Source organism: Cyphomyrmex costatus, unplaced genomic scaffold (genome assembly GCF_001594065.2).
Source record: "Cyphomyrmex costatus isolate MS0001 unplaced genomic scaffold, Ccosl1.0 scaffold10, whole genome shotgun sequence".
NCBI classification, from domain to species: domain Eukaryota; kingdom Metazoa; phylum Arthropoda; class Insecta; order Hymenoptera; family Formicidae; genus Cyphomyrmex; species Cyphomyrmex costatus.
In genome coordinates this window covers 1,077,155-1,221,333 of record NW_017274954.1, presented here as the reverse complement: position 1 = coordinate 1,221,333, position 144,179 = coordinate 1,077,155, and the positions used below count along the sequence as shown (strand labels likewise).

Sequence of the window (144,179 nt, the reverse complement as noted above, 5' to 3'; positions counted from 1 at the left end):
ATTTTTTTTAATTGTATCTTTTTAAATTAAAAGCAATTCTCAGAAGTTACAAACCTTCGTTTGTTTATTTCATTTTAAATATATGGAACATTTACTCATAATTTTACCTAATTATATTGTATTATCAGATATTTGATAAATTTTTGTAACATTATCATTTTGTTGTGTGTGGATAATGTGTTTTACATATGATTATGAATCATGCATTTTACAAACAAGTCACGTGATGTTCGTCGCAAGCATTTCGCATCACAAGGGGAACGTTCAAAGGAGGCGGAAATTTTCCGGCGTTCTCCCGTAACTCGCCCGGCATGTGTATAAGGTTTCGTAACTGCAGCCGAGAAAGTTCCTGAGTATTAAGAGCATGCGGCTCAAGAATGCGTTGGAATATTCGTTGCGGTGTTACAGGAGTCTAGCTTTCTTACAAGCACGGCTTTTGGACTAGGAATGCACGAGAATGTGTCGTCGTAAATCTGCGAAACTGTGCGGCCGGAGTATAGGACTCGAATAAACGACAGGAACAATATATATAGCCGAGTGTCGCGTTACGTCACTTCCTTCATTCACTTATGTATATTCGGCGGTCCTGACAGAACAAACACCGTGCGAATAGTCCACGAACAAACGGAAATTAAATTTATCTAACGATCCTCGGAATTTGTGGGCGACCTAGATGTAACTCTGAATTTAATTTTTCAGCCTATATTTCTTTATACTATATATCCATTACATCAAACAAGAATATGAATTAACTTTGATGCAATTCACTTTTATTAATCTTATTTCTTTATTTCTGGGGATCACAAATATTTTTTGCAGTTCAACAATCTTGCAATTTGCATGTAGAATATAAATGTTATATATAGAAGAGAATTCAGATTCACTGCATTTATTTACATTTTTTGTTCAAAAATGTAATATTGTATTTTTATCACGTTTTGTTAAAATTTATTTTATTTTATAATATTAATATTAAAAAATGTTATTACTTTGGGAAGGAAAGTAATGCTGTAATGAAGTCGATATGACAGTTTTCGGAACAGTGCCATTAATTTCGAGCTTCAATCACACGTAATCCGTCTTTGGTTAATTAAGTTATTAGTTCTCTGGAACTTCATGTGCAAACTAATATTCAGATGCATATCATCTTTAACGGAAATAGGAGTGAGTATTGGTATACGATATCAAATGCCAAAATAACGCGATTTTTCTGTTGCAATACTCTTTAAAATTCAGAAAACGAGCTTTTCTTAATAAGAACGCGACAAATATAAAATCTCTTAATTTCTAAGTATTCTTTTGCTTAATAGCAAGTATTCTCTTTTTTGAGGAAATTATATAAATAATACATATATTTATAAATACTTTAGAAAGGGAAATCAAGAAAAATCTGGACGCATTAATGGATGAGATAAAAAATCTGTTACAAAGAAAAATCTTATATTTCTCTCTCTTATATTATACAATATATACTGATTATTTAAATTTTTAATCTTCAACTTTAAAAACGATAACAGTAATATGGATAAATTTTGTTTGAACGTGATATTGCCTTAGCATATCAAAAAATGACAGTGTAAGCGAAAGATCAATTGCAGTCTTTACATGAGGCAAATGTATCTACAATCTTCAATACTCGTACATCGCATCGTTGGCAGCCGGATATCAAAGGCTCAGAACGAGATTTCCATTTGGGAGGCTAAACGGAAATTGGACATGCGTGAATACACGTGGCCTGCCAGCTGGAAGCTCTCCTTAAGCCCAATGTGAAAATATCGATGCGGAATACATCGAGTGGTCGAGCAAAGCCTGACCGAGAATGCATTCGCTCTACTAGGTGCATGACGTAGCGTAAAGAGACGAGATAAGAAGCATATTCCGATATGTGTATATTGCGAAGCACTTTATACTGTGCATTGTGAAAGCTTATTTCCTTAACACTCTCTTGTTTGAGATTGAAAATATTTGTATACACTTTCGTATTGCCCGAACCATTATTTTGAAAGCAACGTGAATTTTTCAAACAAATCCTCTTATTTTAATATCTGGTACATTTTCAAAGACATTAAAGAATCAGTGTCAAGAATATTATACTTATTAGGATATTCTCCAGAAAGGTATAAGAAATTAAAAATAATTTGTTTTATTGCTTATGCTAAGAATTACTTTTTTTTTTTTCGAAACATTAGAGTTAACTATTTAGACGTGTATAGACTTGCAGATTTTTCTAATGCACCATTAAAACTATTAACGAATTTGTCATTAAAGTTAAGGAAATATTAAGTTAATTATTCATACTTTACGAAAAGCCACGAACAGTTACATAACAAAAATAACTTTATTATCAGCGTCATAGTGACATTGCGGAGAACACGAGGATTTTCGCCGAGTATAAAAATGAAGGATGCAAATCGCATCGAATACCCACTGACAAATTGCATTAAGTCTCTCCGAGAAAGCTCATTAAATTCTACGTAATCTGATTCTCGACACGTCAGTCGGCAGCTGGGCTTTACACCCGCGAATTAACGCAGTCGGATTGCGTTTCAATGATGAGATCGATCTTTCATTTTCGTAACGTTCACGCGTGTGCACCGAGGAGAGGACTATTAGCGCTTTACATTGACAGAACTGATGCGCACTCAGTGCATTAAAGTTGTCCATTAATCTGATCTGAATGTAAAAGTGAGATATCTTAATTGATAAAATGCTCAATGTATATTTTATCAAATAGCACAATAAAGTATATTAAAACTTTCCTGGTTTAACTTGTTTCTATATTTTTATTTAACATCTTTACGTCGATTTGTGTATAACGGTTTTAAAGTGCACTGAGTGTGCTCCACAGTTCTGCCAATGAAAAACGCTATAAGCTACCATACCACGCGCGTTTTTTAATCAATAAACGGTTCTGAATATTAATATGGGTTAATATTAGCATAATAATGGCACAGTCAGTCAGAAACTTTCTGGAAACACATATACGATAAGAATGTGGGGTATGTAATGCTTAGCGTAGTAATACGCTAGAGAGAGAGTAGATGAAATGATATGCAAAATAGAAGTTGGCCTCTTTCATATAACATTAAAATTCATTATTCTTATGTTTTCGAGATATGTAGGAAATATGATTATATTTTACATATTTTATATTATGCAATATTTCATATTAGTTGCGCAAAAGTTTGTTTTAATTTTACAACAATCATGTCTTATGGACTCAAAATAAAAAATAACAACTTATTTTTTAATGTATTTCTAGAAATAGTTTTTCCTAGAATTGCAGATTAATGTCGAATAAAGGTTGAAAATATATGAAGTCTAACTCAAATTATACATTTACTGAAGGAAAGAAAAACAGGACAAACTCTTAAGTACATTATCTGTGTGACAAATTGATATTCAATTTTTTATTGGATTTTGTATATGACAAAATGATGTATGTGTTACATGTACATATGTACACATATAGAATGCATTTTTTATCATAACACTACAAATATGTAAATATACATAAAATAGATTTTACATATAAAAGAAGTCGCGGTGATAGGTAGAATTTTTGTTCGAAAGTATATCGTAGAATTAATCCTCAGCATCGAACTTTTTTCTGTCAGCGAGATAACAATCGAAGCAGAAAGCTGACGAATTTTTTTCGATTACTCGCTTAAACAGGGTATACCACTATAGGGTCCAATGGGAGGACATGGCCACAAAAATGTCCGCGTCCTAGCACTGTTCATCGACAATATGAGTAATTTCGTCGCTTTTTCGTCGGTTGTTGCGGCTTACTCGACATCACAATCATAGTTGTAATAGTGGTTATCGTCGTGTAGACTATTTCTGTCATTTACGATGCCAAGCGGAAACATCAGTACTTATAAAGTGCCCGAATGAATTTTTTTCTTGGAAAATAACTTTTTCTACCTTTTGCTTTGTATACTTTCTTGTATTTTACCGGGAAAATTTATTTTAAAGGTCTTATTACATTAGTGCAAGCTATTTTCTTAGCCAGCCGTGAGATTACGGATATTTTTCGTAAAAAGATTCATTTGGCAGCGGCGAGATGAAATATGAGAGTAATTAGTGAAACTCTTTCTCTATGGCGGAAATGCAAGCAATTAGAATTGGATAAGCGGAAATAAAAAAGCTTCCGATGTCCGTTCGTAAAAGCACGGATGCTACACGAATTAATCAGTGAGAACGCCGTTTACAAACAAAAATACATAACGTTGATCTGCGTTACAAAGTTTATTTATTTAATTTAACATTTTACCAAAGAACACTTAGTAGTAACTGCTATCGGGTTTCTATATTGTTTACTCTTTGCTTCGCCATTGTTTACCACTACTTCTCTTGGACTGCTTTTCTCCTGTTTTATTTGCTTAACCAATATAACCATGTATGAAATGAGAAAGCTTGCTTAGAATTGATTTTATTCATTTTTATATAATTTCTTAAATTATAAATTATTTTAAATATTTTAATATATATGTTTCTGGAAATGTTGCATAATAAGATAATTTTTATAAAGATTCATGATTTAGAAACTTTAGGGTGATACAAGATTTTCGGTGAAGAGAAAATCTTCTTAATATTGGCTCAATTTCCAGTTCAGTGAAAGATCTTTGAAAGATTCCTTGAAAGATCACTCAGCTCTTAATATTCAGCAGAGTAAACCACGCTATACAAACTTCTCACTTTCTTAACTAATGAATTTTTGAGATTATAAGGATGAACTGTATTCATGGCAAAAGTTTATTGTGTAACTGATATTATTATGACCGAGTATATATATCTCAAATAACAAAGAATCACATTAATAAAGTCAAATAAAAAGAATTTGTAAAAATCTTGCAAGCAAAAGAGATAACTTTTAAATTACAATGTATTTGAAGTTTTCAGCAGAATATACATATTAAATTTTTTTTAAACTAAATATCATGTTAAATGTTAATTTTTAATTTAATTCTTTATGTGATATAAAATTTAAAAAAATTAAAGTTATACGTAAAATTTCTATTTTTTCTAAGATCATTAAAATATGTAATGGTAAATTTATAAGGTGTTCAATTCAAGAATAAATTTATAACGCTCTCGTTAAGAGGATATTCTTTTTATTTGAGAGCAAACAATTAGTAAGCATCGTGCTATTGAATAAACCTTACTCCGTCAGGTGTTTGTTCACGTATACTTAATAGCATTAATCTGAAAGTTATTCTTTACGCAACAAGTTGACTGTAATAATCCCGAATTAGGAAATAAGAGACGAAGTGTTTTGGTGCTCTAAAATAAATATCTTTTCGTTGAAGTATCCGGGTTACTGTTTTGGCTTTTCCCAAATGAAGTTGCAAGTGATATATACCATCCGGTAAATACATCGCCGAGAAACTCGCATGTTCTGTAGTAAAGTTTAGACACGGCGCTATACACAATATGTACAACGCGACGCTACAGGATGCGATATCATTTCGCGGCTTTTCGCAGTGAAACTTCATGAGCTCGTTAATTCTTCCACCATGATATAACTAATTACGAAACTAATACCATGCGGAAGGGCTAGGACGGTACACCTGAATGCCTAATTAGAAAAGTTTAGACTAGTTCGACCGTGACTAAAACTGGCTGACTTAATATAAAGAAGATTCAGGCATAGCTGGCAAGACTTAAGTCGTTGCTACATGATCGCCGATAATTAAGCTTGTGCGTTACGCTACAACCTTTAAATTAACATTATTGATTAATTTGAACTTTGAAGCAAAGGATTAATAGAGCATGAATCAGCTCAAAGGATTAAAACTAAGTAAAGAAATAAAAGGAGAGTTAATAATAATAAAACATTTGTGTAGTTAATTATCCAATCGTTTGATATACATAAATATGGTATTACTGATATTGCCTTAATTATCAATGTACATAATAAATTGTACGTATATACTGTGAGAAAAGCTTTATTACTTTTGTTTATGTATATATATATGTCGTAATAAATTATTATTTTTGTTTTTATTTTATAAATAATGATGTATTATTAAATACTATTTTTTGTCTTCTTTGCGTATCTATTATGCGCTATAAATTTATCCAGTGATTATCGAAAGCGTTTACGTGTTACATCAGGATGAGACACTCACCTAAAGTTAACGGTGCTTGAATTAACGTCAGCTACGAAATTGAGGGTATAGGACGATATATTACGCCACTTAATAATCAGTGTCTCTTGTCATCGTGTTTCATGGGATGAGAGTAGCTTTGTTGTTTGCCTTGCCAAAATTTTGAGAGTGTATGTTTATAACTATCGGCCATATTTAGACTCGCAGTGGTAAAAACTCCGTTTGTCCCGACGGTCGAGCCATTCGTAGTCGTTATGTGCAATGTAATTATGCGCGTACAATAACTCACAATTAGTTCACACGTTGGAATCACGGAAATCCTCGGTACATATATCGCTTTAATGCATTGCGTTATCTTGGTGAACTGTAGAGAATGTAATATACGTTTGATTTGTTGCTCATCTATCATAGTAGTCCTTGTTCAGCGATATACTAAACAAAGAAATATGCATTAAACAGTACAAGAGAATTGTAGTTAAAATTAATCTAGTTCTATTTAACTTTAAGCGATTTTTTATTTACGTTGAAAATATTTTTTATCCGTATCATATATTTATTTAATTTGATCTCTAAAAAATATGCTTTCAATGAAGTATTATTCTATACGGTGAAGATTCAAAGCAAATATATTATATTATAAAGCTTTATTTGACATGTCGGAAGTACATCGATTAAATTTATGTATCATGGAATAATTTTACACATAACTGCTGCAGATAAATCCACGTTTAACGTGCATTTTGTCTCCACTAGAAAATTAATTGTCCGTGACTAAATAAAGTCCAATAGAACGTCATCACGAGAACTGAAATCGAAGGACAGATTCGCGTTACGCGATTTGAAATTAAAGTTTTCTAATTTCCGAGAGGTAACGTGAGAATTTCCGCGGAACCATTTATTACATCAGCGAACAGTAAACAGTTTCAAGTTTACACGAGAAATGCACCCCGATACACCGTTTAAGCAGCAGTAAACCCGTATAATCTATGCGTAGTCTCTTACTATGAAAGTGGTTTTAACTTCCTTCAGCACTCAGTTCGTGCTATCGTGGACAGGTTGCGAGATTTCACAAGAAATTTCGTGGCTTCGTAATACCGTCGAGTGTTTTGTCGTTGTGGTGTGCTATGCCTTGTTTTTACTTGTTAACTGATCGCTGATGCACACGAGGTCGCGGAGTCCGTCTTCATGTTTAATGAGACTACATTCGCGTGTTAATTGCTTGTAGTTGACTATTTCTGCAGATATTTACGTGACCTGCAAGACAATCCGCATTTACATAAGATATTCTTGTGAATTATCGTTGCCGACAATTTATGTAAATTGCTCGACTAATTCGAATAATTTTAACTGTGTTGAATTATTTGATTATATAGTATTTCTTTGCGGAGGGGAGTGTATGGAAATGGAAGTTAAAATATAGAATAAATATCAAATAAAATATTTACCAAATATCGTATTAATTGACATAATAAAATTCATACAACAAAATTTTTTTTCATTGTCATAATAAATATGTACTATAATAAGATTTATACGTAATTATATTTAGTATAATTATATATTTGAATATTTATATAAAAAGATTCTAATATTTTGTGTTTACGATGTTAAAATATGTATATGAAATGTCAAAAGAATACATAAATAACTACTCACTCGTTCGTAAATAAAGAAGCTCTGGGTCTTAGGGAAATAAATTAAATATTTATAAATGTAAACAAATTTATGTCAAAAATACGGCGCTAGCATCACTGAGGCTAAAATCAGGTTTCTACCTTTTTGCGCGTAATCAACACGATTATGGGTTTAATAGTAAAGTGAACGTTAATGCGGGATGTACTTGAATTTTTAATTGGTTATTCTCACCGTACTTCACAAATAATAAAATTATGCATGTTATCGAAGAGTTTCAAAGTTATACCAAACTTACAGAAAGCAGTAACATAAAATTGGTACGTGCATAAAGCCGCTTTTAAAATCGAACATATTTTTCCTGTGGGACTTTTTGAAAAGTATTATTACTTAAAAACGCTGGAAGAAAAAGAATCTTTCAATAATTTTTCGACAAATCTTCAATATAAAAGGATCATGTTTACTAATTCTCAACATTGCTTTAAATTCGTGATTTTTGAAGATATGGAATGATACAATTTTTGTCAGGCGGATCTTTAAAAATAATATTAGTATAAAAAATTTTTATCGTAATTTTATTTGATTATGTTGTTAGTACGATAACAAATGCATTGTAAAAAGTTTTACGAAGTTGTAATTCTTAACTAGTTGAAAAGAAAATTCACAAGAGAATGCAGTTTCTAACATCTTTAAGAAATGTTTGGAACTGAATGAAAAATTGTCGAGATTGTCTAGTTGAGAACTATCCAAGTAAAAGTTTTAAGTGTGGCAAAGATGCGAACTTTTGCCGCAGAAGTGATGGAGTTACAATCGCTCAATTGCCTTGTAAAGTCAGTGATATTGACTTTTCTACTTCTATTCTATACATTTATACCTATTTTAAATTATTTTGTCTTTTATTGAAGAAAACTCATCTTATTTTGAAGCCATTTAATTTGTAAAATTTTATTCGCGGTATATCCAATATGTACAAACATTGTTGAAATAATATCGGCTATGTTATTAATAATCCAAAATTATACAATAAAAGTGAAACAATCAAAATTAAATTTGTATGTATGTAGAATAGTATACTGTCAGAATAGTATAATTAATTCTGCTAATAAAATAACCTTACGCCATTGCAAAATTGTCCAAATTTCAATATATTCCTAAACTTGATGCGAATTGCTTGTAATCTTATTTAAAAAAAATACGCGCGTTCTAAAATTTTTGAAATCGATAAAAAAAAGAGAAAAATACTCACGCACTACACTAGAAATCTATATCTATATGGTGCGAAATTGTAAATCCTCGCGGCTGTTACTAGGCGACTTCGAGCGCTAATTTAGGAAATTGCGGGCTGAATGAGAAAAAGGCGATAAAAGTCGTGCGCTTTCTATCTATTTGAATACCGTTACCGACCAATTTCCTCTCTTGTTCACTCTCTTTGTTCGAGCTGGCTATTAACACCATAGAATGAAAATCAAATTCTGGCGCAAACATTGAGCGAAACTCGATTTTCTCGGCTCAGCTCGTCTCAGTCTCTCATATTTTGCCGTGTGGATATATATGTTGTGTATATATGTATATATGATGTATATATATATATATGTATGTACACCTTTAAGTAAATAAGCCGCGAAATTGAAATCGAGACGTTGAATTTACAAGCCACGACCGTCGGCGTTTGCGTTTCAAATAAATGTATTTCGAGATATCGTCCTGACGTCTCTCGATTATCGAAATGCATCAGGATGGACGCGCAAAACGACTATCGTGTTCAGTAAATGTTCCACTCTAAAGTAGAATCCCTATCACGTAAATATCGTCGACGTAATGCAATTTTGTTTACGCGGAATGTATACGAAACAACCTGATCGTATGGTTTCACTGCGCGCAAACGCAATCATACCATAAACGGATTTTATGAAAGCAATCTTGCCTTGTGCGAATAGCGCTTCAAAGATTGCTCGATGAAAATTGTTCAGTAAGAAACAGTAATAATCATGATCCTTTCTCGTGTGCAATTGAAATAATGTTTTAATCGATTTTTGTATATGCAACACTTCTTTTTTTATTTCTATTAGTATTTAAATTCTATTTCTCAAAGATTTGAGATTTTTAGAGAAGAGCTTAATCGTCCAATAATTACAAGAGTGTCCTCTTTCACGGTAGGTATGCCACGTGTCGAATATTCTCTTATTCCCTTTTTATTCTTTGCAATCGTTTGTTTGCTTTTCTCACGTCGGACTGGCGCCTTTTCCTCTTCGGAAATCCACTGTGAAAATCCGGCGCCGATGGAGCTCACGTCATTTCCTTTTTCTGGTTCTCTTATAAAGACTACCTAGCCACGCTTTTGCGTCGACGTTGACGTCCGTACGGGGAGCTATATCCGCGTAGATCGTTTCCGCTCTCCAGTTCGTGTCGCGTTACTTGATATCATCTGTCCCTCCACTCCGTTCTTCGTGGAAGATATCCATTCTTGACGAAAAGAGGGCACTGTTATTTGTCACGTCGTACGAAAGGATTGAACCTAAACGTGGCTAACGTGCAAGTGTGGTATACCGCAGTAAATCTCACAAGCAGGGCTCAAACCTAGATATAAACCTAGGTCCAATACGAGGTAAGGATCCTACTTCCGGTTGAAATGCTTCAAAGAGTTATAAAAGACGGAAACACAATTTTAGTGACCATACTCATATATCTTTTCCAGATGATGTCGGCTGTAGATCTTACTGGACGTATTATTGCAACAGAAAAGTAGAAATTCTCAATATAACTCGTTTCTTATTTGAAACTTAATTTTCTCTTCTTATCGTTAATTTAAAGAGAAAATACGTGTAAAATGTTATCTTTTTTTCCTCGTAGGATAAAGCATTATATTTTCGTTATCTAATGAGTTAAATAAATTCTATGTGTGTCGGTATTCTTTTTACTTTAATCCTTTAATATATAACATGATTTCGCAAAAGATTGCTATTCTCAATATCAATCACTTGGACTATGAACAGCTTGAAATCCAGATTGGTCGTTATGGGTCACAAAATCCATTTGTCCATTTAACTTGCGGATCACTGGCCGTGCCGGGTCTCGTTTTCTAGCCGAGAAATTTTAATTAAACGATCTACTATGTGCGCTTGCCAAGTAAACAGCCTCGAAAAAAATTTTTCAATTTAGAAACTTGTTCAAGGATTTAATTCTCGATTTCATAGTTGCGGCAATCAAACGCAAATAGAAGTTCTGTGTTTTATGTTATCACACAGGCTTTCGTACGTTAATTGTCTATCACAGATGTGAACAAAGCTTAACCAATTCAGGAAAATTGGTTCTCGGAGGATATTCGTACCTTATAAGCACAGCTTCCCAGATTTACTTTGGATAATTCTATTCCTGTTAATCGAATTATTTTAATTATTCCTTCCCTTCTTCTTTATGTTATAAATTTACATTATTATTGCAATCCATTCTTTAAATTTTTGTTTTAGTTTTTATTTGGAAAATAATGAAAAAAATCTAATGCTTTGAGTAGCGTGTGTACGTGCAACATTTTCCTAATCATTATAATAGTATCTTTTATAATAATTATAAGTATACCTAAAGCTAAAAAATATTCCAAAAAAATAAAAATACCACAAATATTGATTGAAATAAAATTTTATTTTTATATTAAAACAAATTTTACATTTCTGCGAAACAATTCATATATTTTTTTACGTAGTTCAATTTATAGATTTATCTTAGTTAACAAACAAACCAGTTTATCGTTTGAGTTCCAATATCGATATTTTGTTATGTTTAGAAATTCTGCTTAGGCAACAATACCAGTTTATGTTTTATATAACGAGTACAATAATAGCAATTTTAGTATGAAATAGGTTTAAATGTTTAGAATAAAAAGGATAGAGAGTACAAAGAAACAAAGAGAGAGGAAATCAGTCGGTAAAAATTACATAGATAATTAAGCCCTTGAGATTCAATTTAACAAAAGTTTGTGAAAGTTCACAGAGATGAAGTGCTGTTAGGCTGCAATAAATATTTACTCTCGTGAGTTTAATTTCGACGTTTAGGAGACGGGCCTGCATTTTATATAAAATTTCATGTTCCAAATATTTTTGCGTGGCCATCCGTTGGGAGAACTTAGTAAAAGCGCACACGTTCCCACGATGTGCCTTTGCGGCGCTTTGCATTTAAAATTTACGGGTATTTCTCCGAGGAATGTTGGTTTCGTGACGAAGTCGAAGTTAGGAATAAAGTCGATAAATTGAAGTGCACTTAACTTCATAAACGTATTTCTTTAAATGTACGTAAAGTAATTTGTGACAGAACCATTTATCTTTATAGAATTGTTACGTCAATAGATACACAATAACTTTAGTATTGTTTTATAAAAGATATGATATAATTCAGTATAATTATAACTTTTATATATAAATTATATATTTGCTTATAAACTTGTAATTAAATTATATATATGAATAAACAATTTACTGGAAATTTTAAAAAGTTACTAGATATATTCGACATATTGTTTACTTATTGATATATCTTGTATATTTACTTATTATCTCTATAAATAAATATTATTTTTATCAAATATATAAAATAATAATGTTAATTTATGATTCAAACACAAATAATAAAATTGTTTTAAATATTTATATAATAAACTATTGCTAATAATTTTAAAAGGGCATCAATTCTAATTTATTTTATTATTTTCGATCTTTTTAATGGATTTCTCAAACTTTGATAAAGATTAGATGTGTGTTGAGCTCTTCTTGACATTCTCTAATTTAACTAACGATATTCAGTTCGAGAATGTGGAGGAACGCTGCATCCAGAGTGGCGAAAAGTTAGAACAAACTTTCTCTCAAGGTCTGACGTTACTCTGTGCTGTATTTGTATCACGTAAGGATACATACAAATGCACTGGAAATCGATCAGAATTTGTCTCACTCTTTTGTAGATGCTATCATTACATTCGACATGATACGGCGCGTTTTAGATTGTTATGCCGAATTATACATTTGGCTCGCTGACGATGTACAAATAAATACGCTTTTTTTTCCAGAATTGATAAATGAATTCGGACCATAAATATCATTGATTTAAATTACAGATAGGTTTCCTGTCAATGTCGTTATGTATGCCACGTGAATTCGCTGTATTGTATAATCCAGACATGTGAGGATAGAATTTGTTGGCGATATAATTTTTTTCTTTTATGAGAGAGAAAAAAGAGAGAAAGAGAAAATAGATGACATTATAATTAATATGTATAAAATTATAAAGAAAAACGAATATTAATATAGAAAAGAGATTTAAATCTCTATAAATCCTAAGGAAATTTATTTAAAAGTGATTTTACATTCTAATTTTATATACGAAGATTGGACATACCAATTACACCATGTGCATGTAGTACAATTTAATTTCGCTTATTCGTTAAAGTAACAGTATAATAAAACATAACAGTGTAATGAAACATCAAATCGTATAGATACTATACATTGTTGTTATAAAAATATTCGAAAATTTTTTGCAGAATATAGTTTGCTTTAATTTAAGAGAGATTTAAATAAAAAAATCATTATAAAATTTTTATTAAATCAAGTGTTTAGACTTTTGAACGGTTTAGTAAACCATTATAATTATTTAAAAAATTGTCTGTTGAATTTATATTTTCACTGTTGTACATCATATATTAAAGAGATTGATATGATGTGTATAGACATTAGAGATTCTAACTAGTTAAATGTGATGCAGTTGCAGATGCGGAATATATTAACATTACTTGTTTTGTACTATCTTGTTGGATACTGATGCATTCGTGTTTTTAAAATTATTATATAATATCTGCAATGCTTCGGGCTGTGATCATAGCTAACAGAATATGCGAACAGGAACATAAGATTGCGTTATGAAATATTTATTTTCTGTAAGATGTATTTGTTTCCACAGAAAGAACAATTTTATCTTTTGAAAAATTCTTATACATCTTATAACAATAGTGGCCATTCATCATCTTCTTCTTAGCACGTTTTTTCTACATTAATGTAATATTTGCATTTGCCATGAGTTCGATCTCAATAATAATAGCATCAAATTTAGCGATGTTTATGTTGAAAAAATGAAAATAAAGATTATTTTATGAGTTTCTAAATATGCAATGAAGTATCAGAATAAATACCTTAACTGCTATAACAATATTAATTCCTTAATAAGTAATTATTGCTATTAGTTTTATAAAGATAGAATTATTAATATATTATAAGATTTAAAATATAATATTAAACAGAGTGGTACGAAGTATATAATTATGAAATATTAGAAATGGAGATTTTATAACTATAACGTTTACCATAATGTACTTTTAAAAGGTATTAAGTATAAAAATTTGAACATCGGACAGAATTTTGTGTAATAAAAATTGACTCACGGAATTAGCGCAAATCGCATTATGAGTGTCGGTACGAAACATATAATTTATAATATGTTTAACAAAATTAAAGTTCTTGTATGCATCTGTCAATTATTTTTATTTTCCTCAATATAATTACTAAATATTGAGACAATTATTTACATTATTTTTTTTATCACGATAATATCGTTAAAATCTCTTTCTTAAATTTTTGTTTTTTCTTTTTTACAGTATTAAAATTATCGAATTTCTAAGATAAAATATTTATAAAACAATAATTATATACATAAGTATAATAATTACATTGATAAATTTATGTTCATCATGCTACTAGTTATCGAATTTGAATTTCAGCTAGTTATTGAATGTGCGTATTATTGCCTGTTATCGAATTACTAATTATTAGCAGATTATCAAATTGTCGGATATAATATTGTCTGTAAATACGTTGATATACGTATCTATGTATTTATACATCCATAATTGTGGAATATAACTTAGTACTTTCCAAATCGCTATATCTCTACAACATAGAACTTTTTAAAAATACGTCAATTTTTTTCTATACGTTGACAATTCTGGAATAATAATCAATAATATTATGTAATAAGTATTATACTAGCCAATATGAAATGAATGATATATTAACTGTATTCGAGAAACAAAATGTTCTATATTATAACAATCTATTTTTTGACTGTATAATTTTGATCCGTTCAATATTAAATCTCTATCGTTGCATTTTCAAGCTTTGTTCGCCCACAGCTAACTCTTTTTATATTCATATTATTCAAACGATCAGCTCTTCGAAAGAGTCATGAATTGCCCGTAACCTTTTTCTCTCTGTATAAGCGCTTGAATAGCCATCTATCCATTTTCTCAATTAAGAAAGGAAAAATGTTAAACACAATCTTTTATGTTACATATAAATGATAAATAATACACATATATATAATTTTCTATAAAGAACTTTGACAGTATTCGGTTTATAACTTCTTGATCGAATTTTTTTGTTTACAAAACAGTATTTCAAACGCATCCTTTTAAATTGATTTTTTAAATAACTTTGTTGCAAAAGTCATATACTCATTACGTTAATTGCATATTTTAGCAATGTGACGTACGTTTCACTTGTATTTAGAATTTTAATGTTGATACGTTGTTACCGTTGAGCAATCAATTTTAACTGATATACAGCGTGTATGCAATCAATTTGCAACAGAATAGAAGCCATAGGAGTAATTTTCCGTAATATTAGTTTTCAATGTCATACGTCGTAATAGCGTGTAATCTATCAAAAGCTTCATCACATTTCGAATGAACTAAAAATACTATGCGTAATGAAGATCATATTGTGATTATATAAACGTTGGATATATATAACTTCATATTAGCTCTGTTTAAATTACGCTCTTGAACTAATAATACTACCTCTGTATTCTTTGATTAATATATCTTGTGTAACTTATAACTTACCTTAATTTCTGAAAATATAAATCTTTATTTATCTAAATTTTTTACGTGATAATAATAAAAAGTCTATAAAAAAATTCGGTATTTAAAAATCCTTAAGATTCATAGAGATTTATTATTCATGGAACGAAAATTCTAAGGCTTTTATCGATCCTGAATTCTTGGATTTCATGTAGCAAGACATATACTCGATGACCTTAATTTCTCTCTAAAATGGGACGACATAAATTTTATACGTTTAATTTGATTCATAAATCACGTACTGCATAAATATATCATAACTCATAATTATATTTTATTACGCAATTATTGTTACAAGTGCAATTGTAAACAAGTGTAAGTAAAATTTTTTCGAATACAGTAAAGTAAAATACATATACATGTTGTATTAAAAGATTATCGAATAAGAATAAATAAGACAGTCACAAAATTAATTAATTTTTTATAAATATATAAAATAAAAAGTTGAAATTTCTTTTAGGTGTATGCATAATACGTAACGAGTATGACGTAGAATTTGCAAAGCATAATAAATTCAATAAATAATGTTTGTCATCAAATGTATACATTATTATTGATATCTTATCGACATGAACTGTATTATTTCTATTGCAAATTTATACTCTTATTTATTAAGTATTATATTATAATACACGTTTATTTTATTACATTTATAATTGAAAGAATTACTATTGAATATATACATAATACTTAAAAAATTTTAATTTTTTAATATTATTATCAATCTAATCGATTTGCGTATAACTTAGATATGTATCACTGTACATTTAACAGTCAAATTATACTTTACTTTTTTTATTTACTTGTTTTTTAATAAAATTTTTCAAAGTTTCTATAATTAGTTTTTAATGAATTGTTTCTTCTCGGAGAATCTTTGCTTTGTTATAAACCGTTATAAATTTTAGTTACAATTGTAGTTATATTGAACGTGATACATGATTTGTTTTTCAGTCACATCTCCTTAATACTTTCTAGTCATAAATATTATATATTTTTGCCCATGTTCTTTATACCACTTAATCGCCAGTTTCTATAAATCTTTACAGCGAATAAAAGATATTATTTCTTTTTCTGTCTCTCTCTCTTTATAATCAAACAATTATTTTTTTTAATATCAAAATCATATTATTGTATTTAATATAATCGTTGTTTTACGAATATATTATATACATTTAATAATTATCAAAGGCAATTCTGGAAATTTCAATGAGCAGTCATAATAAAAAGAACAAACGAAGAGTGTATGACATTTGCTGATGTATGCTCGCTTTCATTAAAAGTCTAATTGCGTTTCTGTATGGAAGTCACATCTTTTGAAAATGCCGCCTCATATCGTGGCCACATATGCTTAAAAGCATTCTGCTATTGTAAAAATTGCACTCTACCGTGAAAGGCAATACAGTATTCTTAATATCAAATCAGAGAATCTATTCTCAGCACATATAATGATATTATAGTTCCTACTAAAAAAATTTACTCTTTTCGAACTTTCGAATTTAATTTATTTCTTCATACTTTGATGTTATAATTTGATTTTTGTTTATCTAGTTTGTGTACTAAATGATTGATAACTTCTGTAATAACCGAAAGTGATTTATTAATTATAGAATATAAATATAACAAATCTTATATCCTTCTTTTTTTAAATTACAATATTATTTTTAATTTTGCTTTTGTGAACATTTTCGAAAATATAATCTCAGGTAGTTTTAGTTCACTGTACAAAATTAAAATATATTAAAATAATACATAACAGAACTTTTGTAGGAAATTTTGTGTGAAATGATATCTATTTTAATTCAGTGTAACAACCAGATACAATTTCTACACTTTGTCCATCCATATACGTTGGTATTTTCTTTGGTCGACGTTCTTTTGCCATCTGGCTTGCAGATCGAGATTACATCCAGACTATAATACACAGTGGTGTCCTAGGGAGATGTTTCGCATAATTGCGATCGTATATTGTAACGCTGGCGGTCCAATTTTCATGATTTTGCTCTTTTTTTCTTGTCTATGCTTTATTCCGTTGCCTGACACCTGCCTTGTATTTCCAATCCAATTTTAACTCGATCAATGTTACGTTTGTACAGAAGTGGAAATGCAAGTGAAAACAGAATTGAACATATAACAGCAGCAGTACTGTTCCGGAACAGGGGATAGAAAAACGCAAAAGGGAATTCGACACCTATAACAATGATAGAATCGTTAAAACAAAAGTTAGTCTTTTGTATAGCTACGAAGTACTATAAATGCTGTAATACCTATGTCTGGTAATCTTTTGCACATTATTAAAAAGGAAGTAAAAATTATTCATGTTGGTAATTTTATGAAGCTCGTACCATAAAATCTTAGAATTTGAATATTTGAAAATTTTAAAAAAGGTAATTTACAAAACAAATTTGCATGTCAAAGAACCTACTAAGAATTTAAAATATATAGTTCATAAAGATACTAAATCTAATTTTTTATATGATACGCTTGCAGAGAGAATTTCATAATTTTGTTGTTTAATATTAGATTTTTACATAAATATACTATTTGATTTACAAATAAGAATTAAATTAGAATACATTTGGAGAAATATTTAAAAAATAGAAGTAAAGGTAACTTTTAGAATCGAGGAAGTTATATTTTTAATTTATTTCAATTATGAATTTTTCTTTATCTAAGAATTAAAAATCATACAATATATATATAAACAATATAACTTTTTATATAAATATCCGTAATCTATAGATTCACGCGTTAATGATTACTACTTATTAAAGAGATAAAAACAGCTATAACAAGGTAGCTGTGCTCGTGTAATTAGGTTATTTAGCAACACGATATAGTTTTGTTCACCTAATCGGGTGATAACGTTCAAAGTTTAAGGAATTTGTCAATAAAGTGCTCTTTGCAAGAAAGTTCTGGAAAGTTTTGCGAAGAACAGAAGCGATGCTAAACAAGACATCATTATCCATGTGAAAGTCTTAGATTACTGTGGAACATCTATATACGGGCGGCATGAAAAATAACATTTCGTAAGCTCTACAATCAAAGGAAATGGCGATAACACCGTCGCGTTGCGTCGGTTCGATATCGGAATCGCGTTGCGGATACGGAGGATTCGCTTGGGGATCGCGAAAGGAAGAGGTATAAAGAGCACAGCGAGAAAGAAGCTACATTTTCAATTTCGGTTTTTACGATTGGATTCGCTTCCGAAACTTTTGACTGCGCGATTTATCCTGACCAGGTGGATCTTGACGTACGATTTTTCTTTACGATGGCGTGGCGATAGGTTGATATACCTCACCATCGAGATTTATATGTGGATACTTCGAAATAAATGACCATAGAAGGAAGATCTATTTCGGTATGTAAAAGGCAGTATTTTGAAAACAAACAGAAAATATTAAAACTCAACGTACATTCGATATAGGTACATGTTTTTTTTTTTTTCGTCAAATAGAGATATGCATATCGAGGTCTGACAAATCTCAATATTTTCACATTCTGTTAGAATATTCATGTGATTTTCAACATTTCAACATTTTCTCCTTTGTGATTCAATTAGATAGAGCTTTATTTTCTTTGCTTAGAAAAGTAGAAGTACATCTTGAAATGCCTTTGGAATACCTTGGGAACTGCAAATTCCCAGTACGCACTTAAGAAACATATATATAGCAATACGTAAACTTCTACATTTAAGTTTTTATTCAGCGAGAGTACATTTTGTACGAATAACGCAGTTAAAATAAAAAGGCTAACATAATGTTCGGCAAACGACGATTTTCATGGATGCGGTAACCAACGTTGCGGAAGTATCGATCATCCAACGTTGCGCCGCTGGCAGGATTAAGCGAAAGGGCGTAATATCGTCAAGCGGCTACCGCCACGTCAGAAATTAAATTTCTCTCGCATAGTCCCTCCCTGACAGATGATGAAATCGAAACATCATGGAGTTGATTTCTTGGATTATAGCATATCGCTGTTTTCATACACGGGGCTCACAATATTGAGCGACGACAAATTTATAGCTTGAACTGGAGTGACGAAAATTTATAGTCGCGACGAAAATTTATCGTCCCAAGATTCCGTGGCTCATGTTTCGCTATACGACTACGAGAATGGAGACATCCCTAAGGCGGAGAGAGAATGGTTACGTCTCTCAGTTACGTTGGTAGATAGCTTATATTGCTATTTTATTTTGACATGAATTTGTCGACTCAGGTAACTTCAAACTCGTACGATGTACCGAAATGTAACTGTCGCGCTTGCTTTCAAAACGGAAAACGAGATGGAGATCGCATTCCACTTGTACCGAGCACTTCACGAAACGCTGCGCGATGACAAATTATATGTCTGATGTTACAATCAGGATGGGAGACATCACGTTATGAAGCATTCGATAACGCCGCGCTTACGCGTCGCTTGCAGGCCGGAATTTCCCTGACGACGTATTCGAAGTGGAAGATGGGACTGCGATTCTGCATCCGGCGTTTCGCGATAGCACTTGATTTTTCTCATTTTTCTGAATTTCTCCGTCTATCTGAGTGGCCGTTCAGCTGTGAACGGAGATTCCAATCGAATTAGAGTCGAGGATGGCAATGACACGACGACGCTCCGGGAAACAAAAAAATAATTGATAGAGAAAAAACGGCAAAAGAAATATCGAAATTGAACGCCGGTTGCGCTGGCACGTTATAATTATGTGAAGCATCAGTTCCCCGGAGGGATCGTCGCTGTTGTTTGTGAACGGCGGAGCTATATTCCGAGATTACCGGCAGGAAGGCGCGAAGGAGAATGTGTCGTGAGAAACAAATGCTGGAAACTCAGAGGAAGAAGAATACCACGGGGAAATAGCAAAGAGAGCTTTTGGGTGCGCTCTAATCGGAGCAATATAGCGAAAGGAGGTACATTGTCGTGAATCTAGAAAGATATCCTTGCAACAATTCGTGTAACATGACAACTCTCTGTTCTGTTTATTTGATAAGACTGTTTTATGAGCAAAAAGACAAATTTAACTTTTCTACGGCAAAATTTCGTTTTGTAGGTAGATTCAAAACACACACATACAAAGCTGCATTTTCTCGAAACATAATTCATTAAATAGTCAGAATAAGTTCGATTTGTGAAAGAAAATTAATCTTTCTATTTACACTGCTTTCTCGATCAAAATTGCAAAATAGTGATTTGTGTATTTATTATTGTTTGTATATTTTTGAAAAATATACTTTTTAAAATTTTTGGTAAATAGTAAAGTGTTATAAATATTTTTTAATTTAAGAGAGAGAGAGAAAGAGAGAGAATATAATAAAAAATTTATTATTATATCTTTAAATTAAAATTACGTCCATGATAAGATTTAAGTACGATTTGAACGAGTTTATTCTGATATACTTTCGGAGATATGCAGTATCATTAATTCTCATAATTACTTTTGCAGTATCATTACTTTAATTAACAATTTGATTACATTTTTATTAATATCATTAAATACATAAATTTTATACAATATTGTATCTAGGAATTATTTAGTCAGATACTATTCTTGTTTTACAAATAAAGAAGCAGACAGAATATTTAAAGAATATTCATAATTATTTTATTCTCAGCAACTTAAAAGAAGATTGTATCCTTGAGTAGACGAGCGTAGCCTGTAAATCTACTTTCGTAAGAATTAAATATTTTTAAATCTTCATTTCCGTTTCAGTCTTATCACGCTAACCTGATTGCACTAAAAATGGAAATTGTATATATAAATAGCTGGTAAAACGGTTGTCTGAATTTAAAAATTAAGAGAATGATTTTTTATTCATGTGACGTAAATAAACAAACTTTGCGCTATACGTGTACTAAACGACGCAGATTGTATTAAAAGAAGAAATATTTCAGTATATAACCGATTTTAAAGCTATAAAAAATAGATCGCGTAAAAGAAAAGGAAAACAAATAAAGTACACAAAGTGCACAAGACAAAGAGAGATGGTGAGGAAAACAAACGGCTTCCATCGTTGAAAACTATTAAGTACCGAGAAATATCGCTGCGCGCATGCTTGTCGTGCAGTGAAGTGTACGTCAAGAGAGCAATTCCATTAGCTGGTACGTTCGTGTGCGATCGGCTTTCCGCAACGGATGCGCTCCGACATGCACGATACCCTGACAGCACTGATCCATAAACATGCATATGAAATATCCGAAAAATATCTTCCTTTTTGACGATGAAAAAAAATTAAAATGTTCAAAAACTCATTAACAGAAATGTAGAAATGTTCAATTAAGAATGTTGTATGAACAGAAAATTTGGACTTCTTCCTATTTTGCTATTTTTCTACTTTATTTTCAATATTTTTTTAGACCGTATTTTTTATTTTTCATTTCTTTTCAACAAATATAAAATTTCATTGCTATTAAGGATAAAAATACTGTAGAAAAACAACAACAAATTTGATACTACGACTGTTAGTGTTGTTATTATCACTATTGTTAATCATTCGAAAAACGTTATGGTATGTGTGCAACACGATGTCTATAATGCTATGTCTGTATAATAATTTGTTGCGAAAGCACGTTGAAAATTAGCTGACGTTTTCTCATCACTATACAATTTCATTCTTGACGTCATACCATCTGCAGTTCACACGTGGCAAGTGGAGTGAACAGATGCAGCGTACGATCGCTGGTAACTTAATGGATAACTTCAAATTTGTACTACATTCGCGCATCTGTGTGCAAAAATACGTGAATGGACGCAATCAAATCGTACATCTCGGTAAATGTATGTCGCCAAGTTCTAAGATATAAGCTTGTCACTTTGAATGATGGATGATGCCGAAGTAATCCCTCATTTTAAATTAGTTTGGTAGTCAGCTCAGATTTCATATTCGATTATTTGCATATTTCTGATAATGTATTTTTAACAATGATATGCCAATCGTAAAAAGTTAAATTGGTTTTGAAAGAATAGTAACAGCTAGAGTGGAGAACATTATGTGGAAACTATTTTGTTTTACTGAAGTATAATTCAGTAGATATTCAATGTGACACATAATTACTTTTTGTACAAGAGTTTGTTAGCTACAGTAATACCAATTATGTCATAGATAGAAGTTCTTCGGGTATAAGAATGAATTGATAAGAGTGATTTACAAGAAACTAAGACAAAAGGGGTTGCGGTTGCGGAATAGGAGGAAGAATATGGAATACTACCAACTAGTTTACAGCGTAAGATAGTTTAGTATTCCACAATTTCCACTTTCCATGTTTTATAATCATCTCCTTTCCTCTGAGCTAATCCACATAATTTAATTTTGCATTTTTATACAAATTATTTAATTTAATCTAATTTTATCTACATTTTTTTTTTATATAATACCTATACATCGTAATAACATATTGATTATCACAAGTTCATTATTTATGATATCGCTCCGCCAGGTTGAAAAGCTATAAGTTTTAATGGAAAATGTATATGGTTTTAACGCTTGGGGATGATCTAATTTTCCACGCCATTTCGTAGAACAAGCGAAAACATGATTCGAGTTGCGAGAGCTCTTGTAGCTCTTGGAACTTCGACAGTCAGTAGCGCTTACATGTTATGAGCTTTTGTGTAACCACTGATGTCTCATCTCTAGCCGTGACTCGCACGAACTCGCATGAGAGTTCAGTCATTTGTGGAAAGTGTCTCAGAGTGTAAAATATGCCGCGTGCATTCCATTGGAATAAAATATTCTGGGAATGACGGTACGTTCGATGCATTAGTATGCAAAGCATGCAAACGTATATTCATTGGTGCACATTCGCCATTTACATTGAATACGTGCGTTAGCCTGCGTATCTGCATTCATGCTCTCGCGAGAGACCGCACATCTGAAATGAGGATGAAAATATCGTTGTCTTTTCAATACGTGTCGTACGAAAATCACACAAATTATCAATCACACGTAGTGAACAAGATATAAATCCTTTATCAATATATTAAACAATCTGTATACTCTCGCAAAATTAATCACGCAATTAATGTTTAATGATGTACTGCAGCATATAATGTCTGTGAATATGGATTGATTAATGGATTTTCACAGTGTAGATGTACATTTTGTACATTCTGTTTAATATTTTGTAATGTTTTGCATATATTTTATCTAACTTAAATAACACGTTTGACTTTTTAAAATTAAAACTTAACAATCTAAAATCAACATTCTCTGCAAATTGTTTGTATGTTTTTGGTGAATAGGGTAAAATTCACTTGTAACATGACAATGGAGTAGAAAACTGAAAGGGTTGGGTAGTATATGGTATACATGCCACAATACACGATCGCGATTGTGCACGCATGCATATCTCAAATGTCGGATTGAGTTTCCAACCAATCGGCTTGAAACACAAATTGATCTCTTCTTATATTTGCGGCACAAATCATAAAATATGTATTGCAATATCCAAAGATTTATGTTATATATAGTCATTTCAATATTACATAATTTATTGTATTCAGTATTTTTTGCTACTGATTTTGCTGCGATAAACAATGGCAGCCGATAGGAATATACTGTACGCTGAATGATTTAAATTCAGGTATCCAGTAGATATTTCGTGATATGCTACGTATGGATTACCGCAACATGTGCCATAATTTGCGAGCGCTGCGTACACGTTTCGTGCATCTTAATGATCTTGTACAGCGGAGTTACGGGATTAAGGTAAAATCTCGTAGATGCGCGAATTCGTTCATAAAGTGCATACATACGCGTGTACGTGAGTAAAGTACTATGGAAAGTCGGTGCATAACCCAGATACACTTTGCAAACAAACGCGCGAACTATGCTTTGTAGCGGATTAGTATTAAAAATAGAGAATAATATCTCGCGTGATAAAAATGACATATTGAACTTGTTCTATCTATTCTACTAACTGCGCAGTAATGGTGTAGTAATTGCAAAAAAATTAAACAACTTTTACAGGTTTTTTTCTGTGTGGCTATTTTGATATTGGGAACACTCATGGTTATTTCAACTATAGGTGCTACCTTCTTTAAATGGTTTTTTTTATATTATAAAGTTATAACAGTATAACTGTTTATATATAATGATGATCATATTTTACCAAATTTTCTTAAATATAATTATGATTAAAATAATTATTTTGCGTTTTAAAAGTAAATATAGTGTAAAATTATACATTTTATACTACGTACTGTGTGTATTTTACAATATTCAGAATTAAATTTTAAATGTAAAATAAATCCAAAAGACAAAATAATTTTTTACATTAATAATACTGCTTTTTATTATTTTAAATTATCATATGATACATTATTATTTTTCATAATTCGTGTTTATTATTAAATTCAACGAAATGATTGCGAGATCTAATTAACTAACGAAATAATTTGTAAGTAATTATAATTAATATAATTAATTGACATATTAATAACGACAAATATTATGTAATCGAAAAAAATATTTTACAATGCTGTATAATAGAAATTATACTAAAATGTAATTATAATAACTAAATACTGCAAATATTGAAATTATTAAAAGAACAAAAAATATATAATGATAATATATTAAATTAAAATTTTTTAGAGTAGGAAAACTCGGCCGCGCTCACGCGAGTTCGCCACCGCGCCTGGGCCCTCGATTGCGGCCCCGACTTTGGGTCTCGTCGCCTCGATAATTTTCACTGATGTCCACATTTCTACTAGTGCAAATTAGATTTAATTTCAGCTTAATTTACTTTTTATGTTTTTTACAATTCTAAGGATTGAGATTAAAAACATTAATATTTTTCTAATTCTATAGAGAAAAATTACATAATTATATTTTTTATTTTATTTTAAGAATTAGAAATTTGTGAATAATAAATATAAAAAGGAATATCATATTTACCTCAGTCTTTTTTATTTCTTGTAACATAATTCTTAGACTAAAGGTACTTAATTGCTTTTTTAATTAGAGTAAATTAATTTCTTTGCTTCTATTAATGTTTTATTAATCGTAAGGACTTAAACTATAAATCATAATAATTTATAAGCATCTGGTAATACAATACAATTGACAACAACATAAATATTCGCCTGCGTAACTGGTAAGGTGGTAGGCGTATAATTATAGGGAGGAAGGAAATCGCGCGATCTCTCTCTCCTTCCGTTACATTCTCGAGTAGCCTATAACCGCTCTGGTTGCGGCCGTTGCGCCGCACACCCGAGAACCCTCGGAAACAGCCTTTAAACCTAGTAAATCCGACGGGATTGTTTCCGCTGTTTTAGCTATGAAACACGACAACAGTCCTAGGACTCGAATTTCCTGTGGCACTCACAGCTTTTCAGCTCGGGTGTCCTGAGGAGTAGCATCGTTAATAACAATTTACCGCAAGAACATTGCTGTAACGCAATACGGTGGATTTTTGAATCGATCTTTTAAAATCGAGTAACTCTGCTTATATTTCCTTATCCTTTTTACATTTTAACGAAAAATGTTAAAGAAAGCAGATTTGAAATTTGCTAAGTAGTCTCAAAATTTATTATCGTGTATAAAAAAATATTCCTTCCTTATATTTGTTTAAGAACATGATTTAAAAATTATTATAACTAATTCTGTGTATTGAATTAGAAATAATAATTGACATATCTTTGATAATGATAATAAATTATAGTTTTCGTAAACATATTTTTATTTACATCAAAATTTAAAACTTACATTAAAATGTAAAATTAAGTCTGTTTAATACACATATAAATGCAATAAAGATTTTTAAATTGCGGCTTAAAAAATTCAGTGAATTATGAGATAATATACATTTTTTTTTATATATGATGTATATTTAACTTTTTATTTACTGTATTTTTATTATATTAGACAATAGAGAGTATTATTAAATGATTCTGTATATATTTAAAGATTATTTTTTGTTTTGTCTCTTACAATATTACAACTTATATATTATTTGACTTGTAACGTTGAAACGTCAGTGCTCCATTCAAACTTCGATTTATACTAAAGTTGTGTACATGACTTCCTCAATCACCAAGTTTTCCTGTTGCCAATATGGCCTTGCTATGAGAAAAGTTTCATTTTTCCTCTTTGGCAAATCAATTATCAATGATTATTTGATCACTAAAAAAGTAAAAGCGATATCGTGTCCGCGCAATTAAGCATCGTCGAGTACCTAGGAGAGAAATGAAATGGAAGAAAGAGAACAAGAGAGTAATGTCGAACATGAAATTGACATAACTAATGGTTATAAAGTAATGCACTCACTTAGGTAATTCTCTCTCTTTTCTCTTTCGATTGCGCCTAACAGAAAAATTCGATTTGCCAAATCAATCAATATAACGAAGACATAAGTTTATTAAAAAGTGCTGAATGCTTTTAGCGTATTTCAAAAATAATATTGCAATATTGTGTGTACCTATGTATTTATATGTTTGTAAAATAAAAATTTGCAATAATGAAAAGTCAAAAACATAAAGTTTTATATTTCTTTTATATTAAAACAGAGAAAAATGATTGTTAACTATTTTTAGCATGTATTAATCAATAATTATGAAATATTGTGTTTCAATCATTTTATTATAGTACATACTCTTCTCAGTACCTTTTAAAAAAAACCAAGATATTTTAGATGGTAAAACATATTCTGATTAGATATTTTATTGATAAAAAGAAATACCGAATATTTGCTTTATAAACTGCTTGACATTTTCGTTTCGCATCGTTCACTGCTCGTAATACAGCAATTCTCGAAAAATGCGAGAGACATCCTGTCGAGCGCATGTGCAGATATCGTAGGAATATCTAAAGGAGATGGAGATGAAGTGCATAGAATTCGAAATTCGCTAGCGGAAAACAAGAATACGCTTCACCACCTTCCAAAATCGATCAGTCAGCTTTTACGCTGTAAAAAAAGAGAGTAAAGTTTCGAGAGTTTAGCGGTTAAAAAAAGACGTTAAAAAATATTGGGTGGAGCACCGTGAAATATTGGATGGTCCCGAATTCTCGATGTACGAAAACAGCTTGGTGGAAGGAATTATCGTGGGATTTTACTCGATCGTTTAAATTATGTTTGTCGTAGCTATTTCCTTCGAACTTTCTGCAAGTAAAATACAAATGTTGGTTGGTTATACATAACATATTTTTACAAATATTTATATTATATTGTGTTAAAAATTAAAATAAAGACATTTATACAAATTAGAATCAAATTATATATAAAAACTTTTATATAGACAGCGGTATATACATATTATATACATTTTTTACGAAATATTCTTGAAAATATTTATTTATAAAAATTCTACATTAAAAATTCTCTTAGAAAATGTTATATTCATGTTGAAATAATTGTTACGATATATGTGAGATAATAGATTAAAAATTGTATCCTTATAAACGCCACTTTAAAGTGAGATTAATTTTATAAAACGTTAAATTATATATTACGAAAATTTAACTTTCCTGGAAATGTGCAATATCTGCTATGATATCGACATGGATGCGCCCCGTGATCATACACAATTCAACTGGTTCGTCCATGAGTGATATTATATAATAAAACGAGTAAAAATAAAGAGAGTATAATGTTTCAGTTTATAAAAATAAACGAGGGAAAGCATTTGCGAACACTGATACATTAGTCAAGAGCTTTCCATATATAATATTGTAATATACTCTTTTTACATTCTTCTCGTCGTTATTTATGCAGATGTTTTTGTTTATACTACATTAGGAAAGTTTAATGTGATGATTATACTTATAATAACGTATGGAATGTAAAATGGAATAAATTTCGCGAAATCATAATGTTTATGCTCCAAATTGTATTCTGCGTGTAAATATATATACATTGAGATAATTTTATTATTCAAATACTAATATAAGAAAACAGTTCAAATAATACAAAATTAAATAATTAAAACAAGAGTCAAAAACGTTGTATTATTGAATATACATGCAAAATCAATTTTTTGTTTTTAATTTTTTCCCCGTAATTTAAATTCTTTCGTTTATACAAATAACGAAAGTGTAAACGTAAAAATAATTAATTAAGCAAATCTGTTGTCTCTGTGAAGTTAGCACCTCAACTTTAAAAATCGGAAATTTTAATAACAGTACTGCTTGCACCCGCAATAGTTCTAGAGTTCCTGATAGGTTTCATCAATAGTACTGTTGATTTAGGCCAAAAATTTTAAAAAATAAAAATATGCGGTGCTAACTTCGCGTGGCACCGCAAGATTTGAAAAAGCCGATTTTTATGACGGAATCTCACAGTACTCGAAGAGTACTACAGTTCCTGATCGGTTTTAGTGACACTACCCACCTTTTTAATATGTTTAAACAATTTTTTGATCCGCGCGCTGGCACCGCACGTCAAGAGTAAAGTACCCCTAAACGGCCAGTACTGGCCAACTTTTCGACTTTTTCCGACAGTACTACAATAGTTCCGAAGAAATATGCAGGTTTCGACGCGAGTACTGGCTGTTTAGAGGCATTATACTCTTGACGTGCGGTGCCAGTGGAAAAATTAAAAAATTATTTAAACGTATTAAACGAGGAGTTCATCAGAACTATTGTATCTAAAAATTAATTTTTCAAAAATTTTTAATTTTTTTTTTATTCGAAAATTTTTTTTACATATCAGGAACTCTAGGCAATCGCAAATTGAAGCTATTAAGCCGCTCAGAACTATTCCAGCTCGAAATTCCATAAAAAGTTAGCACCCCATTTTTAAAAAATGTAAAAAAATTCGCGCGCGGATCAAAAAATTGTTTAAACATATTAAAAAGGTGGGTAGTGTCACTAAAACCGATCAGGAACTGTAGTACTCTTCGAGAACTACAAAATGGCGCAAAAAAATAATTTTTTGGAAAGTTGAGGTGCAAGCTCTTTTTTTAAAAATTTATTTAAAAATATTTAATGGCCGGTACTATTGTTATAATCGATCAGGAACTGTAGTACTCTTCGAGTACTGTGAGATTCCGTCATAAAAATCGGCTTTTTCAAATCTTGCGGTGCCACGCGAAGTTAGCACCACATATTTTTATTTTTTAAAATTTTTGGCCTAAATCAATAGTACTATTGATGAAATCTATCAGGAACTCTAGAACTATTGCGGGTGCAAGCAGTACTGTTATTAAAATTTCCGATTTTTAAAGTTGAGGTGCTAACTTCACAGAGACAAGTCGTTAGTCTATATTTTTCTCGATAATAGTCGCGAGTATGTGAGTGTATGTTCCTTATACTGAATAGATAGTTATATATTACTGTCCAAGAAACTGTGAGTGAAAATAATGTTTTCTATTTACTATTATTAGTTTCAAGGTGTCGATTAAATTTGTGTGTGCATATACGTTCAAGTTAATTTAGAACTTCTTTGTTTATTATATAGATGAATAAAAGATAAGAGAAATGTTAATTATATCTCCATGCCTTTTCTTGTTTCTTTTTCTTGCTCCGGTAAAGGAAGTTATGACAGAGAAATATTTCTGTTTGAAGAACTTTATCGAATTCTCTCGTTATTATTAGAAGAATAAGCTGTGAGGAGGATGATGAAGATTTCTTTTCGTTTTAGTCTGCATCGTCGAAGAAGTAATTTTTTTCTATCATAGTTTACAAAATCACGGAGAATACGTATTATGTAAATTCTCTTCGGGCATTGTCGTTTTACTTCAGTTTCTCCTTTCTTCTTTCTTAATGAGAATTGTAAATTTCTATAACGCAAAGTGCTGCCTATTTTTCTTGCATGGTGAATTATAATTATCGCCTTTTCTTATGTTATTACTCCATTTACATTATTTAATATTTTATTTTGATTTTTTGTATTATCTTTTTACAGTAACTCTTTTTGCGCAGTTTTTTTAATACAATCTTATCCGATATATTACATTTTTAAAAAATTTTAACATTTTTCCTCATAAAATATGGATCGTCAAATGTAAAGACGAAAGTTTGTGATTAGTTCAGTAAAAGGGTAGACAGAAAAGAAATAATACGACCTGGGACAATAAAGAGTAAAATAGCGACGAGCGGAAGGCAGGAGTTGCAAATTGCATGAGAGTGAACGCCGAGAATGGAAAATAGAACGTTGAATCTGTACGCGGGGATCTCATGTAAACCAAATGTGCGTTTATCATTTACTGATCATAACAATCTTTTATCGTGCTTACCATCATTATAATTTCGAATGTTCTGATTGTTTTACAGAATGTTTACGATAATAAATATATTATTCATCTGCTTCATTTTTCTTCTCTTTAGTTATTTGCTCAGTTTTTGCACAGTGAAAAATTTTAGCAGAAAATTCTTTTGCGGAGTTGTGTTACCACCGATCTGCCGAGTGTCGTTTGTGAGAGAAAGTAGGCGGAAGGTAAAGTCCTTAGTAACTCCCGCATGAGGTTATCGCAAGAAATGACGCACCGTTGGCCGACATAGCTGTCAAGCTCCGCGCTAGAACTTCCACGATGCTATAAAGTTTTGCAAAAAATTATGAAAAAAAACACTGCTATTTTATCTTCTTATATTTTTCCCTTCTTCCTACTCGTTTTTCTTCTATTTTTGAGTCTATCATAATCAAACTATTTGTTATCTCTGAAACTTTTGTTGTATTTATTATGTGCGAAATTCACATTTTATAGGAATTTTACGTGTTTTTAATTAACAGTTATTTTTGTTTCGGTTTAGATAATTATTGTAATTGATTTATCGGCGAAGGTTCCTAGTGAAAACGTTAATTTTTGCTTTCGTTACCGATAAATGTTTCATGCGATCTCGCTTCTTGAACTTTCCACGAAAGTTTCGTCAAATGGTTTGTAATTTGACGATTGTCAATGGTACGATTGTTCCGATCTCGAAAAATCAGCGCCGTACTTCTACACTCGGGTAACTTATCTCTAAATCCTTTCTGGCACGTTTCTTACTGTAACGACGTCCAAGAAGTTCATTGCCTTCTTCGTGAACTCAAGTTTTTAAGATCTGCGATTATCTAGGGCGAGACTTCTGGGATTCTGTAGAATTTCAGGTCTTTTTCCCTAATTTATGATCTAATAAATTAGAAATGTTCATGACTGTTAAGTTTTTTTACATTTACATTATTTGCCAGCTATGTAGTAAAATAAATAGCAACAGGAACCACATTAAAAATAAATAAAGAAAAATTAACATATAAAAGCAGAGCAGCAAAAATTTCAACACTTCGTAATTTTACCAGTAATAGTTATTATAAAAATAAAATGAAAAGTTAAAAACACGTTCCACTATTTAAAGGAAGACAGATTAAAACTTTTCTAATTTCAGAAATCGATGGACCTTTCGATTTACTAAGAAAGATCTCATTTTCTCTTTTGTGATATAATCAGTTTAAAGGAGTTTTAGATAATGTCGCCACACTCGTATTTTAAAATAAACTTAATTAAACATTCACATATTTAACTTTTTTAAATATAAAATTATACAAATAAATTTGTATAACGGAAACTGCATAAATATCTACTTTACGCAGTTTAAACACTTTAAATAAGTCCGCCCGCGTTTTCAGATATAAATTACGCGGATGTTTAATTAAATGTGATCGTTTGCTGTTTAACTGTAGAGATGATGAATATTTATTTAAATAAATGCAGAACATGAATTTATTATCACATTATTTATTTAGGACTGAAGAATTATATTGAAGTTTATAAATTTATACTCTCTAAAAATAAAATTTTCGATAACAGTGTTGGTGGATTAAGTCGGTATAAGAACACATAATATATCGGCTAACTGGAGATGGCTTTTGAAATGCTGTTACAAAGCACATTTGTGTGCCTGAGGGAAGAATTTCTTTTGCGTAAAGACAGGGTATGTACACTAGCGAGCCACTCTCGTGCTTCCATAAACAAAGCGTAGAGAAACTCTTTATCTGGCGTGTTTCGAACGTCCACGAGGTCCTCGTGAGATGTATCTCATAACAGAATTCCATTTCAAGCAGTTTATAATGGTTATCACAGAAGTAAAATAGATTGTCGATTAAAGTGGAATGAGGATACATTTCTACAATTTAAATACCTGAGTTAAAAGAATTGCTCAGAAAAAAATATGTCGCGTTTAAAAAACAATTTGCCATGGAGAAGAAAATGATACAATATGAATGTGAAACTTTACGAGATTTTACTTTGAATGTTGAACCATTAAACCGGATATTTTTAGAAGCTAAAATAATTATTTCACAGTTTAGGTAAACTATTTTCTAACATTAATTTTCTGTTCTGCTTTTAATAAGTGTATTTTGAGATAAAAAGTTATTTATTTTAAACCAAAAGTAAACTATTTATGTCATAAATTATAAACTAGTAAATAAGAAAATTATTAAATTTTATGTTAAACAGTTTGTGTTTTTATACAAATTATCACGTTATTTAAAAAATGCATAATTAAATAACGTACCTAATGGATGAGCATGTTTAATTAAAATTTTAATATATACGTATATAGTAATATTTCATGTATCATTTTAAAATGTCCAAGCTTGAAGAATCTATACATACATCCACTGATACATGAGGATCTACAGTTTAACATCGGATCCGAACCGACGTTGGTGTATTCAAACATCTCTTAATCACCAGATGGAGCCATTTTCAGCTCCTTAAATGCGAAAAATGCGTACGTGATAGGCATAGGGATTGGACTCGGATCTTCTACAGATCGCGAATCAATCACATTGAACGACAAGCCACTTAACGCCCCATCACGCATCGCCAAGAATTAATACAGAATATTTTTCTTTTAGTAAAGTACTTTGTTCTATATTTAAAAATGAAAAACATTGTGTAATATGACGTATAATATATATGCACTGAGAACAAGATTTATAAGATTTCAATAAATATTTCTTTACATAATCTTAGTGGAATATTTATTTACATGAGTAATAAATAACCCAGACAGCATAGAACATTCATTGGACATACAAATTTGGTTTCAATCTGGTCCATGGACTTAGTACGAATGTTTTAAAAAACATACGTTTTATTCAATGTACACACATTTGAACATTTAAAAAATGTTTGTCCCATGCAAAAAATTTCTAAGTCTGTTCGCAACGTGTTGCTTTCGCTGACTTGCCAAGTGAAAATTTTTTTAAGATTGCACGAGGAGTTTTACTTTTGTTACCTCCGATAACGCGAAAATTCATCAAATTAAAGCTTGTTCAGACAGCACGCAACAAGCGTCAAGTAACAATAGCTTGCTACTCGCAGTGGTAAGAGTTAGGAATCTTTTGCTTCCAGCGTGCAAATTATCTGGATTGTGTTCTAAAAATTGTTTAATATATTAATTTAGTCCAGTTTTAGTCCATTGCATCCTAAAATGGACGTTTTTAAGAAGTCCCCAAAATGTTTTAAATATATTTTTTAAACATTACTGTACTGTCTGGAAAATATTTAAATAAAAACATTATAATTAAATTTAAATCAAATATTAATGGCTCTTAAACATGTCTAATAAATATGTGTTTACATTTAATAAATATTCCAGCAGGACTATTCAAAGAAATGTGTTTATTAAAATTTAGTAATTTTTTTCTCTCACATCAGTATGTATTTATATTAGTGTATGTTGGATTAAAAATTTAATTATATCAAATTTAAATATTTAGCTTTTTATAATCAGCTTGTACTAATATAGTAGAGTAGTATTAAATTCATCGGAGATTCACCATGTTTTAATCGTGCGCCACATTGACGCAATCGAAGACACATATATCGGTAGGTGCGACACGGCCATGAAGTGGGTGCGGCAAACACCACCATCCTGTGCCAAAGGGCCAAGGTCGCTTTTATCTTGTATATAAGTGTCAATGTTGCTGTCATACTAATAGTGAAAGAGTTTTCTAGCCTAGCACTCTATAGAGTATGCTGTCTTTTCGACGAAAAGCTACCAAAAAAAGTTCGATTTGCATCAGCCGGCGTTCCGGTCGTTAGCTGTGACAGGAAAAAGTTACGATAGTGCAATTTGCTTTGCCTAACCCGCGCGTCGCGCTTCTTGTGCATCGGCAAAAAGTACGTTGCCTCCGTAATAGAATTGGCTCATGGGAATATCAACGATATATAAAATATTTTGGAGAAACGCTAAGTTCGGCTGAATACAAAATTATTAAAATACTTAGATATTTCTGTACGAAGAGAACAATTTTGTTGAACTATTGAAAAATTTAACTGGATACACACACAGGTTGATTAATTTTATTGAACTATCAAAATAATCATGTAAAATATTCAAACTGGTTGCATATCAAATCTTTTTGCAGGATTGTTCATCAATCGCTTGAGTTTTCAGTATAATTATTTTAATAGTCTAACAAAATTATTTTTAGTTTAATATCCAGCTAGATTTTTAGATTTTTAAACAAACTCATTTTTTCCGTATATAAAATTAAATTTAAAGCTCATTCTTTGTACATGTATGTATATTTTTTCTAACAGATATTTCTGCACGTGTACATTTTCTTCTAACATTTTCTTTGAATTTTATTTAAAATAAGTAACAGAGTGATATCTTCCTTAGTACGAAATTTTCTTATTGTATTGAAATGTAAATTAATTTCTGATTCATTCAAATGATCGATTAATTGAGTAGATATTGAGGTGAATGACCTTCCAACTTAGCACTCAGTATGATATAAATTTAAACGATATACGTTTCATCGATTCCTTATAGTATAAAATGAAACTGCGGAGAAACATCCAATGCATCCAGTTGGATAGGAAATATTTCGCGTTTATTTTCGACGAGTAGAGACGGTCTGTCACCTTTCGAATCTTCGTCGGGATGCATCGCAACTTCCATTTCCTCTTTCAAGGATACCTGCAGTTCTTTCAGATTGCTGCAGCCACGAAGCCATTACGTTATGGCGAAGAACGAATTGACAGATGAAATCCCTTTACTATCAACCATCGTACGTATCAGATTCCGTTGGTAAAAGACGGGTATGTTTTCTTATAAATGCAAAAAACATCGTAGCGTTTTAGCTACGTTTGTTATACTATTCTTTTCAGTTGTTTGTTTCTAACATGCAAAAAATATCAATATTTGTTGCATATAATATAAAAATAACTGATATATACAAAGTAGTCACATATTAGCTTAAATTTAAATTTAAAAAAATAATGATAAATTCAAATCTAAATATTATACATATGCTGTAACAGAATATTTCTAAATGGATATATACGTATATATGAATAATTAAGAATATAAATAACTGTAAGTTATAAAATCTCAGTTTGAATAATTATTTAAATAAAATACTAATTTGCAGAATTCGATTTAATTGAAAGTTAATATACCTTTTTAATTACAGAATAAAAAGAATTAATTATATAATTAAATTTAACTGTAACTTAAAGTTGAGAAGTAATTCTTAATAAAATTATATAAACTAGTTATGGACTCTTTATTGTTAAAAACAAATAAATAAAACATAAATTAAAGGCTATTAAGAGTCAAACGCAGTTAACAATGCGAAACAAATTTTTTAATAATCTTACAAATTAACATTAAGATGCCCCGTCGACGGGGCATCTTAATGTTAATTTGTAAGATTATTAAAAAATTTTTTTCGCATTGTTAACTGCGTTTGACTCTTAATAGCCTTTAATTTATGTTTTATTTATTTGTTGAGAAGTAATATTTGCATTTTAACTGATTTTATATAGGTATAAATACTAATGCGTAAATATTATAATAATATAGTAGCACAAGAAAATTAAAAACAATACTCTTTAAAAAGCAGCTAAATATTCTTTTATTTCTTTTCTTAAATCGATAAATTTAAGTTAAAAGTTCTAATTGGTCTAACTGAATCCAATTCGGTTAGACTAATTATTCTCTGAAAGATTTATATAAAAAGTAACAAAAAAGTGTGAATAATAGTGTTACAAAGCTTTGGAACTTGATAATGACAGGAAGTGTGGCATTCGGTCGGTTCTTCGCATGAAAGCTTTGAGTTGCTTTCCATCGGTTTTATCTTCAGGATACAATCTTTCGACACGCGAAAAGAGTTCGAACGATTGAACATTAAAATCGTTTCTCTCTGCAAGGTGATTAAACTTAATTGTATCTTCAGAGCTAGAGCTTTTAGAGCGACGCGATGTACTTACATTTGCATAGAGCACTGGAGTGAGAAATATTCATTTCAGTGGATTAACGTGTTTTATGCCACGAATTCGTGATTAATTCCTTCTCTAAAACGTTCCTTATGCGCTGCACATCAAAGACTCATTTTAAGGTGAGATTATTCCTGTGTCTAAAATCCAGGATTAATGATAGCTTTACGTAGTACTACTGAACCAAATTTGACAGAGATTTCAAACTCACTTCAATCTGCGCTTCCAGCTAGATCATTTACTAACAAGTGCGAATCGTATTCGTGAATTCTCTGTGATGTTAAATGTCGAGGGATTAAACATAAATTTAGCGAACAGTACACTATTAGTACTGTTAGCAGAAATGCACGTTTATCTAATTTCAAACGGCATCAGCCAGTTACATTTAATACAAATAAACATCTCAAATGAAACTATGTTAGAAAGTAATATTGCAATCGTAGAATTCTACACTATGCAGTTATCGAATAGTATGATAAACTGTGATGGGGAGAAATCCGGGAACATTTATTTCTTTCAACCCATTTCGCATATGCAACTTTGTGAGAATTCTACTGGACAATATTACATCTGTACTCTACTAACTGTAAATTTAAGGTTATCTATTTATCTGCGTTCTTACATTGAACGTTTTACTTATTATAATATATTATTTTATATTTATTACAGATACATTTTTACAATATTTTTGCAAATAATTTATATTTTATAACGTCTGTATTCTACAAAATAATTTTATATTTTATAAATATAAAAACTTATATATATATATATATATGAGAGAGAGAGAGAGAAATAAATATGACATAATTTCAGATTCATAGATTTGAATGAAAATTCTCATATCAAAGTTTTCAAAATAAAGAAATCGACAGAATTGTCAATGTCTTCATTTAATAAATAATTTATTGTTCTTGATTTTTAATAAAGTTTTTGTTTTGTATTGGAGCCATTGGCTATCAAGATCTAGAATATTTTTATTTATGACAAAATATGGACAACCCAATTATTCAATCAAGGACTTATTTAAAATCTTTACTTTTTTTAATTAGATGATGGAAATTTGTTAATTACTCTTAAAGACTGCCACAAGAGAATTTCGATGAAAAAGATCCGATAACTTTTAAACCTTTGCATTTTACTGCAAAGAATGGACATTTCAGTTTGTGCATAAACAGAAGTTCTTTAATTAAGGCTGCAATTAAGACGTAAAACTTAGCGGTACTCATTCCCATCTTTTTGAATTTTGTCTTGTGTTTGAAACGGATTAAGATGTCACTGTAAGCTGTCTCATTTATATGATACATATTACGTAGGTAGAATACCCGTCTCTTATATAAATAATATTTTAATTGTGCTATTTATAAATCACGCCTCCATTTTCTGATATTCACGAAAATATTCACAATTGCTTTTATGACAAATAAAACGTCATTAAACCGTTATATTGATTTTCTCTCATTTGTTACTCATTGTGAGTTATACGGTTAAAACGTCGTAATAGTTTCTACTTCAAAATTTACATGCTGCTTTTTGGAGCTTACTCGTGGTATTTTATCACGGAATGTAGAACTGAATATTTTAATGAGACATATTATTATAAACGACATACCTACTAACATTCCTACGTTAGTATTGCGCAAAAAATATGATATAGAATTGATGTCATATTTTCTCTGTTGAATACGTTAAATGTATTGATTATTTGAAAATTTTTTTTTTAATTTTATTGAAATAAAAGCATTCCAATAAAGCTAAATGCCATTATAAATTAAAAAATTAGAAAATAATTATGAAAAATGCCAATAAAATTTAAATTATAATACTTTTTAATGTTATTCAAATATTGATTTTTTACTATTATATTATAAATACCATTAAAAATAAAAAAAAAAAATAAAAAAATACTTTTATGAAAAATTAAAATGAAATTAAAAACGTATTTTATAAAAAAAATATGTTTTTTGTAATATGTTCATATATATTCATTCAATTAAATATTATTATTCGACTGCGCTATACATATAAACTATATTACCACGATTGTCCGGTAGCTCGATAAAGGAAGAGTAAGAAAAACTGACTATCCTATTGTACTCAGACTCTTGGCGGACAATTCCAAGCATTCAGACTTTCCACAAACTGCTTTTCACACGAGTCTCGTAAAGGCATGTGTCCTCCGCTTAGGAGCAGAAATACGAGCGTAACATTACTGTCGCTCCGAGTTGCCGTTGCAGCTTTCTTCAGGGTTTTCCATTCGTATTTCTTTCGTATTTCGTGTTCTATTCACTAGCAGGCAGTATCCGTGATCCTTATCCCTTATAGCTATTATTGACCGATCAGCAGAAAAATATCTATAATTCAGAAAATAGGTTTGCCACAATTTTACGCGATTTCTACACTTTGTTATACTTTTTCTATTTGAGTGCGTAGAAATGCAAGTTTTGCTGCTTAAATCTAAAAGCGATATTAGACCAGTAAAACAGAAACTCATGTATATTAATATTAATAATATATACATATATGTGTACATTATTTTATTTAAAATTTATCATTTTATTAAAGATACTGAAGTTTGTAAATTTAAATATAAATTTTATTCATTAATTTTTTTATTTAAGATATGCATTTTTTATTGTGTTGCAAAAATTTATCTGCATCTTTTTTTATTAATTTTTAAATTTATTCAACTATAATATATTAAAAAATATGGAAAAAGTTTTTACATAAAAAATTTTGGGATATGAATATCTAAACATCTAAAGCGATATAAAATACAGATTTATGTTATGATAGTTTACGTGTACCAATCGATTTGCACGTTAAACCGATATATTATACCTATGTTATACACATTTCCATAACACGGTTACATCACATCACGTCAATACAATATGGGATCGACAGCATATCTTAGCTGGTACACATCGACCATAGCATGAGCGTATTTGAAAAGCACTTTATGAATTGCATATTACTGACTTTTTCAGCAATTTAATTTTCAACAGCAAACACGAACTGTTTTTATACGGACCGAAACAGGCATCTTTTTTTCCTCCAGCTATACGAATATATTGATTAGATATATAAAGGCTGTTGTGCGTTTCAACGTTAGCGTTGTCGGCCAATACGCATTGTCGTATTTTTATAGATATAAAAATCCTCCTCTGGGCCTTGGCAATTAATTTATTGTTCCGTAGTACATCGTTTTACGCGCGATTTATATCACCCTATTGACCGAACAGTGATTGGCAGCTAGGTATTGGCATTGTCCGCAGGTCATTCCAAAATAGAAGCCACGAAATACAAACGAACACGTTGATGTATTTATACGAGCCAATTTCGAATCATGTGGAATGGAAAATTTGTAATCTACATACGTTTTGCTATTGGAAGCGATAATGAATAACTTCGTGATTTCATGATGCTTTTAATTACTGATAATGATGAAATAATGTATCTTATTATAATTTTTCGTATTTTAGACTTTTTGAATATTTTTTTCTGCACATTTTATTATACATATATTTTTTAAAGTTTATTTATATAACATATATATGTACAAACTTAAAAAATGAATATAAAAAAATATCTAAATTATAAAAATTCTGTTGTTTTTAAATAAATAAAAATTTTAAATAAATTGTATTTTTTAATCAACATCAAGTGAAAATAAAATTAAGTAAAATACGGCGCTAGAATATGAATTTAAAGGTTATTAAATTTTTATTCAAGCTCTGTTAAATGTTCCATATAAATAATATTATGTAATTATAACATAACGTTTTTTAAATATAATGTGTTATTAAAACTATTATACAAATTGCTCAAATTTTAATATATAATTTTTTTCAGATGTGTGGCGAAATAAAGCTTTTTAAAATACGTATAATATTATGAAAGTTGAATGAAGGGCTTCTATATAAAAAAATCTAGTATAATTGATTTGCTACATTGTTATGCACGTCTACCGAAATAGCTTGTGTACGAAATTGCTGTTGTGTAAATATAATAATAAAAATATGCACTATGTTTTCTATAAATTATAATTATTACATGAAAATGAACGTCGCGTTTTAAAAATCATTTTACATAAGCGAGATAAAATTTAATCTTGATAGATTAATAATAAATATGAGGCTATAACTTTATCAATAGCGATGTTTAATAAAAATATTTTTGTTTGCTGTTTCAAAAATGAATGTTTTATCGGAATGCTTTCTACGATGCTATTGTATTGTGACTCTGTCCTTCGCTTGAGTACACATAATCGTTACATACATAACAGAGCGTCGATTCTCAGCCACAATGGAGTCTTCGTTCACGCCCAACGAAATGTAGCCTTTATCTAGAAACAATGGAACTGTTACCAGATGCAAACTGCTGAACGATTCAATATAATATCGAAAATTCCTTTGTGTTAGATAAATAGAATTCGAAGATCGCTCATGATGGTATAAATTGAATACGTAACTTAATTTTTTCTTTTTTACTCAAAGAAGAGAAAAATAGCATATACATGCATATATATATATAATATAAAAGTATTCGATATAAATGAACTGTTAATATTAATTTTGTATGTATGTGTGCATGTATAAGGTCTTCAATAAAAAATTACTAAAGATAAAATGATCAATAAATATAAGGATAACTATAGTTAAATAAATTACCAAACTACATTATGTCAATTCTAATAAATTGAACTAATAATAAACAAAATGTTGTCAAGGGCGATTAAAGAGTCAGTACGAATTTTCGTTTAACAATAAAATATATAATCAGTCATTTTAATAAAATTAATTCAAACACTACTCAATATTAAATCGTCTACAAATAATCATGATAATACAATTAAAATAGAAATAAACATTAAAATATAAAAAAATATATAAAGAACGTTACAGTTTCGGCTCTCGGATTGAGTCCTCTTCAGACATAAAAATTCGGCGGACAAAATCAATCGCTAAAAAATCGTTCATGCAGTTTCCATTTCGATCATGTGAGTCCTCATTGAAAAAACCGAAATTAAAGTTACACACGATTGAAAAGTCGTATGCATAACAATATTTCTGAAAACGATGGTACAAAACTTTCTGAACTTCTTGAACTAATAATTTTTTTTTATAAATTAACTAATTGTATGTTTTAACTAATTGTGAAATGCCTATGCGTGATCATTACTTATCAATACGTATGATATACCACAATCAATATTGTAGCCAATAGTCTACCAATCTAATACTGACTAAGTGATACGAAACAGTGGGTATCTAGTTGGCGATCAACCGCCAGTGCTGATCAGCATAGAATTACGACAGGAGTTCCGGAAATGTTGTAACGGCGGGTTGTACAATACAGCGCTTGTCGCGGTTCCCAATAATAACGGAAACGTGCCTCATAGATCGAGAACAATGTTATGCAACTTGGAGACAAATACTGTTCGGTAAGTTAAATGTAACTGTCTTTGGGTAGTCCGAGATAAGCTACACGTACTGACTTTATGGCTGGTCTCGGAGCTTAGGTGAGAAAGTGTCTTACATTACATATACATATATAACTATAAAGTTCTTGTGTACTCGAGGGTGTGCTTCGTACATACGTGCAAGTTCTCTACATGTGCAAATCGTGTAGCTGGCCAATATTAGTTGCGCGCAGGGACAGCTTCAGAGTTAGCCAAATTGAGGACGAATGTGTTTCATGTTTGGTGTAGTACTCTGTGATTTGTTATATGCGATAAGAATTTTTTTACATATTTTTTTTATTAATTGTGCATAATCTCTTAATTAAAGATCGAACCGATATAGAAAATTCCGTCATTAATTAATATAGAAAGATGCATTTTATGTAAATTTTATGGAAAGTTACGCAAATGGTTTGTAGATATATTCGCAGTATTGAAATTTTTAAAAGACTACTATTATATTTATCCCTGTTTTTTTTTTAGTAACCTAAAATCGATACAAAAATGGAATATCCCAGTGCTTGTTTGCAATGACTGCTATTTCGTATGTTAAATCAATAATGCATTACAATCTCTCTGCGTTTATGGAGAGTATTTCTCTCTCTAATACAGTATATTTTAAATATTAAACATTATAGCTATACATCGGTGTTTTTCACGAATATTTCGAAGTCTCTCAAATTGCAGTGACAGATAGTATATTACACGAACTTTCCCAAACATAAATAGGAAGCATTTGTAACCTCGATGTCGGTGAGATAGTAAAATGCATAACTACTTGAGGACAGTACAGACGGTGCTTACAATTCGTCTCTGAAGAAATTTCCTGACTATTCCCAGCGACCCAGCAGGGATAAGCGGAACGATGGAAATGGTCGTTTCCGCGCGACCGTGGATCACTGGGATACTGTCAGAAATTGCACAAAACGTTAAGCTTCTCCGGTGTATATCGAGCGCGCTTTGCGTGAACCATATGCATGTTCATATTTCAAAAGATAAACAAAAATATCTAGAGTATGGAATAGAGGTGTGATTGGTTTGCTATTTTGTATGTCCGGCTCGTTGCAACAATGTAAAATTATTTTGCGAAGCCAAAACATCGCGTGATTTTGTGATAAACAATCACGTGATTTTATTTCGATGCATCACCCGTGTGTTATTCAATTGTAAATTCATATTTCTGTATAACACGTGAATTCAGTGCAGAATGTTATTGTAGGCAGGTGAACGAGCAAGAGTGTGTGAGAGAGAGAGATATTGGCACTTTGTTATATTTATTGAATTTATTGAAATTGTGTGTATTTTCCCCTAAATATCATTGTAGTAGATAGCATATTTATAATATCACTATGTACATGTTTTTACTTTTACACCTTTTATTCCTTCGTCTTTCATTTGAAATTAGAATAACTTTTTAATGTCTTTTATTTAAAATCAGAATTACAAACATTTTAATTTACAAACAACATTTTGTAAATATGTGATATTGATTGTAATTAAGATATTTATTTATTCAAAGTAGTGAATATTTTGCGTTGCCTCTATTATTTTTCTTATACAAACAACTCGTATAAGAAAAATAATAGAGGCAATGCAAAATATTCACTACTTTGAATAAATAAATATCTTAATTGCAATCAATATCATATATTTACAAATTGTCTTGTATAACCATGTTTTATTAATCAATAATAAATTAACTGTATTATATATAGTAAATATTTAGATTACGATTTTTATCTTCAATGAATTTGTATTCTTGTAGCTGTCATTATTACATGCGCTTGTACATAGCTTTCATGATGTTAATGTTACTAGGTTTATATATTTTATTTTTTTAATGTATTTTTTTGTATTGCGTAATATGTGATTATCCACACTTGCAAATAACAGTATAATATACTCATTGTACATACACAATGGTATACATGTATAGGTACATTTATTTTACTATTATAAATTAATATAAAGATAAAATTGTATATTATATATATGTATACACACACATATATGTAAAACTATATTTTACACGACACTTGTATAAAACAACAACTTGTATAAAAAAAAATAATAGAGACAATGCAAAATGATGTTGCAAATCTCTAAAACATTACTAATTTCGTTTAATATATTTTTTGTAACTATAACTACTCGTAACATCAGAATACTTTTTTAAAGGTTGCATGATGCACTCACACGTACTTTGATGCAGCAATCATTATACGTTAATAATTAATTAGTACAAACAGAAATAATGTTTAGTAACTACTCGAAGACATGACATCACTGCACGTATATATGTAGTCTCTTTTCATAATATACTTTATTATTTCAATAATTATTATATGAAGTCCAAATATGTATACATATATGTGCATTAAGTATTCAAGACTGAGGAAATCTGTAGTATAACATTAAACAGTATAAATGCTATATTTTATTAATACTATTCACACGCTGTCATTATTGCCTGTGTCGATTCTAATTTATTAATCGGTCAATTAAACATAAAATCAATTGATTTGTGTGATAATATGCCTAAAATTTGATCCAAATAAAACGGATGAATATAAAAAACTTCCAGCGTCACTATTTCTACTTATTAAATTAAGTTATTTGATCACAAGTGTTCGATCACATTCTCTTGCTTAGTTTGGATCTAAGAAAGAATCGCTTAAACAATAAAATAATCAGTTTTGTAAATAAGGAAGAAAAAAGAAATAAAGGAGGAAAACATACAATAATGAAGATAAATCGAATAATCGCAAATGATAAACTCGACGAGGAAACATAATGTTAAAGGAGAGATAACCGGCGATAAAAGGGTGAATAACGTGCAAAACAAGGTGCTTTTTAAAAAGAGGCCGATCGATCTTTTATGATTTTTCAACCGGAAGAAGATCAGAAAGCAGAATGAGATCCGTGCGCGAGGATATTCTTTCATAGAAGTTAAGTAAAGAAGCGTCGAAGTTATATCGATATAGCCGGAGGTTACTGTTCTTTTTTCTGCCAGCAATATCGACAGGACGGATGTGTTCTGACTTTCAAGTATCGGATAGAGAAAGAAGGAGGGACGAACTGCTTTAGAATTGGGTAAAAGTCATAAGAGTTACAGCTTTCGGTGTTTCTTTTGCAGATCTCTGAATGAAAACGTATGGAGAATCAATAGTCAGTTTTTTTACGATTCGTAACTTTAATGTGATCTATTAATAATAGAAAATTAAGCAAAAAATAGTTATATTTACTATAAAATAACAAATACAACTATTTTTCGTTTTGTTTTTATAATAAATAAAACTATTTTTATATTGAATGTCTATAAAATTAAAGTCTACAAAAATTATTTATAACATTATAAAAAGTAAACGAGTATTTTATTCTAATTTGAGTGAGATAATATTATAATAATATGTAGAAGATACATTGTGAAGCAAAGAAATTCATACAATATTTTTTTACAAAATTTTATTTTTTCTCAAGACATCGAAGAAGATATAATTTCCTCTCTGCTAGGACTTAGTCAATTATATAAAAATTCCAGATAAGATGACGTTTTTGATTAGAATCTTTTGCCATCGTTAGAAGGAGTTTCTCGAAATTTGTTTTCTTATTCCTGAAGAATATGCAGGGTGTTTCATAACCAAAGTACAATATTTTTACAGCGTATTCTAGAGGCAAAATAGAGTAAAACATCTTAATATGAAAATGTCGAAACTACAATAATTTTTGAATTAATGGTTTGTAATTTAAAAACTATTATAGTCTCTTGACATTTTTGTATTAGGATTTTCACTTTAGAACCCAGGAATAATAATAGAAACTATAAAAATAAAATAGCTTTTGACTTATAAACAGGTATAGTTAGTTTATAATTAAAAAAATTATTGCAGCCTTAACATTTTCGTATTAGGATTTTCATTTTACCTCTACCTCACAACCATCGTATAATATTAAATTATTCGTAGAAAAGCATGAGTCGATTGTAAGACGAACTTGTAAGCAGAAATCAGGATATGTATCTTGCAATATTGAAAACTCTTTGGGTATAAGCTTGCAAAGGTAATGCATATGCATCGAATTGGAAATGCTTCTACGAGAACCACGTATGTTAGGGGATACCCGCCTTGCCTGCAGGTTACGAATTCGAGCTTAGATGCTCTATACGATTCGGATCATGTCTTATCACCCTTTTCTTCTTTCCTCTTTCTTTCTTCTGTGACAAAATGTCACACAGTCGTGTGAATCGCGCAAATCTCTGTGCGATTGGTTGGTGCTACGCGTGGAATTCGATTATCTCGGGTAAAGCCGGGTGAAAGAGAAAGAGGAGGCTGATAGGGCTGACGAGAGAGATAGACGTGAACCGTGAACGACATTAGACTTTGTATAGATTGACAAACAGATAGGTACCAATATTTATTATTCTGAAAGGATAGAGCTTTCAGTACTGTAATGAATTGCAAATATTATTCAAGATTATGATAATATAATCGCTAAATTTCTTCTGCGATAGGAACTGTCTAGTGTTTTGCGTCTTACATATACACACAATCAGATAAAACTTATTATGGAAAAAATTTATTATAAACGTGTTTGGGGATCTATAAACTCTTTTAAGACTTTTGAGAAATTTTCTTGTTTAACTTTTTTGAAATACAATTTTTTTTATAACGCAGTAAAATGAATGTTGTTTTCTTAACGTAAATTATTAAAAAATAATTAAAAAATTAATGTAGGTATACTATTATAGAGGAAAGGAGGCGATTATGGAATAAATGGAGAGTTGTGAAATATCACGATATCTTGTACAGTTTGTGGTGCATTTTGGAAACGACTGTCAAAAAATTACTTCTTCTCTCGCAGTCTGTTTAAACGTTACAACATGGCCACTGGATATTAATGTTTACTGCGCTGTCGTAAAAGATATATTTTAGTTTTGCAGAAAGCAGACAGATTTATATAGGTGCGTACTTTTTACGTAATTTTGAGAAGTACACTGTTAGATATTAAAGGAGCAATGGTAATCCAATTCCTTGAGTTAAATAAATAATTTTATTTTTAACTTCCGTGTGTTTTAAAATAAAAATCAATTAAACTCTGTGGTCATAGTTTCAAATTAAACAACGTCCATATTAATTTGTGCATTTAGTCAATAACAAACTAAATTTCAGTTAAATTGTTTAATTCCATTGTTTCAGCTATAAATTAACAACGTAATGAGTAGGAGCAGTGATGACGTATAGAAACGATTAAAAATCATTCAAATTGGGTATAATTCGACATTATGAATTTGATATGTGTTAGTATTAATTTTGTAACTTTAGACTTTGAAGGCTTTGAATGTGGTTTGCAAATAATATAATTGAACTAAATTTGATAATGAACTGTGTGCATATATCTATGTAACGTTATATTATTTAGAGATATTCCATATGTCCTCTTCTATTCCATAATCAAAATCTTTTTTCTCTTTTTAGTTTTCTATAAATATTACATTAATTTTCTTTCTACAGCATAATTAGTATAGCATTATTTATTCTATGGCTAACAAATTACTAAAAGTAATTATGTCACGTGAATATTTAGTACTGAGTTATTTCGATAAAACGAAATAGTATTTTTCATAATCCCTTTTTTCTTCCTTCAACATTTAATTTATGAACGAAAAAAAAAGATGCAGAAAGAGAAATGGAAAAATTAAAAAAGACTTATTCTTTTATAAGACGACGATAATAAATTGCAAAATATTTTCCATTCCAAGACAATCAACACAATATATTATAACCTGTACAGCAGTCTCAGCTCAATTCTAATTCAGAAAACCAAGTATGTGCGACTGGCGAGGACAAGATAATGGAATGGAATTACGATCCTGCCAATGAAAACAATACCACAGTCGTGCACATGCCGCACAATGTCGACGCTCCATCGTAGGTCGAAATGTGCCGTTTACGTTCACGTACTGTAAACCAGAATTCACATACTTTCACGAACCCTCGAGTGTTTTAAAACAATCGCGCGATATATTTTATATAGCACAATTTATTTTATATCGTAATCTGTGTATGTTTGCAAAAATGCTATACAGCAATTATATTTTCGTTGATTATTTATTATTCTGTATAAAATCTATAATAAATGTAAAAATCCGTTATAATACTAAAACTTTTTGAAATATAAACGGTAATATTGTTCTAAAATAGAAGCATTGTGTTACAAAAGAACATTAGTCTTTTTATTGACAATATATAAAACTTAATAGCCAATCGTCATTAAACTTAATTACATTCTTATTAAATATTTGTCATAAAATGGTAGTGAAGTGACCTATAAATTTTACAATATAGGTACAAAAATTCATTGAATAGAGCCTATATATCCTAAAAGGTTACATTAGGGCTTATGTTATGTTAGGAATGAGAAAAATTTTTAACAAAGAGTAAATCGTGTACAAAAAATACAAAAAAATACTGTGAATGCACGGTATTCTTTATTTGCATATGAAGAATGTGAAAACACATTTTTGACGTATGTGAGAATGCGTGCAAGAATCCGTGCACGGATTTCGCGTTTCGAAAAGTGGAGTCTAGATTTATCTGCCATGTGACCTAACAATAACGTGCCCACATAAAGGGATATCTTATTTTCTACTTTGCTCTAGTTTCTCGTATAATCCAATATACTCTCTTTACGTTGCCATAAAGCACTGCCATTCCCAACGGCATCCGTTTTTTTCAAAAGCTTTTGTTTCTCTTTAAGATTAATATGTATCTTCTTAAAATGAAGTTAAAAAGGTTTTAGATTATGCTTAATATGTTATTACGATAAATAGATGTTTGTTCAAGTTTTCTTAATTCAAATTTTTATCTAAAAGCTGTGAACTAAAATAGTAAATGAATTAAAATGTAGTAACATATCAATTTAATTTTTTTGCTCAATAAAAGGATAACATTAGATATAATATTTGATATAGCACTCTATAAAAATTGAAAAAACTATTACATGCATTGTAAATCTTATATAACTATTGTGCATTGATTTTCTCATTACCGACTTTTTCATCGACTTATTTTTATCTTTGCTCAAGAAATATAGGTTGTAATGGATGTTAGACTTTGAAAAATTTATCCGTCTAATAGTACCCATCGTTTGGTAATCTTCTCATTTGTAGAATCGTATCATGACAACGGATTTATTCTTGAGGCGACGTCGAGTGTAATAATCACAGAAAACACGGTTCGCCACTTTTACCGCGTATGCGCCCAGGGATTATCTGATTTATCTTCTTTATTCGGCATTCTCGGAAGCTACTTGCGAGAGGGGTATAAGAGCGCACACAGTTCTCCGATGTCTGATGATACGACGGCACAGGATCCCTTCGGTGTGTACCGGTGTCCCTGGAGCTCGCTTTTGTCTTATTGAATTTATCGTCTCGTCGGGTTTAACTTTGTATGGAGCTGCAGCCAATGGCGGGTCACCCTCTCGCTCCATCGAGTTACTCGCGTCTGTCGGGATAGCGAAGGGTGGCGTAAAAGCGTGAGATGGCATGGCAAAGGCAAGGAAAAGGAGAATTTAAGGATGGCCAATTTATGGGAAGCAGCAGTAAGAGGAGTGTTATTTCTCAAATACGAAAGCATTAGCAGCTAGATCTTTCGTGTTGTTTATTTGGGATCAAAGGGTGAAAAACAAAATTTGCTAGTTGATCGAATTAAGACAGATAAGTTATCGTGAGTTTACCGCGTTTTGTGTGTAGTGCATTAGTGTGGATGAGATTAATCCCATTGATGTTGCAACAATAAATCGAGCTAAAAGTGTTTAATGTGATATTTCGCTTGTCGGATATACGTTTGACGGAAGAGTTAAATGCTGAGAAAATACAATATAATTGCATATGATTAATTAATTTAATATTATATTGTTATACTACATGTTAGTTACATACCCAGATATCACAGAACATCCATTGGAAACATCCAGGCTTAGTTTCAATCTGGTTCGAACGTCCATGGACTTAGTACAAAATGTGTGTGTGTGTGTGTGTGTGTGTGTGTGTGTGTGTGTGTGTATGTGTGTGTGCTGTATGTGCGCGCATACATTTGTTATAATGAAAAATAATAAAAATTTTATAATATTTAGAAAAACCTTGACGTTCACGATATTAAATAAAATCTTCTTGAACCAGTTTCGTTTTAAATTTTTTTCAGATTCTACTGATTGTGCGCTTTTAATTCGTTCTTCTTGATTACTTTTTTTAATCAAGAAGATATCTTATTCAAGGCGTAATTGTGAGAATACTCTCAGATAATAATCTTTAATTATTATGTTTTTATTACGCTTAATGAGTTACATTGCTACATGATTAAATTTCTATGGCAATCCCTTCATCATTTCAATTTTCAAAGGCTTGCCATGATATCTATGTCGTTTTATTTGAAAGAAAAGCGGATCGAAGAATTCTTTGGTATAACGCTGTATAGTGTGAAAATCGCACTTTTCCTTCGAGACAGACAATTCAGAGCGACCTTTGTTGTCTCATAATGGAGCAATAAAACGAACGAGCACTGCCTTCGTAATGAGAATTTCTTAACTTCTAACGAAGACTTTGAAAACGAGGCTCGAAGTTTGCACGTTGGGTGCAGCGGCAAGTGACAAGACTGTGAATTTTCTCCAATATGGTGTCAGCATTAAGGCTTCATTATTATGCGATGTTTAGTTTCGAATGTCAAAAATTTGACATTATTTATTGCATTTGTATCAAGTTATTATTATGAAACGTACAATGAAGTAATTTGTATGTTATTGTTGAACAGGTAAATTAGAGAATAATTAAAAAGCATGTATGTGCTTTTTATTTTACATTCATAGAAAATGCTTAAAAAGTATCAAAGCGCGGAGCATCTGTTATAAAATATCATCTTAATTTTAATAATTTGCTGAACATAATGAGAACGAAAGAGAGGGAGAGAGAGAGAGATTTTTGTATATGTATATAAATATTGATATAGAGCGTGACAAATATTATATAAACTCTCCTTAAATATCTGCTTTTTATAATCTGCAACTTCAGACGGTAAATTAAATTTTATGACTTCTCGAGTTCAGCGACTTATGGCAATTTATTCGTCGGTACTTAGGTCATAAATAATAGCTCCTCGGATGTAATATTGGTCGTTTTTGATGTCGTGGTAAAAGAAATGGATATTCAAGTGCTTTAATGGTTTTTCTGGTTGGATGACCGACGTTTATTCGTGTTCCTTTGGGAAAAAACATCATAGATGGATCAGACATAAAGAGAATACGGTAGGAAAAATTAAATGTATTCGTAACAAGGGTCAAAATGATATCTAAAAGAATTGCTTTTCTTCAGGTTCTTTTTACAGTTTTTTTTCGTACATTTAATCTTTTGTAAATTTACTGCTTTTTCAAACCTTTAACTTACATTAACGTAGTCTCTGAAAGAGAAGATCGTGGTCTGAAAGCTTATAGCTTGCCGTAATGTTATGTAATGTTTAGTTCATTTAATTTCGGTATAAATGTAAATTAAAATAATTAAAATAGAATGAACGTTATAATTATAACACTAAATTTATAAAATGAATTTTTTATAATAATTTGTAATTATTTTTTTGTAAAATTATAAAAATAAATAAATAATTTTATAATAGTAAAGTAATTCGCGTATTACGTATTCATAAATTAATAAAATTAAAAAAAAATAAATAAGTTTATTTATTTTTATTTTATTAATTTATGAATACGTAATACGCGAATTACTTTACTATAATTAGACATCTGCATAGCCTTGCATTTATATTGTAATAACAAAAACTGAATATATAACAATCAGTTACATATTTATAAATCTATATTTATTGAATATATTTATAATATACGTACATGAATCTATATCTGTATCTATTACATATTGCTTCACAATTCTGTACTACTAAATTCACATTTTCCGGAATTATCTGTACGATTAAACTAAATTACAATAATAATAGCGATGAGATATTAATATTACGTCTAATAATTAATATATGTATCATATTAATGTAATTTATGAAAATCTCATTGCGCTATGTCAATCATGTTATAAAATAATGTTATAAAAATAAGCAAAGAAATAAAGGAAGAAATAAAAAATAGTGCAGATAACATACGGAGATTATTGCGAGCATTTTTATTATTACTCCGACAATTATGATATAATGTAATAAATGCGAGGTATTTACAACAATTGAAAATAGAGTAGGCCATATTCTCAAGAAAAAAGATTAAAACCTATATAGATGTACAAGAATTTCGATATGATATATATGTAATTATATGCACGTGAAGACATTGATGATGTTTGCTATAAACTGTCAATATCTATCTTGCGAAAGCTCTTGAGAGAAATAAAGCATATGCTATAAATGGGGATTATTATCGTGTACCTCGCGACATTATGTGTACTTACATGCCCGTTGCTGTGGTACATTATACATAATGTATTATATGTAAATGGACTGCCGACAAATGCAAATCGCGTATGCAGTTGCGTCATGTGTTTCCATACTAACAAAACTGTTCGGTTAACCACTTAACATCGTAGTTAGTATCAACCTGCTGACTATATGACGATCATATATAAGCGCTTGAGATGTCTTATAAGCACCATCATTCCGTTTCTAATTGCGAACCAGCCTCAAAGGAAAATTAGTTCCATTGAATGCTTTATTAACAATCAAGGAGATGTTGTAGGAAGTGTATAACAAACTTCAGTTTATCACTCAAGACTAAAAAGTTTTGAGCGATCTTTTAATAAATTAATTCTCATACGTATATTCTTATCGATAATAACTCTGCAAGAAAGCATTAATTTTACTGTAATGGCGTAGACGGTACTAACGATTCATCACAGAATTTTCAGTCGAATTAAGGATTGCACTGAAATACATCTTCCACGCGGTAAGAGCTACTGCAATTTCGAGGAAAATTACGAACGTCATAGTTCTCTTTAATACATTAGAACTTTCTCCGAGGAACATTGCAGCATCGTAACTTTATTCGCTGAAGTATACAAAATTCTCAGAAAGCAGAAAGGAAAGAAAAACAATAACGTGTAGAAAATACACTGCCTTATGATTTGTCTCTTCGTATACTCCTTCCTATAAGCTTGAGTATAGCTTCTCATTTTCTCGTATTATCATTCAAATTAGGTTATAACTCATCTTTCGGTTTCTCATTCACTTTTCGGTATTCCCTTTGCCGATGTTGCAGCATCTCAAGCTCTCTTTGCTGTTACGTACCTTACCGAAAATCCTCTTACAGATTTTATTGATCCAACCTCAAAGAGCTTTGCATAGCGTGTTTGTGTCGTCCTGTGCATAAACTATTAGTCTCAGAACAGTGTTGCTTCTCGACTTTGCCGACAGCTTTCTGTTCCACACCCTTCCTCATGTTTGTTTCAAAAGCAGCGTTCGCATAAAGTAATATGCATTGCTATATTGCTTTATGCTATTCGCTTTCACCTTCTTTCCGCATTTGAATACTTATTTTTACGCTCGTATTACTTAAAACACGATTTTCTCTGAAGTATCAAAAAACTTAAAATTCATATCTCACATTTCGATCAATTTTTTTAACCATCGTCTACTTTTATCGAGATCAATCCTTGTAAAATCCTTTATCACTATAATTCATCACGTCTTTTCAAACGTGACTTAAATTTTTTAGATCAAAAAATCACATATAATCAAAGAAATATCTCGTAGATTTCCACTTTCCTAGTAATTACCAGGAAAAGTTGTAAATAAGTCCGGAAAGAGGTATAGAACTCGATATTTGATTCGCATGGATACGAGAACCAGTAGTTCCGATCGAGAGTCTTCCATCCGGCAGTCTCAACGTTCCGGGTTATTTCGCTAGAGATACATACATTGAATGAATCCTTGATTGAATATCGAATTGCGGTCCAATAGAAAAGAAATTGAAATCACTGGTGATTGGTAAGCTATCAAGTGATATAACAAATACGAGAGTACGAATCATATGTTCCAGTAGATGTTTAATCTTCGGGAATGGAGTTTCCATAATTTTTCTAATTAAACTTTCTAATTAAACTTTCATTCTTATAGATTGTTGAAATTTATTCGATGTTGCGAGACATTTTACATTGTAAAAAATAAAATCAATATTTTATTTTTTTACAGTGATTCAACATTCGGTAATTAAAAGTTTCTATTTTTAACAAAATTTTCTTTCTACTTAATGCAAATACAATAATTCTATATGTATTTGGAAAAAATTAGCAAGATCTTATTATTATACTTATTTTAATTTTTTAAGAAGCATATTGTTAAATTAAAGAATAATTATTAAATATTATATATTTAAAGAAAGGTTGAGCTTAATTAAGCTCAGTGATAATTATTTTAACATAAATAATGTAGATAGAAATAAAAATGTAAAGGAAAAATAATTACCAAAACTCGACTTTAAAAAAGTAACAATTGATAAATAAATTGTAAAATTTGTTTTAATTGGTATAAGACGAATATTCAGTTGGTATTTATTTATATTTTTTAATATTAAAAATCAATAGAGAATTTCAAATATTTTAACTAGGATATTGATTACGCTGTTGTTTAATCAAATTTCCGATTATTGGATTGTCATTTATCTGAGACACCGGTTATTCGATACGACAAATGCATGTCATATATTCTGATAATGCATTGATATTGAAATATTGACATTGACGTAAAATTTAACGACACAAATTTCTGCGATTTGAATGACTGATGACAGCTATGTTAATAGCTTGATAGTGATTAGATATGGTGATTAGTTAATTTAATAATTATTATAAGTAAATTATATTTAACCGTAAATTCTTTTATTAAGTATTAACGTAGTAGTTATTGTTAGAAAAATATTTGCTTTATGAAATAGTCAAACTTTAATTTAAACAAAGGGAGGAAAAAGATATTTTTTTATGTTTCTCTAATATGTATAGAAAATTTATCAAATTAATATATTGTTGGTCGTATAATATTTTATTGTATTTATTAACGTGATATATACTAGCCTCGCCATTAATCGACGTTTACAGGAACAGCGTTAATTAACCTACATACCGTTACTTAATCACGTCAGAAGTTCGTAATCAGAGTCGTGTTTCGATTTTCAATCAAGTAGCTTCTAGATATACACACACATTGCTTTCATATATCTTAACTAATTTGTTTTAAAAATATGTAAGGTAAATGCACCAGTTAGTGGACAATTAGCAGATATGATCCAATTCGTTGAGCAAAGTACAAAATTTTAAATATTAAGCTTTTAATGATATGTGTGACTCTAAATAAATTTGTTGTTTGTAAACATTTAATAACGAATTAATTTAGACTCGTACATATCATTAAAAACTTTATATTTGAAATATTTTATCGTTTTGTTCAACAATTGATTCATGTCCACTGGTACATTTATCTTAGTAGTTGAGAAGAATAGAGAGATATGATAATTTCTTATAAAGAACATGAAAGTACCATGAAGACATTAATATGTGAGGAATACGTACGATATTATTTAAGTCCATGAACTTTAAAACACCATTAAACAATTTTTCATGAAGTATTTGATACAAGAAGAAAATTCCTGATACTATGACTGGATATATTTTATTAAATTGTTCGTTAAACTCAGTTATGTCCACAATTTACCATATCACTGTAATGCAGTTTCCATTTTTTTCGTGCATTATAGTGCATTTCAAAATTTAATGCGCTTATAGAGAGACATACTTGTGCAAATCCTCTCTGTGCGAGAAATTTAGACTTTAATGATTTTACATATCATTGTTTATAAATTATTAGAAATGCAGCTTTTTGCAAAAATTATTCCAATAATGACTTATTTCTTTTTTCAAATATATATACAGAACAATTGCTTGAATTTTTAAGTAAAAAATATCAAACAAGTTTGTCGAGTTAATCAAGGTTTTAATTTATCAATTTTTGTAAATATTAGAATTTTAATTTATAAATTATTAATTTTTATATTATTTAAATATACTAAATTTGGTTTTTCTCTCTCTTAAAAATAATTGTTCGGTACTTGCATTAATTTCGTTAGGCTAAGATTATTAATTATTGTTGTTAACCGATTTAATATTCAATGTTTGATGTTACAAAGGCTTGTTAATTGGATGTGTAATAATTATCACAAATAGATCAATGGATAGCGGCGGGTAGTCCCCTTACATGTTAGTTAGTTTGGCGCCTTAATAGAGGATACAAGGGTTCAGAGATAGAGCCAGGACACAGGAATCCGCGACGACCAGTGGTCAGTTTACCAAAGGCCATCTATATGGGACGTGGTTCAATATCGCGAAACCTGATTCGTAAGGACGATAAACACGGGTCAAAGCAATACGTGGCAGTAAAAACTCAATCGTCTCGTAACTGTATGCTTGTGCCAATATACCCTATGGACCACTCTAATCGCCTGTCGACTCGTCGATTGCCTGCTGAGATGCTGAACATTTCGTAAATATTTATATTGTGAAGGATTCGATTACATAGCATTATAAAAGTAAAGATATCATTCTGTCTTGATTATAATTCATATTAGTTATCGAGCTTACGTCAATAATTTACTTGGCTTGTTGCTCTTTTTATATTTATACTGTTTTATACATATTGAGAGAGAGCTTTATAATTACTTTTATTTTAATAATAATACTTTATTATAAATGTATAAAACAACTTGCACAAAATTTTTGAAATTCAGTTCTCAAATGTTTTTCCTTCTTTATCTTCTTTTTACGTTAGGCCTCTGACTTGTGTTACACCTCTCTCATATATTATTATATACTTATGATGCGCACGCTAGTTATTCAATTGCCATAAGGAATAAGGACTTTTTAAATTCTACAAATGACGATTTCCTCTTCAATTGTAATACATTTATAACAGAAATAGCTAACGTATTTCAAAATAGCATGTTTAAAATTTTAACACAAAAAAGCTCAATCTTGTAAGTGAGGATCATTAGACGTTCTTGTATCACGATCTAAAACAAATATTTGACTTCGAAAATCGCCTTTCGAAGAAACTCGAGAAAGAAAAAAGAAAGAATGAAATAAACCTTCACAATAAACTCAGATAAACCTGACAAGATAAAAGTATCTCGTAAAAAGTTAAGGAAGAATTTATGTTGTGAGATACCGTAACTGTCACTACGTTGTCTACTTCCATTCAACTCCCAAATTGCTAACCAATTACTTGTATAGAATAAGAACTAAATCCTTTTATCTTTAGCTATTTAAGTCCTTGGAAGTTCTTGGGATTTAAGTAATTTGATTTATCTAACATATAAATTTGTTACATCAGAGTAAACTTTCTATTCGACTAAGAATTAATAAATACATGTAAATTAGTCGAACCCGAATATCGCACGGAACTCTTGGTCGAGGTAATATTTTTTGAAATATAAATTAATTATTTACAGATTTTCATTCATAGATTTTAATATGTCGTTCAACATTATTAAGATCCAGTACTATGAACATCAAAATTGTTAAATTGCTAGATAATTTAACTCGTGATATTATTGCTGTAGTTTCGTAGAGTTTTAAGACCGAAAAATTGTTCGGCGCGGGGTTTAAAAGACTACATATAGTACATAATATATAAACAGAATTATTATTAGCATCTAAGATTCAGCTTGACCGTTAAAGACAATTTCTTATTAGTTGTGTTTCTCACATGTACGGTCCTATAAGATTTAATATATTAATAATAAAATTGCTATACCTATATAATATATCTACAGTTAAACAATATAATAGTTTCAAAAAACTTTTAAATTCTATGTGAAGCAAAATTTTACGGAGATAATTTATTATTCAAATTTGACAATAGTTAAAAGAAATCACATTTGTCGCTATAAGGCATTTGTACATTGCATTTGCATTATACCGGTATAAAAATTATTGTTATCAAGTAGGAAATGTAATGCAATACGTTGCGATTGAATTTGTACCAGTCGCGTCTACGTTTTACATTTTACATTTGAATGTATAATCTAGCTTCGGATTAAAATTGTTTGCATGTAAAGTCAAGCGCATTATTCGTAAATTACAAATCGAATTCGCATGTGATGTTAATACGCATAATGCTTCTATTATTACGATTTCTATGCAAATCACTCTATTACCATGTCAATGATTAATAGCAGTCCCGAGAAAGATAACTAAACGCGTTTAAAAATACCGATCGTCATGTATAGCATTATATCATACGTGTTCAAAATATAAATTACAGTTGGAACCGACGAGTGTCTGCATAGTAGAAACATTGCAATAATGAAAAAGCTGCCAGCATGTCAAAGTTGAAACAAACGTCATTTTGAATGCAGGTCCGACAATCGAGAAATAAAGCAGGAAATATCGGCAATATATCATTTTCGTTATCGACAACGCATCACATATTTTCTATGGAACAAGTTTATGTGCCGGTTAATGAAAGATCACTTAAATCATAATGTTTCGTATATATTTTTACATGTTTTTATAGAATATCCAAACTGAAAAATGTAAAAATTATATAAAAAAGTTATCTCTTGCAATTAGTTTCATACATATATTTACTCTAGATATAATACAATCCTGTTTAGATTTGTTATTGGAAATTGAATGATTGAAGTTCGATGAAACTTAGAAAAGTAGGCGACCGTAACGTGAAAGGACCAATATCTACGTTTTATGTTACGAAAGGAAAGCCGTGAAAAGCTTTCACGCCATAAAATAGGAACCTACTTTAGAATAGAAAATCTTGCAAAAGTTGGTAAACTTCTATTTAACACGATTGACATACTTGAACAATTGAGGTAAATAAGCATTCAATTTTATAGGAACTCCATTTTTGTTTAAAATAATTTTGTTTAAAATAATTTAAAATCTATAAAAATCATGAACATTTTATATCTAATGTTAACATCAAAGTTGCAAAGTTTATGAAATATAAACTAAAAAAAAAAATCAAGAAAACTTTTTTATTTTTTTTTAATACAATAACATAATATTTTAAAGTTGTATTTGACTAAAACTTAATTTAATAAAAAAATATTTAAACACACAGTTTACGTAAAATGTAATTGCTTATAATTGGCAATATATATCTATATGTTATATGTATGGTTAAAATTATTTAGGTAATAAAAATTGATTGAATCTAATTTGATATTTTATATTTTCATCAACTACATTTTCTTCAAAAGCGAAAGCTTTTTTTCTTTTAAATATTACTGACTCAAAAGGTTTTTTCTTTTAGTTATTGTCGATTGGTCGCTGAACATATGTAAAACCAGAAGTTTCGTTCGTTGAAAGCTCATTCTTTAGAAGACCAAAGTATTCTACTAAAGTCCGAAAAATCAGATCGAAACATTTCTGAAACCGAAGAAAGACTCTTGAATGTTAAACATTCTATTTGAAATTCTTTAAAGTTCGATACAAGGATTATATTTGAACATGAAGCTCGCTGCTCTATTTCTGGATATATCAATCTATATCATATTTTCATAAGAAAATATGTATCTCTTTTATGTGCTCTGAAACAACATTCAAGCTTCAAGTTTTGAATAAAATTGATTTGTACTTAATATAATTTTTAGTATTTCCTTACAAAATAAATATTTTATTTTTTTATTATAATAAAATAAGATAAAACATATATTTTATATTATTGTAACATATACTTATATATAATTATTTATACATAATTGTAAACAAAATATGTATCTTTTTTCTATTGATTTTAGAAAATTTTTTTCTGCAATGGTAATTTTTATTGACCTGAATAATTCTTGATAACTTAATAAAAAGTATGGTTTAGGTCGTATATCTTATGATAATTCAAATGAGACGTTTTGTTATTTTATTTAAAATTAACCAAGTATTATGTTAATTGTATGCTTATTAATTTCCATATGTCACTCTTTTATATTATACTATACTTTGCCACAATTACCTGTATGTAAATTTTAATCAGTCAATTTGTTAACATATTGTACCCTAGTATTAGCATTTTTTTTTACCGCGTGTCTCTCTTAAAAAATATGACATGATGTTTAAATTTACACATCGTCTAGTATTATAAAATATTTTAAATAAATAGCAATGGTTTGCGATAATATATATATATTTTTTTTTGCTGTAACTCGAAAGATTTAAGTTAGATTATTTTTAATCCATTGAAACGAAATATGTATATCGAAGCTGCAAGTTCATGAAATTGAAATTTATCCGATTAGACTTTACAGATTTACGGTATCAACGTGCAGACTCGATTCGTGATAGACTCGATCTGTCAGATAGAGCATTTCACATATGTGTACGATGACAGGTAGCGATGACCGATCAAACTGTCTGACTAATCCTACGGGAAATTGACCATTATATACAGCCGTCTATTCCTTTGATTGATCCATACGCAATTCTCCCTAAAACAAAGCCTTATCATATACATACATATATAAAGTTCACCGGTCAAAGACGTATTCTATAGACTGAACTGTAACTCCCGATTTAGATAATAGCACAAAAGAGGTGAAGCGAACCGAGGAATTAAAGGGAATTAACCTTCGAATGAACTGTATTTGCTTCAGCGGCAAATTAGGGCAATTAAATTAAAGACCTTCTCAGCTAAAGCTTTAGTAAGAAATATTAAGGATTATTTCGACATGTCTTATATTTATTGACGTACCATAAATTAAGTATTTACACATTTTTTGCTTCTATCTCGAGGGGATAATGATTTCATTAAAAATTTAAGACAGCAGGACATGTGCAGTAACTAAAATTATATGTAGGTAGTTAAAAATAAAATATTAAATGCAATATATGTATGTATATTAAAAAATTTTAATTTTTAATAAGAATTATAATTATCCGAGATTAACAGAACCTTTTTTTAACTTTTTCGTAAATTTTACACTTGAATTATTACTTATTTGATATTAACAAATTTTAAATTGTTAAATTTTAGGTACATCAGATCGCGATGAGACGACATTACGGCAGCAGAAATGCGCGTGCATGCAATTGCATTGCGTCGTCGCGACGCTAAAGAATTCGTCGGTATTTTGAATGGAAGCGCAGTGTCAAGATAGCACGAAAAAGCGGTATACAATCGAATCAATCATCGACAGATCGCCGTCTCGTGACAAAAACGATCGTCGCTTCGAACAACTTCCACGCCATGAGGACTGCGTGGATCCTCTCGTTGGTGATGTCACCGTTGTTGGTGCTAGGTAGTCCACCGGGTAACACTGTTAGAGAAGGAGGTATCAAAATCGGAAACAGGGGAACAGTTTCCAAGGGCGTAAACGTAGGCAGAGGCAATTCAGCAGTTCGTATCGGTGAAGGAAGGCTATCGAACTCAACGAGGCAGCGATCATTTCCGACTACCACAACCACCACGACTAGCCCTACGCGTTTCACACCGCAGTCTTCTGTTGGGAATAATTATAACATCACCGATCTCAAGGTAATGATTTTCCTCTAAAATGGATTTGGTAAAAAAATTAATGTTTATAAAAAGGTAAAAAAAGTCCATCATTCCTTAAAGTCAAAATATTTCTTATAGAGAAGAACATTTCGTATTCTTAATATAAAAAATTTAAAGTATGTTTTTAATGTGAATTTGTGTTGCATTTCATTAAAAAGTCTATTTACGAGGGCAGATCGAAAAAGCTGCATGAATATTTTATTGATAAAATGAGAAAACTTGTTTTGTATGTTAAGAAAAATTTATCGAACTGTAAAACAATTATATTTAAAAATAAATAAATTATTTAGTAGCCAATAAATTATATATTGTTTTAGAGATAATTTTTAATTAAAAGATACAATAAATAATGTAATTGAAATTATCGGTCAACTATATTAAAAGAAAGTATATATTTAATTTCTAACATTATAAGAAACATATAGAAACTATATAATACATAATACAATATATTTGTTATATCTTGCACAAATCTTTTTTTGTGTTTTTTTTTGTAACTGCAGTAATCAATTTATATATATATATCATATAATTTTTTTAATTTTATTAATGGATCATTAATTATATATTCCTTATATAAAATATTTTATACGATCTGAGTACTTAACTAAGTCATATTTTTTGCGTAAATTATACTCTTTGTGCTGTCAGCTTCATTTAAATGCAGTTGACGAAAAGTTTTTAACGTTTTGGGAATATTCGACGTGGAGATAATCATCTTTAATGAATGTTAATGAATTCATTGAGTTAATAACTTACATTATTCAAGGATAGTTACCTCAGCATTATTCGTACTTAAACAACTTGAAATTTTTAGGAAACCATTCATTTTCAACGGGTTCATGAATTTTTTCTTGATTTTTCAAACTCATGCACAATGAATCAATTTATAGATCCTTATCTCCATTTATACGAATTGTAGCACAAGTACCATCTGTACTTTGGGATAGAGTGGATAATTAAAGTAGATAAATATACGATCAGTGGTACGATTCGTTACCAATAATCGATGGATTACACGTCACTTCTTCGAATTAAATCCATTGTACAAACGATATTTGAGAGAATACTTATTATAATATAATTTTTCTCAATTTAATGTTACAAGAGGCGATTTCATGAATGAAAATATTTTTAGAACATGTTTTTAATTCTCTAAATGCTTAAAATAAAGAATTACAAATTATAGATTTTCTAAAATATTTTTACATCTATCACAGATATCACAGATAACATATAACACAGATAACATGTTATCACAGATAACATATAAGAGTCTATAATTCAATTATATTATTAATTTATTAACATTTTTTATCACAGATATGTATAAATTATTGATAAAAACAATACCTATCGAACACACATATACAATACTAATATATTTTGTATTAGTCTAAGAAACGATATTAATAATATTCGTTGAAATTTGATATATTTAGATAAAATTATTTTATTTTCAAATAAAATAAATTATACTGATAATGGAAGATCTAGTATTTTATTTCTTTGCTCTTATATAGATTGAAAATTTTACATTAAAACGAAATCTTCTATGATTGTATTATACATTTTAAAATTATGGAATGATATTGTGCCAAAAACCAAAATTTTGATTGTTGAGGAAAAATGATGCATCTCTTTCCTTTTAAAAGACCACTTTAAAGAGTTTAAAGTAATCGGTCTTTTGCTAAAAGGCATTATTGATATTACTGATAGACCGAAATGTAAGCCGCTGTCCAGTCTAAGCCTACACGTAGGTATTCATTCACTTCGATCGATTTATGCAACAGGTGCGCACCGGTCTATTCTTGTGGTAATAAAGTGAACAAGATGCCCCCTTGCTGCACTTTTCTGATCGCTTTAAACACCTAATGCATTGTCGATCGTGATGCGGTGTGGCAAGTGAAAATTGTAACAGTCTGTTCTTAATATTAATAAAGCGTTATTAAGCTGAATAATTACGTATTAGCATCATAATTTATAAAATATAATAAGATATATGGACAGAGGAAATATTGGTTTCTCCTAATTAAATAATTTGATAGTATAATGACAGAACTGTACAATCTATTAAAAATTATAATATATAATATTTGTACTTATTTTTAGATATAAATATGTAATCTATAGGGGAGACCGGGGCTCCATAGGGTATCATGGATCATTGACTGTTTAGGAAAATCCAGAATGTTTAATACTCCAGGTATGGGGTACTATAGGCCATTTCTAAAAATTTCTTTTTCGATTTTTATTTAAAAAACAAATCAATATTTATGAAAAATGCTCAATAAACCCTAAAATATACATTATCCCTTAATTATATAAAAAAATTGAAACCAAAAATTCTATATTTTAATATATTTTTTACTGTTTGAATTTTTGTAACTCATGGTGCCTCGGTCTACCTATATATTCCTAATATTATATTTATTTTTTCAGAATTTTTTTAAATTTAGATATATTCTTATTTAAATATTTTAATATATGGTATATCTATCATTGATAGTTGTGTTGCATTTTAAATGAATTCTGATTTCATATAATAAAGAAATTTTTATATTTGAAAGCGTTACTCTCTTCGATAAAAGTATGAGTACATGCTTAAAATTTCTACTGTCATAGCATTATTAAATATTTAAAATTTTTTTAAATTTAGAAGAAAAGGTGCACGAATTGGCATAGAGAATAATTTAATTTGATTAAATCAAAATTAATCGAAATTTTATATTTTCTCTTTTATATTTTGTGTAATTAACATGATATACAAATTCTTTGATGTGAAGAGTATGAATAAAAAATAATTTATCATTGTGATTATGAGTTCAGTCAATATTTAATAGGATTAAACAGTCCAATTTGATCGAATGTTAAATTAACATAAATTGAGGAAAATGCAATAAAGAGAAGAATTGCAAAATATCCGGCATAATGTAGCAATAATGATAATAAAGTAAAATAATATGACATGTACGTAATGGATGTATTTCTCAACGCAATCGTACATGTTACGAGTGATTGTATTCTGTACAATAATACTCGTTTCTAAACTCGGGCCATTTGTAACGTAGTGGCCGCGTCAACTGCCACGTCTCGGTCGAAACTTGGCGAAATATCGTTTTGTACAACCTGTTGACGATCTTTCTCACCGTTTGACGGAGTGAGAATGATTTATCACCTGACGGACGTTATTCGTTTCCGCACCATCCGGAACGCATGATGCACGTCTGTAAGACAACGTAACACGCGCCTTACTAAAATTTCATATTTCCTCCATCATATTTGTGTAACAGGTGGGCATGATGGTACCGTACAAATCCTTCGGCGTGAGAGAGTACACCAGAGCAGTCACTACTGCTATTAACACGCTGCAGAGAAGTACGAGGGGTCCAAGGCTAGGGCTTTTCCAGCGATATGATCTTCATGTCAAGATAGCGATGAAGGAACTTACACCTAGTCCAACTGGTGAGTATTATTTTCATTTGATTGATAGCATTGTTAGCTACATATTACTATTATTACACATTCCATCACATTGGATATTATATGTACATAAATATTGTATTAACAGGAAGGTATTTTACATTATATAAAATTAATTAAAATAAAATTAATAAATTAACAGTGTTTTTTAAATATGTACTTGTATTTTAATTTTTAATATACAGTCGGTGTTTATTTTTTTGCGAAACACAGTTGTGACATTTTTGCATCGGAAATGCAATATACGTATGAAAAAAAAATCTGCATTCTTAATTCCTAGTAAATGAATAATACATGCAAAAATTCCGGAACTTTGTTCTCACTAACATTTGGTATGCAGATATTTAGTGCTTAATTTTATGAAAAGCGTATATAAGTCGTACATTAAATTCTGATTTGCAAGTGAGAAGATTGTAAAACGTTTTAAAGAGAGTTTCGAATGATGAAAAAGATTTCAAACGTTATTAACTTTTCATCTTTGCGATCATGGGAAGGATTTACCTGCAAAATGACGAAATTCTGAGATTTTTTGGAATTGTAGCAAATTCACGAAGAGAATAGAAAGTCTCAGATCAATATTCGGCTCGGAGATATGAAGGCTTTTATGGGGCTTGGTCTTTATCAAACAAAATCTGAACGTTGGATTATACTCCTTTTACTAGTACCGTTCTTTGTATCCGTTAGGTACAAATCAGCATTTTAGTCTTGTGATAAAGAGATTCTCTGTTGTCAAACGAATGCAAAGCAGAAATGTAAAATGACTTGGATTTATCCTTTTGACGATTTATGTAATTACTTTTTCGCAAAGCTTGAATGAACACTAAATAAAGATTATAATTTATAGCTCTAACGTGACTAAGGAATAAATTTCTATTTTACACGAAATAGAAATTTATTTTGTATTTTTTCTCTTTACTATATTACAGTACCTATTACAGCAAAATAACGTAGAAAATGCCGAGTAATGCGAAATAATTAGAAAGCAAAAGCCAAACGTGTAAAGAGGTAACATGTAAGATAATATAATCTTAATTTAAAATACATGCAATGATGCAATGTAAAAATTTTTGCATGTATTATATAAATGTACTTATGTACAGTCGGTATTTATAATTTTAACAAATTAGCATAGAAATGAGTTTATACCACGGTATAATTTTTATTCTTTTTTTGAAAATTCATAACATTGATATTTGCACTGAATATTTTAACGTTGGAAACTTTGTGTCAATTCCATAAAACATAAAGTGGATGGAAATGAAGTACAAGCATTTCAATCATTGTGGGTTTTGATGGATGAAAATGCATAAAATACATCCGTTCTACAGTTTGCACATGACCCGTAGTAACAGCTTTATGTTCAATTAATTCAGAATGAGATAGGATTATATTAAACCGACGCAAATATTGATTAAAGAGTAAAGTTTCAAAAGCATGAGAAAGTATTATTATTTAATCCTGATCATTACCTGTTATCAGTACATTTACTAAAATATGAAAAAAAAGTTACATTTTACACAACTTTTTAGATTTAAAAATATATAAAAATCCGTAAAGCTTTAAAAATCAATATAAAAATATCTGAATGTTTCTAAAGTCTAAATGTTTCTATTTGCATTTAATTTGACTTGGCATAATTTTTAAATTAATTTTGTATGTAGTTTACTTTTTGCATATCATATCATCCATACTATACAATATATTTCATATTTATAAAATATTTAAATGTTAAAATAGAACCATGTCTAAAAATATTATTACACACCGTTCTTTTTCATAATTTCGTAATATAGACCGTAAAATTTTTTTATTTTTCTCAAATATTTTAAGTTTATAATATATTAGGTTCGGTAAATGACAGTGAGCGTTTCTTTGACGTTCAGCTTTTTCTAAAAATTTTATTGATGCTGACGGAAACTATCTGGAGCGCATTAAATTTATGAAAAATCGGAATTGGGCTGAAATCGGATGTTTTCATGCTGCCGCGCTCCGTTGAAAGAAAAAGAGACGTCGGGCGCAGTTCTGCCATGTAAATCACGTCGGAAAAGCTGGACGACAGCCAGGCGCTGCTCACACATCATCACACGTCGCACCACCCATTGCCACATACCACGTTCCGTCATCGTTTCACACGCTTCCTGAATGAATACATTGGCCGACAAATGATTGTACTACTACCGGAAATCTTAAATGAGTAATGACAATCACTTAATAACACGGCACCATTTGTCGGTCCATTAAATTTTCGTGCTACAGAAAAACTTTAACTCTGGGGCAGCAAGAATTATTAGAGCAAGTGATATGGAGAATGCAACGTAATGTAAACTTTGTAAATAATTTTTATTTTTCAAAAAAGCGCTTTGTTTTTGCGAATTCTACGGATTATTTTAAAAGGTTTGTTTAAAGGGTACTTTTTGGTTTGGAGTAAAACGCATGGAAATTAATTATTGTTAAGAATTGATAGGGATATAATTTTTATATACGGTTTAAGAATTTATAAGTTTCTGATTTAAAATATTTACAAAGTAGATTTTGAAATTTTTAAATAAACTAATAAAATTAAAAAATTTCATAGATTTTTACAACGTAATAATAAAACATAAAAGCATAACAGAAATATACCTTTATATTTTTTACTTTAAATCGGAAATAGTTGAAATCAATATTACAATCATTTTTAATCTGTAAGCTATAATATACATATAAAATCATGATTATTAATTGCTCTTGAGAATTACGTGAAAGTTTTTCCGCAGTTTTTCAGCAGCTTTTTATGCTTATCAGACACTTCTAATAGCACAACCGCGATAACTATTGGGAAGTAGCGACGGCTAGCCGAAAACCGGAAGCGGTTCGGCTAGGGGGCAAATTGAACATCGCGGTTAAACGCAGACACCGCAACGGCTGACATGTGTAGAGTAAATCGCAGGTCAACGCCAGCAGTCACGATCGATATCCGTGCTTTCGATATCGCGAGAGCAATTTCCATATACACGATAACTTTCCTACACAGTCGTGTTTATTAAAAATGGAAATAGTCAATGTTGATCCATAATTGACATGTCAAAAAGAAACTACGATTTGATATACATGTTTATAATATGTAGATCTTCAATAAATAGTCTAATTCATTATGAAGAAAATGAAATGGAGATAAGGCAAAAAATTGCATATATACATACGTACATTGCAAAAAATGGCATAATATATTACAAAGTTTGCGTTATTAAATTAGATTACAGATGAGCTGGATTGAAGATTGAATACGAACGTGAACGTCGAACGGATTATATGCATGAATAATGCAAAATTATAGTATGTTGGGAATTGTAGCCAACGATAGATACAAGCATATAAAGCTTTCTTTGAATACATAACTTCTTATTCTTCAAATTCTTTCAAGATTAATAAAAGATGAGAGAGAGAGAGAGAGAGAGAGAGAGAGATGTATTAAACTTTCAAGATATGATTCTATATACCTCAACAACGAGAAAAGTTTACATGAGCTTCGCGATTGTTGGTTTACTCGCATATCGACGGCTATAAAGCTAGGTTTGTGCTAGCATCGTTGCGTGAAAATCCATCGGTAATTCCAGCTGGCGTCACTAAAGGAGGTCGCGTCGTGCCTTGAGAGAGCGCTCTGTTCTCCATCAGGCAAAGTGATCCATTCAATTTTATCGGTGACTCGATAATACCGGCAATGCATGATTGACTTGGAGCTTCATCGATTATTTAAAATCTTGTTAATCGCTATTTGTTCGATCCGGAAGTGCGGATAAGAGCGAAAGAGAGGGAGAGAGAGAGAGAGAGAGAGAGAGAGAGAGAGAGAGAGAGCTTGCAAGCTGCCGCCATCTAACGAAAAATGACGGAACGTTTTTACACGTAGATTTTGAGAAACGACTTAATTATAACATTCAAATAACTACAGTTAGTCATAACTTCTGTCGGTTCAATATAGTTAATATTTTACTACAATCTTTTAATAAAATTAAAATAAAAAATAATTTAATTTAATTTAGTCTTACTCGATAAGTTACTAAAATATGCAATTTATTGTAAAATATATAATTTTGCAAATAATACAATAAAATATAATAAAAAATAGAAAAATTTTTAATAATAGTCTACTTTTCACTTTATTGAAATGTACTTGTATCTAGTAATGTAAGTTTTGCAAAATGAGAATGTGTTTGTATAAAATTTATTGCACAAATTTTAGCGTTGTTTCTGCACATAACAATTTATAGACGTTGATCGGTTATTAGAATTGCACGGTTATTAAAATTTATTTATTGTTATAATTTATAAAATTTTGCTGTATATGATGATAAGAAAGTAACATATATAGTTAGATTAAGAGAAAATTTGGAGCAACATTGCGCAATTTCTAAGTTAATTTAAGTCGACTGTACTTGATCCCAGGTTAAATCAAACGTTTAGCTGTACTGATTACAAGTCGGATCAATTGATTCAATTAGGAATTAGAAGCTCGGAGATGTAAACATAGGAATATCCCTTAATTTTATTTATTTTGTTTACCGATCTATTTAATTACATTTGAAATTATAATATAAAACAGAGACGTTGTATGTAAAAGAATTTATTTTAACTATAATTTTATCAATAAATCGTAATTAAAAGATCTGTTGGAATTATGATTAAATATAATATTATCTAAAAAAGATAGAAGTTTCAAAACGTTTATTTGAATTGATTTATTTCTTTGTTGTTACATAACTGATACAAAATATATAATTTTAATAATACAATATATATAGATATATAGATATACTATAATAAACGATATCAGAGAAAGATAATAAGAATGAATCAATACTTTATTTTAACTCTAACAATCTGTGATCAAAAGATAAGTAACGTCTGCTAGATAGTCTTTTAATTTCCCAAAGTTAAACTCACACAATATTATGTTATAAATATATCTTGTTTCATACTATATATATATATATATATTTGTATGTATAAATTTTATCTGCAAAAGATAATTAGAAACTTTATATAAAAGCAAAGATTTAAAAACTTTTAATAGCAGTGTTCAATAATAATTACTTATTGATTTCCTGTAAAGCGTTAAAGTAAAAAGAAAAATGCAATTTATCCTAGAATATCAAATTAGAACTATTTTATGTTGATCTATCTGGTTTGAATATTTCTATATAATAAGTTTTGAAACCTGTAAATAAATATACATGTAAATAGTATAAGAAGTTTAGGGAAACATTCAAAATATTTTACATAGTTACGTGCAAAACGCAAAACTTTCGCGAAAATATTGATCGTCTAGTCGAAATAGAAACTCAAGATACAATTTGAAAAGTTTAAATTTCCTTCCGCACCTTCATCTTCTCCTCTTTTTCTCGATTTAATTGTTACGCTCACAAATTTTAGTGTACTGATTATATGCCCCTCACTTTTCCTTGACTATTGCGGAAGTAGTTTTAATTTATTGATCACATCTTCCTTACGACACAATTTTGCTCGGAATATTGCAAATATCAAAAGATAAATATAAAATAAAACAAGAACAATAATAGAATATAAAAATGCAAATAGAGCCTTCTTATTAACAATAATAGATATCTAGATGGATAAAAGATCTTTCATTAAAACATAAACTACGGATATATTTAATTGGCTAAACACACATACACACGCACGCACACTCACACATATATAGTAATGTTTTTAACGATACATTTTCTTGTTAGTTCTTTTTAAATTTTTAATTCTTATTTAGTTTATACTGTTTACTCCTAATTCTATGATATGTTTCATATCTTAATTTACGTCAAATACGTTTATATACGAATATGTAATTCTGTATATAATCTACACACAATGAAACTTAGCGATCAAGATTTCTGAGCAATTAATATCAAGCCAATTTACCGTTCGTGACATCTCGGTTATTTGCTTGCATTTACTTCAATCAACGGCAAAGTCTATCACACATAGAATTAGTTTCCTCGAAGTATTTTATGACATATGCGGATATTAATTTTGTTTAGAGTTTATTAAAAAGCTTTTGCATAAAAGTAATGTATTAAAATGTTTCTTACGTCTAACATAGCATCTACATATTTTATATATATATTACTATATTAGACGGAAAAATATTTAAACAAACATACACGTACATGTATTCAATTTTTCTAAGCAAAACTTAAAATTAATTTAAATATCAAATAAGCTGGATCTATATGTAATGCTTTTTATTATCAGTCTTTTTTATATACATTTTAAGCACTTTCTTCATTATTTTTTTCTATAACACACTTCACAATGTACATTAGGAAGAATTTTTGCAATACCATTTATCCAGATACGGTGAACGCTAAAGTCACGTTATCCCTTTCTTAATTATAGTGAAGAAAGTTGTGAAGAAAAAGATAACGTGATCTTTGCTTTCACCGTATTTGGAGATAAAACGGTATTACAAAAACTCCCTATTATCTAAATAACTGTAACTATTTAGTGAAGTTTCTGAGCAATTACTCAACATCTTATCTATTTAGCGGAATCAGAATACTATAGTATGAAGCGGCGTGTTACAAGCGTTTGGCATACCGTTTGAAACGCCAATCGAAGAGCTTTTGAATTATTTGCCTTAGCGTTCCCTTGTTCATGTTCTTATTAAGAATCTTTTACGACATTGTTGCAATGAGAAATGGGTTGACAGAAGGAGTATGAGGAAAAGAAAGTAACAGTATTTTAACAAAGAGAACGTAGTATATAAAACGTTTTTGCGAATTGTAAAACATTTTCTTTGCGCACATAACGACTTTTGTTCATTTTTGTATAAAAATAAAAAAAGTCTCGCAAAATTATTATTCACCACCTATAGAATAAAAATGAATAATTTAAAAATAAAAAGTTATACATATATGTTGCATATCAAAATGAAGAATACATTAATCTAAAAGAAATATTACATTCAAAAACCGTGTCAAAATAAAAAGATACGTTTAACGAATAATGATTGAATACATATTTTTACATTTGTTGATATATTTAAAAATATATGCTATTTAAATTGATACAAATAATGTTACTAATTTTTTGATATTATGATACGTTGAGAAGCTTCAATTACGTTTTATTATCCATTTATTTAACTTACTATTTTGTATGTAAATACATACAATTGCAATTTATATCAGTTATGATTATTTAATTATACATATATGGAAACATATAGTGATGTTAATTTTAGTTACTTTTAAAAATTACGCTTATTTTAAAACACCATTAGAAACATTGTTATATTTATTACAGAAAATGCATGTGATAAGTCTCATTTAGTAGACTCTCCTAAAACTTAATTTTACGCGAGAACCAATCTCCTCTGCTTGTTGCACACATTTTTCGCCCTTTGAAAGAGATTTATTCTGTTTTTGAATCAACGGAGAATATACATTTACGAAAAGAGTCGTCTTCACCAATCAAGCTTCACGCGACCTTTAAATTGTCACCTCGTCTGAATTTTACCGTCTCGAGATAACTTCACGATCAATCGATAGATTTCGTCGTAGACTTACCGACGACATTCGCACAAAGACTGCGCTGACCCTTCTACGGCAAGTTCGAGCCATTCCAACAAACGACATTCCCTTATCGCGGACCATTCCGTAGATTGATGCGGCTACATAGTGAGCTCCAATACGGAGTTCAGATTGGTGTGCGTCATCGATTAGTAATTTGGGACGCAGACTTTTAGTTCCCCAAGTTTAATCTTTTTTTTCCTTTTCCTCTTTCTCATAGACGTGTCTGAATGATAGAACGATGCTTTTGGCGATGTTCTGTCGTAACAATCTTTCTTCTGTTTACATAAAAAGATAAAATCAAGAGTGACATGAACTATTGCAATACTTTTTTCTAAAATATTCTTAATACAATTTATAATATTTGTAATATAAAAGTTATAATAAATCTTTTAATTATTTATATACAATTCTTAATAGTTCTGTTTTTAAGGACTTTAATTTATGAAGTCTTATATACGAAGAAAAGTAAAGAAAATTCATTACTTTTTAATATGTAGATAAATGCTCTTTGGCTTTAGTCCTTTACTGTTATTGAGTTGTAAGGCAGAATCATTGAACTTTGAATGAAAAGTAATGGAAATGTCAATGGATCTTAGTTCGTCCGATATAAAAACAAGACGGTACCCATCTATTAACAACGAACGTTTGACCTAAAATCTCAAAATAGTTTCTTCAATGTGGACACTTAGAGTGTTTCTTGTAAAAATAACTGCTTAAAGTGTATGAAATCGAGCAACCGGAGAACGTAATACAATGCATTTCTTGATCAGGAAAATAAAAAGAAACTTGCTACTTGAGTGTAGTTACTAGCAGAAATTTCCTATTCCAACTGCGTCGGCCAATTTTATCTCTCTTTTCTAGAAAGATATCTTACTATCCTTGAGAGTAGTTAGAGAAATTGTTGGTAAGAATTTTTTGAAGCAAAACTTTTCAAAGCAGAAATTCTCTCTTAAGAATTTCATAAATAATTTTTCTTTATTTTTTTCTTTATTCTATTCATATGTTAATTTTTGTAAAAATTTTATCTTGTTATTTTATACATATATAGTGTATCATGTACTCATGTATGCACACACTTTTCATACATACAGATATATATTTGTATATAATGTAAAATAGGATTCGCTTGAGACAATTTCGTCTGCTGCGAATAAAGTAATACGACCTTTTTCCCCTTTTCCGACAAAGTGGATCAATCACGGTAGCACTTGCTATTCTCGATCGTCCATCAAGTAAAAGTTTCAATCGTACCTACGTACGTTATAATCAGACGCTACTATCACAATGAACTTCTCCGCATATATCGATACGATTCCGGATTTCGTTTCCGATGCCATCTCTCCGCTAAGAACATTTAATCAATCTTGTCGTTGTCCGATAGGTCTGTCGAATGCGTCATTTGGACGAACTACTCAGTACACAGGATTCTCTTCCGACGAAGTCGTTCGTCACTCAATAAAAGAGAGGGAAATCAGGTCGAGCCACTAATGGAGCTTTTCAACGATCCTGCGGTGCTTCGGCCAATTCTCAATAATAAAGTTTTGCTTATCAAAAGATCCGACTGATCGCTCCACGGAGGAATTTTTCCTTTCTCCTTCATAAGGAGTATTGTTATTTCAATCAGCATCAATTCTTTCCTTCCAATAAGTAAACCCCAGAGTAACTTTAGCAAGATATTGTGGCGTTATGATTCGCCAACAAATGAATTTATGAGATAATTTTGAATAACTGTGTAGGAAATTTATTCGGATGAAGTGTAGCGAAGATAAATATTATTTTCACTTTTTATGAAACATTATTTACTTAGTGTCTATATATTATAGGATGTTTCAATATAATTGGAGTGTAAAAAAAGTTTGGTAATAGCTACCTAATGTTGAATAAAATAATTTCAATATTAAATATTTTTTTAATGGAACCTAATATAACATTATACTTTTCTAAATAATATTTAATAATTATTACCAAACGATCGTTTATATTTATTATGTTTAGTAATATATGTACTAAGTATTAAAAAAAATATAATTCTTCTATTGTTAACCAAATGTTTGAAATTTGTTCACTCAACGTTTAGAATTATCAAACTCTTTTTTCAATATAGATACTATATTAACGATATATATATATATATATATATATAGAAACAATTTTCTTTGATAAAAAATTTGATTTAATTTCTGGAAAATATCTGATTATAATATTTTTAAAACAAAAGCTGTAATAACACGGAAACTTTTTATATATAATATACATATACTTAATTTTATTAATAGACTCTCTCTCTCTTTAGGGGATACTTTTAGATTCATTAAATGCTTATAAGCATTTAATGAAGTTTATAATTAAAGGTAGATAAAATTGTTTAATGGACTCGGAAAAAATTTGTGAATGCAGTGAAATTCACGTTATAAATGAACATTTCATACATGTCGGGGCAAATGGTCAAAGGAAATTGCACCAATATACCCCATCAACGTATGGAAGATGCAACAGGGAGATGTCAGGATGCAATCAGTATTCGAGGTCGAATACGTTTGAATTTGTGCCTTTTTTTTGCTGATCAAACTTGAGTGAACACATAATGAATTAGCTCACGATATATTAAATATTTGATAGCAAATTCAAAATTGATGAAACGATGTTATAAAATCCGTTGCTAACATATAGTAAAATGGAAATCGATACGGCGGATATAAATTATTTCCTATAAAGTTGATTTTTTAATTACTGTAAATAATTTCGCGTTTTCAAGACTAATTACTGTGTATTGATCATAGTAACTCTGACAGGTTACATATATATGTAACATTTAGTATCTACGTAACGGCAAATAGTATATATGGAAATATGATATCCTCGCGCATTGAAAATGGGTGAACGTCAAAGCCGAGAGTTTGTTTTAAAAGTCTGTCTTTCTTAGAAGAACAAACAAACGGAGAAACAAATGGAAAGGATACTAAAGTAGGTCATGCTTGGAGCACATGTTATTTGGTTCGAAGATGAAAGGGACGCAGAGGCAATACTCTATATGGCAATTCTCATCTGATACTGATACGTATTACATGTCTTTTTCCACATAGGGGAAAAGAAATGAAAGAACGCTTTGTAGCACAGAGTGACATTCGGGAAAAAGCGCGAGAGGAAAAAAATACAATCATGTGACCAGTATAACAAAGTAAATTGTTCAGGACAAGGCGATCGAATTGAGGATGGTGCGTACAAAGAAAATCGCAGAGAGAAAGCATGTGGATTGGGCACGTAGCAGAGGCCATTCAATAAAGTGATTCAGCGCAAAATCTCGTAAGCCGAGTGTATGCGTTATGGTTTTCAGCGATTCGATACGAGCCATGCTTGAAGAGCTCTTATGAATATTTGATGTCGATACCGTTACGTCGGATTGTCTGCGTATCCCATTACAGCACGACGGACATCAATACTTTCCCAGATGACTATATGAATAATAAAAGAAGTGTTTAAGTTTTTAATTTCATGAATTTTATATGTAATAATAATAATAATTTTATTATAATATTATTTATTATGTTAAACAAAATTTGACTATATAATCTTAAAATATAAAGAGTATGATGTTATTAATTAGCTACCTTAATTTTAATGAGCATGGAAACAAAAACTTTTAGTATTACTTTTTAACATATAATATTTTTCATAACATAAATTATTTTTAGTTACGATTTGTTGGAAAAATTTTTGTTAATAATTGATTTTAAAAAAGTAACGGAAAAGTAACGAAAAGTTATTTTTCAAGTAACGGTAACTGTAACGAGTTACTTTTAAAAAGCGATAACTGTAACTGTAACTAGTTACATTTTTTACTCGGTAACGAGTAACTGTAACTAGTTATTTTTAAAAAGTAACTTTCCATTCCCTGTATATATATATATATATCGTATATAAAAATATGTCAGCAAACGAAGTTGTTCTTTCTACAATAAGCTTCTCTGGAAAAGAAATATTTAATTATTTAAACTCGCTGCTAAAACTACTATGTATGTCACTCGATTCCGCTGTATTTCCGAAAGAAACTATATGCATGTATAATACATGCGTAATAAAAGAACAGTTTGTAGTTGTGATCCTTAATATCAGACATTACCTTCTACAATGTGGATAATCATTCGCATAACATTTTGCTTACTTATAATTTTTCCATGGAAAATGTTGAATAAGAATGTTTTAAGGAGCACCATGTTATACGCAGCGACATGCCTCATTAGTAAAGTTATTTTTGTTGTATTAAGCAAATAATGTTTATAAAATCAACGGTTATTTCTCCATCCATAATTACCAAGTAAACAATCACTTAGGAAATTCTCTATGCTTTAAACTATTCATATTCGTTCCTTCTGTTTGTAGTGTAATATCACGGTCCCTCGCGCACAAAGATGACTGTTAATGCCACTCTCGTAGAATTCCAGAGTGCGGAAATGTAGTCAAAGTAATGCAATATACTGCTACCACTACCCTCTCATCTACTGGCCTGTCCATCCATGATAGGAACCAATGTCTCTCTGTTCACAGTGAACGTTTATTTAGGCGAGCTCTTGTATGAGATCACTTTCCTAATGTCATAGCTTACTCGGAAGACTTCTAAATTCAATCTTTGGTGATAAAATACTGCTTAAATTGCATTTTAATAAACTTAAAATTTCCGTCAACACAAGTCATCGCAGTCGCATTCAGTTAATATCTCAATGCCTTTCTTCTCGATTTATCAGCGTGAAATAAAAGCTTCTTTCGTCATCCAATTTTACAGAATTGTCGAGATACATTTATCGCCAAAGTTTACTTGCGAAAGTTGAATCCGATACTTTGCGGAAAGTTTTCGCATATTTTCTTGTCAGGATATATTTAGCTGTATATATTTCCTACTGAATATATTATACAACAACAATACACAATTTCCGAACTACAAATTTGAAAATATCAAATTTATGATTTAAATAGCGCGTTAATGTAATTGAAGATAAATGAGTTTTAAATTATACATGGAGCTTTTATGTAAAGTTTGTAGCAAAAACATATAAATTTGGTATTGATATAAACAGTTAGGGATAAAGAGTATCCTTGTAACCTTCGCAGTAAACTTTATATAAATATATTTTGAAGATGGAATTATTTGGCTTTGAATGAAATGGTGTACATACATAATACAATATTTTAATTATTGTTTGAGCATGAAATAAATATTACTACAAAGTGATTTCCTTAATAATTATTTTGGCAACAGATTGACAGTTGTTATTTCTCACCGGTTAGCTATTTTACATAGAAATTGTTAATTCTGTAATAACAATGGAGAATCTTTTGACTATAACGAGCGATTTATAATATTTTAATTATATTTGAGCGTGAAGTAAATATCACTACAAAGTGATTTTTTAAATAATTATTTTAACAACAGACTAACAGTTGTTATTTCTCTTCAGTTAGCTATTTTACACAGAAATTGTTAATTCTGCAATAACAGTGGAGAATCTCTCGACCATAACGAGCGAATTATTCCATCAGAATTCAATTTCCACGTGTGTGTGTGTGTGTGTGTGTGTGTATGTGTGTGTGTGTATTGTATGTGTGCGTGCATTCATTGTATTGTATTTGCTAACGTCTATATCATGTATTTGCACATAATGTTGAAGACAAACTCAAATAAATAACGTACATAAATTTGAAATATATTTATATACATCCAAGATAATGAACAAAGCTATATTACATCCTTGTTTTTTTTTCCAAATATACGAAACGATCATTAATAACGTGCGAATTCACTCCAATATCGAATTCCATCGGAGTCCCTGCAACCCTTCTAAGTATGGCAGGATCGTGGAGTCGATTATTCTCGAGGTATCTCAGAGCTTTTCCCGTGAAGAAATCTGAAGACGAACATTTCCGGAGCACGCTATTTATGCTATTTATATTAAAATGTAAACCATCGGTAGAGATTCTCTGAAACTTACGTACAAATGACGCAACAAACACCAACATGAAATCGTGAAGTAATTGCAAAAGTGATACTTCTATAAATAGTTGAATAAAAGACTACTATTTTATTATTGTTCTAATTACATTGATTTAATTATAATGTCATACAAAATTATTAATTCGTTATAATCAAGAATATCTTATACTAATTTAATAATATCTAATTTAACTTCATAAATAACAACTATTTTTGTAACGTATATTAATATAATTTTCATGTTCCCCTTATTTAATTTCCTGTAATTTTCACATGACATCTCACAAACTCAAAGGACATATAACCGTACTGCTATGAGACACTTCGGACACGTTTCTCTTTTATGTGATATTTTAATAGAAACATGTACAGCGTGTTTGGATGACTGAGCCAGACAAAATCCATTCAAATAATTACTTTACTTTCGCGCGTGGGATAGTAAAACATACCGCAAGCGAGACTTACCTTTACAACGAGGCTCCTAATTACAGCACAAAGAACGACGCACGATACTGAGCTCTCTTATTCTCTATTCAGTATGAATCCAAACAAAATTACGTATCCTGTACCCTCTTCTTTCACTTCGTGTAGTAACGCGATCACGTACGTTCGACTTAATTAGAACTTTGCGCAGATACATCAATTTATTGGATTTCTCGGATCGAAAGTCTCTTGAGTTTTAAGATACTATACACTTCAATTATAGGATTCCTAAATCGATATTTGAAGAATGTTGTACCATTAAATTCACGATTATCAAAGTTTTTTAAATATAAATGTAATTTAGTGTTTGATTAATAATGTTCACTTATGAGTTAAATTTAATTAAGTCTTTATATTTGTAATATTATTAATTAAGATGTGTTGCAATATTATTTAATTTTAATTATATTAATGTAACGCTGTAGTCTTAATTGCTAACCCTACAAAACTGTCATTAAAATTTACAACAGTTACTCATGTTGGATAAGATTTATTTAATTTATGTTATTAATTAAAAGACATTAATTAATTAAAAAAATTAAAATAACAAAAAATAAATATTATTTAATAATAAATATATTTTAAAAAGAATAGTCTAAATTTTCAGATGTAATATGAAAAAAGTTAAATTGTCTGACATTTTTAACAAAGAAATTTATAATGGAGTGACTTCACAACTCATCGTTAGTACTGGAGTTAAATCGTGTGTGCGTATGTTGTAATATTATATTTAATGGTAATAATAAAATTTTGTAGAGCATCAGATTTATCCAATCGACAATATTGGAATCTTGAACTTTGCACGACAATACAATTTATTATGATCGTAACACGAGATGATTTGATTTAAAATTAATAGCATTTTTTGATCGACATGCAGAATTAAAGTCTTTAATTAATCCGTATCTATAATCGGATCTTATAATCTTAAGACTATCTTAAGATGTCATGAACCAATCAGAGAGCTGTATTAGCATCAGAAGACAATACTTAAGACGGTCTTAAAATAAGGACAGACTAGAAATACCGTCTTTAGAACTTTAATAGTATTTGGTCTTTGAGATATTTACAATACATAATAATGAATACTTTATTTCTTGTTTTATACAATGATTTTATTAAAATATACATACGTATACAAAGCTGTTACATCTTTATTGCTACTGGATAATTGAGATTATTCTTAAATTATTACAATATTTTTTATTTCAAGTTTAATTTATTTTTTTTTATTAAAAAACTTTTTAATTGATGATATAAATCTTATCGAACAGCAATCTTATAAATCTCTCTATTTACCATTTTAATGAAATACTTTCGGCTTTATTAAGTAACTCGCCGTCGAGCGTGTCAAACAAATTTCTTTCGATGTCTCTTTGATGTGTCTGCCGATGCTTATTACATTAACATAAGAATGGACGTGCACTTACAGCGAAGGAGTGTCGGTATTATAGAATCAAGTTTGGGTTACTGTAGTCCACTTCCCCGCGTTACATTTGCATATTTCAAGGGGAGAAAGTTTTTAAAAGAAGATTGCTGCAGAGGCAGAGGGGCGAATGTCTGCGTGTGTGAGTATATTGTTCCTGTGGTACGCCTTATAAGGATTTGTATTGATTGGCGGCATTTTCCATTTAGGAGGTATAGCAATGTGCACGTGCGTATGAAATTACGTGGCTCTGTGAATACAATTAGCTGTATTAATCGATTATCGATGCCGTATTCCATTATCTCGTAACCCGTTATCGATGATGATTGATTCGATTACAAAAATCGACGAAATATTTTCAATATTAATGTAATGATTAGTAGAGTATGCGATGTTTTATATTATATATAAGAATATTTACATGAGTTAGTAGCAGCAATTATAATAATTGAATCGTTTAACAATCAAATAGAAGGATACGGTTTTTAAATTATTAATTATATTAATTACATCCCATTAATATTCTACGTCATGTGAATGTAGAATGGTTATAACGATATGTTAATTTCTCGTTCGTATCACAGATTCTGTCCAATGTAATAATTGCTTGTTTCCGCATGAAGAACATTGTCTCGATCTCAATAACGTTTTCTCTACCTCAGTAACTTTACGATCACTTATTACATCAACACTGAGCGAATAGCCCTGACGAACAGTTAAAGTGGAGGCAAACTCACTTTCGAGAAATATAATATATAAATCATATTTTATCAAGCAAGAATTTTATCAGTGCTTAGTTATTTATAAATCAGTTTAAATTATTATTGATTAAAATTTTTTTAATAATTGTTTTTTATCATTAGTTTGAATTTTAGATGTAAAACCAAAAATATTTCTTAGCTTTTTCTTTTGAAAACATTGTAGGTAAACGTAGAAACATTTACAGCGATAATTAATTTAAACATAAATATTACGCTATCTTTTATTAATTTAACAGAATTTTAATACGTATATTCTACAAAATCTCTCTTCATTATTTTGAAAAATAATATTTTACTTTTAATACAACTGCATGTATTGTGTGTATTTGATAAATATCTAGGAATACTGAGATAATTAGTTTTAAGTACTTATTAGACGTTTGAAAAAGCTCCATCAGTATAAAAATTACAATTTACTCATTGTGATTAGTATTTAATTATTAGAAATAAATCTTGAACAGAATTGAGTCATGGAATTAAAAATAGATACCGTAAACAGTCCCGCTATTCGCTGGCCTCGCCCACGTTAAACGCAGAGCGCAAACCGTATGTCACCCTTGCGGCATTGTTTTACTATCCCATCACCCCTTGCTTCCCACCCACTTCGTAGCACATTAACATTCAAGAATTGTCCCATATTTTTATTAAGTACAATAGAATGTCAAATTCTGATACAAGGGTGACACGAAGGAGACGAGAGAAATTTTTCATTTTTCATATTTAACTCTGAACCTCGACATACTTGCTGTATACGAAAGTCCTGGCGACCCTTAAAGTACCGTGGACCGCCACCGCCGCCGCCGCCAGCGCGTATCTGTCGCGGTATCCATGGCGACTGAGCACATGCGCGATGGTGTTACTCGGGCCATCCGCCGTGGAACATACCACGGGGGTGGTTTTTCGTGTTGGCACACCCGGGCGGTTGGCTGGGCGGTGTCTGTGGCCTTCACTTTCCTCCCGAAAATCGAAGGCTACGGGGGTGGTAGCCGTCCCTTTTTCCTATATCTCTCCTCTTCATCACCTTCTTCGTTTTCTACCTTCCTTCTACTTCTTCTCTTTCCTTTTTTCCTTTTTCTTTTTTTCGTTTCTTCTATCTATATCTTGCTGTTTTTATTTTTTTTTTTTTACTTCCTCTTTTTGTTGCCACGTTTTCGCGCGGTACTTATCGGGCTTACGTCTCTAAATATCTTCTTCGATGTGCGCGTCTTCGGGTATACACGTGTCATAGGAGGGTTTCGTAAAGCCGCATCCGTCGCAAGGGTGCACGTGTCAAAACAGCAAAGAACAAAGTGAAAGTGTCGCAATCCCGGCAATCCGTTGCCTCGCTCATTTTGTGCACTCCAATAGCCCGTACAACTGACAACATTCCGAGACTTCCTTTTGTCTTTTGAAGACCTTCAAGAGTTAAAGCATCTTCAGTGTGATCTCGACCGTTGAGCCCATTTTTCAGCGCGCTAAGTGCCTGGGGAAGAGCTCTGGCGTATCGAAAGATCGTACACCGCATGGATCAACCAAGCGTCTCCACTGCGCCAGTGAAACTTCCTAGTCACGTGAGCAGCGAGGGTGGCGAGGAGGGCGATGAGAAGGAGTGAGCCGAGTGTGCCGTAGTCAGCGATACGACGACGAAGAGCGAGATACGTTCCGCGTGGGAAGCCGCCGATGAATTTCCCGATTCTCGCCGCGACTAGCGAGGGCAGCTTACACATCGATCGATCATCTAAACAGCTGTTTGAAAGATCGCCGCCAGTCTCGGTCGTTCCGTGACCAAGTACCGACGCGTCTACCGTTGTTGCGATTTTTGGAGTCCTAACGAACCGTGGCACTTTATTACAGTTAGCGAACTTTCTCTCGTCGAGATAAATGACTCACGCGGACTTGGCGAGCTCGAGACTTCGTTATAATGAGTCCGAAGAAATATATTGCATTGTGCCCGGCAGCGAAACAGCTGACAAGTGACAATAACTCAGGCCGCCTCATTTGCAACATGATCGAACGATCAATAACACGGTGACTTAAATAAATATCCTTCGATCAAGTGCGAAGCAGAACAACCGTGAGTATCAGCGCAGCTTCCACCTCATGCGACGGAGATCGTGCGACGCGTGGATGCGTCCAATTTTGATCGAGAATGACCTGATTTCCATCTTCAGAGCTAAGATCGATCCTGGAGAGTATCCCACTCTGCGTCGCCCTGCGTATTCGTCTCCGTTTTCCTCTCTCGCAGATTCCGGAGGAACGTCGTGGCGCGTCCGCAGAAACGGACATCTTCGTGGCCGGCGCGAATAATTATGTCGCGAGCTGACACCACTGCCACATCGATCACTGTCAAGTAGATCGCGCGATCGCACCTTTGTGCGACTTCACAGAGGTACCATATATCTATTGATCCGAAAAAGGATCATCGATGACGTTAATTATGCAGATGAGTATTGCTAATTGCAAGTCAAAGTCTCGAATGTCATTTATTCATAACATTGAGTAATTTATTTAAAAGTTTTTTAATTAGACTCTCTTTTATGTCTGTTGATATCATTAATTATGATGTGCCAGAATGTTGCTGAAGCCATACAACTAAAGAGCGAAAATATCTAAAGCTTCAGGTGTCGCAATAAATATCTTATGTCTTCACTTCCTTCAGAGGTTTCTCATTTCAATTCAAAATCTGAATGTTGAAGGAATTAATTTCTGTTATACTATAACTTTTAGGGCTGTTTGTTCCATCTTCGGATAAACTATGTGATAATTTATCTACTATGATAAACAGGAGAGTAAAGGAATAAGAGAGTAAGACAGCGAGTTGAAGTTTACCGAAAGAGGGAACAACTCAGCTTTAATATTTTAAATGACAGAAATATGCGTCTTATATGTATATAAGTATGATTTTGGATTCGCTTAGTACTATAGGAACCGTTAAATATTTATGATACTTAATTATGAAAATTAATCAAATATTAATTATAATATGCGCAATTTAAGTATTAAAACTTAGTTATCCTATTATTATTCACTTCTAGTTTCGGCTGATAACAATCGCGTGAAAGATCGATCATACACTTCTTTTTTTCAGAAAAATCTATATTCGCTATATTATTACAATTCCCATTGTTTGATCCACTCGCGAAAATATTCCATTTGAATGGCGTACTTATCGCACGTTCCATGCATCACAAGAGCGTTGTACCAATCTGGATGGACAATTTTCAACTTCGTGCACACCCCGCAGGAACTAAATCACTACCATTTCTCTTGCGCTCGTAACACAACAACAGCTCCCACGCATCATCACGTTACGCTTAAGTTAATTCCGTCAATCGGTTTCATCGAAATCAACACAACACTAAATACTCTGGCTGTAAAGGCCCTTTAACATTCCTCAATTACCCAATGAGTATTCTGATCGGTCCGTTAATCACTAGTTATCTACAGCTTTGAAAATGAATAGAATAGAATGCTTGCGTAATACCGACGAAATTCTACACTCTTACATCTGAATCTAACTCTTCCGCAAACCTCAAATGCAGCCTTCCAGTGCACATCGCTTAACGGGGTGTTAACTAGAGACCGCATTGATTAAATCCTAATATAAGGTCAGATAAACATGTCAGTATTTTTAATGGAACGAAATAATCTTTATTTTACTCTCGTCATCTTGTTTTATTTTTTGGTCCTTGTCTCTTGATCCCACTCTCTCGAATAAACGGTGTTACGTTTTGTTTACCAGGACGTGTGACGTCAATGTCATATTATTTTCACCAAGTCTCACGTTTGTGATCGGTGATATATAGAGACGATTTATCGCGTTTCAGAGTAGCAAATGTTCATATCGTTTATTCGCATTGCAAAACGGTTATTAGCAGTATGCTCCTACAACGTTTCTTTGGTTATCGCATCCATTACCGCTGCACGAGATATCGATTCGCTGCCCCCTGCATTTATACGAACATCCAATATATCTGAATAAAATGCAGAGCACGTTTATTTCTGTTTTATTATTAATCCCTGCTAAGCCAGAATTGCTTTTCAACGAAGGATGATCATATTAAATCTAACGGAATTCGCCAGATAATATAAAAATGCTTGTTGTTAGCTAAAGAAATGTTTAAATTGAACAAAAATAAAAAAAATAGATTCAAAAAGAATAAATTGAAAGCTATATTTTATTTATTATATGTAGTTATATTTTCAAACTATTAGATTAATTTTATAAAACAATAGGAAATTATTGCGAAATACACAATTCTATAATCTCTATAGGACAGCTATAAAATCTCTTAAAAATTTAAAATAAACATATAAATCTTCAAATATGTATGATAAATTTCAAGTGAATAATTTAAGTTAATTTAAAGTAAGTAAACTAATATTATCTTTTTTTTGTCATGGGAAAGTGTATATAGTATTATAACAAACGAATCAATACTAATAGAATATAATAAAGCTCAGCAGTTTTTCTATAATATTTATTGAATATGATTCAACCCGAGCTTCGATTATACGAATAGCTTTTACTGCGTTAACAGCCTTACTGTTTCGCACTGGTGCAGAGTCTAGATTAAACCAGCTGGAACACTGAAGGGTGGCATACGACCTTAATAGCCGTCTATATTTTTTGTTACTTCCCTAGCTCGTTTTTCCTTTTTGCCTTTCACGAATTGGTAACCTTACACCTTGTTTCACGCTGCAGGCAGTCTTTGGATCTCTAGAGAGTAATATGATTTTCCTTCATTTTACGTAAATTTCGGTTCGCTTTACATACATTTATTTAACGAAATAACTTCAAGAAGATCTTTTTCTTTATAAATATTGTATTTTATTGTCTTTTTATTTTGATACACATATATACATGCAAAATTTTAGAGGTCTTTTTCGCGACACTGACTGTGGTTTTATTTTTTTCATCTCTTATGTAATATGTAAATTTTACGCTATCTTTTTACATCATACATATTTAATTCTTTTATATTCTTTTTTTATTATAGTTTTAACATTGATTTTATAAGAAAGATTTTAATATATAGAATACTTAAAACTTGATAAAATATATAATTTCCGACAAACTTATAAAAAAATACATTTGTAAACTTAGAATAATTGAAATTATACAGACGAAAATGAAGTATATTTGCGGTTAAATATTTTAACATGATATACAAAGTTTATTTTATTTCAAAATTATTAATTATAGCAATATATCGAGTTTATCACTTGCGTTTGAAACAATTCATCAGCATTTAATTAACTTTTATTAAAATAAAAATACACTCTACAAAAACGCAGAGAAAATTTTATAAAAATGTGATATAGCTTTATAAATTATACTTAACTATTTATTTTTATATATAACTTTCTTTTATATCTCAAATCTCCCCTTCGAATTTTCCTAACCCTTAGTTATGTTTGTTTGCCCTCGAACGTAATATATGTATATACGTATATATGTGTATATATATATATAATATATATACGTATATATATTACGTTGTATATATAGTATATATTTTTTCTTGAAGCGTAATCACCCCTTGTTTGTTAAAAGAAACCCAATAGTTGCGCGATCAATGTTAAAAAGGCAATTTTAGAGTGATATCTCCGCAAAACCGTTCTTTCGCATTTTACCGTTTATCCTTGTCTTTCGCCATGCTATATTTTTCTCTAATGTAATTATTAACCATTGCTAACATTCAAGTCACGTGTGTACAAACCACCTGTGGATGATGAATATAGTCATTCCTACATTTTCCGTCTTATTTGTGTATTATTAATTTGCGTAGATACACAAGTGGTAATTACAACGTATGTGTTTTGTTTACATCAAACGTTTGTACCTGCAATTAACATTATTCTGTTGCGATTTCTTTGAAAATCTGTTTGTATGAATTGATATATGAAGAGACAGGCAAATATTTCTGAGAATATAAAAGATACATTTTTACTGATAAAACTTTTCTCACATATTTTTGAGAGAAGAAATTTTGAAATTCTTTGTATTTTTGTTAAAAGAATGCTGAGTTGGTAAGACGTTAAAATAAAAATGATTTTTAAAGCAACAGGTTAAACGTAGGTAACTCCGTTGTGGTTTTAACAGCTGAGTGTGCTTAAAATAAAACACGTTATTCAAAAATAATATTGTGAAACTTTTTACTTAATAATATTTAATAATTAATAAAAACTCCGTAATCAGATTGTTTTATTATTGTTTATGGGAAAGAAATTACTTACTAAAAGTTATTTTTTAATGAAATGTATACACGCTTTAATGATATTAAAATATGATTAGTCGGACTAAAAAAATGAAATATTTTATAAATTATGCTGTAAATTTATTTTTAGAAAATAATTATTGCATTTTGTTTTATGACTTTTTGCATACGTTTTTCTCTCATAGTAAATTCTAGAATAAGTTATTTATGCTTAGGAATAAATAATTAATTAATATATCATTGTATGCATAGAGTGATGTACGATACAGATATTATTTGTCTTATTTGTGTTTCATGAAATAATTGCGAACATGTTTAAATGCATAGTTTTGGTTTGTGAATATTACGCGTCAATTCGCTTATGATACGCATGGATGAACAGATAGTTAAATCGCCATAATTTGAATGATAATTTCACCTCAATTGCAAAGCATATTGCAATTATTGATAATTATCGTGGCTTGTAGTGCTATGTTACTGTCAAAAGAAGAAATAGAAATCATCCTCTTCATTGTTTAATTGAAGAAATTAAAATTAATCTTGCTTATGTGTGTGTATAAAACAATAAATATAAAAAATATTGAAAATATTCTTAATGATCGCCTATATATTTTAACGAATATTTATGAATATTTGTTTACTTTTGCTAGTTTGCATATTGGAAAGGAGAACAATCAGATTAGCAAGGATACATTAATAAACAACAAAATTTCTTCTCTCTTTTTAAAATGAAAAATAAATTTATATATTTATAATGAAAAAAATCTCACAGATCGAGCTTAAAAACTATTAATGCCATTAACAGAGTAACCTATATTCACGTAACAATATATTCCGTCATTCGATACAATAAAACATTTGCAACTCGGTTGTAATGACAAAGGTTTCTGCCTCCCATCGATTCTGTCGCATCGCACCCCTCGATTCCTATCGAATTTAATTTCACGCGTTTGATTGCAACGAGGGGCTACTACCAGTACAAAGCAAAATGGACAAAGAAAAAAAGAAAAAAAAATAACACGAAATGCCTCGAATCAATAATCCGGAAAGCTTTCGAGATTAGTTTATGTCAGATTCCACCCATGCGTTAAGAAAATTGATCCTTCTCTTGTTTTTCCATTGGAATTGTGTAAATAAGATTACTTGTCGCTTTAATATTGCCTTCTATTTTGACGAACAGACATAACATTTACATTGTTATTGTTATTAAAGAGATGTAATTTGAGAATTGTATTTCTAATGTAATACAACCATTATATGATGTATCTGTAAAATGATAGAAATTTAATTTGTTGAAGATCTTCTACAACTCATATTATTATAATTATACATCACAAAAAGTGATACGCATTTAACTTAAGCTGCTTTATAAAAAATATGTTATCGTTTAATTTAATAAAAAAATGTTTAATTTGCATTTTTGATTTATATTGATAATTAATTCTTACGTAAAGCTTTATCTCTAACGCTATGTTAGACACTTATTGGTATGCACAGAAGAGCTTTGGTGCTTACTTAACTTTCAGGTTTTAGTACTCTCAGTTAATTAATCGCGCTCTATTATGATGGAGCATGCCAATGAAAACTAATTTTTTCGATTGAAACGCAAAATCGCTCGCTTTTCTAATATTGTAAAATGTACTGATGGAGGAGCTGCAGAACTGAAACAGCTTCGATAGCTTTTAAAAACTAAAGCATTGATAGTTTTTGAAAACTACATGTAAAAAATAAGCGAGGCAATCTTGGACTAGAAAATAGAATAATTTAATTAGCTCGCTTTGTCAGCTCTATGCATGTTTTTCACTCGCGTCAAATTCAATCCTGACTTTTCAAGTTGAACAAAAGAAGAGAAATGAGATAAATGGGTAAAATTGAGATGAAAGACCACACTTAAAGAAGTAAGGTGAATAATGGGATTAAAAGTTTTTGACCAGGTACTTATTTGAAAAATCGCTAAGAGCACAAGAACTTCATGCGGATAAAAAATTTTATAGATTGCTTTGAAAGATGAAATATAGCAGAAAAATGAGGGGAATATAATGTGTGTACGCGCGCGTGTGTGTATGCGTGTGTGCGTGCTTGCGTGTACGTGCCTGAGTGCGCCGCGCGTATGTGTGTGTGTAAAATTTAAGAAATTAATAACTATTAAAATAAATTATATTTTCGTTCTATTTCACTAAATAATTGTAAACTGTAAATCTAAACTTAGAAATATTAAAAATGAAATTATCCATAATTAAATAATTAAAATATTTTCTGATAAAATAAATAAGAAACATTGAATCTTCAATTTTAGTGTAATAATTTTTTTTTAGTAAACAAATAAAAGATATTGATATGGAACAAAGAGAGAGAGAGGGAGAGAGAGAGGAGAGAGTAATAAAAATTTAATATAATTCTCTTGATGGAAGGATCGTTTTTGGTAGATAATAATATTAAACGCGTAATCAAATTTTACAACTTAAAATACATTGAGCATAAGATAATTTTAAAATAATGGATGAAAGAATAATACTCTATTTCAAGGAAAAGTCTATGTGCGAGAGACAAAATTGAAATTTGCTAATATTTGAGAGAGAAGCATAACGAGAGTAATTTAATAACTTCAACAGTATCGGAAATTCAATGTGAAAACTGAGCAATCATCAAACTTACGTGATTGACATTCTAATTATCATAAAATGTAATAAGTCGTTGATTTGTCGTACGATCATTCTTATGTAATTTACTTTATTAAATGAAACATTGTTTAAAAAAAATCGGTTATTGTAATAATTGATTAAAATTAAAATTTAATATTGTAAATAGATATAAATAAATATAAAATGTAATATTACACACACACAACAAATAATAAAATATTTATATAATTTTTTTTATCAAATAAATTTAAATTGTATTATAATAAAATCTTGAATATTTTGATTTAAAATTAAACGCATTAAAGCTTAATTAGATAAACAATACTATTTATTAAATTTTATTTATCATTAATTTGCTTCTTTAAGTTTAATAATATACATATCTAGTGCAAATGTTTGATTTAAAAAATTAAGAAAATAACTTTTTTTACACCCCCCCCTCCATAAAAATGCAAATTTTAATTATGATAAATGAATAAGACATTTAAAATTGAAGGAAAGATGAAAGAGTTGCTGTATTGAATATTGATGGAATAAAATTAAAAATAATAACGTTAAAATAATGACAGAGATTATTCAGACTTAAAAAGTAAAAATTTAATGTAAAAGAAATGATTTGTGATATTGTACATTGAAACTATTAAAAAATTTTAATTAATATAATAAATATAAATAATAAAATAATAATTTATTTTTGATATTATAAAATATTATAAATTATTTTACTTTTGTTAGTTCTCAAAATTAACTGCATTGACATTTTTAAAATTTTGAATCTTAATGTTTGTAAAAAATGTTTAATATACTACTTGTATAATATATTATTATCATTGCTGTTTTCACAATATTTTGTCCAATCGTGTAATTATCTTTGCAAATTAATCTTAAATTTTTTAATTTAAAGTCTATAATGTAAACAAGATGTTAAGGAGGAACGGCTAAACTATTTTTAATAATGATGTTTAGAGCAATCGGTATAACTATTATATTTCTCAAACAGAATAATAAGTCACAACAACGTCAAAGTAACGTTAAAGTGAATCGTAAATGGTTGAAAAGTGACTTTTAATATTCATTTTGCAGCCATTTTGATGTAATTTTAATGTTATAATGGTTTGTGTTCTAAGTTAAAATATTAAATACAATTGTATACTTAACTTTTCTTCATTAAACAATATTCTTTCTAAATTTACTTTGACATAAATCAGAATGAAACAATATTACTGCAGTTTTTTCTGGCTGCTCTATCTAACTTTAAAATTCCTCAATAATGCTTCGTGAACCATATCTGCAGTTTCAATTCCCTGCAATCTCGCGGTTCGATTTCTCTTTTTTTCTCCATTTCGCTCGGTGCGGATTGAAAGGGGAGGGACCGAGCTTACCTTTGTTATCTTCCATTCTTTTAAAGCTGAATGTCGTTTTGGAAAGATAAAAATTGCAGATAAACGTGATTACAAAGACTTAATTATCAAATAAAGATTTAGTCTTGAGCACATATAACTAGTTGTATAATATTTTTCGCACAAAGTATGAAAGCAAAACATAATCTCTATTCTATGTAATATTATAACATTTGAAAGTAATTTTTTTATGTCTTTACTATAAACTTTATTTGTTTCGGAGTGAGAGCCTTAAAGTCTGTAATTACTGGTCTTATACTCATGATAAATTGCATTACAGAAGAATAAACTTTTGAAAGAGAGAGAGAGAGAGAGAGAGAGAAAGAGAAAACTGTGCAAATAAAAATTCCATCACGACGCGAAAGGAATGCTGTCGTGCGTATCGGTGCAAGTGCTATTAATATAATAAGTTTGTTTCCAATCTCTGTATATTTCTCTGTTCCCGTCCATTTAAAGTCCTATTTCTATCAATAATCATGACAGTACGTCGAAATGCAATAGGTTGCCGAGATCTTGTCAGATAACGATATCCGGATATTTCCGTAAATCCTGTTATCACCGGTTTCCCGTTCGCATAAATAGCTGTAATCCGATACATCTCAAGGTAACCTTGACACCATCAGATATCTTAAATCCGTTAGAAATTGTACGTATCTATTGACAAAATAGAATGTGTCATTTATTTAAGAGACACATACACATTTAAGATATACTGATTTTTTCAAAGAATTATCATTTTATTTAAACAGTTCAAAAAGTTGTATATTTTGTGTAACATTATAAATCTATATACGATTGTTAAGAAAAATTTACGATGTATTTATAAGAATATATTGATAACAAGTTATCCTTTTCTCTTATTTAAAATATTATCTTTATATAAAAGTTTTATTTTAAGACTAAATTTCTGTGGGCACTGCATGATAAGATTAAAGTCGATAAATTTTCAAAAAGAGAGAGAGTTATTAGAGAATCAACAAATTTTATTTTTAATATTTATTTGAAACAATCAAATTTTGTCCTCCCCCCCTCTCTCTCTCTCTCTCTCTCTCTCTCTCTCTCTCTCTCTCTCTCTCTCTCTGTGTGTGAGTGTGTGTGTGTGTGTGTGTGAATGTGTGTGTGTGTGTGTGTGTGTGTGTGTGTGTGTGTTTATTTATCAATTCTTAAAAATATTTTAGCAAACTTTGCTAAGACAGAATTTTACTATGTATTTTCTGTTGATAAAAAGTTTATTTAGTTTAACGTTGACATAGTTGATATCGTTTCTTGTAACTATGCTATCGTATTTTCCAACTGACATAAATACAAAATAGATTCCCTTCTAGTTCGATACGTTTCACGGCCAAACTCTTGCAATGTTATTTAAGACTCGAACTTCGCTAAACCGGTCATCGCATCGGTTGCAGGATTCCGTACAACGTGACTGCGATCCTTCCGAACTACTTTCCGAAATCCAGGGCTTAACCAGAGCCGACACGACTATCTTCCTAAACTTCAGCATTGGTTTCTATCGGTGATTCCGCGAATGACGGCATAACTTCGAGTTTGGTGAGAAACATGTTCGGAAACCGCAGAATCCTGCGGGGATCTTTTCCCGTTAACGACGATTTCCTGTTGCGGAATGAGCACAAGCTTGTTTATCACGCGACTTCATTGCTGCGTCTTTATAAAATTAACTTGGCTTCTCACGGCTTGCTTGTTGCAGATCATGTTCAAGCGTAAGTAAGATTAAAATTAAGTGTGCTCGCGTTTGATCATTTTTCTTTTATCTTAAACGGTTAATCTGTATCTGAGTTGTTGCGACGGAATCATATTCGATCTTTAGAAGGTAAGGATCTATTTTTAAAATTACAACTTCTTTTCTTTGAGTAAAGGGTTTGTTATAACTTGTTATTTCATTATATTCATGAACTTAAAATGACTCTATTTTAACACTATAGTGGTTTTTCCGTCCTGTAAAAATTAAAATGATTTTATTTAATTGCTAAAAAAGCTTGGATAATTTAACTTCGGTTAAAATAGAAATAAATTTAATAATTTTTTAAATTTTAACAGGTTATAAAAATACGTGTACTGCGCGATCCATTTAGAATGAGGGAAACTATGTAATACTCAAATTGTATTTTATCAAACAGACGGTTATTATTAATTTCAAAAGCAAAATTGCAAAAAAAGATATTTACGAGTTTTACATGCAAAAATGTTTATCATCGTGAAATACTAATGGGTTTATTAAACCCTATATTTTGATCACAATGTCATCATAAAATGAAAATAGATGCATATATATATATATATATGCAAATTTTCAGTTTATCGCCTCTGCACTATATAGATTACGTCAATTTTCATAAATCAGATCAAACGCGACCCGGTTTTCCCCATTTTTTTTATGTCCGTTTAATCCTTGAAACAGTCTACAAAAAGCGAAAGAAAAACATTATTCTACGTTGTTTGCATGAGTGAGAGAATGCAGGACCGAGCACATCGAAGCTCCGTCAATCGAATAACATTTCCGTCGACTTCTATACTATGTTCCCTACGATAGATATACTTGAGAGAGACAGAGAAAAAGAGAGAGTGAGAAAGAGGGAAAACGAGCGAGTGATATACGAACCTGCATTCTTTACTATCCGTTGTTGTTTGGATTTACAACACTTTTTTTTCTGCGCGCGTTTCCATTCTACCGCATGTCATATTGTCAGCGAACCTGATAAATGAGCATTCGATACTATCGAGAAACTCTAATCCCTTGAAAAACTCCATGCCAAAACGTATTTATTTATTGGATTCGTTTTTTCTTACATATACTTTTTGCATTTTACTAAATTTGATATAAAGCGCGTGTGAATTTTTACAGTTTTACAAGAAACTAACAGAGACTGACAGGAAATACAAAACAGGAAAATTTATATAAGAAATGCAGTAAATGTTATTAACGCAAGAATAGACTTTTGTATTAACAATATTAATTAAAAATGGACTGAAATATACTAACACAAATGAGTGCAGAAGACCATAGTCAAGGTTTTGATGCCTAATGATATATATATACGTGTAAATTTTTATAATTTCCAATTTAAACAGACTTATACGTACCAATTATTTATTGTTCTTCAGACACACAGTCTTGGGATGAAGCTCTGAAATACGTAATATCACAAATAACAAGCAATTTAATATTATTAGTGCTAATAATGTTTACAAAGCACGATAAATAATATATTGCGAAAAGTATCAGTCGGGATTCGATGCTTTATATTAATTATGATAATAAAATTTTGAGTTTTATTGCTAGAACGAATTTAAAAAAAAAAAACAAAAAGCATGCATGCTATGACCATACGACACATTACTATAATTACCAATTAATGTGGTATTACACGCGAAGATGGCTCTCCAACGGACGGATGAAAATCTCAGTAATTGATTCAGCCGCGGTCCTGACGCTCTAGATCCTCGTGAAATTATCGAGCCGATTAATTGAAAGCATCGTAATTGCTTCCGGCTAATCTTGCTGTTACTTGGCAAAGAAATACTAATTACAGCAGAATAGATATTCTCGAGAATATTATCGGTAGACTGAGAAAGACATGGTTATATATAATTTATTTCAAACTTTATTTCTATGTGTCGTATACTCGAAGAGACATTTTATTACCAATATTGTTCTGGTGATATTAATTTAAAAAGTTTACGTACCTATCTGTTGCATCTGTTATTATATATGTTCCGTAGAGCAAAAGAAATAAAACTCGGTTCTTGAAAATAGAAATAGAAAAAGAGAACTGTATAATAGAATTAAATACTAAGAAGTTTAATATCTATATATCTAAGGATTAAAGGATTTATAGATCCAATTACTGAAGCATTTAAGTACTTTTGAACACACAAAATTCTATAGAGTTTAAATACGAAAGAACTCGAGGCATTTAAACACTTCGAGAATAAGGAACCTAAAAGAATGTAAGTAACTTACTTACATAATGTATTCGAGACTTGACTTGCGATTATGGATGATCCGCTTGACAGCAAAGCAAAATCTTATTTTATTTTTCAGTATCTTTCTAAGTATCGGCGACTCTCGATGAACATTTCCTCGATGCTTTACAAAGTTTCCAATCTTCATGTCTATAAAATATCATTGTTCGTTTTATGCTAGTAAATCAAATGTCGTCTTCCTTCTATGGAATATATTATCATGTTTATAACGTGTGAGAGAAATATATTTACAATTTTTGATGTTAAATAATAATATATATATGAGCACTAAAAAAGAAGTGTTATTAAAGTGTCTTATCTTGTTGTGATGGATTGTGATATGTGTTTTCCATAATGTTACATGGATTAATTAAATTTTAAATAAATAAAATACAGTATTCATATTACTATAGCTATAACGTTATTAAAAAAAAATCTACGTTCACGAAGAAGTTCAGCGAGCAAAAGTGTGTGCGAGGTGAGGTGTCTTGTAAGCTTCTGAGTGTAATGTATAAATCTTCAACGATGACAATGACGAGAGTACGAAAAAAATACGTTATAATGACTGAAGTGTTACTAAAAGTTGACTTTAGTATGCGAGATCACTTGTAATTAACGTAGACGCTAAATTTGTTATTCTGTGTTTGTGACCGTGTACCTGATTTACCGTAAAGTAAAGCAGTTAATACTTCAACAAAAAAATCGAGATTTAACTTTTAAAACTAAAAATTAGAAGAATCGAAAAATCGTCACTCAAGAGAAAAAAAATGCATGGCTTATACGTTCTGTTGATGGTGGGCGCACTAGTCGCCTCGTCTAGAGACGGATTAAAATCATCGATCGGTCAGACTGATCATCAAAAATTGATAAGAGGCAATACCTCTTTGCCTAAGCTTAGCATCGGCCTGATAGTTCCGCACACGAGTTTTGGTGTGCGAGAATACACAAGAGCCATCAACAAGGCCGTTCTCAATTTGCACAAAGGTCATGGCAGGGCCAAAGGCCAGTCCAGGTTCTCTTTCCTGGACAAATACGAGTTCACCCCATCGCAGGTCAATAGCACTATGATGAAGCTCACGCCGAGTCCGACAGGTAAATATTTTCGCGATTGATTGAGTCTCGGGGAGAATGCGTTTATTCTGTTGTCGAATACTGGGATTAATGTTAGTATTTTACGATATTCATCTACAATTTGTTTCTGGAACAAATACGATAATAGAATCATTATTAACGAAAGAGTTAAGTGATAATCTATTTTTCTTCATTTATAGAACTATAACGTAGAACGTGAAAGTATTATATGATTGACATGTATAAATTTAAAATAATATGTATAATTTTGTATGATTAATTGAATTTTAATGGTATACATTTATTTTCTATTTTATACGATTTTATTTAATTTCTTCTAATGTTACATATTCTTAATCAATGGGAAAGTATGATTGTACATGAATTTAGGTAAATATTTTTGTAAAGCTGATACAGACTTGACAAAGTATGACGCAAGTCCGATAGGTAGATAAGCTACCACAAAATCGAGGATAAACGTGTTTACTCTGTGAACATATAACAAATGTCAGTGATATAGTAATATAATCTTATCGTAAGGTATATCAAACGAGGTATCAAAACACTAGTGACAATGTTAACCCAATAAACGGTGTAGATGTATTGAAACTATTTAATTAAATCTGCTTGTTAAAAATGCCAAACTATCTTTATATTACATCTGTAAAAAATATTTGGATTATTATTAAAATTTAATATTGAATCGCTTTTTTTATGAATTTAAAAAAATGTCATATTGATTTCTTTAAAATTAATTAATCCTTCTTAATTAACAAAAATTAAATGGATCGTACAAATCCAGTAACCGTGCTACAGAATTTTTATTAACTCGAAAGGATTAAGCTTAGGTTTTAGCTTAGGTTGTTATCAACGCGGAAAAAGCGATTTTGCTAAAGTAACTAGAAATTTAACTTGATACGGATCTGAAAACAAATTTTGTTAGATCACTGAAATAATTGTGTAAAATGCTCAAACTTGCTAAATGTCAAAACTTTTTACAGTATTGCTTATTTTATGTTTGATTGTCCTACATGATAATTTTAATAGATAATTTAATACATAAGATTATTTTAAGATTCATACAGCTAAATTTTTAGATATTTGAGTAAAGTCATTCTTTTTATAGAATATTTTTTTTAATCAACATTAACGATATATTAATAAAGTAATAAATTTAATAGGTTATATATTATTTGTATTATTGTATTTATGTATTTTGAGACAGACAGATTTTATTTAATATATATAATAGTTTTGAGAACATTTTTATTAATAATAAAAAACTTTCAAAAAGCAAAGTTGCTTCAATGGTTGAGGTTGATATTTCTTCCCTTTATTTAGTGATGTTTGAAGTCTGCTCGCGTCGTGTGAACATCACCAAACAAACACAACTGTGCGCAAACCCCTCGTAATTTCCCGTCTGACGACGTTGGTCAGGAAGATTTTACCATGGGAAGTATTTCTCTGCGCGTTGTTCGGCCATAGAAGTGATGTACGACCTGTCGGAATTAACATTGGCGCATTGCGTTTCTTCTCATCTGAAAGATGTCCCAGAGAGCCAATATTTCAGACTTAACTCACACATTCATGACGACAGCGAGGAGTCGATGTCGGTGTATTTACGCATTTACTGTCACTCGGTATATGATTCTCGGCATTCGAAATTTCCTCCTCTATCTAATATTTGGACAGCAGTCTAGCTATTTCAATCTCAATGTTTATAGAACGACCGCGACCGTATATACTTTAAACGATGACACATCTTAAGTTTTAAAAAATCACCTTCTAAGTGACACATAAGAAAAAAATAACAAAATAATCATATTACCAAGTTTGAATAGTCATAGAGTGAAAGTTCCTCAATATTCTTCTTTGTAATAACGAAAAGTATGCTGAATATATGTATTATTACGTGTGATTATTTAAAAAATGTTCTAAATAATTATTGAATGAAGTGTAAAATAATATCAATATCGATCAAATTGCTGTATAATTGCAAATAGACGTTAAATAAATCAATTTCAATTTATCTAATTTTATTGAATAAAATCAATGATATTTAAATGGATAAATAACTGTAAATCTGAAAAGTTGTGAAACATTTTAAATATTTAAATTCCAAGTGTCGTGAATAAGCGATCGATTAAATGGTTATCGATTAAGCTCGTTTTATGCTAAACGTCAACTGTCGTTAGTTTCATGTTTATGGGAACGCCACTACATATACTCTGCTCAAGCTTTTAGACTAATTGTGAGATATTTACGCAAGGAATGTCGAGTGTGCATTCAATTAAACTTATCTCGTTAATTTATACTTTGCTATAAGGAAGTTTGAAAATCATATCGCATTTTTACTACTAAAATTATTTCGTCATGACGTAATATTAAATCCTTATACGAATTTCAATTAAGGAAAAACTTTGAAATTTACTGAAGGTAAAACTGCTGCGTGTATTAAATTTATGTGAAAAATGTTCGGTTAAACGCGAACGAATAATTAAACTGCATGTAATTGAAATTTTTTAATAATTTCTTCACGTCGTATCAATATTATAACAATAATATTTCTATTATTAACCTAATTATACGGTTAACAAGTTCATTTTATAATGTGATTATTACTTTTAAATAAATTATTCCGAGCATTTTGTTTACATTTTTATATCATTATTATGATATAATGAGAATAGAGGAATCCTTATTTATTTATGAATGTTTTACAATATTTTTGATATTTCAATACGTATGCTTTAGCAAAAGTAAAGCAACATTATAATTAAATTCTAGTAAATGTACTTTAAAACAATTATATATGATGCTAATATAGTGCTAATTGATAAATTTTAATATTTTTAGTTTTTTTCTGACATTCCCTTAGAATCCCACTTTTTCATTGTTACTTCATAAAGGTACATTCTCTATGAAGTACTAGCGCAATTCGAAAGGAATTATATCTCTATCATAATAACGTATTACGCATATTGTAAAAATTAAATATAATTGGACTAAATTGAACTAATAAAAGATTATATGTAAACAGATGCAATCCATTTTTCAGTAGAATAAAGCATATATGATCGTACATGATCAGATTCATATCATTATCATTATAATTATAAAAAAGAAATGTTTTCACCGTACTCATTTAATCCTATACATTTATTTTAAAGAGTAGAATACATAGTTTTCATTGGTTGTGAAATTATAGAAGCTTATTCCACACGTTTATAATTGCCTGATTAATTAATATGCGGTTAAACTGACTATCGATATACAAGGGCTGACCCGCAGCAGCCAAGGCAGCATTCCCAAGCCAGTATCTCCGATTACGGTAGCGTAATCATTAGCGATATTGTAATTACCGGCGAAATATCTTTGCGGCCAATAATGCGGAAGCCTCAATTTGTCAGGATTGTCGTTATTGGCATCGTAATTGTTGGTCGAAACAAGCGCGACCGATTTCTGGTTTGCAACCAATGTAGATGTGTTAATAGTTAATACCAATGGCTCAGAATTGGCGGAATTATGTTAAGTTGCTCATAAATATCACGATCAGAATAACGTTACAAATATAGTTCTACGGAGGTGACTAATCTTGATGAATTGCGCGTTTAATTACGTTAACCGGATTTACGTCGGTATCAATACAGATTAATAGATTACGTGAAACTGTAAGGTACATATTCCACTAATATGTGTTAGAACGTTATACAGAAATAAACATACAATTTGATAACGTGAAAAAATAAACGAGCGTGTGTGTATGTGTGCGAAAGCATAGACTTACAATTAAATATAACCGGATATTTTAATTTAACATTTGTCGGATGAGACGAGCAGCATTCACATATCTGATAATTTCACGCATCCAATTTTAAATATCATTTGCTGTTACAAGCGAGAATCCAACATTCTATTAGGAATTATTAATTTTTGCGGACACGCAAAGTGGTAAATAATCTATTTATTGATTTAGATGAACGACCAAATATCAACAAGCCATAAATAATTTGTTCATTAATAACACTTGACAAGAGTTTAAAACAAGCGGTACCAATTTATCCAGTTCGTCATTCACTCTCTGAACATTTATCACTTTCAGAAGTACAGTTATAATTTATAGATTTTCAAACAAATGCAATAGTACAATATATGTATATATGTATAGTGTGTGTGGGTGTGTGTACATTTATTGATAAATGCATGAACAAACTCTCAACAATAATGGTACAATTTTATTATGATTAACAAACTATACATTATTGCTCTTATCATTTCTATCACAGATCAAATTTTTTATTAAATTCTTAATTGTTGTAAATTATATTTTTAATTGTAATATACTTTTTTTAACTGTAACATTGAAAAAAGTTTTGCGTGTTTTGACTGTTTTATTATACTAAGGTTTATTTTAGAGGTCTATGTACATTCAATCTCAACAAATTACGAACACATGGTCGACGAGGCACTCGACTATACTATATTCTAAAGTCAAGGTAGTTCCTGATCAAAGGAATTTACGTTAATCGACTTGCTGTTGCTTGATACAGATTTAGCTACTACATTTGTGGTACTACGTTTTCATTAATTTGAAACAGGTACACCATAGTGTATATACAGAGAGAAATTGGGCCTGTTAATTTAATACAATCATTTCAGAGATTTGTGGGTTCTACAAAGTGTTAAAACATGGCTCCGAATCATACCGTTATTTCTTTTGATGAGAATAATGCATGCTTTTTTCCGTTACAAGTGAAATAATTACATAAATTACAAAGGTACTTGTGTTAACAAATTTCGTTTATTATACTACTTCTGTTGTAACATTGTTTCATTAAAGGTACAGAGTGCTACAAATATTATTTTATTGTGCCAAACTTGATTGCAGCTTTGTGTTGGAAATAATACATGTGAATAACTGCTGTTGAGTTAAAATAATATTATTTGGTAACATTAATGTAGTCACATTATAAATCCAATTAATTAATATACTGTATGATGTCGATATCAAAGGCATGAGTTTATTATTTACATATTTCAATTGTTTTCAGTGACTGAATTGATTTTTGTTTGGTATTTTAATCAATTTTTTTGTGAAAATTTCAAAAGAGATAAATAAAGAGATGAATACAGTCAATTAGTATAAATAGATTGAATTAATTAATCAATGGTATTACGATAATTGCAATAATTATCTATTTTAATGATTTATTTGCACATAATTATACTAAATACGTAACATAGTATATGCACACAAAATAGTAAATATAAAAGCGCAATGTTTAAATATGTTAATATAGTTTGTTTTTGAAGTGCGTGCAATACTTACTATAACTCAAAAATTATTCTAACATTATAAATAAACTAGAGAGAAAAGAAAGTTGACACACACAAGTATGATGACACAGACATGTTTAAGAAATATTGTCAAAAATTAACGAAAGGAATACTTTCATGGCTATTGTTTCACAGATATAATTATTTATAGATATAAAGAAACATCAATTCTTTCATTTAAATATTTATAACTATATATATTAGCTGTATATTAGCGGGATAAAATATATAATTAGTTTAATCATTATTAAATTAGTAATATAAAAATTAGAAGAAAACAGCGTCTATTTTTCAAATATACGTATTTCTAAATTGTATAAAAATCATTTGTATTCAATTTATATCCTGTACAATATGTTTTAAAAGTAGAGTTGATTGTTGAAGATCATACTGGACAAGACAAATCGGATCTTCTATGACGATTAATCATCTCCTTGACTATAGTACTCGGCAAAGTAGCAAAGTACTTGTATTTAATGAAATAACGTTATATTATAGGAGTATTTTCTGAATTAGAGAATATTTTCTCTGATTAATCAAATTAAATTATCGATTATACATATATTATGAGGATTATGAGACTTAAATTACACATGCGACTACCACCGTCGAAAGTGAAATAAATGCTAACTGCGAACTTCATCTTTAATGTACGAATTATTAAAAATTTAATATTAGAAAATTTAATATTGGAATTTTATTAGTAATTTCAATTTCGGTGACAAATTTCTTATTACAATATATTATCTTACGTTTAAAAATTAAAGTATCCTTGTTTTTATGTCAAAAGCAACTGAAAATTGAACATTCTTTGTGTGTGAGGAATAAGAAACATAATTTAAAGTGTTTACTTAAATTCAAACCCTGCACTATATTACCTTTTAAAATCCCAATTCTGTGTTATCACCTTGATACTTTTTTGCTTAAATTAGATTGAAGTCAAATAGAAGAGATGAAAAACTAAAACTTCCTATTATACTTTGTATTTCGAAACAATAGGGTATAGAACGAGGTCAGTTGGTCAAGCATGTTACTGCGTGAGAGAGGTCGGACTACATTCATGGTCGTCGTTTTGCTTTTCGCTTTTCGAAAAATGGGCGTGTGTGTGATAAAGGCGCAGAAATAAATTTAACGGGAAAGAATAACGCGGCTTAACCGGATGGTGGTCGTAAAAAAATGAAGTTACGTGTACCGTTTTATTCCAGCGGCTAAGCGATAGTGCATTTGGCAGCGAGATGAGCTTAATAGCACTGACGAATCGAAAATCTACTTGATTTTACAGGATTATCGTAACTTGTAGACGCCAATTGCTCTTCGATGCTTATTCGATTAGCTGATACGATCGTTTTGCAAAATTAAAAAAAAGTAAAAGCAAATTAGGAAAAGGAATACATTGAACACATATAAACGATTGTTATTTTCATGAATATTATTTTGTCGCTTTCGAATAACCGAGAATAATTAATCGTGTCATGTTAAGAGAGATACTATGTCGATATTAATAAAATAAAAACTTTTAAAAATTTCCTCTGATAATAAGAAAAATGAATAAATAAAAATTTGAATATTTTTTTTTTATTCATTAGGATTGCTATGTATATATTTATCATAGAATAATTGTTTGTGTTTCAGCTATCTTAGACTCGCTTTGCAAGGAGTTTCTTTCGGTGAATGTATCGGCCATCTTATACCTTATGAACTACGAGCAATACGGACGTAGTACGGCCAGCGCTCAATATTTTCTTCAATTGGCCGGTTACTTAGGAATTCCTGTGATTGCGTGGAATGCCGATAATTCTGGTCTGGAGAGAGTAAGTTATTACAATTCAAATAAAAAAAAAAATAAATAAAAGAATTTACTAATGTGGGTGAATTTTCATTATGTCAAAGAATGTCTTAAATTATATTGAAATATACAAGATAAAATGCAGTTTGCAATAAAGCAAGTTCGGACTATTTACTTTCTCTCTCTCTTTCTCTCTGTACATAGAAATATTTTTTATAACATATAAAACTGAAGTTAAAATTAAACTGGACTATAGTTTGTGTAAATAAACATATAGTTTGTATACTTCGTCAACATCCACGAAACATAACGGAAATTCCGTTGGTTTGTAGCGGGCGTCGCAGAGCAGTCTGCAGCTGCAACTGGCACCGTCGTTGGAACATCAGACCGCGGCGATGCTGAGTATCCTGGAGAGGTACAAGTGGCATCAGTTTAGCGTAGTCACCTCGCAAATAGCTGGTCACGACGACTTCATACAGGCGGTCAGAGAGAGAATCTCCGACATGCAGGACACATTCAAGTTCACCATACTGAGCGCAATTCTGGTTACCGAACCGCACGATTTGCTCGAGCTAGTTAACAGTGAGTCTCGAGTGATGCTACTGTACTCGACCAGAGAAGAGGCTACTCATATTCTGACCGCTGCCAGAGATTACAAAATCACCGGCGAGAATTATGTGTGGGTCGTTACGCAAAGCGTTATCGAGAATCTACAAACTCCCAGTCAGTTTCCGGTCGGAATGTTGGGTGAGTAGCAAAGTTATCCGCATGTATTCGTGGTCACTGAATTTGTAAATTCTAATTTTAAAGTAATGAAGTCCGTGTGTATGAACTTACAGTTAAATTGTACGTAAACTACATGCATACAATCGGTATTATAACGTTCATGAAAATAAATAAAAAATTGTGATATATTTTAATGAAAATTTATACAATTTTTATATCATTTTAAACTAAAATCTGCTACGATACTTTTGTATCTGAAAAATTAAGCATTCTTCTATCAGAATTCTATTTTACAATTAATTATAAGAGAATATCAAAATATATTCATTAGATTTAAGAATTACGTATACCAAATATGCATTTATTATATTTTAATCTAAAATTACATAAAAATTGTGTAAATTTTATGAAAATATATATTATGTTTACAAAATGAATTAAAAATAACTACATTTTTATAATTCAAAGGAAAACATAATGTTGGTGTACATAATAACACAAATCGATTCTGATTTAATCATTACACAGAATTACACATAGAATTCAATTAAAATAATATCTAATCTCTCATATCTCTTTCGAACGTGCCAAGCGTTGCGGTAAAACGGAGTATTTACGTCGGTTACACATATGTTAACATTCAGAATACGCTTTTTATTGGTAAGAATGCATGGCTTTCGGGCGGTTAAACGGGAGAGTTATTCACACCGTGACTAGAATCGCGGAAACAGAAAATTGATTCCTTCCTTGAGAATTTTCTGAGAATATCCTCGAGAGAAAAATAAATTCGTCGAATTCCTTCTGGTGAACCATGTAGAATAACATAACTTAGATTGAATCTCTCGCGTCTGAATTTCTGCGAGCTAAAACTAGTGCGGTAAACTCGTTCTATATAGAACGCAAACACCTCGCGCTCTTAAACACGATTGCTACGAATCAAGTAAAGCAAACGTTGCTTGCTTATATTTAATATTCTCTGTCTTTTCTTTTCGCAAGTTCTTTCTGTTGCAAGAGTATATATATTCAACTATATTCAACCGTATAAATCCACATTTATCTTACGTTAGCTAATACAAAAGAAAGTAAGAATTTTATGTATAATATTTCATCAAAAAGATATTATACACCGCTTGCAGCTCCGCAAAACGATCTTGTGAAATTCAAGACTTTTCTGTATCTCGTTAAATTTTCAAAGAATATCTCGTCCTGAAATATACTCGTACAATGTAGAAAAATTTTATTGACTTGATTTTCACGGGTCAAACTTCTGACCGAAGAAACTCTTGCATTGAGTCACCAACGTTCCTCAGCCTTGTGATAGGTGCATCGATTTATCTTCATTTTTCTCTCTCTTTTTCTCGCATTCTGCTCACACTTTTGATACTTATGGAAATGTAGTTGGCACAGTGTATCGCTTGAAAATCTGGTTGAAATTTTACAAAGCGCATGTTCGCCATATTTCTATACAAAAAAAAGATATTTTGTTTGAACGTATACATAAAAAGAAACAGTTTCAGTAAATATTCTTAAATATTATGTAAGTAAAATAAAAATCAACAGCAGGAATTACGAAAAAATTTATCTTAAAATCGGATAAAATTTGTCCTATTATTTTTATTAGTTTATTTTATTAAGTTATTTAATATCTACAAAAATTATTTTTTAATCGTTTCTTAACTAAGTTACAAATAAATATTTAGTATTTGAAGTTTAAAAATATATTATAAACAGTTTTTAAAATGTAAACAGAATCATGAAATTATTCCGAAATAAATAACCAAAAAATTAAATCAAATTGATATCTAGTTACCTCAAAGATTCAATTTTTGTAAATCACAAGTTTATGTGAGATTAGGAATTATCAAAGAGAGTTTAAGCGATAAGCTTTATATTGAAAATTAAAATTTGTATCTTATGAATTACTTTCAAGCTCGTTCAGTTATTCATCCGTTTCTATTCGGTTATCACCGATAAAGAAAGGAAAAAAGAATGAAAAATCTTCTTTACACTGACATGATTGAATTGATCATCGTGTGATATAAATCTCGCTGGTAATAAAATTGCTTTAACAAATCCGCCGGATATTTCTCTGCTACTGCAGGTGTGCATTTTGATACGAGCAGTGAGAGCTTGGTAAGCGAAATCACCACTGCAATCAAGGTCTACGCTTACGGTGTCGAGGACTTTGTCAATGATCCGAAAAATGCAAATCGAAGTCTGAACACTCAACTGAGCTGCGAAGGCGTTGGTGAATCACGATGGAGCACAGGGGATCTATTTTTCAAGTAATTTTACATAATTTGCTAAAATGTGGATAGATTTGTTCACGCATCATTCACGTGGAACTTCTAAATAGCAAAACTAGAATTTTTTTTGAATGGTAATAGGAAATTTTTATAAACTTTGCAGTAAATTAACAGAATTTTGTAAAAATGTTTGAGAATTATATTCTTGGGATACATACAGTATTTTATTTATTTTATGTAATATTACGATATAAAAATATTTATTTTATTAAATAATTTAAATTTATTATGCAATACATTATTTAGTAAATTTATTATTATAATCTTATTGTATATGTCATATTTTAATATTTTATATCTTTCCATATAATTTTTACGAAAGCTTACAGTTCTTGTTTTGTACATTGCATCTTTTCTCTCTTCAGATATTTGAAGAATGTTTCGGTCGAGGGTGATCAAGGAAAGCCAAACGTAGAGTTCACTCAAGATGGTGTGTTAAAGGCGGCGGAGTTGAAAATTATGAACCTTCGACCTGGAGTTAGCAAACAGCTTGTCTGGGAAGAGGTAAGTTCAAATCATCTTACATGCACTTTACCAACCACGAAAGTTTATCTTCCGGAAGCTATTGCTAGTCGCGACGCGAGATACGATGCATCTCTGAACGTTCAAAAATAAATACATAAAGACGAACGAATAATTAAATCAAAGCACTGAATCAAGATTAAGAGCCACGATGTATCCTCACCAAACGAAACTGAATATTTGATTGCGATGCCATTAATGCAACGTTTGCATATATTTGCATAAAGTTTGTGTAACAGAAAGAATTTTTAGTATAATATAAAAAATAGAAACACACTAATTTTCTTATATATATATATATATATATATAGACACATTTTTGTTAAAAGCAAACACATATTTTATATGTTTTTAGTATACAATCAATGAAAAAAGTTGTCCAGTGAAATCGGAGTTAAATAAAACAAAATGAAAAATAAACTCACAGGTGCAACATTTCGTTAAATCAAAATTGTTGAAAAAAAAGAATGAAAATACGCAATAGGCAGAAAGTTTTTTTTTTGTCACGAGCTGGCTTCAAACTGAAGAAGCGTTATCGAGTAAAAATGTAGAATTTATCGCCCTTGCTGTCGAAAAGGCTCAAAGGGGTCGAGCTATATATAACTTCGTGATCGTCTCTTTCGTTACATTGGATTTACGGAGCTGAAGCCGCGGAATTGCGGTAAACTTTAGCTTCCTTTTGCATCCGGCGCCGACGACGTTCCTTTTGCAATCTGCTCATCTGCTGCGGAGAACCGCAAAGTATCACGCTATTAATCGGCGGAATAACTTCACATCATAATCCGTCTTTTATCGTTTTCACTGTGCAGCATCAGATTATTTGCGGCAATAAATTAGTACGACAGTGAAGGCGCTTTCGTTAAGTCTCATTAGACCTACCATAGCAAACGAAGGCATGCTGTGCTTAGTTGATGCTTTCTAGAAATTGTCAGACACGGATGGCTCATAATCGCGTTATGAAATGCTTTGCAAGATATTTCAGGACGCACCGACGTTTTCTTCACCAACAAAAACGGTAGTACAATTGTCACGTACGCAGCAGTGGAGAAACTACTGCGTGATGCTTTGTGGTAGATAAAACTAATACAGCATCTCTTAACGTGTACAATAGAAATTTCCGATGAGGAAGATACTGTTAGGAAAATTTTCTTTTTCCTAAAGTTTATGATGAGTTCTGCATAAAATACTAGATATACTAGAAAATTGATGATTTTCAAACGCGGCTGTAAATGTAATTGCATATTAAATATACTTATACTATCTTATTATTATATTTTTAATTGATGCTATTGCTACAGTTTCATTAGTATTATAATATTTTCGAAAATATTTTATTATTAATTAAATTGTTATCGTTATAATTAAATTACCTAATTAATTTATAAAAGTATCCTATTTTGTTAAATTATATAAAATAAACGTAACCAAATATTCTACAATTACGTTTTCGCACAATAATCTTTATTCTGTATATTTTTTCAAAATTATTATCATATTGTAACGTACCTGTCATTGAGTATCTATTGAGATTTTTACTACGTTTGCAAGTTTTACAGCGGTATTGAGTTTCACAAGTTTGATGGAAATTTCGTTAGAAATGCCAGCGAAGTTTAACTCCACCTTTCGACATTCCTTTCGTGACACGAATCCATCTTTGTTCAGTCAACCATTTCATCCAGGAAATTCTTTCGCCACCTCATTAAAGTTTGAAACGCTTGCGTTGTGAAAATCACGACGTCTCAACACAGGCAGGAATTTATCATCCATCCGCTTCGGTAAATTCGCCATTTATGGGGAATGAGCTTGCCATCAAGATAGATTTTTTTTACTGAATAGCTGATAAAGTTTTTATACTTTGTGCTGGTTATTCATAATATATTATGATCCGTACCACCGTATTATGCATCGCTCCACTTTGATAAAATATTATTCTAATATTTCCACGTTCAGTATTAACTCTAGAAAGTCTCGAATTTTTTTTCATATAATACTATTTTTATAATCTTGAAATCCATAACAACATTGAGAAAATATTCTAAATGTGTTTATTATTCTTTATACGTAAATATTATTTACAATATTTGTAAAATTAATTTAATCGCGTGTTACTTCTTTCTATTATTATCTCTTTTTCATAAAAAAAAAAATTATATAAGATTACAACACGGTGATAATTCGCAAATCTTTTGGCATCTCATAAGATAATTATTTTTTAAATTGCGCTTTTCTAGAATTTGACTTTATGCGATAAGATGAAAACAACTACAATATTTAAGTTAAGATGTATATTATATTTATCGAAAATGATTTTGACATTTCATGTTTCGTTCATTAATCAATGCAAAAATGATAAGTAAAGATTAACGATGCAAGTTTGAATGCACATAGACCTCTATGTGTTAGCATTTTTGATAAATTTTGAAAAGCTTTTATAATAAATATAGTTATGCGTAATTAATTTCTCGTATAACTTAATAATAGCCATTTTACAGAAAATCTATAAAGTATGTAATATATATGAGAGTTAGAAATACTATAGAATAAGTTCAAGAGATTTTTTTATCTTTTTAGAATCTAATCTGAATGCATAATAAATTTATTATAAACTTAGTTTCTTTACAAGAATTTTCTTATAAAAGTAAGTAAAAAAGTCCAGAAATTATAATTTTAGTTCGATTTAGAATATTTTTATAAAAATGTTTTAATCTTTAAAAAATAGAACACGTTATTATTATACTAAAAGTAAATAACTTATTTAAAATGGTGTACGTCTGAAATATATTTAAGCATTATTTAAATGTAAAGGAGATTGTATTACTTCTGTTCAAGTCTTATATTCGTTGTGACATTTATCTGCGCTTATCTTGGTAAAGCTTTAATTAAAATCCTATTAATCCAGCACCTAGCTCGTCACGTAATGAAAGCTGCGCTAAAATTTCATTTGCTGCCCTGCAACCAACGCGGCAGAACACGAAACTTTGTTACGCCAACACGCGCGACCGCTTCGATTCTAGCGATCCGCGTGGGCTAGTCACGATTTTAATTATTTCCTTTAAAGACGATCCATCTCGACATCTTATTCCTCTAAAGACTAGAACTCATCGCGTGATACCTATTTCAACCACGCCCGTCGACATCTCGTTTCTAATTATATCTTGCGTTTGTATCATGTCAGCGTGAATCACCTCCGACAGATTTCAGAAATTCACAGTATCAAGATCCCATGTTTCTGTTTATCTCATTTTGACATTGACATCCTTCCGTTTCACTGTGCTAGAAATAATTAATTGGAGATATCGAAAGGCGAACTTGATATTTCCTGGACAAAGCTAAGCTGACAAGTTGATAAGGGAGAACAGGATTATACTATAATATACAGATATAGAAGGAAAACACATTTTATAATTAAAATATAAAATATTTATATTTTTTCATTTGATTAGTTTAGTGAGAAATAGCCATTACAAGCAACTGAATAATACATGCTTTTTGCAGAAAATATTGGGTCTGGGATGTTAATAATACTCTTATGCCATATAATATACATCAGCATGGCGTAAATGCTATTGAATGCAAGCTGCCTGGTATCATAAATTCAATAGAATTTAAAAAGCATTGAACTGTTTCGCATTTTTATAATGATTGTACAATCAAGTTTACAATTCCAAAAAATTGTAATATTTTAAGGACATTGTTAATTTTTTAGAAATATTATTATATAAAATTCCTCTATGTAACTATTAATATAACACAATATATTAGATTTATGATGAACAAATTAATCTTTAAGGATGCATATTTGTTTAAACTTAATCGTATATATATATCTTGTCAATATATATATCGATATTTCATATATATTTTATATAGGTATTGTGTATATTTTAGTATAATATAATTTCTCAATCTTTTTGTAAAATTTAAATTTTAAAAAATATATATAGGTGCTAATTATTATATATTGCATGAAATACATTTCGATCAATGTGTTTAATGCATACGAGTATATAAAAATTATATCTTTATGTACTATTTTTTCTTTTTGTTCATAAGAGCATTTTTATATGAAAAAATTAAATCTTGTATTAATTTGCGGTATTTCTTCATGGATATCTTTTTACAAGGAACAATAAATAGATTCGTCTGATTTATACATATAGTTGTTCGTGCTGCAATTTGAAGGAAATCAGTTCTTCCTGATATCAATCCTCATATATAAAGGACACCAGGTGTTCATGACAAAATTTCAACGGCACCAGTGATACATCATTTTCTCGCGTGCGCATGTTTCCCCGCACATTTCGCTACTAAATTGCCGGCCTTTTGCAAAATAAGCGGATTATACTGGATCAAAGTCTGCCCGATGCGAACGGTATCGCGCGTGAAACGCGTCGATCGGCTAATCACGTTACGTACATCCACTAAATTCCAATTCTCGGAGCAAGAATCGCACCAAACTCGCCGGAACGCAGTTTACTCCAGATCCTGCTGTATTCGTGCAATCGTGCAAAATTAGGTCGTCACTTAGGAAGCTGCATGGAACTAGAATTAATTAGTATGCATACATCGGAGCGGGATAACGCGCGATGTGACTCCGACAATCAACTGTACATAGATAAACGTACATTTGACGAATACTCGGCCATTTCAAACATACCTTTGTATGCATGCATATGTCTTTGATGTTGTCTGCTTCTCTGCCGCTTTTTTTCTTTTTCTATCTCTGAGTCCTCGTTTTCACAGAATGAAATAAATCGTATTAAGCAGTACGCTAAAAACATTGCTCCAAATATAATATTTTATTATGTTTAGTCTATTAACTTTTTATTTTTTCTTTGATTGTTAATCAAATTATTGCTAATTGCAACTGTATATTATGATAATTTGTGTATATCATAAATACACGCGATGATCATTGCACATTGAGCATAAGCAAAAAGAACATAGCATAAATGTTTTGTGATCTTTCTTGTTATTACACAAACCACAGTAAGCTCTTTTTTCCATTCATCGTCTAATTTCAGAGGAATGATTTTGCTTATTTTGCAATATGCTCACTATTCCTTTATTTATATCAGTCCGAAGATACAGTTCCTGGTATCGAGCTCGCAAATGTGGCTCAGTAAGATAATGAATGAGGCTTTTCAGGCACTGCTTAGTCGGAATTTTAATTTTGTTAGCGTTATCAGTCAATTGTTTACAAGTGTATAAAATTCTCAAATTCAATTGTGCCTGGTCTAACATTCCAAAGAAAAACCGCATAGGCCATCTTTGCGTCTGCCTTGTAAGTAACTAAAAGCTTCGTTTATTATAATTGTAAAGAAAAAATCTGTATTTTAAAATTACCTTACTTATTTTTAACACTTTTTTCACAAAAATAACATTTATAACTTTTTTAAAAACAACGCTGTTGTCACACCTGGGTCACAGTGACCCAACATCAACTTTCGGCGGCTGCTAAATTACACTAATGCTTCTAGCTTATAGACATCAAGCATCTGTACTTGTAGTATAGACTTGAAATCAATTTTACACGTGGAGCTACAAGTCCCATTTTCAAATCCGTGTGAAGCTGGCCCCCCAATATTAAAAAATCGATTTTTTTCTTCATGCATTCGTTTGCTCATCGTTTGCTCACGAATGCTCAGTTGGAATTTTCGTTTGCTCACCCTTAGTTCAAAAGATATACAAAAATTATGTTTTGGGGGGCCAACTCTTCACACTAGCCCCCCAATATTAAAAAATCGATTTTTTTCTTCATGCATTCGTTTGCTCATCGTTTGCTCACGAATGCTATATAACTTAATTAAAAATTAAAAATTTATAAATTTGTTCCTGTGTTCTCCTTTTATTAAAAATTAATTAATATTAAATTAATAATACATCAAAAACATTTTTGTGTTGTATTAGATTAAAATTATAATAAAACTTAAAAATGTTTATTAAATAATTTACTTGATAATAAGTTTTATAATATATAACTTGATTAATAAAATTGTTTTCATTACAACACGTATAAATTTTGAAAAACAAATAATGTAATTAATTAACGCAGACAAATGTAGTTAGTTTCAAATAATATAAATAAACAGAATACTCTATAACATATGACATATTTAACAATTATATACGTGACGTTAATTGATTAAGTTATATATATTAAAATTTACATGCAATTAATTATGATGTGCAATAGTCAACAGAGCAAACCCCTACAAAGTCGAATATCGATTACCTCTTGAATAGCTCGCCAAAATCAACAGTAACGTTAGCAAAACGTTGACGATCAATTCTCATGCTATTTGCGATGACCATTTCCGACCTTCGATATACCATGCGCGTCACGTTACTTTTAAAACGTTTAGATTTTTTACAGCGTGAAAGCGCCATAACGAAATGGTCTGCGATATAACCTACCGATTTTGCGCCAAAGTGGTTCTTTATTTTTGCACTGCAGCTATATCGATTTTTTTCGCAACGCCCTATATTCTTTCAAACAAAAACGAATTTCGAGGAACCTTGGCAATCCAGAGGATTACGTTGAAATCCTTAGTGCGAAATCAGGCAAGATAACAAAAGGCGACCAAGAAAGAAAAATCAATTAAGTCGGTAGAATTGCGTGTATAAAGAAAGAAAGAACTATTTACTAAATACTTTATTAGAATACCTAAAATAATTTAATCGGTTTTTCAATATACATATTTGTATTTGCTCCAGATTGAATAAAAAACAGAAATGAATTATAAACTTAACGGATGATAATGTGACGGAAATGAAACAATTAATTTCTCAGAATAGCAAAAATGTTTTGATGCAAATATGATTATCATATAAACATATATATTTTTATTTATAAAAATTCTTTATTTTAAATTGTAATACATTTAATAATAGCAAAAATCAGAATTACACAATTCTTACAATTACATTTATAATGATGCAATAATCATAAAGGTTATTTTGATTTCATATCTGTACCTTCCAACAAACTTTTATAATAACTCTCTCATGTTGTTAGCACTTTAATGAGAACATTTCGTGGAACTTCTGTCTATATCTATAGTCTTCTTGTCAACGCAATACTGTTGTGTTGAGAATAAAGGACGAGATGGGCCACCTTCTGCAAACATCATGCACAACGGGTGGTAATCGGTACTCGTCGTGTCTAAATGGTTAGCTGTAAGCAAGGCACGAATAATTAGTCAATTATCGGCAACAGCGAAACTGTGTAAGCCTGCCTCCAGAATTAACTATCGACATATAACATCGCGGGGTCACTCGAAGCTTTTCAATACCCGTATCAAAGCGTATGATGTACATGGGTGATGACGCACGTGGGTATCCTAAGATACATGTGATGTGTACAGCGTAGCGAACTAATTAGCGAAATTGTTCAAATAGCGATATTTGATGCTCCCATTTACTCATCGATGGTATTAATTGCCTATAGAACAGAGAATTGAGAAACTAGAGAAATAGATCGAATTTATTTATTGGGTGTATACGGAATTATTTGCACGCGACATTCGATATTAAGTTTACGTAGCGCATTATTTTATGCGTTATTTTATATTTATGGTATATTTATTTACAAATAACTATATCGGTATTTAGTTTGCATAAACGCAAACAGATTATATTTCTAAATAATTTATGTTGCATTAAATCTATATGTTTTTCTCAGATTAACAAACATATTGAATTTGCATATTTACAAAATAATTTATTCATTCTTAATATCTTATTTTGTTTTAAATTATTTGCATTTATTAAATATTATTACAGTAAATTTTAAATGTATTTTTTTGTTAATAATTATATTATAACAATGTATTTTTTTTTTTTTTCGTTTATTTTTCTAATACAATTATAATATTATGTAATATAAAATTTCTAATTTAATGGATTTAAAAAATTATTTAATTATTAATTAACAATTTTAACTATAAACAATATCATATACTTCAACACAGTGAAAGTAGTTTCGTAAAAAAAACAGCAGAAAACGCAATATATATTATATACTATGATGCTTTCATTATTTTAGTTAACCAAAAAATCCAGACTTTGCAGCAATTTTAGAGTGCGATAACTCGTCAAATTTCCGGCGGAAAGAGTATCGTGAGCGTGCACGTGCCACGTATGCTTTTTCCCCTGCCATGTCTCTTGAATTATGTTCTTTTCCATTCGCATTCTCAATTGTAATGCCTCCAGGGGCACCATGGCCCACGAACGTGCTTAAAGATTGTTCATCCCTTCGAAAAAGATGTTCTCAAGCGGAAATTTAAGTCGGAAGTTTTATAGATTAGAGCATCGTAGCGGACTTAACAGAATGGCTGGAACCATGCCAAATACTGCAGGATGTATTGCCGCAAACGGTTCGAGTAAAATGCGGACAATGTATATCCTTAATCCCCGTTTTCCCATGACCTAACTGAGCTTATCGAAGGGACAGCTATTGCGGAAACTTTATGTTGCGGTCGAAATTCTGGCAGGCCAATTAACCTTTTCTGAGACCGCTATAGTATTCTTAATATAAAAATCACGAATTTTCCGAATTTTACGTTACGCATAGTTTAATTTTTATACATGTTCCAAGATAATCTAGACAGGGAAAGAAGAATGATGGTCAAAGTCACGTTGAAAAAACACGCTTTCCGATAACAGACTGAAAAATTTAGGACCATAGCGATAAGTGCAAATCGATGTTTCGTTGAACGATATGTTCAAATCTCGTTTTTAAAATTTTATAAAGATATATTTTTAATCAAATATAAAATCTAAAAATGCAGATATACAGAGTGTCCCGAATTTAAATGTCAAAACTTCGGGATTGTGTAGGGGATCGATAAATAAAAAAAAAAGTTTTTTTTAGAGATATGTTTTTGCTTCGTTTTGAAGAAAATCGTAAAAAAATACAAACGTAATTGCTTTGTTCTTGTATTGTCTTTGAAGTATTGTCGACACAAAATCGTACACGAAAACAATATTTCATTTTCTGATGAAAAGTTTGTTTATATTTTTACCTTTCTCTTATAAATTCATCAATTACTCATTAGAAGCGATCAAGTGAATTACTTCTGTTACAATATGTCGTATATATTCTAACTTTGAACATACTGACATGGTTTTCGTATATGTTTTCTGCAACGGTAATACTACGAAGGTGGTGTGAGAGTATACGCACCGATTTCCAGACAGAAAAGTGCCGAATCGGCAAATCATTACGTTGATCAAATCAGTATTTGGCTGCAACACAAGCTGTTCGTACTAGATGGAATGCTTGCGTTGCTGCAACACAGATCAACATTTGGAAAAATATCTTTCATTTTCACATTAAGCAAATGACAACATGAATAAATAAGTGTGAATGAATAAGTAATAAATTACTACAAAAATGAAAACTAGATATGATTAGTCTTTTTTTGCGAATTTTTTAAAACAAAGCAGAAACGAGCGTATCTCTAAAGAACTTTTTTCAGTTTATTGATTCCCTACACGTTCCCGAAATTTTTATATTTAAATTCGGGATATCCTATATAACTTTTTGTTGCTCACTATACACGTATAGAATTGCTTTCACAAATCTCTTATATGTAACAGAAACTTTTTTTCATATATTAATTTTGATTTAATAATTATTTATATTCTCTTTATTTATTTATCTAAATTAATTGAAATCTTGTACGATATATTGCTCATATTCCATATTTATTCTGTGTAAGCTGAATTACATCTCACATCAATAATTCGTATTTTTCGTACAAAGAAAAATATAGGTACAGAATTAACAAATATATATATATTTAAAGTAACATATGAACGTTAACATATGATGAACAATATTTAAGGTACTTGAGTAATTGTCACGTATACACAATATAACCTACAATATGTCAACCTACAATCTACACTATCTCTCATGACTGTAACTGCTGCTATTATTGTGGAAATTTCGGGTTTCGTCACGGCGGAACAAACTGGTTAACAAGATGTAACTGCTAACATGTTACAAACTAAACAGGCGGCAGAACTTATAATTAGGGAATGATGTACCACCGAGAACACGATAATTAGGATGTACCGCAAGATTTTACGGTACATCACGTTAATCCCATGTCAAAAGAGCGTTTGCAATTGCCCTGACGAGAGAAACACGACAGAGAATATTAACGTCAAAGAACGCATTATGGCGTATCTACGTACGCAGTTAACACGGTATAATCTCGACTCGTGTAATGAACTTGTAATCTGTTCATTAATTCATGGCATGTTAATGTAGTCATTAATTCATCACCGACGCTTTGTAGCCGGCATCATTGCATGTGACGTTTTGCGAAATATTTCTTAATGAAAGTTTAATTTCCGAGTCTTTCCTGCGGTTTACTGACCTACGTTATATCCGCGATTTAAATTAAGCTTAATTTAAGCTTAACGAGCAAGAGAGTAGAAGAAAATACGTATTATTTATCCCGTTGTTAATTGTTATTGCGGATTACAATGAAGATACAATTTTAATGATTACGGGCTTGGATATCTGAAAAAGAAGTGAAGAGGTATAACAAACGATGGGAGATCTTTTTTTATATTTTTTAAATTTATATCTATAGTTCATTTATGTTTGCATCTCAGAAATTATTTTGACTTATTAGAATGAACATTATAATTATTGTTGTAATTAATTATCATTTTTATGTTTTATCGAAGGATTAAATGATACATAATACATTTATGATTTACCTCTGATTTTCTTTGATATTTCTGTTATACAATTTATAACATCATATTCTAAAATTTATGATTATTCTTCATATCCTCTTAAACGTGATTTTGTTTGTTGAACATCTCGTTTCGACGTCGTTTTCGTTAATCTTTTTTGGATCCTACGTAACCACGTTAGCGCATAAATACGTACGCGCTTGTCGTAATTCTGACGTAAACGAAGGATTTTCCATAACGAAACACACAAAACACGGCGACTGCGTGCATATTAATTCACAGGCGCAAAACATAGTTGATGGGTATACGAGCGAAAAGCTCCGAATGCACGTAACACCGAATCCCGAGCTTTTTAATTACGCATGCATAAATCACCTGGATGATCCTCGGCCTTCCTAGAGAGGACGATGGATTTTGATTGAAAGGTCGTGCGTTTTGATTTTTTTTTTTTTCGTTTCTTCTCACGACGAGATAAAAAGTGTACGATCATACTACCGTACACGGGCGTGATATGAATTTTCATGGCAACATGCTCGGTGCAACCAACTCCCCTGTGCAGTATTGGTTTCTAATATGTAGATGTCTCCCGCGCATTGGCAACGAGAACTTTACATATTCAGAAGTTGAAACACTCACACTGGAGCAATGCAATTTCGTTTTATTGGCCCCTCGCACCTGAAAAGTTGCTATGTATTCTACAAGAAGTCATTTACTTTCTTCGCTGTAGTACATGAGGGTACAAATAAATTTTGGCGGGTCAACAGAGACAATAACCATTGACAACAACAATGCGCAATGCATACGATGAAATGACGGAAATGTACAAGCGAACGTTATGTTGACGATGTAAATAAACTGTCCTAGTTTGACTTCTTGTTCACATCGCCGTAAAATTACCTCTTTGAATAGAACGTTTTGGAATGTTTGGAATAAATCAATTCGCGTTCAAATGCACTCGATTAAACGCATCTCACGAAAGTCAATGAATAGTCGATGAAGTGTGACAGAAATAGATACAGTCTGCTGAAAGTTTCATACTGGGTATATAACTATTTTTAAGAAAATAACGTTGAAATATTTTAAATATCGTGAAAAGTTTATAGGGCGTAAAAAATAGATTTGTACATATTTTATCTGAAACAGTAAACATGCTTACTATAATATTTACATAAGTGTAATAATTTACTTTTTAAAAATAATTAAAAAAAATGTCTCATATATTCCGCAGAAATCTTCTACAATTAAATTGCGCTTTATAATTTTTACAGAAAAATATTATACATTAGAATTCATTATTCATGTAATATTTTACATCTTAATTTCGCTTTCATCAATTTTTTTATGCAGATATTGCACTGAATAATTTTCGATTTTATTCTGAATATTTCATATAAATCGATTCTCAATAATATGTAATGAGAACAGAAATTGATATTGCTTTCAGATACTATGAATTAACAGATAATTTTCTGGAACTTTTCTAATTTCCTTTTCCTATCATAAAACAAAAGCATTTTTTGTAATAAATTTGAAGTAATAAATTCATCTTTAATCATTAGAAATAATATCTATCAGTGATTTATTACGAGAATATTTTATTTCTATCACACACCAAATACGAGATTTATTTTTAATATTTAGAGAATATTATAGTAACGATGTTGTTAATTTATGTTTTTATTAAATTTTGTAATTAAATAATTTTTTTTTCAATAAATAACAGTGTAAAAGTTACGTGATATTTCACGAGATTTTATATTTTAATAATTATTTATGTATTTTAAAAAATATCAAAATATCTTCAATTTTTAATAGCAGAATCAAAAGAATTCTTAAATACAAAATTTAATGCCAGTAAAATAGTTCATTAAAACTTTTTATGTATATTTTGTTTTTTTTATATGGATATTACCATAATGCAACGGCGAGAATTTACGATTAAAAATTGATAGATTTTATTTTTTGACGAAGCTTTTACGAATGTAATGCGAGGGATGCAGAAAAGCTAGCGTAAGTGCATTTTTCAATGCCGCCCACGCTTCTTTTCGACGCGACAGTCACGTATTTTCATCTACATGACCTGGGTCGACCATATATATTTCAACATACAGAAATGTTTGGTATATGTGCAAATGGTTTTAATCACTGGCGTAAATTACATCAGCGTTATTTTCACATTTCGACAGCACGTGTTATCAAATTGCTCGAAGCAAAACTACAATGCTCTTAATATTACATCAAGAATTACGGAATTGTCAGAATTTAACATGAAATCGGTTTTTGTATTTTTTAAACGAATTACTTTTAAAAATTTTATATATATTACTGTATTGTTTTATTTCTACACTTTCAAATAGTTATTAACAATATATCTTTAGTATTTATTTAAATTTATCGGTTTAACACTAATTATATTTCTGCTTAAATACACGGAAAGGCGTATTCAAGCAGAAATAAAATTAATGTTAAACTAATAAGTTGTGAAAAAGACCATGTTCGGTCAAAGTGATTCTTCGTGTCATATTTCTTTTTATGAATTAATACAATTTCCAATTTAAGCTAACTGTACGCTGATTATTTCTACTTGAATTATATTTTAGCTGTTAAAGAATTGTTCCAGAACGTAATTATGTTTCTATTCTCTTCACCCTGCCTTAATTTTTTTTTCGTAACAATAAGCAAAGTATCTAAAGTTTCTGCCGATCGAACCAATCGGTACCAATGTTAAATTTTCTAAAACGATAACGCCAGCAATGATGGATGTATTATAAAATTTTTATTGACATTGAATAATGGCGTTCCATTATCGAATACAATTTCGTCTGAATAGGAAGTAAATTGCACGCTCGATAGTGAGAAACGATATGCCTGAGAAGCAAGCAAGTTGAATTACACGACGTATTTATATCGGTGTGCAAGTAAAACCTTCTTTCATATCAAACTCGTTACGTAGCGAGTCAGAGAAATCCAGGAAAAACTTTGTAATTTTACTTCGGTCTCATGTTATACTTTCATCCCCGATACTTTCTGAAAACAACTTTGCACGCAATCAAGCATAAATCGCTAGCGATACAAAATTTAACGCAATATAAGTTCAAGTTGCATCGTAAAATGCTTCACGCACGTCTTCGTTATTGAATATTGTGAGGAATTATTAAAAAAGCTGTGTTTGCCACTTTTAAATTAGATACTTTTTGAATTATTTAAATGGATCATGTATAAATTAAAAAAAAATTTTAACAATATTTTCAAAAAGAAATTGAAAAATAATTTGATCAAAGGTTATATATATTAATAATAATATAAAAAAGAGAAAAATAAAAATAACATTTAAATAAAAAATTACAACGACAAATATGTCATGTTAGAATTCTTATGAAATTTTTCAAATTTGTCACACTGATAAATTTATGTTAAGTAATGTTCTCAGTATGTTATCATTTATCTTTATTTATATTATTTAACAAAAGTTAGGAAAGAATATGTTAATTATATAAAACAAAATTATACTAACGATGTGATGTTTAAGAACGATTTTTTAAAGCTGGTATATTATATTTGATAACACTTGTTTACACCTGCTTGTCGGCAGATCGGTGTCTGGAAGTCTTGGGAGAAAGAGGGTCTTGATATTAAGGACATCGTCTGGCCGGGCAATACCCACACTCCTCCGCAAGGCGTTCCAGAGAAGTTTTATCTCAAAATAACCTTTCTGGAGGAGCCACCCTACATCAATCTTGCACCGCCCGATCCTGTAACCGGAAAATGCCTAGTGGATCGTGGTGTTCATTGTCGTGTGGCCAAGGATTCTGATATGGTTGAGTAAGTATGAGAAATTGGATATTTTCATTGGAGAGGCATATCTACTGATGCCATACATCGATATTTAAGTATTTATAAAGTAATTTTAAATGAATAATTATTAATATATTTATATAGCTTCATTTTAATTGTTAATTTGAGACTACTTATGTGTATTATTTGTTAATACGATTATTTTTCGATATGTAATGCGTTTTCACAATTTATATCATATACGTATTTATAAGAAAAAAAACTAAATAATTCATATTTATTGTATACTGGAATATCATCTATTTAATTGAATTTAGTACAGTTTTCCAAATTAAATAATACTACTTACAATTATATATTAAAATATTTTGTATATTGTTAAGATTATTTGAATCAGAAAAAAAATTAAATGTCGCAATGACAAACGCGTCTGATTGTAAAAGAATTGACTACTGGAAAATAGTGACAGACTACAAACACACTATTACTACTTACAGTAATATTCTGTAAAATTGATAAGTATATATTTAAACCGATTTATTTCATCTTTATTTGTGTGAGATCTATAAAATTAATTTCACTTTTGGTTGAGATTTTAAACTTTATTAAATAGTAAACGAAGTAAGCTGATTTAACGATAATAATCAACATATTGGATACTTACTTTATTGTTACTGCTATATACCGACGTTACAAGTACGCGAAGTTCGTGACAATTTGGGGAAATCAATTCATTAGGACGGACTCAGAACTGCTTTTAGCCGAAGACCAAATATGAAGCCCGAACATAACGGTACACTTATTTCATTTACAAGGGAGTCCTAGTAAAGTACACATATTGCTTTTACACTAAGTTGGAAGAAGCCTTGTGTCTCTGGCGAACATTCAATCCAGAATTAAAGGGCTGGCCTTTGAAAGCATTGGACAGGCCAGACTAGACTAATATTGTGCTTCATAGTGACAAGTTAATACTTACAGTAACATGTAACGTTTATCATGCGGAAAATGAATCTATCAAAAAGCACTTTGTCATGTGCCTTTAATAAATTTTTTGAGTTTGCATTTAGCCTTTCGGAGAGACCGAAACACTTACGACGTTTATGCGGGTGATATTAAAGCGTTTACATGACGGAAAGGAGCAGAGTGAATATGAAAAAAACTTAATTGTGATCATAGTGACTTTGATAGTCAAACGAAAGTGCTATTTTTATCGGGTCGTTTATGTCGACCTTCATGTTAAACGCGAGCTGCATTGTTAAAATTTATCGAGCGTGTTCTCGAATGTCGTTATCCAATTTGGAGTATCATCGATATCGTTTGGGGTTACAGCCTCTAGCAGACGTTCTCTGCATATAACAGTATTTATTTGCATGAAACCGGGTCACGTAATATACGTTAAAAACTTTTTCCCGCCTGCGTTCTCTATACAGTATGGTGCCTGCGACAGCTGTTGCAGTGTTCGTTTTCAGTGTAAACTCGAGTCTGCGAAAAAAATCTATTTTTGTTTAAAAACAATAGTACTTCGTTGAAAATAGTACGAGGTAAAGTGGCTCTTAACATTTTGCTATATTTTTTCTTTTTTAACAAGAAATTGTTGGACTAACAATTTATTATATTCATACTACACGCTATTAGCTATAATGGGAAGTAAGAATTAAATTGCGAAAAAGTGATACTACGAACAATTTCTGCATTCATAAATGCAACATAATTTAAAAAAACTTTTACCTCAAATGTTTTGCAATAATTTAATCAAAAATTTGCTGTTTATATATATTTCGCATTTATATTTCTTTTGTTTCAGAATTTATTTTCGGAATATTTAGTTTACATCACTGGATTGTAATATTCTTTCTGTTATTTAACTCTGTTATTTTTGTAGTGAAGTCATCGAATGAGAAATTAAATTACGAGTTATCGTGACGCACGAGAACGGAAAAAGGAAGACAGCGTTTTAACGTGTATTTGTACACGTCAGGTCCAAGAATCCGATTCGAATCGTACTTCGAAAATATCCCGTCGACAAGTTTCCCAAAGGCATTGGCGAGAATAATAGCGTGGAAGTAATTGAACCTCTTCCCTTTCTCTCAAACAGAAACGCAACTCGTGCGAAGAAGCGTTAGGAAATTACGATGGAAGAGGAAACAAAGTAGATACAAAGTCGATTTTCTGATTCAATTGTCGATGTCACAGCAGTTGCTCCGCCTACGGAGAAATTTGAAAGCAACGGACATCCGCAAATTGACAATTATGTGCAGAACTACAACGATTTGTCACAATTTCAATAATGCTTACGTTTTATTTTAATTTAACGCGCGAATGCTTTATAGATTCTTTTTATAATTTAACACTTTTTTCATGAATTTTGCTTATAATAGTAGCTTTACTGTTTTAAAACATATTTTTCTAAATTTTATTAATGCATAATAATTCAATATAAAATCAAGCTTTTTTTCAAGAAAGAAATTAAGGTCCATTCTTTTCAAAACATAAATATGTTATAAGAATTCTTTAATTTTGAAGATAACTAATTTTAAATTATTTAGACATAGATGAACAGCCACATTATATTGATGTAGGTCATGCTATCATGTTGACAAATAGTGAAAGAGAATTAGCGCTTAGTGTAGTTCCTCTTAGCAAGAGAATTTTGGGAAAGAGAGGTATAATTGAAAATTCCGCAACAAAAAAATCCTTATTTACAATTATTAAACAAATGTTGACTGAGAACGCTATTCTTTTATTTAGAGATAAATATTGAAATTTTAAAATGTGTGACTACGATGAAGATAATGAGAAGTTAAATATGGTTTAATAATTGAAAAGTAGCCAAATGCTGCATAAAAGAAAATTTTAACAAATATTTATCGATGTAATTTTATAATGAAGCATATTAAAAGGGTGGGTATTAAGATTTCAATTAAATTATTGCTTTAAATTTTTTTATTGTGTATAATATTACAATTTATGTATAGATTTTATTCATGATCCGAAAAATATAATAAAATATGCAGAATACGGAGTATATTTATATTTTTGAAAATAATGTTTCTCATTTAAATAAATTAAGTTAATAAATTCTGTGTAGCAAAATGTATTCGGTACAAGTGTACGAGGAATGCATACTTAAATGAGGACACTGAAAAGGATTAAACCATTAGTTGGAACTTGTACATTGTATTATCTTTTTTACGTTCAGCGCGAAGCAACTAACTGCTGCCAATGAAAAATAAAAATTACGTTCCATCAGTCGCTGGAGGGAACATAGCGAATTACCTAATTGCTAATTGTGTGCAGCCGAGGAGAACAGCGCGTTACTCTCGCTTAACGAATTGATATTAGCGCTGTAAGAAACTTGCGGAGGTATCGCATGGTGTAGAATAATTGGCAATAAATTACACTGAACGTAACATTTCACCGATGATATACCGTCGCGTCGACACGAATACCAATTTGTTTGCGTTGCATTTTTAATTTTTCTTTGGCGCGGAGATCACATTCTCATCCAATTAAACGAGTACTACGAACGAGATAATAAATGTTACCTCGCATCGCGATTTTTTTTGACAAAGAAAAATGTGTCTGCTCGAAATTTTAATGAGTTCATCAAAGTTTTATTATACGTATATGATAAAGTACAATCTTCTTTATCCATGTATTCATATGTTTCAAAAAATTAATTAACATTTCTTTTTTTGCTTGAAATACGAAAATTAGAATAATAAAATTTAATTCGTTTTCGTCACGGTCACAATTCTTCTTATGCTTATTTTAATTTTTATCGTCACTCTCTACTTCAGCAGCTATTCTAGTCACATAATAGACCGTACGCTCACTCTACTATGCTGCACTTATATAATCTCCGGCAAAACCGCGAGCAGTGAACATATCTCTCTGTATTAATATGCAAATCACTTAGATGTCCTTTACAAGGGAAATGGTTGAGACACCTACAAATGGTAAAGGCCGAGTCCTTATCTCGAGTAAGGAACGGAATATAAACGCGAAGTTCTTGCGGAACGCAGCCTCTTCTTGCGGTTTGGAATGCAGTTGAGTAGGAAGCGGAAGGAATTACATTAGCGTGTTTTCGTGTGAAATTAGATTAACCTCGAGATGTCCGACTTGATTCAACGTTTGTTACGTGAATCATAAATGCATACAAGTTGGTTCCATAAATGTAGGCATAATTACAAATTTTTGCAGTGATAAAAATAGAATATAAAAACGTTTGTATACATTCCTTTTTTTTTATTATATATTTCCCTATTATCTTTAAAATCCTTATCTGTATATTTAGATTCATATATTGGTAACATTTTTTTGTAATAATTTTTAGTAACATAAGTTTCTATAAATAAAATCGGTGAGAAAGCTCTATTTTATCTAAAACATCAATGTAACAGTATATTGAATAATCGCCTACACTAAACTTGAAAGCATTATAATTAATGATGATGTACTATGATGGACAACGTCCATTTTGCTTAACGACAATGTAACAATGATATAACTAATGCAGTTTTATTGATAGACTATATGTGCGTATGAACTGCATCTCGAAAAAGTGCTAACGCTTCTATAATGTAATTATCTTGTAATTGATATTACAAGTGTTCAACTCTTTTGCTATATAAATGTAGTAATTTCGGATATATTCAATGAGCAGACAATGTTTTTCAAATACTTTTAATATTTATTTAATATTAAACAAATATTAAAAATATATTTGAAAAACATTGTCTGTTGATTGGGTATTTACGATCTATACATATACATCATATAATCGTATCATATCGAAAATTATTCGTATGCTTCGACACATCTATATCTATATACAGATATCGAATATCTCGTTAGAGAATCACAATCGAGATTTCCTTAATTCGGCCAATAACGGTTCCCAATAATTCAGAAACACAAATTGATAATGATATACATATGTAATATACAGTGTAAGACAAAGCAATTTGAAATGACTCAGATACCCTTGACAATTTCTATCTCATGTTAATGTGCGAACGAGAAGGTCATGTGAACGTGATTCGAAAACGAATACCACGAGAGCGTTGTATCGATACGAAAAGCAGTTCTTTAACGGAATTCCCATGTAATACTTCTCGAAGGTAAAAACCCCTCTTTGTAGTTTGATCACCTTTTGTAGCTGTACCTTCTACTTTTGTGAACGACGAAAGAATTTACTTTTTGTAAAGTAGTAGCACGCTTGACAGACCGCCGAGTAATTGAATGAGATTTTTAACGTAATATTGTTGAAAAAATATGTTCAAAAGGGAACAAAGTCGTCATTTTTTAGGATAATTAAATTTCTACGAAGTAAGAGAGTATTTAATTTGTTAAAGTTTCTATTAAATGCAATGTTAAAAACATTTATGTTACAAATCTTTATTGTTCTGTTAATAAATGTATCCTTAAAATATGTGTTTCTTATTAAATATTAATACAGAATAAACTTCATTTTTTCAGAGATTAAACTGCGAAATAAAATCGATTTGGCTTTCAATTATGTCTTTTATTGATTTAAACTATTGAATGTTATAATCAACTAAACGAAATAATCTATATTATGTATATAGCAAATATAATATAAGCAAACAAATGTAAGACGTTATAAAACATGTTTTACCAAAGTAGGTCTGGATTTCGAGTAAAAAGTTAATCCGTTAATCGCGGGAACGTGTATATCATGAACCACTTAATCTTTCAGAAATGATTTTTATTTGTCAAGCGGTCACAAACGTTACGCAAAGAGCTACCGTTCATTTTTCATGTTTCTGATATACGACAGAATGGATTTGCGATAATCGGCTGTCCATTGTGACAAATCACTGCCGTTGGATCGATCCATAATGCGAATTTAAAGTGCATTTTTACGGCATTTGCGGTTGTAGCAATCAATACATCGAATCTACGGATATCCAAGACAATATGGTTGTTCGTATTATAGAGAATGAAAAAAAATTTGTATAAATTATAATCGATGGAGTTGGCACATGTCCCATATGTGCTTCTGAAAAAATCAATATCAGGCATTGCCCGGCTGTTGACTAAAATTACGCAAGTAAAGTGTTTGCGATTAATGTCGTTTTATATAATACTCAAGTGCCAGTTTTACCCTACATTACCCACTCGCAGTAGTAGTCGCACGTTACTGTCAGACAAACGTGTCCGTGACTTTGAGTGCACTTCATTATTGCCGACTGGCAAGAAGAGTCTTGTGCGTCACTCGTAGTATGAGTTGAGAGTACAAATTTATTTTTTGTAGTGACTATTTTAATTTTTTTATACATAACTTTATGATGTAGTTTTATGATCTTGTATAAACTGTACATTCTCACGTGACTTTTTGTTTCCGATTGCAGGACTTCTTATTAATATAATATAATCTATGTCTTTTTAATTTTTTACTAAACTTCTTGAGATTATATTAATAAAAAAATAAAAATAAAAAATATTATATTAAAAGTATTTAAATATACATTTACACAATATATATAATATTATATAATAAATTAAATCATTATTAACGAAACTTTATATATAAATTTATATTATCCTGTCATGAATCTTGAGCGTCGCAATGTGAAAATTTATAATACTTGTTGCAGTAGTGAACATAGAGATGTCCAAGTGTTTAATCTTTAGAAGACGTTATCAAGCTAGCAGCGACGGCTCATATATATGAAATTTCAAAGTTACGTAATATTATAATTTCCAAGAATCTTACTTTAGAGAAGGAAGCTCATTTCCGTCCCCTGGAGGTGTATAGTTTCACTGTCATCTTGATGAAAAGATACATACAAGTTACATCTGTGTAATGTACGATAGTCTGTGTGTGTGTGTGACTTATATAATGTTTTCATAAATTACAGGCTGTACGTGTCTTTTAAAATAGGTACGTTAACGTCACTATTCGACATCAAAACAATAAGAAAGTTTGATATGAATAGCTTTATCGATCCTCGTGTTAGGAACTCGGAAATAGTTTATGCTAGCAGAACTGCCTTGTTTCGGCATGCATAATTTTGAATATTTCTATATGAACAATCTATTATTCGCATATTATATCTAACTCGAAATTATGATGCAAAAATAAATCAACTAAATACATCAGAAAATAGAGCTTGACAAATTATTATTACAAATATACATAAATTGCATATCAAACAATGTCCATTTTCGTCAGCATTTTCTAATAAAGTATCTGGAATTATTTCTGAGAAATAAAGCGCATAATGATTTAATTTTTGAGTGAATTGTCTACTTAGGCCGTATTTTGATATACACTGCTATAGTACTGAAATTTTATAATACAATTCACATTACATATACTATAGATTTTCAGTACTGGCAGTGTATATCAGAACGCGACCTTAATTACATCATAAATATAACAAAACTAAATCTTCAACTTTCTAAGTAATAAGTAACATAATATTCCACGTAAAATTAATTTATGGAAACCTGTAACATATAATAAACTATCGCAGAAAGTGTAACACGCCCATCGTATCCGGGCGTATCACAAAGTCTTGTGAAAATGTCAGTTCCGAAGAGTAACATCAAAGTTCGTACTTCTTATCTAACACATTACTGAAACGCGACTGAAACTGAAAAGTTGAAGACATTACGAGCGTGAACTTCTCGTTTTTAACGCGACGCTACATTTTTCTCAGAGGCAATAGTAGCTTCACATTCCCTCGAAATTGTGAGCACCTTTTACACGCTGTGCCACTACAGAGAGAGAGTGGCAATAAATGTCAGTGCGGGACATTTTATTATGGTTCCTCCACTATGGTACTTTTCTAGGCATCGTTACCTGCAGGCTGACCCACGAATATGTATTCGATTTTATCACCGCTGATTCCGACATATACTTCCATTGGGACCCACATCCTGTCTCATCGCGAAACATATTTGCCTTATATCTATTTTATTGCCCGTGCGGCTTCGTCTTTATGCTCACTTTCTCTTGACAAATATTTCCACTTGAAACAAAAAGGAGCGCGCACACACATACGCACACCTGCGCGCTTCAGGAAGATTTTAATATTTTCATATAGCAACTAAAGTACAATTACAAATATATGTACCTATATCTTTATACGTTATATATAACATCTTTATATATATATATATATATATATATCTTTATACGTTATATATAACATCTCTCATTACGTTATATTCTGTAAAAAATAGACAAGGTTCTAAATAACGTAATGAATACCTTTTTATACAGACGATCTTTTTTTTTACAAATCGTGTAAAAATATTACAAACGCATACAAACATATATTGCATGCACCTCTCGAAATCGAAAACATGTTACAAAAGACATGACGTGATAGCGTACAATACCGAATTTTGTTCAGTGTGGGTATTGGAATTCGATATTTTCGTGTGTCGCATACATGTCAGCACATCGTCGAAAATGCCGTAATCGACACCGTAAACAATGCAAAAGTCTACCAAATATATCGTTATAAAAACTTATACCTACCATTTGTATTCATATTTTATTTCACTTTCTGCATGTTTTTCCTGAAAGCGCTCTGTTTAAAAAAAATATCGTTTTAAATCAATAGATCATTATTAAATAAATATTGAATATGACAACTAAAAAGAAAATAATTTACAATAAAAAACAATGATAATCATCAATTTTCTAATTAAAGAACAAAATTTGTTACGAGCACAATTTAAATGTACGTGATATTTTTTTCTAAATTCCATTGAAATTTTTTTATTTACAAAACAGAATGTATCAAATTCTATTTATTTACGTTGATAAAACTATATGCATTTTGTTTAAATGTTCCAAAAGTTTTGGATGAATTTAATCTCTAATATTTTGCTGCAACAATAAAAATGAAGGAAAAACATTTGTTTCTCTACTGCCACTATGCTAAATGGAGCACGGCGTCTGTAAAGCGATGTCAGCAAACTTTTAATCAGCAATTTGAAGTTACGCTTCGATGGAATCGGCCACATTCATTTGACTGTAAATAAAATACATTGGAACAAATGTTTGAAGCAATTATTACTCGATACCGCCAATTTAAGCAATTTTATACTACTGGGAAATCGATATCAGTATTTGTGTCAAAATATTCAATTTATGTTGAAATCAAAGCTATGAATTTTCCGTGTTAAACTTAAAGTTATTGTTTTTCAAATACCCAAGAAAAGAGAAGCAATCGATATTTAATATTCCCTACAAACAGTATACAGAATTTCCATGATATCGCAGTCGATTCTAATCCGAGGGGATGGGCAATACGTACGGCCTATGTATAAACAAATCTTTACGATTGATCATAATTTTATAATAAACGAAAATTTATTTGTACTCGGCTTTTGAAATCTTTATTCCGTTATATAGTTTATGTGATCACATTTATTTATGTGATTCACTTGATGTGAACACAATCGTCATAAATACGATAAAATTGGCGTGTATTTGTACGTCAAATTGCTAATTTTTTTTATAATCAATATATTCCATCAAACTGATTTCCAATACGTGGAATTTTCGTGGCTTTCCAATAATTTTATTTTACTTGGCTTACTTTTAGTATTTTCTCGATTAATTGTTATTATAGTAGTATACTATTTTCCTTATTTATTTTTATCTTTAAATTAAAAAATAAAATTAATAAATTGATAAAAATTGAAAAAATTGCTATTTTAGAGAAAAAAAATTTGTTAAAGAATTGTTACTTTAAATATTTAACATTTTCCAGTTTAAGAAGCCACCGATTCATTTATCCTTAATATGATTGTCTTCCGTTTTCTTACATCCTTTGTACTTTATTCATCTTAATGATATTGCGCCCTTGGTGTATCAGCATTAATCATGACTTAGACTTTTATGCACAAAAGAATTTAACGTTACTCTTAGAGTGAATCTTGTTAGTTGTATATGTCAGATGCATGAAAGGGCTTCATTTTGAGGAGCGATTTTCTCAAAAGGCGGCCAACAATGGCTGTCAGTTCTTGCCTCAACGACATCTGACCCGAATGGCACAGCTGTGGTGAATTTAATTGCACTTGCTTATAACTAGGATAAAGAATGAACCAAGATCGCCTAAAAGAACGACGAAAAATTCTTGGAGTAAAAAATCAGGACGCTTAAATGAAAAACTTTCGAAAGATGTCTCATTAAGTTAATAACCTTTCTAAAAACGCAACTATAGTTTGTTAAATACATGCATTATTCCACTTTTTATATAAAGTTTATTATTTAAAAGAATGTTTACCTCATTATGCAAATAATAGAAATTTTTGAGTGAAAACAGCCAAACATTGCTTTAACATTTAAGGTACCAAGCTGTCATTATTGACCCTTTCATCTTTTTACATTAACATTATGTTTCTTATGTAAAAATAGAATTTTGAAATTCTTTGGCTTTTTAATAATTATATTCTTTATATTAATGAAGTTCTCAATATAATGGTTCTCTCTTTATCACTTTTTATTTTCATAGTAATTTATTCGCTTATTTTTTTTAATGAATAAGAAAACAATGTTAAAATATTCGATTTTGTTTATTTATTTTATTACTTCATATTTATATTTTATGTACATTATATTAGAGAAAAAAGAACTATATGATTGATTTATGCAGTTTTTAATATTTTGTTTATTTTTATTTTTGTTTTTACAAGCATCAATTATTATTAATTTCATTTTGTAAAAATTCATAATTACAAGTATATATTAATTTTATAAATTAATGTCTTAGTTCGATTTTATTCAGTTTTTTAATTAATATTTTTACGAATATATATATATATATATAAATTATATGTACGTAAATTATATAAGATAATGTCAAAAATTTTCTTTGAGAAAATTTTATTTTTTTTTTTTAATTGTACACGCAAATATAAAATACATCGATCCCGTATCTGATACAGATATTATCATTTACGAGCTCCCGTTTTATGTTCCAGAATGGATATTCAATCGGCACAAAAGAATGGGAGCTTTTATCAATGCTGTAGCGGATTTTGCATCGATCTGCTGCAGAAGTTTTCCGAGGAAATTGGTTTCACTTACGAGCTCGTAAGGGTGGAGGATGGCAAGTGGGGTACTTTGGAGGTGAGCTTGAGCAAAATTCATGAAAGGTGCTGCTTACTTACGTCGCACGGAAGATAAATGTGTCTTGTAATGCAACGAGAAAATTCCCGCGGAGCATTTACCGCAGCCGCAACGACGCTCTTATTTCTTCCTTTTGGACGTTTAAAATTTTCTGTCCTTTCATGTCTGCAGCAGACGCCTACATCGCGAACGAAATGTAATGCAGCTTTAAAGGCATGACTGATTGCTTTTAGTCTTAACACCTCTGGTAAATTTTTCGAATATAAAAAGAGAGAAAATTAATTGTGCTCTACTGTTGCAACTCTCGATGTAGGACTATGTGATTTGAAAGCCGTATTATCTGACGATAGTAATTCTCTGCACGTGTGTTGACCCAGCTGATGAGTATTATTACGAAATGAACGCATGAATGAGCTTTCGACGCATTTAATTTCCGCTGCACAAAAGTTACTTCCGTCGATGCAACATATATTTACACTTCAGCAGCTTAAATGGCTCGAAACAAATAATTTTTCGTTTACTGTGCATTTTAATTACGTTATTGAATTATCATCATCATTTTATGTTGTTTTCTCACGAGATTTGTATATTGAATTACGATTATTGACGCTAAAACAATAAGAAGAAATATTCGTTTCAATCTTGCATAGCATGCAAAATAATTTTCAGTGTTTTATTATTCCGTTATATATTTTTACATTTATAAATCAACGAACATTAAATAAAATGAATTCTGCTTTTCGATAAAAACAATTCCGCGAAGAATAATTGACTTTTTGACATATCTAACAAATATCACGATTCATTAACTATTATATACAGAATGGGAAGTGGAATGGGCTTATAGCTGATCTCGTCAATCGAAAGACCGATATGGTAATGACTTCGTTGATGATCAACTCGGAAAGAGAAGCGGTGGTCGATTTCACTGTTCCTTACATGGAAACTGGTATTGCCATTGTTGTAGCAAAAAGAACAGGCATAATATCTCCCACTGCATTTTTAGGTGAGAAACGTATTATAGAAACCGCTTTGCAAACGATATTTGTGAACATGTTTATAAATTGATAATATACATATATATCTAAAAAATATATGTTATCTTTATCATAAATAAACATTGTTACATAAATTAAGTAAACTATTTACGGAAGCATGTTACTGTTATTTTGAAATATTAATATTACTGTATAAATTAAGGGAATATTTACAAAAGCGGTAATTTCGCACGAATCGTCACCGCACGAAAATACATGGCGCTAAAATACATGTCGGTATAACCCAAAACAGAATTTGCTTTAGCATCTAATGCATTTTCAGAACCGTTCGACACGGCTTCGTGGATGCTAGTAGGCATTGTTGCCATACATGCCGCAACGATAATGATACTGCTCTTCGAGTGGGCATCACCCTCCGGGTTCGACATGAAGGTAAACCCTTCAGGCGCTGCGCAAAAACTGGTATTTTTTATTTCGCTTTTTATTAACTACGTATATATGTTTTTTCTTCGTTTGCACCTTTACCTTTTCAACGCACAAATATTGTGGTGTCATAATTAAATAATAACTAATTAATTCTAACGCATGCTTCAGTGTTTGTAGTCGAAAATGAAAAGAATACATTCCTCTTTAATATTATACTTATACTGGCTTCTAATTTGCAGTTATTGTTCGTACAATTTTGTATAATTAACAAAATTTTTGTACAGAAATTTACTATTTTGTATATATTTTGTATGTGTATTTTTTATCATTACGTGATGTCCTTATATAATAACTCACTACTTTTTTTCAGCATTACGTATGATAATTTGTTTTGCACGTATCTTGTGCACAGTTTTATAAAAGCCACTGCGATGTTATCATAATCATAATCGTTAAATTAAATTTTTAATTGGAAAGGATGTAATAACGATGTACTGTATTTCTTATAATGTACACATGAGCAGTTTCAAGTTTTTTGCTCATGTTACTGCTATCATTACATGGAATATTTTTTATGTTAGTGATACAGATCTTTTCCTTTCTGCAGAATAATCCATCGACGAACCATCGATTTTCCTTCTGTCGCACGTACTGGCTGGTCTGGGCCGTATTATTTCAGGCTGCCGTCCATATCGACTCTCCCAGAGGATTTACAGCTAGGTCAGTGAAAAGGATCCTTTTCCCCAAGAACGTCGTTTTCCCGACGAATTTTAATTACCGACCCGAGATAGAACTCGAGCGACAAATTAGTCTTCCGGTACTTCGCTTAACCATTCGAGATCGGTCGCTGTGCATAAATATTTCTGAGCAAACATTTACTTGCCGACTACCGTTTTGAAATATAAATTACTCCAACAAGTTATAAATTGTCAATCATATATTGGTATAAGTTATACATTTTGTTGATACAGCTTCAGTTTTATAAATTGAATTATACAATTTTTATGTTAACTCATATTCTATTTATTTTAAATATTAAAATAGAATTGAGACAACTTTAATAAAATATATTAGAAATATAAATATGAAAGAGGAAAGCTTGTTAAAGTTAAACATATGTCTTAGAAGAAAATTGTTAATGTTAATTTTATTGGATATTTATTTTACTATTGAAACTGATATAATACATATATGGTATAATATAATTACTATAATTAAAGATCTTTAAAATTTAATTGGCTCATTGTCCTTATCTCTTTATATTATAGTTGTAATTAAAGAATCCTATATAATGATAAAAAATATTAATATTAAAAATTAATTAACAAATGTTTTTTAACAAATAAATGTTTTATTAACAGTATAATATAATTTTATTAATTTTTATAAAAATTGCAAAGTATTTGAATTAAATATTTACAACACACAAATAAAACACATAATTTATAAAAATTATTAAAAATAATTGTTACTAAATGTCAACGTTCTACACAGATTTATGACAAACGTCTGGGCATTATTTGCCGTGGTCTTCCTCGCCATTTACACTGCCAATTTGGCTGCCTTCATGATCACGCGGGAAGAGTTTCATGAATTCAGCGGTGTGGACGATCACAGGCTCGCTAAGCCCTTTTCTCACAAACCCATGTTCAAATTCGGCACGATACCATGGAGCCACACAGACAGTACGCTAGCAAGGTATTTCAAGGAGATGCACTCCTACATGAGGGCTTTCAACAAAACCAGCGTTGCAGACGGTATCGAAGCTGTCGTTACTGGGTAAATATAATTTTGTAATAGAATTTAAAATTTAATTGTCAGACAAATCAAAATAAAAAATAAAACAATTATTTAAAAATAACATAAAAGCGTAGCAAATTTATATTGCGATAAAAACATTTCTCGTTTATGTAAACGATTTGTGTACAGATATCTATTTAAAAAAAATAAATTTTTTAATTTGTATGTTTTTGTTTAGTAGATTTTATATAAAAATTGCAAAAGATTTTAGTAATTGAAATAAAATATTTTATTTGATCTATTCGTATACGTTTATATTTTATACGAATTTCAACAAATATAATTAGTATAAAAATATGTTAGTTTAAAACTGATTAAAGAAATAAAAATTTAATTATCTTTAAAGTGGAGCACTCCATATTTAATTCTATAGCATTATACATAAATTAGAAAAAGTCTCTCGACATTGGTTTCAACGTAAAGCGGATTTAAAATATCTCTATGAGAGTATAATAAGGTACAGAGTATCTGTTATGACTTGTGCAGAGAAATGGATGCGTTCATTTATGACGGCACAGTTTTGGACTATTTGGTCGCTCAGGATGAGGATTGTCGATTGCTAACGGTCGGATCATGGTATGCCATGACGGGATATGGTCTGGCGTTCTCCAGGAACTCAAAGTACTTACAAATGTTCAACAAGCGGCTGTTGGACTATAGAGATAACGGTACTTTTGCATGTGCTCCAAATCTTTTTAAGCATCCCGAAGAATACTTTCACATCTAAAAGATCCTTCTGTGTGTGTAAAATATATAGATCCGTAAATTTTATTTGATGGATTACTGCGCGATTATTCTTCGTATTTACGTCATTCTGTCAATTCTAGGAGATCTGGAGCGGTTGAGAAGGTACTGGATGACTGGGACGTGCAAACCTGGGAAGGAAGTACAAAAGAGTAGCGATCCGCTAGCATTGGAACAATTCTTGAGCGCATTTCTGTTACTGATGATGGGTATTCTCTTGGCGGCAGTCTTTTTACTTTTGGAACACCTGTACTTCAAATATATCAGACAGCATTTGGCAAAAAGCGACGACGGTGGCACATGCGCTATTTTCAGCTTGGTAAGCATTGCGGATTTTAATATCGCGAAAATCTCTTAATTTCCTGTGCTATTTCTGGAACTAGGTCATTCTTAACTTTAAAACCACCTATAGAAGGCGACAGATGTTTAAATATTAATAATATTTTTTAAAACCGTGCAACACAATGATATAAACTATTTTTTTATTAATTCACGATAGATGTTGTATATCTTTTGAGTAAAATGATTTAATTGATAAAAATTTATTAGAATTAAGGACAAAATATAATACAAAATGTTTAAAATATATTGCCAAAAATAAATTTATAATGAAATTAAATTCCATATATAACAGTACCTTAACATCTAAAGGATGTTTCCTTGGATGTTTCTAATTTTTTTGCAAATATATCGAGAAATCCTTGTGCATACATTTTTATCTTACTCGATAATATCTATTTTCGTAGACTTCGATTAGTATTGAAAACTTAAAGAGGATAACACAGTATGCAAAATGTTTTATTTAAAGAGCGTGGGAAAGTCCTTGACTTTTCGTGGTGCAGTGTACGAAGCGCAAGATATCTTAAGGCATCATAGATGCAAGGATCCGATCTGCGACACCCACTTATGGAAGGTCAAGCACGAACTTGACATGGCTAAGATCAGGATACGGCAGCTTGAGAAGGATCTCGAGGCCCACGGAATAAAGCCAACTCAGACCAAGTACGCTCCGCCCTTCTCCTAATACCGTTTAATTCCGTATCAAACTACGAAAGTACTCGACTGCACCGGGTATTTGCAATGCGATCGAGCGAAGAGCCAGATTGATCAAGTTGAATCGCACGGCTTGCGAAGACAGAGACTTGCCCCTCTTACTCATCAGCCATGCTATTCGATTATCTTCGAACTCGATCGCTTAATATCCGATGAGGAATCGTTTCCTCATAAATAATTCGATCATAACAGTTTTCCGTTTAATTGATTTTATTGCTTTTTACTAAAACAGAGAACTCAAATTTTTTCTAGAATAATTCGTCTTGATATTTGCATCAGAAATCTGTAACAAATGAGGTCCTTTTTTTATATAATTAATCTTTTAATGCTCTGGAATTTCCTGAATCGAAATGTCATACTTGTGTACGACGAGAAAATGAAAATTTAATGTTACGAGCTATTGATATTGAAAAATTTTTAATTTTAGTAAACGAGATTTAAAAAAATATGGTAATTCTTTTAGCGCGCGTTGCACAGGACGAAAATAAAAGTGAATCAATATTACATAATATATATATCTAGCTGCAATAACATTCTTTTCAATTTCAACACAATGTACAACAAAAATTAAATTAATTTATTTTAAACGTGATCGTGTTTTTTCAGTGTACGTTTGAAGATACTGTTAAAAAAACTATTACATACCTCAAATAAAAATACAAAGCTCGTAGAAACAATTTAAAGGGATTAAAAAAATAAGAATTATTTGTGAAAAACTATTTTGGTAATAATTATATTAAAATGTTTGATTCAGCAATAACCAATACGTCGTGAAATTGAGTTTAACATTGACATTGAAAGATTAATTGACATGATTTATAAATTAAGTAAAAAATGTGGCAGAGAACGAGACATTCAATTCATCGATCAGCATTATACATATTCTATCATTTTTTCTCTAGATTACGATTACGCTTTCACAAAAGATACTTTTCCCAAAGTGCTGTCGCTTGTTTTCCATCTCCGAAACTAAAAACCTTTGTTCTAGAAAGCTTTTTTTGAGTCTCTTCCACACTCTCTTTACTTTTTTCCGGAAATTATACTTCGCAAAGCGGAAGTGGACCCGTGATAAAATCTACGCATGCAGTTGCACAGTTATTCTTATACCTGTCTTTGTTCTAATATCTTGAACAAACTTATGCTCGATTCTCTATGCAAATTTCCATGTTACAGTTTAATTTATTACGGAAATTATTGTTGTACGAAAGTAGCACATCTCGAATAATTTCCAGACTGAGCTTAAGTAGTAACCCACTTTCTAACATCACTTGGAATCTTGTTCGCACAGCATGCATCTATCTATAATAGAGCAAAACGTGCGTTTTCGATGGGATGTCAAATGCGTCGACATCTTTTAATATTGCATGGAAGTGCTCAACACGTTTTCTTCTTTTTTCATCTTCTCTTTTACTACTGACAAGCTTTTTTCAAAATATTGCTACTTTATATTAAAATCGCATATTAAAATGTACTAAATGTAATATTAAATAACATTTATTATTAATTTTAATATTCTTTAAATATTAATGTTCTATTTTCTTCAGTATTTCAAAATAATCTTAATTTGGATATGTTTTTAAAACTCAATTTTTGAAAAACGATATTATTGGTGAAATTTTTGATAAATTGCATTTGTGTATATATACATATAAGCGTTCTGTATTTATTTCAAATACTACAAAATTAAATTTGCATTTTTTTAACATAGGAGAAATGTAAAATATGGAAAAAATATTTATTTAGATATATTCCATTGAAAACGCTCGCTTTGCCATCTCGATTTAGTTTCGGTAACAATATATATCGTGTACATATTTATGCTTACATACGTACCTTAATATCAAATATTAGCACTCGCACCTGATTTCTTTTCTATTGTCCGTTGGCGGCCTCATATGCTCACTGTGTAGATAATCTTATTCTTATTTCGTGAGAAGCGAATCCATCCGTATCCTCGTGTTTGAAAAATAAAAGAAAAGAAACCTCCACGTGAGTAGAGTGTTACATGGGGTACCCGGGGTGTCGTTTCGAGAGAACGGGAAATGGTTTATTTGGATCATGTTAAGTGATAATTGGTGGTTCGATGGTGTGAAGGAAGCCTGGCACATATCCACGTCAGCTTTTTTAAAGGAGGAAATCCGGAAGTCTCGGCTGGTGGCGAGGGTGCTTCCAAAGTTCGGACCGCCATACACAACCGGAGCCATTGGCGGTGGAAGCTCCGCATCCGCTACCGCCATACTTCGATTCGTAAGTCCGCAATGCTAAACTACACGTAAGAACGTTCAGTGACGCAGGAACTATCATTAAAATATCCTTTTGTTAACGCTTCGATAAAATTCTCTCTCTTGGAATAATATAATTTTTCATAATCAAATTACTTGAAAAAAAAAGTCCTAGTAGTGATATATTACTCTGATTTATCTTACGTCTTTATTATGTGTTATAATTAATTATAACAACATTAAACATAACAACATTTAACACAATCAAAACATTTCAACGCTATTCGAATGGTACAATTATCTATGAATTATCACTACTTTTAAAATTAATCGGAGACTATTCTATAGCGTGACCGTAATCGTGACGCTAATGTGTAGCATTATAGAAGAGCTGTTGCAAATCCCTTTCGTAAAGTCCTTTTTACTTCGAACGTTAAAAAACTGAAACCACTTCATATAATTACACTCTGATCCCATGACACAATTGGTATTCACACTTTGAATTCAACTGCAGTTCCTACGTCACTGTAATCGGTCTCACATGGTGTAGCAAAAGATCGTTCCACTGATCGATAAAATTTTGCCACGACTCGCGCGATCCCGCGAGGCTCTGTTGTTTCGTAAACTCGCGCAACCTCCGTTCCCCTTGACTTCACTTTTTCTATAATGAAGAAAAAAAAATGTCCGGCGAAAGAAGAGACGCCGAGCATCACGCGGATCGACGACGGCGGGCGCCTCGCTTAGAGGGATCAATAAGTAGAATAAGAGGGACGTATAGAGATTAGGGGTATAGCCGCTTTTCGCTTCTCTCAGTTCTTTGTAGACTGGTAGATCGTTTGCATAAGTTACGCATATATAAGTATTTCTCGCTCATACACTTTCGTGTCGTTCTTACTATCACGGATATCTTTTTTTTTTTTTTTTACTTTAATGTATGGGCATGGCATGCGAATTCCAGAAGGAAATAGCTAGATAATTTAGGCGTATCGGTGCCAACAGTGTGTACATTATTGGTAATTACCTGTTGTAGTTTGTGGCGGTTAATCGATTAATTACCTATAATGTCCGACGGCGACAACGAGACAACAACGCGGGGGGAAAATTAATTTGGGGAATATTGAGAAAGTGCCGTGATCGGGGCGAAGACGGAGAGCATGATAAAGTTTACCTTATACGTGTAGGAGGCAACTTCCATAGTGTTATGACGGCGATGGCATAATTCCCGATCATTTATATTCAGGTACATCGATGCCGTCGAGGTTGCCCGTCCGAGGGACATGAGTAGAAACCATGTGGTCAGTACGGAATACGCCGAGACGTTCCTACCCACGGAGATTTACAGGTAAAAGCGAGGAATTATGTGACGTTGGATCGGAGAAACTAATTGTGTGAAAATGCGATATTATTTACCTTAATTATATATTACATGAAGAATTTCACAAAATAAATTTCTTTAATTGTCTTTTAATTATATATATTATTATTAATTTATCACTTATTTGAATACATATAATTTATTATTAATTTAATTTTAATAGATAATGTGAACTACATTATACATGTGTATATGTAAAATCTATCAAATTTCAAAATATATATTTGTGTATTTAAATTATGTAATTGTATAATTGTTGAAAATATTTGATTTTTAGATAACATGTATTTGCATGCAAATAGCATTGTTCTATAAGTAATTCTGTTATATTAATGTAATATGACAGAATATATTTTATTAATGTCTCATATTAATGTTTCAATTATAATATATTATAATATTATAATAATGTGTATATTAACGTCCTATATTAATGTAACAAAATAAGCACAATGATTTTCATTCTTTATACTTATTTTATGTCAGAGTTGTTATCTTTTTGAAGTTATATAGTATTATGCGATTATTTACTTATAGGTATGTCATTCCAAATTATTACGGATTTTGCGAAAATAAGTAATTGTTTGTGATAGGATTCCCGATGACGAAATGACTAGGACGGAAATCGCCGAAATGGAGACAGTTCTGTGATCGTAAGAGGATTGGCTTCAGTCGCCTAATCGCGCAACACTGGAAGCGTATAGGACGAACTGAGAGGCCTCTGAAGACTCCAGAAACAATGCGATTTAAAAAATCGCGTCGTGTTGCTCCTGCCTCGAACAACGAGCCCCACCCACATCAACCTTTCGTTCGGATGAAGACGCTGATCCGCTGATATCGATCCTCGGAAACTGTCGTCGCGCGCGCGGTGAAACAACGAGAGGAGGAACGTCGTCAGTGCCTATCAATGATTGAGAGTCAACCAGACCAAGAAGACACCAATCGAAGATACTTTATGACTCGAAGAAGTGCATTTGTTATCGACACTCGCGTTATACTCCTGAAAGATGCATTTTTCGCATCTTTCTTGGACAAAGGCACCTTTGTATCCTTTGAAATGGAAGGACTGAATTAGCATGACAATTTGCGACTTTGCGTTCACATAATATAGTGATCGTTAAGAGAAAATGTTTCAAAAAATTACTGAATCTTTGTAACATTCGGACGAATGCTCGATAATCGAGCAGGATTTCAGTTTGCGAGAGATTTATTTTTAACAACACGATCGACAGGGCACGTCGTCGACATTGAAGCTAACTGCTTCGTGTTCACATATGTGTATGACATGTAAAGATTTGTTTCAAAATTTCAACCAGTGCCTAAAATCGTTTGGATATGGATCATAATGTATTATATGATTTATTAAGCATTTTGAAATATTGATAGTAGTTTTGTAATAAAGTAAAGGATTTTTTTAGAATACTTTATAAAATGCAATAATTTTGTTTACGCAATTAGTATCCATTGAATATATCATTTTTTAAATTAAATTCTTATATATTTTTTTCAATTACAAATCAATCAGTAGTAGAAACTTCGATATAGATATTTATTAATAGAATTTTTGTATATATATTTGTTATATCTTTGTGTTAATTTTAATTTTTTATTAATTTGACACTTTTCTTTGGTTTCAATACTTTATTTACTTACTCTACTATCACTTAAGTATTTTTTTTAATAATAATTCTAATTTGTTTAATACTCTAGTCTAATATCATCTGTGTATATATTATTTATTTTTAAGTATATATGAATATACTTAAAATATATGAATAGTAAATATTTTTTTACCCATATTTTAAAACTTTTTATTCCTTGTTTTTGTTATTTATTTTGATATTTATATGTATATTGATATATAATTGTTTAAAGAAATTGCCAATGTAAGAAAAACAATTCGAAAAATTTGAATATTTATTGATAACTGGAAGATCACGAAAAAAAGGCACATATTTATTCAGGCATCAACATTACAAAATAGATAAATTATGGAATTCCTAAATCTTTTAAGAAAGACACATTCAACTTTGTACGAACTCATACCAGTTGTCAAATAAGTGTCATACGATGGTACGTCGATATGAGCAATGCGACAAAATCCAAAAACTGAAGAACCTAATCGATATCTTAATGGAAAATGTCAATGTGTATGATACGAAATACTTACTTGATATCTAAGCCCGTATGTCGGATAAAGTTAGTGTGAATGAGTCCGTATAACTATAAAAAGCATAGTATGGTATGTACTATATATATTTAATATGATTACACACACAACAATGAAATATTCTAAAAAAGAATCTACTCGAAGACGTAATATGCTCAAAAACAAGAAGTAACGTATATAATTATGAGATAAAAATCGAATCGTAATGCGCGCGTATCGCGGAGTGTCAGGACACATTACTTAAAAAAGAAAATATCGAGCAAATAAGATAATCGATAACAA

At 30.5% G+C, this 144,179-nt stretch overlaps 1 protein-coding gene across 1 annotated transcript; it reads left to right on the top strand.

The window, feature by feature from the left end:
* Positions 1–61,738: 61,738 nt before the first annotated feature.
* On the top strand, positions 61,739–142,954 carry Nmdar2 (glutamate ionotropic receptor NMDA type subunit 2). Its single transcript, XM_018551729.1, has 17 exons — positions 61,739–61,777; positions 65,092–65,263; positions 103,766–103,944; positions 104,252–104,666; positions 106,747–106,930; positions 107,317–107,455; positions 121,785–122,014; positions 132,962–133,109; positions 133,932–134,115; positions 134,430–134,539; positions 135,141–135,253; positions 136,028–136,312; positions 136,820–137,001; positions 137,161–137,396; positions 137,886–138,079; positions 141,593–141,694; positions 142,321–142,954. The coding sequence occupies exons 2-17, from the start codon at positions 65,098–65,100 to the stop codon at positions 142,376–142,378; spliced, it is 2,925 nt and encodes a 974-aa protein (XP_018407231.1). The 5' UTR covers positions 61,739–61,777; positions 65,092–65,097; the 3' UTR covers positions 142,379–142,954.
* Positions 142,955–144,179: the final 1,225 nt, after the last annotated feature.

Excerpts from the sequence above, each read along its gene's own strand:
- Nmdar2 (XM_018551729.1), top strand. The coding sequence starts at position 65,098 with ATGATGGTACCGTACAAATCCTTCGGCGTGAGAGAGTACACCAGAGCA. Across the intron at positions 133,110-133,931 it reads GCAAGTGGGGTACTTTGGAG|AATGGGAAGTGGAATGGGCT; the intron begins GTGAGCTTGAGC and ends TATTATATACAG. Across the intron at positions 137,397-137,885 it reads CATGCGCTATTTTCAGCTTG|AGCGTGGGAAAGTCCTTGAC; the intron begins GTAAGCATTGCG and ends TTTTATTTAAAG.